The sequence below is a fragment of the Scomber japonicus genome, chromosome 9 (genome assembly GCF_027409825.1).
Source record: "Scomber japonicus isolate fScoJap1 chromosome 9, fScoJap1.pri, whole genome shotgun sequence".
In the NCBI taxonomy this organism is placed as follows: domain Eukaryota; kingdom Metazoa; phylum Chordata; class Actinopteri; order Scombriformes; family Scombridae; genus Scomber; species Scomber japonicus.
In genome coordinates, this window is record NC_070586.1 from 30,360,655 (window position 1) to 30,504,833 (window position 144,179).

Below are 144,179 nucleotides of genomic sequence, written 5' to 3' on the forward strand. Positions count from 1 at the left end.
TATACTATTAATGCAATAAGAGAAAGAAAACCATGCACATAAATACAAAAGGCGGCAATAATTAATTTAAACTTGACCTCAGATGTTATGAGGGACAATAGCTCACATGATGAGCCTGGTGAAAGTTCACAAACAGGTTGCAGATGTTTGACTGTAAAATATACAGTACACCTATTATGACATTTAGTCTAATATGTATAACAACTCTCTCAGGAGAAACCTAACACAGAAGTATTACTGTATATTACTGCAGAAGTGTGTATAAGGGGGGGCACCACCATCATAACGCCCCCACCCCCCGCAGCCGCTCGGAGGAAATATTAGCAACTACAGCTACTAGCTTGACTGAAAACAACTGTGAATACGTGGCTGTTTTTTTGTTGTTGTCTTTTTTAAGAAACGGCGTTTTATCCACGATAAAAATCACACCCTTACGTTACTTACAGTGCTTTCATGAACCGGGAACGGTATCGTTGAACATTCGTTGTCCTAGGATGGCAACGGAATAGCCCGCCCTGCTCTGCCTCTGATTGGCCAGTAATTGTTGCCTTCGTTAGTTGAGTTTCGGCATGAGGAGTGTGATTGGTTAAGATTAGGGTAAGAAAGTCAGAACCAGCCAATCAGAGAAACAAGAGGCTGGGTTATGACTTTACCGTCCTAGGGTAAAAAAAGTACGGCTAGCTTTGTTAGCTTCGACATAGCTCGCTGGTTAGCTTTACACTTTACCAGTTGTCTTGACTTGACACTTGCCCGCATCCTGATTTCCGCTCGCCTAAATGATACACTGCTTAACAAGAGACACATAATGGACAAGAGCACGGCCCCTATTAGGGAAATCAGTACATTAAAACGAGTTTACACCTACCTTCCACCTGCTAAGCCCACCACGGACCTCAACAACCTTGGTTTCCCTTTAAAAACAGCGTTTTCTCAGCAGATGATGCTAGCCGCCAAATAACTTCCGCCTGGGGATTTTCAAAATAAGTTGAATGGCATTTATGATATTAAAAATGACAAAACCTTTTTATGACAGATTATTTCATTTAATAGCACTGGTTTGTGTGTGTAGATATATAGAATTGTAGATATACAGTACAGTATAAGAATGTCCATCACCTGGGTTTGTCCCCAATAATTAAAGACATCTGTGCCTTTAGCCAGAATAAATTACCATATCTTACTTTAATTTATTTAGCTTAATTTACAACAGCAGCAACAGTGTCACTACGTATTTAAACCAGTTATACGTGATATAATTATCTATAAAATAAAATTAACACCTCTTCTTTCACTCCAGATGAATGAAGCACTGGAGAGAACAAAGTCATGAATCAGATTAATAAAGATTTCTGCAGAATCTGGGTTACCCTGCAAATTTGGGGTTACCCACAGAATGAGTGTTCCTGTGCAGAATTAGGGTATAAGGTAATTAGGGTTCCTCCGCAGAATTAGGGTTCTCCTGTAGCCTTAGAATACCCCACACACTTTGGGTTACCCTGCAGATTTAGGGTGTCTTTGCTGTAAAATGTCCACAGACTTAGGGTTCTCCTACAGGGTTAGGGTTCCTGACAGACTTAGGGTTCTTCCACAGACTTAGACCCCTGCCTTCCTTTTTCATATATCATAATAAGAAGAGCACAGGTGTGATTAATTACATGAATCATGGCTGCATTGCATTTAGGCTGCAGTAACTCAGGGCACCTGGGCCCGGTGCTCTGTAGTATATATGTGCTTCCTTTTCCATTCCAGGGTAGGCTGTGTGAGTGCTCAGAGCTCTTTTGTCAACCTTTTCCCCTTTTGTTTCCTCTCCCAGGTCTCACCCTTGGTTCAGTTATGCTGTTTGATTGTAGTTATTTTGATTTCCGCAACACCCTCACACATACATCCACTTTCACTCATCCATTGCTTACTTTACTGATGTTGTTAATGTTCACATTCCATAATTTCCTCTAATTTGGCATAACTTTAATTTGTCTTAGTTGAATTAAATAAATATATCTTTTGTTAACCAGTCTCCATTGTGTGTCCCATTTTTGTTGTGGTCACTTGAGCCAAGTCATAACATATGTAACACCTGTTGCATTGCCGGATTTTATGTGAATGCAGAGCTTCGAGGTTCTGGACCACCATCCAGCGTCTCAGGAGGGGGAAGCAGTGCTCCATCAACACTGTGTACGGTGGGGACGGTGCGCTGCTGACCTCGACTCGGGACGTTGTGGACCGGTCGAAGGAGTACTTCGAAGACCTCCTCAATCCCACCGACACGCCTTCCAGTAAGGAAGCAGGGCCTGGGGACTCGGGTGTGGGCTCTCCTATCTCAGGGGCTGAGGTCGCTGAGGTGGTCAAAAAGCTCCTCGGTGGCAGAGCCCCGAGGGTGGATGAGATCCGCCCGGAGTTCCTCAAGGCCCTGAATGTTGTGGGGCTGTCATGGTTGACACGACTCTGCAGCATCGTGTGGACATCAGGGGCAGTGCCTCTGGATTGGCAGACTGGGGTGGTGGTCCCTCTTTTTTAGAAGGGGCACGGAGGGTGTATTCCAACTATAGGGGGATCACACTCCTCAGCCTCCCTGGTAAGGTCTATTCAGGGGTGCTGGAGAGGAGGGTCCGTCGGATAGTCGAACTTCGGATTCAGGAGGAGCAATGTGGTTTTCGTCCGGGTTGTGGAACTGTGGACCAGCTCTACACCCTCTGCAGGATCCTTGAGGGTGCATGGGAGTTTGCCCAACCAGTTCATATGTGTTTTGTGGACTTGGAGAAGGCATTCGACCGTGTCCCTCAGGGAGTCCTGTGGGGGGTTCTCCGGGAATACAGGGTATCGGACCCCCTGATACGGGCCGTCCATTCCCTGTACGACCCGTGTCAGAGCTTGGTCCGCAGTGGGGGTTGGACTCTGCCAGGGCTGACCTCTGTCACGATTCTGTTCATAATCTTTATGGACAGGATTTCTCAGGATTGGGTCACTGCTTTTTGCAGATGATGTGGTCCAGTTGGCTTCATCAAACCGTGACCTCCAACTCTCACTAGATTGGTTCGCCGCCGAGTGTGAAGTGGCCTGAGAATCAGCACCTACAAATCCAAGTCCATGGTCCTCCAGAGGAGCCAGATGAGGTGGCTCGGGCATCTAGTTAGGATGCCTCCCGGATGCCTCCCTGGTGATGTGTTCAGGGCACGTCCCATCGGTAGGAGATCCCGGGGAAGACCAGGACACGCTGGAGAGACTATGTCTCTCGGCTGGCCTGGGAACGCCTTGGGATGCCCGGGAAGAGCTGGACGAAGTGGCTGGGGAGAGGGAAGTCTCAGTCTCTCAGGGAAGGCTCCCCTGCTTAGGCTGCTGACCCCGCGACCCGACCCCGGATAAAGCAGCAAGAAGATGGATGGATGGAGCTTCGTCCTGTCCACTGTGGCCTCTCTGCTCTGTGTTTGTGTATAGCTCAGCCCTGTCCTCAGTTAAGCAGACACAAAGACGTGCAGCTCTTTATACATCAAAAAAAAAGACAGAAAGCAGAGGAGAGAGACAGAGACAGCAAAGTAACCTGGTCACTACACTATTGGTCCCGACCTCACACCCTGTGTATTGTTACTGGCTGGGGGCTAGACACCCATTGCCCAAAGATAGATGCCCAGAAGCATCTTGAACACAACAAAATCATAAGAAAATAAGAAAATACATGTAAAGGGGCAGGGTCTCTAGATAATTAATACAATCTTGCATAGTATACCTTTAATTCTGTTCAGCAATGTACTTCCTAAAAATGCATGAGTAACATTTTGTCCATTATAAAATGATATGTCTCAAATAAATGACAGTTCACAAATTTGACCTGATTTCAAATCTGAAGTAAAATTTTAATTTTAATACACGTCATGCCCTCTTTCATGAAACACTAACACCTATAACCCCTACTGCATATCTGCATTTTATATTGTGGAGAAATACAAATCCTTATTTAACCCTTATTTTGTCAAATCCGCAAAGATCAATGTGATGAAAAAGAGGAACATGATCCCTCATTCCTCACTTATGTTATTTGACTTTTATGTTCTCTTTTATAAACTTTCATGTTAAGAAAGTAATATGTTTTTCTTTACTAACATTTCTGGGGATTTTAAACGTTGTATCCTCCCATTATGGAAATTGGCAGTTGAGAAAGAAAATTGCGGATGTCGAACCAAAACTTGTCAAAGCAATGTCATAGCAAAAGCACCAGTGTAATTAATACAAGACTCTCACCAACACCACCAGAGCTCCAGATGCTGTGCATTAGACTATTTTTTAAAATCTATATCAAATGTACAGATTTTTACTTTTTACTGACCTTTTCATACAACATAGTGGGAAGAGCATAGGTGGGATTAATCGCATGAATCATGGTTGCATTATATTTAGGTGTGCAGGTTTCAGGGCTCTGGTATAAAGTAAGATTTAAATGAATCAATAAAGTTGGCATTAACAAGAAAAATGAGCTGTGTACGATATAACGAGTCTTTACTGTATTCTAGTCCAGTGTCCTTAAGTAAAATTATTTAATAATTTACCAGAAAATAAGCAAAGATTGGAAGAAATAACTTTGCAACATTTTTTTCTGCTTTTCAACTCACAGTTCTTCAGATTTATTCAAAAAACCCTTGTGTGGGTGCTGATGCCCAGGTTGAGAATCACTCATCAAGTAAATGTTACATCAGTGTACTCATCACTTTTAATTTCAATATATTTTGCTGTATTTTACAGGACTGTGGATGTGAAACCCATTTCTATTTTGAGTAGTCACTGTATGTGTTTAATCTGCAAAGATCAGATTCAACAAGCGCGTTCAGTGTTGTGGAACAATCTGTGTTTGATTTTCCTGTTGTAAATAAGAGAAAATGTATATGGCAAGCAGATTTATAAACCTACACAAGGGATTATAACCTACATTCTTGTTTTACTAAGCAGCTTTGAAGGGACTTTACTAAATTTGATCCGTAAATCTTGTGGACAACAGTGACTGACAGGAAAAAGGAGACCTTGAGAGCAGATGATTAATCCTTGTGAAATGCAAGTATGTTGATATGCATGCATGCTTGATTTTATTGTTCCCCTTTCTGGACTATTACTGGATCAATACAGGAGGGAAAAATTCTAAACAAAATGGATGCTGGATGGTTACTCTAAATAAGATGTATAGTTCAATCACCTACCCATTAGTGTTGTTTTACGAGAACTTTGGACCCACTATAAGGAATATTTCATTGCATTTTAAAAGTGTGATGTCATCTGTCAGTTATTACTATGAGTTAGTAGACATTTAACCTTACAAATGTATCATATGTCAGATAATGCCTCATATTCAGATTTCCATCTTCTTCTTCTGGCCTCTTCACCTGTGGTTTGAATGACAAATCCAGTTCATCTCATGTTCTTATGACACACTAGACTAACAAGACTAGCTTAAGTCTGGTGGCTCTATTTAAATGCTGCTGCTTTAACAACTTAAACCCTTAATTGTTTTAACTGGTCAGCAGTGTTTGGCACCAGGAAGGTAAATAAACGTTAATATACTGTATAGTTCATAATGTCATCAGCCAGTAGCCTCACAGAAGGCCACCTCTGGTCAGTCTGCACTGTTAATCAGCAGGACAATAATCTGATATCCAGTAAGAGGATTCATTGTCAGGCAACATTATGTTAGATACCTGAAGTCTTTTTGAGTAAAAATCATGTCTAATTAAGTCACTATTACTTCTTAGACATGTCACAAACTTATAAGTAACACATATTAATAAGTCTGATATAAAAACGAACGATGTCTTAGAGTTTGTGGTCTTTACTCACTTCATGTCTGAACAATCTTGCACCCCCTCCCAATCAGGAAGTAGGCTAATGCTTAATGCCTTTATCCTCTTTTATGGCTACCAGCCTTTCTTTGTTCTCCTTCAGTATCTTAAAGCTTCACAAAACAATAACCACTAAAAAAAAGTTAGTCAATTCTAAAAAGATAATTTGCACAAATGAAAATTTGCAATATATTGACAAAAAATGGTCACAAACTGTTGTAGTTTTACAGAAGTAACCTTAAAGTAACATTACATGCAATGGTATTTTCCAATCATAGCCTTCCAATATGACTTCCTTTGGGTAATCTGTTGGGATTGCAAAAAGATTAATGTATACTAGAATGCCTACGTATTCATAAAAATGGAAGGAAAACAACACTGATTGTCAAATAAACTTTTAAAACTTTTTAAATCGCTCAAATCAGCTGTAAGGACTATACTGTATTTCAATACAGTAAACTTTTTAACTTATTTAAAAGTGGTGAAATCATGATGGGCATTTGTTGAGATATGCCACACAGCCAATGTCATTTCAGCCAGGAAGCTCAGCAGGGGATAATGGTATTTAGATGTCCTGTAAGCACGCGGATCCTCTTAGTCAGCAACATTAATGGGGCCATGAGGCAGCCTGCTCATGTCCTCCAGGCGTAGGTGAAGGCAGCTGTAATGCTAGCAGGTCTGAGCCCTTCGTCTGTGGTGTAGTGTATAGGATTGCCATGGGGAGCACCAGCAAGGTGGCCAACTTGTGGAACAGGAGACAGAGTCTCTTTCCCAACTACAAAGTCACAGACTCTGATTTTAATCGAAGACCCTCAGAGATTGTTTATCCATTAGCCAAGGAGAGCTGCGTGAAGACATGGAACTCCATGCAGGAGCTGAGCAGGGATATCTACGACATCTATGCCGAGTACGAGGATGAAGACGATGACGGTAATACGTACAGCTTCGCCAGGCCGATTTCTCCAATCAAGAAGAACTATATGATCAACATCAATGTTGGTGGAAAGCCCTATCAGATAGCCTACAAGACAGCTGCCAAGTACCCCAAGACCAGAATAGGACGACTGGCCACCTACACAGACCACAATATGAAGCTGGACCTGTGCGATGACTACATTGTGACCAGCAATGAGTACTTTTTTGACAGGGACCCCGATGTCTTCCATAGCATCTTCAACTTCTACAGGACTGGTGTGCTGTGGATCAAAGATGAATTGTGCCCCCGCAACTTCCTGGAGGAGATCAATTACTGGGGCGTGAGGATCAAGAACACCCATCGCTGCTGCCGCATCTCCTTCGAGGAGAGGCAGGACGAGTTGAACGACCAGCTGAAGATCCAGAGGGAGCTGGAAGCTGAGGTGGAGATTGAGGAGAATGAGGAGCTCTTCCACGACATGTTCATGGGCCAAAAGCGTCGAGCTATTTGGAACTTGATGGAGAAGCCGTTTTCATCTATCAAAGCCAAGCTGATGGCAGTGGCCTCCAGTCTGTTTGTCCTGATCTCCCTGGTGGCCATGACTCTCAACACAGTGGAAGAGATGCAGTACAGAACTGCCTCAGGCCACCTCAGTGGCAAGACATACTGGGAATATGTGGAGTCCATGTGCATCGCCTTCTTCGCCATGGAGTACCTGCTGCGTCTGGTGTCCACTCCCGACCTCAAATCCTTCAGCAGGAGCGTGCTTAACACTGTGGACTTGATTGCCATCCTGCCTCAATTCCTCCAAGGAGTCCTGGAGTTCTTTGACAATGAGGAAAACTACATGAAGCATGAGGCTGACCTGAAGGCAGTGGGGCAGGTGGGAAAGCTGGGACAAGTGTTGCGTATCATGAGACTGATGCGAATCTTCCGTATCTTGAAACTGGCACGACACTCCACAGGCCTGAGGGCATTCGGCTTCACTCTGCGTCAGTGCTACCAGCAAGTGGGCTGCCTCTTCCTCTTCATCGCCATGGGTATCTTCAGTTTCTCCGCCATGGTTTACACTGTGGAGCATGACATGCCACAGACAAACTTCACCAGCATTCCTCATGCATGGTGGTGGGCAGCTGTAAGTACAACTTTGTAACAGTATAAATGACCAAGAGAACAGGACTAAACAAATCAGAAGTCTTAAAATTAATCTTGAACAAATCATTTACTTTTGTAACAAACAAAGTAACGAATTTATGTAAGTAAAATGAAATGCCATGTCCTTGAAGTACTTTAATGCTTACATTATCCTACAATGGTGTGTCAACAAAGCAATGTTATTAGATTACAGCCCAGTACTACCTGGCTTACAAAACATAATGAAGTCAACTCTACTGCACAATGTACACCCTCAGTCTTTAGTTTGACAAATGTCAAATAAGAAGAACAAAAGCTTCAAACCTCAACTGTTTTGAGCATATTTACTGACTTATTCGTGGCATATAGTTAGTTACAGAGTGGAATAACCTACTTTTTGGCTTATAACGAGAGCTGTTGATTCTCTGGGTCTGCCTGTTGCTATGAATAACCCTTTTAACAGATCATTCCCCTCCCTCTTTGACCGAGTAGTACAATCTTTCATCTAATCCAGGGGGAGGAAATGATAATCCTTGTAATCATAGAAATGGTTATAGAGCACACTACTCACTGATCTGGACTCTCTGTTGTGTTCTTATGAGCTGGATCACAACCCCTGACCAGGCAGACCTGTGTAACACAGTGAGACTGTGTTCAGTAGAAACAAGAAACAGGAAACCAAAGCTGGAAATGACTTCCCCCTTTAAAAAAACAACCAAACAAAAAAACCCTCTGCATAGTTGTAGAACGGCTTGAGCAAGGCCAATGACTACTACACTGTGTACAATAGTGTTACACATAATGTTGCCATAGCAGGCTTAAATTATTTAGCTAGAATTTGAATAGGCATGTTGTGAACAATCAGGCTCAGTCAAGAAAATACATTTCTTGCATCTCCTAATGTAAAGCAAGATGGTTATAGGACACAAAAGCAGTAATGGAGTTCAGCAATTGAATAGTTTTAGTGTAAATATTTAAACTTATTGTATATCATTTCTCTAAAGTCAACACAAAACTGACAAAATTATCCCAGAGTTACTGAAGCTTTGACCATTTCCTCTTGTGATATATCTGATAAGGCTAACATAAACATTGTTCTGCCCATTTGGTAGCAGAACATCACATTCAAAATGAAGTCTGCACTGAGAGCGGCCATAATTTGATTTTTATTTACCTTATTTATTTAGTATTCAGTTATGTATGTATACTTGTGTGACTGGGTTAAGAATGCAATTAGTTTTTCCTGCTGGGGCCAAGATACATACCGCATATCTGCAACTTTACCAGTTGGAATTAACAGGGAGACCCTTTCGTCACATGTTAATTATCTATTTTTCGCCACATCTTTCATCACTCTCTACTCTGCTGCACCAAAAAATATAATTAATAATTAAAAGTATTAGCCAAATATATCAGCAAAAGACTCCAAGGGTCATTGTAAGATGTACAAAGCAGGATGCTGACTGTAAGTGTCTCCTGGTTAGGCTTGTTATTCATGTTTTTCCAATCACCACTGCAGGTCAGCATCTCCACAGTCGGCTATGGAGACGTCTACCCTGAAACCATCCTGGGTCGTATCTTTGCTTTCGTCTGCATCGCCTTCGGAATCATCCTCAATGGTCTGCCCATTTCCATCCTCTTCAACAAGTTCTCAGACTACTACTCTAAACTCAAGTCCAATCAGTACACAGCCTCCTCGCAGAAACGAGGGAAAGTGAGGTTTGCCGAGAGAACATTGACAAGGTTCAACAACTGTCTTGGAAACAGCCACTCTCATTCACAATGAATTCTTACGTAACATTATACAAAGAAATAAAATGCTTGACTGTAAAACTGCAAAAAGATGTTTATGAGATCTGGATGGAACAGGGGCAAAAGCCGTTTGTTCAGGCATTTAGTGCAGTGAAAAGGACATAATCCCTCACTGGGTTTCCATCAACAAAGTTGGGTGGGGTCTGGGGTAGATCCTATGTGAGCAGTTGATAAGAAACCCATGACTGGCTACACCTTTCCACGGCCTGTTAGTGGTGACACAAACTGAAGTTCAGTGATGGGCTTTACTAAATTTGGGAGAACATTAAACATAAGGCACTGATCTCATAAAAGATGTGCTTTTGTATACAGAAGCAATATTTCTATTACTGAATAGATGGAGCATAAAAATAATCACTCCATGTTCAAACTACTGCTGATTTTCAATAAGAGGACAAAAAAGACATCCACAGGTTGTTTATTCCTAATATTGTCATATAGAACAATTACCCATAAACAGACCTATTTTCAGTGACATTTGCTAGACCTGCTGCTGAGTCCATCTTTACAAAGTCCTCTTATCTGCACAAGTGTGTATAAGGAAACCCACAGAACAGAAGATCCCAATGTTTACAAAGATGCTTATGATTAAAATGTAAAAATGAATGTATCAGTGCAGCTGCAAAAAATGGCATATAAGGAAAATAAACTTATATGTTTTATTGTTATTAGTTATTAAGTGTGGGAAGATCATTTTATAACTTTAAAACCATTTAAATGTATTTTTTTAACTAAATATATTATTTTATATTTACTAAAAGATTTATATGACATTTTGATTTTCCATGGCATTTTATTTGTTGATACCCACAATGAAAATGTGTAATCTAGCATCATCTCCCTAGTGTTTGGTTGAAGAGGTTTAATGTAGCTATTTTGGTTTAGAAAGTTTTTACTATCTCAATTGCTATTCTCAGAGCACCTTCATGTTTTTTGCTGATTTACTACACAAATCTAATTTTGGACACTTTACTTTTCAAAGACTGCTAACCAGAAATAAGCATATATTTCAGCAACGACTTTTACTTTGCTTCTACATTGCATCTGCTATTTGTGGATACAATGTATTAAACGTGTGTGTTCACACAGGCTTTTAAAGTGTACTAAACCTTCAGTGTGTTTGCATTCTTTAGTAGTTTTGCCTACACAGTATGTAATTGCTTGCCATGCATGCAAGTAACCACACAACGCATTCTGATACTCTGTTTTCAATAAACATTCTACTGCTCGTAATAGTCTCTTCATTGATGTGAAATGTCAGACTTGTTCAGGCTCATACATCTCTACTAACCCCTTCTGGATGAACTTTGCTATTGCAAAAAGTATTTTTCCCAGTGTGTATTAAGGAGCTCCATTTTTACTTCACTAATTTTACTATTAATGCTATGACACAGAAATACAACACCGTATTGGGGAATTTAGCATTTTCTAGCTGCTGGTGATTTTAACTCAGCATGGTGGTAGATACAATTCCCCAAACAATGATTCAGGCAAATTATGTCTGTAAATATTGCAATGTGTCAAATTGGCCACTTGGTGGCAGATGCATAACAATAACAGCTCAGATGAGCTCATACACTGGTATTATGTCCAACTCCATCTATGCCAAAAAAGGAAGAATAAAATATCATGAACAACTGTTGCCATAATAGAATATAGGTCAAAAACACAACAAAAATATCCACATATTTGTAACACAGTGTCAAAACTGAATATTCCTCTTCATTAAGGTAAGACTTGACAGGGCCATTATTTTGGTTTACAATCCACTTTGTTAAACACAGTGAAGTTGTAGTTTGTAGTGGAACTTTGCATTCATCAGCTTTGTCAGTGGATTATAGATGTAGGCCTAATGGGAGATGCCACAGATCTCCGTTATCACCACATAGGTTTTAGTGATAAAATAGGAAATATGGACCCATTGTTATGTCTAGACTTGGAGGAAAAACTCACTTAATAAAGAGACAGTGGTTGCAGTGAGATTAGATGTAGAGAAACATGCTGTGATAGGAAGCAGTGAATGTTTAAATCCAATAATGTATTTTTTAAAAATGGGAGTAGTATATGATATGAAAATGTGATCATATATGTTTATTAGGGGTGTGTTGCAAAAATGTTATTAATTTATGCTATATTACATGCTTGCTATTATGATCATTAACATAAATATATATATTGGATATGAAAAGGTTTTTATATGCGTGATTGGGATTTGTGGTAAGAATAATATATTTGATTTTGATTAATATACAGTATATATGATTTGTAATGACCTAGTGGGAGGGTTAGGCTTAGGGTTAACTATAAGCCTAAGGACCTTAGGACTGCATGATTATCATGCCTAGCATAATTTTTGACATTATGATTGTGATTACACTTTTGATTTAATAAAGCTGTTATTAGGCTAAATACATATTTTGCGCTGGCCTATTTTTTTACTGGATGTGGACAGTAAGCATTTTAATAATACTTATTTTTCAAAGCACACCATTGTTTTCACAATATAAACTTTACCTTTTTTGCTTGATGTCAATTACATAACTGTAGCAGATGAGTGCAATGTGGTCAGTGCAAGTTCATTTCACATTACCTGCTCCACTCCAAGTTATACCAAACATATATAATAAAAACAATATCTGTAATCATGTCTTCCCTAAAATATTCTGCTACAGAGGTGGTTTGGTCTGGGGGTGTATTTTCAGCAGCACAGATGTTACTGAATGATATAGAAATACTATAGGAATATTACTGACAGCAGTGTGTATATGATCCTCTTGTTCTTCTGAAACTACATGTTGCTAATTGTCATTTCCATCATTAATATGACACAGACTATATAGGCCTGTATAGGCCACAATATATTATAAAATTGATTATTTATAGTATTTAGACAAAACTGACAGAAGGGCGATACCAACAGAAAAAGGTACAATTGTAAACCTGTCTGCTACTTCAGCACCATGGACAGCACTGTGGCTTGATCATTCAATCAATCATCAATCATCAATTCTATCTTGCACAGACCTCAGTTAAAAAAAGGAACAATGAGTCAGACAGACATGACAAATAATAAACTCTCCAACCTAAAATTAAAGCCCCCCTCCACTCAAAAATATGTTTTTCTTCTGGTTCAGATTTTAAGGGTGGGCTTACAAACATCATGACATCACAAATAGTTTGTTCCAATATTCAGTTTACCCAAATGTAATGTGGAAACTTGGAGCCTCCAGTGCACATAAACTGAGAATTGACTTTTCAGTGATGTAGAAACATCACTGACATCACTTGTGTCCAGCAGTTAAACTTTTGAGATGAAATATATCTCATTGTATGTCATTTTAAAGTATTTAGCAAGATAATTTAATTTTTCTGTGGAAAAATGGCACAGTGGTGAAGTAGTTAGCACTGTCTCCTCACAGCAAGAGTGGAGTTTGCATGATTCTCCTTGTGCTTGTTTGGGTTCTCTGTGGGTACACCGGCTTCCTCCCACAGACCAAAATCATACAGATTAGGTTAATTGGTCACTCTAAATTGCACATAGCTGTAAATGGGAGTGTGAATGGAAGTGTCTCACCATGTGTGAGGTCTATGACTGACTGGCGAGCTGTCCATGGTATACCCTGCCTCTTGCCTAATGTCACCTGAGATTGGCTCAAGCTCCCTCAGGATCCTATAGAGAATAAGCAGTAAAGAAACAGATAGGTGGAAAAACATATCAGACAGAAAAAAATAGAGTAAAAGTAGATTATCATATATATTTTACAACATGTGTGGATCTTTGAAGTGTGAGCTTTTCAGTTGACTTCAGGTACATGGATGATGCAGCCTGTAGGAGGTGGCAGTGAGTCAACAGTGAGCATGTCATCTGCAGTAAAGCTTCAGAGAAGAACAAGTCTCTCCTACACTCCTCCTCGGTGGTAAAGTGACCTCTGCTGCTAGCTGTTAGCCCGTGGTTAAACGATGGCTCCTCCAGTTGCAGTGTCGCCTTTGATTAAGGTTTGTGTTGCAGGACATAACTCTGAACAAGTTATTGGTGTTTTACTGTAAAATGAGCCCTCCATACTTGTATGTTTCAGTGTTGTCAGCAACACAGAGCACGCTAAGCTGCTGACCATTAGCTGGTACGCATGCTAGCTAACATTAGTTGACACTGAGTCAACGAAAGAGTCAAATTAAAACTAAGTTAAATGTGCTTTATGTAACATTTCAATATATTTATTACATGTTTTTTATGCACTACAACATGCATTGACGGAACAACACACTTACCAACGGCTCATTTAATAGCATTAAATCTGTTTCCATTGTTATAAATAGCCTGTCACTAGAAATTATAGATATATACCACATTTAGTACATTTTAGAGATAATACGTCATCCTTTACCACGGCTAAACTAACTTTGCCTACAGTTTATAGTATATATATGTATATATGTGTGTGTGTGTGTGTGTGTGTGTGTATACACACACACAGTAGTACACTAGTACCAGTCAAATGTTTGGACACATTTTCTCATTGATGTGAATGGGAAAGTGTGTCCAAACTTTTGACTGGTACTGTATATATTTATTTATTTATTTATTTAAAACAGTTTGTTGCTAATGTTCCTTTTGAGGAATCAGAGGCTGGAAACTAAAGGGTATTTTTTTTAAAGATCGCCTCCAGACATGTTTTAACATGTATAAAGCATACTCTACTTTGTATAATCATTTGTTTTTCCACAAAAAAAAATATCTCGTTAAAATTCTTTAAAGGACATCTCCTCCTTCCCCGTATTTTAAAATTCCTTCAATATTGAAATATTATTCTTTTCAAGAGTTTAACATTTCATGTTTAACATGTGTCTGCCAGACACAAGATGTCTTCTGCTTCACTGTCAAATCCATTCTCAGTGTGTGTGCACTGGAGGCTTCAAGTTACCACATCACACTTGTGTCAGTTTGCTTCCAAACTATTTGTTATGTCACAAATCCTGCTAGTAGGTACGCCCCTTAAAATCAGGTTTTTAATGAGCACAGAGAAAGTTTTCACTTTCAGCAGATGTATGTAAAAACAAACTCTGCACACACTGTTTATCTTGTATCACAGTGAAGCTCAAACATCCAGCTGCAGAAACAAGAAGTCAAATGCATTTTTGAGTGGAGTGGAACTTAAAGTATATATTTAGTATTCCTTTTTTTGTTTTTTTTAAAAGATTTTGTTGGCATAGACGCCTTTATTTAACAGTAGACCAACAGGAAACATGGGGGGGGGGGTGACATGCAGCAAAGGACCTCCGATTGGGACTTGTACCGGGGTATGCGCTCTAACCACTCGACTCCCTGCGTGCTTAAAGTATATATTTAAATGTAACTCCGCTTCTTAGTGGATTATGTTTGTGCTGAACTGAAAAGTGGGTCCTAACCACTCTGGAAAGGCTATCAATACAACTGTTCAATTTGTCATTTTGTAAATAGTTCAACAGGTTAAGCAAAATAATGGGAAGCAATGCAAATGATGTCTACAAGTATTATATTCAAGTCTACTGGCATTCCTGCTTCATTTGTTTTAAACATTTCTGTTAATGAAATTCTGTTGAAGCCTCTTGAGTGAGTGGTACAATATGTTCATTGACTTCAATTGCTAGTCCACTTTGTCATTTGTACTTCCAGATACTTCTAGACCTGTGCCGAAATTTGATAGGCTAATAAGAGATTTTATGACTGTCTATTAACTTGTATTCTCTTTCCCATTACAGACTGCCAGGTATTCAGCTTTGATTGCTGGCATCATTTATGGCAAAAGGAGATATGGTGAGTTATTCTCAATCAACCCACTTTAATCCACTGCATGAAACAGTAATATGACGTACAGATGGCAGACATTTTTACACACTAAACATTATGCTTAAAACACTATAAATATACGAGTCCAAAACATGCAGTGTCATCAATTTCACAAATTGGATTACAAACCTCAGCGGCTGGAAAAAAGGTCACAGAAGGTTAAGTGTTACAAAACGTGGCAGATCTGCACAGTGACCCTGCAATTTTATGTAAGGATGAAGTGGCACATGTTAGTGATTTAGGCTCTCATCTACAGAGTAGGTAAAATTCTTTGTTTGTGCAGTCACATGATGTGAAACACTTTTATTGTAACCAGATGTCATTTGGGAAAACTGTGCACAATGATAGTATTGAGTGGATTTTATTTCTCCATAATTAATGTTTGTCTTTAAAAATAAACTCCTTTGCTCAGATAATCTGAAGCCCATTGCAGCTGAGGAGAGGAGGATCGAGGAGGAGGAGAAAAAGGTCCGTGAGGAGCAGGAGCGCATTGCCAAGCAGCTAGCAGAAGGTACTTATTCACGTGTCACTCACTCTCCACCTTGTGCATGCATACGTCTGCATGCTGCACAGCTTACAGGAGGTGGACACAATAATTACAACACAAGTGTACAATATAATACAGCTGTTGGCACTTTTTTTTTAACTGCACAAAAAGTGGGAGCAATGTGAAATCTTTAATTTACTAATCCTAATTATTTTACTGTCTCTTTACAGCAAGTGAAGAGAGCATTCTGAAATAAAGCTGTGGACTGCTCTGTGAGGATGCCCTCTTACATGTGCAATTTCCACCCTATTCCTTCCTTCGTCTGGAGAGAGCAGCCGTGTCACAACCAGTCAAACACTCCCGTGGATTTGTTCACTGTTACCTTGAATAATACAACACCTCTCTGGATGACCAGACACAGTACTTTTAACTTAGTTACATGATATAAATTAACGGATCCTGAAGTCAGCATTGTAATATTGCAAATGCAGCTGTGCTTATAAGTTATAAAGTTCATGTTTGTAATGCAGCAATGTCATAAAAACAAAATGCATATAGTAGTTTTGGTGTTTTGTTTTTTTTACCTGCATTATGGTTGTAATTAGTGCTCTCCCAACAGCACACTTGTAATGTTACAATGATAGCTTGTTTTGCTATTGAGAAATTTTCTTCTCATTAGTCATCATATTAAATAAAAACAGTTTTTCATTTGGGAACACCAAATTGTTGTCATGTTGTCACTCTATGATCACGCTCAGTTGATTATACTTATTGTATTGACTTTGAAAAATAAAAATTAGGTGTGCAGATATCACAGGAATCATCTACAAGCCAAGCTGAGCAAAGTGTAATTTAACTCATCAGTTCATATTTTGGCATACATATAAACAATTTCCTCTCCTTGTTGGGTTACTACAGGATCTTTGTGAATTTATGACAGTTTGTGAGTTAATACTTTTCTTTCATTAAGACTGGTGGTCAAAAGCAAAAGGTGATATGAATGATTTAATACAATGTACTGTTGAAAGAGACCTGAGAGTCTTTGTTAAAACCATCAGACTTTACATTATTTTGGTAAAAGTGAAACATCTGATCAAAAATATCCTCATTGAACTGAATGACATAATGGGGCTCTTCAGGGTCATGCGGTGCGTACTAAACCTTCAAACTTTATGAAGATGTTGAAAAAAAGAGAAGATATAGGTCAATCGATAGAATCGGCCTATATTGGCCTATTACAGATATAACAGTATCAATATGTGCCAATATTTTAAAGATATAGAGGCAGCATTTTATGTATATTTAATCCTTTTTCCTAATTCAAGTTTAAAATACACATATTTAACTTCCATTGACGTTTACTGTTTGAGAGCACTGATTTTTAATAAAAAAAAAAAAAATTAAGTTTATTCTTAAACTGTAAAATATTACAGTCTCCATTACATATCTTTGTCACACATGTTTGGTAACCACATTTGGGGAATAAAGTGTGTTCATAAACATATTCTGTATATATAAGATTATCTGTAGATACATCAATATCAGTATTTTTTTAATTCCCTAATATTGGTCGGGCCCTACTTTATGTCTACATATGTCCGACCTGAGTTCACCTCCAGTTAAGCAAGTGTGCGTCTACAACAGGATCACTAGCTTTTGTTTACAGATTAGAACCAAAGATGCAGAACTAACCCTAATGCTGCCGACATGTCACATGTTCGGTCAACAGTTTAGACAGCACTCAACAGCCCAGGATGTGAAGGCACAGAGGCTTTACCTAATATTCTCAGCACAGGTTATATATATAGAACAACAACAATGCCAGGGACGACTAAAAATATGACTAGACTTACTGGCATGCTACATGTCTTTACTTAGCCCTCACCTACTGTAGATAACATATCTCCACAGGACTGGTGAGGGGATGATTGAGGTTACAGTGTTTACATATTTTCTTCTTTTTAAGTACATCACAAAACAGACAACAGAATTTAAAAAAGATAGTTGGATTGTGCATGACTGAATGACAATACATATGCAAAGATGCTTTCACTGACTCGAACAGGCTCAAAATGACAGAGGTCTGATATATGTTCTAGTTGTATAGTAGTAAATCAACTGACAGGAATATAATGCTTGTAATGTGTAAATGCAAAGACTACAGATCTGTTTCATCAGTATTCATTTATTGTTAATCTGATGGCTACTTTTCATCTTGCATTCAGCATTTATGGATATGAATGTGTTTTAAAGGTTCCTTATGTATTCTTGGAAGTGTTGTCAGGATATTATATTCTGCATGAAGCCTTGTAACCATAGCTGTCCTACTTTTTTGTGTGGACTGGCTGCTTTCAGGTACTGATTATAATGATACCATTAAGTGAAAGAAAGGGAAATGCACCTCTAGTTTATTCCATGTAGTATCTATTAATATTATACTCTAAGAGTTATTTGTAGCCATTGTGAGTGAGTGAGAAATGAAACAAACAAGAATCTGAATGGAAAGCTCAAATGAATAAAAAATAAATGCAATGAAGCAAAACCAAAAATGATTACATTACATATCAGTGATGACACTGTGAATTAAAAAGCTTATAAATGCATCTGCAGCAGTAATATTGCTACTGTGTATGTATCTAAAATTACTAATTTTTGTGATAATGCGTCTCACCTCCACACCTGTAAAATAACCATTGTGATCCTTTTTAGTATATTTCTGCACTTTTTTAAAGTATACACTTAGTTTAAAGTGCATATTTGGTGCAAGTTTCATGTAACACGCCTCAGCTGTTTCCTGTACGACATGTTTTGTCTGGGATTACAGGGTGACGCGGTGGCAGCGATAACGGACAAGATGACAACACAGCTGGTTACTTAACCGAGCAAGTGACAGCCGATAGGAACACCTGAGCCTCTGCTGAGATAACGTGACAGGGCTTCACGCTATTCTCCAGACTAGTTCATCATGTAAAATGTTACTGTATAAAAAAAAAAATTGGTGCTTGTTAATGTGAGAATGCTCCTATCTCTACATGTTTACTTAAAGCCTCGCAAATCATTGTATATCTGATTGTGAAAATGATTTTATTTTGTCTTTTTGGTCTTTACATGTTTACACCCAAATACAGTCATGAACAAGAAAAACACTTTATACTTAAAGTAACTATTAAATAGAGCCGAGCATTATCGGGAAATCCAAGGATAATGAAGGTAAAATCATTTAACTTTGTCTGTATATCAGGGAAAATTTTGAATGTTAATTAAATATTAAAAGAAAAATGGACAAAATGAAAATGGCCAGTCACAAATTCAGAGTTTAGTGTCTCAATCACTGGTTTCAAGTACTGAAAAAAAACCCAAACTCATGATAAACTCATCTTATTTCATAATCTTTCATGCATCCTGTATCACACTCTTCTCTCAGCACGTAGCATTCAACAAATCTGGCATATTTACACACAGCCATCTGAGGTTCTTATTTAGCCCTGCAGCCTAAAATACACCTATTTGCTCATGTAAACAACTTCCCAGTGGACGTGTGACTCAAGGCTCAAGTCGTCTCAGGCCGTCCAAGGCGCATCTGCCTATTATGTATCCCATTATGTAGCCCCTGCAAACAATTACATAAAGCCTAAACACTGCTGAATGCCAGGGTTCATCAGCTTACAGCGGGGGATTTTGTTAACTGGATTAGCTGTAGATTTAAATTCTCCATTTAGGTTCAAGAAGTGAAAATAAACAGTGAGCCTGTCTGTGCATCTGGTATAAAAGACTGACGCGCTTTCTCAACACTGCTCAGAAACTGCAACAGCTCTGAACTGAAAGCACCTGCAGCTTCACTCTACACCTCAGGTAAGGAGATGCTGCTTCATGGGCACCTGCTGGACTTTTTTACACTAGAGCGGAGTAGCAACAGTGACCACTATTAAACCATCTGAAGAGATTTTATTAAGTGTAAATAAATAGGACTACTGCTCTAGATGAGTATCATAAATAACAGCTGTAAATAGAATAAAAAGCACTCCATCAAGTAATCTAACACGTGCTCGACTTGGGTTTTTTCTAGAATGGACTTCCAAATGTTTGCCCTGGTGATGCTGTTCCTGGCCTGCGTGGAGCAGGGCCTGGCCTCCTGTGTGGTGGACAGCTTCACTGTCAAACAGGACTTTGAACCACAGAGAGTGAGTACAGAAATACAATTGCTCGAAATATTTATACATTCACATCTAGACATGATAGAAGAACTCAGGACGGATCAATTTGGAAATGTAGTCACACACACCTAGAAATGACAGTATATTATGTGTGCGTATCAAAAGAACATCTATATTTATCTTTATGACTTTTTTCCTCTGACAGTATGCAGGAAAGTGGTACGCTCTGCAGAAGAAGGATCCCGAGGGTTTGTTCCTGCAGGACAACATCTCTGCTGAATACACTGTTGGAGATGACGGTTCCATGGTGGCCTCTTCCAGGGGCAGGGTCACTCTTTTTGGGTGAGTGTTTGCAGATTGATTGAGCCATGCAGACATCTATTTAATAACTGTCTGAGTAATTAAAGAACTGAAAGCTTCCATTTCTGCTTGCAAATGTGAACTTTTTTTTCCTTCTCTACTTGACTTCCAGCTTCTGGGTTGTGTGTGCTGACATGGCTGCCCAGTACTCTGTGCCTGACCCCGGCAGCCCCGGCAAGATGTTCATGAACTACCAGGGACTGGCCAGCTACCTCTCCAGTGGCGGTAAGCCTCTTTACATGCTGTACATATATATATACACACACCAGCGCTCCAACACACCTGCACACACAACCACGAAACTGAACTATTTTTCTCCTCTCTTCCAGGTGACAATTACTGGGTCATTGATACAGACTACGACAACTATGCCATCACCTATGCCTGCCGCACCCTGAAGGAGGATGGAAGCTGCGAGGATGGCTACGCCCTGGTCTTCTCCCGCAACCCTCGTGGCCTCCCCCCTGCCATCCAGAGAGCCGTCCGTCAAAAACAGGAGGAAATCTGCATGGCCGGACAGTTCCAGCCTGTGCTGCAGTCTGGTGTGTATCTGCATCTTTCACATTCATGATTAATAATAGATAAACAGTGACTGTGAACCTTCACTTGCATTAAAGTATTTGATTGGTATTCCTAGTAGAAATAGAAGAATAGAAAAGAGAAGAAATAAAGTAAAATATTTTAGTCAATCTCAATTTGTACATGAACTACCTCATATATTTTCTTGTGAGGATGGATTTAATTTTTTTATGTGGTTGTCTGAAGCTCTGTGTAACATTTAAACTCATCTAACACTTCCCTTCTTTCTCTGTTCTTTACAGGAGCTTGTTAAACTCATCCTAAGCTGGAGTGTGATGAGAAGACCTTCCCCCAGACCCCTCCCACCCCCCCCCCCCCCCCCGAAATGAAGACAGAGGAGAATAATCCTGCCAATGCTTTGAGTTTATCATTCGCTATGTTCCAACATCATAGGAGAGAACTATCAGATAAATCCAATTCAAAGTCCGCTGTAAAATTTAAGTAATGATGCCAAAATGCTAAAAGATGATTTCCAAACCAAATCCCATGAAAATTGGTTGAGTGACCACCCGGAGAGTACTGTCACACTGATGGGTAACATCTGTTTAAGCAATCTGTATTGGTGACAATAAATTTTGTAAAGAAACTTGCAGCTGTCCTTGTCTTTGTTAAAAATCACTGTACACAATTTTGATTGGTGGATGATCCAACTTTTACTTATTCATTATAAAAAACACATTCACATCAACATCAGCTTTTCAGTGTCAACAGCTGATGACTAATCTCAGCACTCAGTCACATGATGTATAAAACTTGTATTTTCCTTCCAATGACGACACATGATATGTTTTAGCTTTGAACCCATTTTAACACCGTGGTTAAATTGTTGTCATGGATTTCCCAATGCAAACTTAATTTGGCTCAAAATACTATATTTACATGTTCCTGTGTGCTTGATGCTGCAGGTAGTTAAAAATGTTTCCACAAAGGAAGAAAGTGGTCAATTTCTTAATATATCTCCAGTCACAGAATAATAAATCTATAATTCAGCATCAGAAATGTATGTGAGCTATAAATGCACACTGATGATTACTGCATTCTGTCAATTTTATATTTATATATTTATATCAAAATGACTATTATAATCAAATGTCTTTCAAACAGCTACCATTCAAATTCTCTAGATGAAAAATGACATTTTTACTGTCAAAAAGAACAAAAGTGATATGACTGAAATGATGCTGAACTGCTAACAGATAAACTATAAAACATATTGATCTCTGTAAAAATGAATTTACACTGTACACAAGAATTAAATCATGTTTTATGAACGCTAGCAGAGTTGACTCTGGTCTAATGCTCCTCTGAGTACCTCTCAGGTAGCGAGTACGGTCCAGGCTTTCCCCAGTAGTCCACTGCTCGAACTCTGTACACACCACCAACCTCCTGGTCCACTACAGCACACAACATGGATTATATGATTAGTTCTGGGTCTGGTTATCATGACAGTTTAAAACCAAAACAGTGTTTGAAAGAGAAAGAAAATTCAAAGTTTGCTGCTTTTTGTTTTCACTTGATACTCAACACTTGAAAGTATTTTTGGATCATCTTACCAGGTGAATACACATATGAGGTAAAAATGATGTCCTTGGAGTTAATCCTGTTGAACTCCTTGCTGTCTGTAGACAATTCCACTTCAAATGTCTTAATGCATCTGCAAAGAAATGAATGGTTATTGATCTTCATGACTGCTCCGATCACAAAACAATATTTTTTTTATCCACTGACACTGCATGTGTGGTCCATGCAGATTATATAAACAGTGCATTTCAACACAGTGAATCTACTGCACTCAGTCTACTACTCTCAGTTCTTTACACTGACTGATAAATACAGACAGAATCAAACACGTGCACCTACTTGGAGTCAACACAGTGATCAGACCAGACAATCAGGACTTGGCCTTTGGTGATCCGGATGAAGCGTAATCCATTGACCTGATTAAAAGTCAAATATAACCAAGAACACAGAGAAAAAAAAGTATCATGTCTGAAAGAGCCTAGCTGTCATTGATATATAAAAATATTAATACACAATTTACTATAATACCTTCTCATGAATGGTGGAAGTGTTTAGTCGGCTCAGGGGTCTGTTTGTGTAATTGTAGCGATTGCACACATGAGCTTGATATTTTTAGACCAATGTTTTGAAATTACTTGTCAAAGCACATTTGATATCTTATTCTGCAAGTGGCATTTCAAAGATTAAACTAATCCATCAGAACACACAGCCCTTCTGTACAAAACAAGTCTTTCTCTAAAGCCTGTGGAAGATTTTTTTTTTTATCATAACACTGAATTTGAGTTACTTTCAGGACACGCTGAGGTCAGAGTTTATATAAGAAATCAGAGAACAACCTGTTTTACTTGCACTGATTCAGCTTAACTGTACACACTTACACTACTGTCTTATGTACTGCTTAATACTCTATGAATAAGACTTAAATCCACATATTGGCTTTAATGCTGGTCCTCAGAAAACCAAGCACACCTTTTCATAGGTTTTTATTGGATTGAATCAAAACCCTCTGTAAACTACATACATAACAACATACATAGCACGTGCAAACACAAAGACTAATCACAGTCACTCCACCTCCAGACTGTTTTGGTTCAGTGATACTGACCTGGTCTGGCACAGCTTTAGGCTGAGCACAAACATGGATCAGGAGAACAGAGGGCACAAACAGTTTAGCCTTCAGAGTCAGCGTGTCTCCTGCAGGAACTGGCCAGGGTCCATCAACATGAGGGTCCTGCCACAATGACACATGAGTGGGTCAAAAGCACTAGAACTGAGTACCAGCCTCCATAAATAGAAGCATATTAATTAAAGCTGCACTGAGCCAGATCTCCGTGTAAGAACACCTGGATTAAAACTTTGTACCACTAGGATGTACTGTACAGTAATGATAATCCCATCTGCATTAAAGCAAGAGGCTACACATCTGCCTTGTTTGTCCACATGAGTTTCTGGTTATGTATGAACTTGTATGAGGAATTACTATTTAGAGTAGAGACATTGTCATGAGGTATTTCTGAAATCTACAGTTTGGAAGTATACTTTACTTTTTTGTGTGGAGAAAAATAGATCCTACTTCTTTTTTCTTTCCAAATGGAACTCCAAAATTAAAATTATGTATATACAGTATCTGGTGAATATGTTGTGCATTGCATAAAAACTAAAATATATTATCGCTATTATAATATCATATTGCTCTCCAGTTAATGTTGGCAGTACCTGCAGAGTCCTGAGCTGTCTGAACTGTTCTGCTGTGGGGTAGTCTGGGCTTCCCATGCTCTGCCATAGCTGGTATGGATTGGTCAGGTTATTGTCCATGTAATATGTGACGTACACAAGTCCTGAACGACAGATAAACAACACGTAGATCTGAAATGAAACGACTCGCTCACAGAGAAAAAAGCTTCTAGTCTAGGACCTGATATGTTCATATTAAAGTAGTTTCACCTCATCTCAACTGAGTAAAAAACCCAACAGTAGTGATATGACAGTGTTTTGTCAGACCTGTCTGTGCAGCCAGGCCTTTCAGTGAGACGGTGATATCATCAGTGCTGGTGGAGGTGCTGTTGTCGTCACTGTTGTAGATCAGCACTGCTGCCTGCCAGCTGTCTGATCCGCCGTGTATTACAGGCTGGTGGCTGCTGGCAAGAACTCCCACTGTGCTGTTTTTGGTTCCTGCTGGGCTCAAAACTTGAGCTAGGACCTGGGTCTCTCCTTAAAGTGGAATCACATAAAGGACAGGCAACAGGACCATTACAAACTGGGACATCTACTTATATACTAACGTAAAGAGACGTTACAAGAGACTGTCACCTAACAGAGCCAGCAGACCCATGACGGTGAGGACGGGCTTCCTGATCAGCTGCACGTGAGGCGGGTGGGTGTTGTTAACCTGGAAGCGGGCGGTCAGTGTGCGCTGGGTGAAGGGGTGCGGGTGGTAGCTGAGGAAAGCGTTGTCGTTGCTGAGCAGGGTGTAGTTGATGGTGCTGTTTGGGTCAGCCAGCAGCAGATCCTGATGCTGGTTGATCACCTGTTGAAGAGATGGAGGTAGAGGATTAGTTATGGGTAGATAGCTCTGTAATCATCTCAATACCCTGAAGTCTTTTTAATTAATACACATTTAAACATTCAGATGTCACTTTTGAGTTTACGATGTATGAAAAGTAGTTATTTTGTTGGTTAGTTATTGCATTACTTGCTTTACACTTGAGACTTGTGTACAGATGTTTTGTTAGTCATCTTCAACATCTTCACGGTGCTCTCTCTCATCCTTGTATCTCACCTTGACCACCATGGCAGCGTAGGTCACATCAGCCCTCCACTCCTGAGGTCTGGACCAGCCCACCAAAGGATCGGCCTCGTCATTGTAGACGGGGAGGCTGCGGAAGTTGGGGAAATGCTCCTGGATCTCCCCTACTGTCTGTATCTCCTGCTGGATGATGGGCATGGAGTAGCCTCCTCCCTGCAAGACAGCAACAGAAAATCACAAATTTATAAGAAATTATTATGACAAACCATTACAAAAACCTAATCTCTGCCTGTATTATCCTAATGAACAACACATTCATATACACATATTATTATTATTATTATTACACAAAGCCCAGAAAAGCCCACCTTCTTGTGCAGAGCGATGTAGTCGATTCGGACCCCCGTCTCTCCAGTGAAGTAGTTGGTGCCATTGTAGCAGTGCTGGAGCATGGCCCAGCAGTATGGTGAGTGTGGGGGGGAATGACAGGAGTCTCCTGGGCCCCCGAACCTCAGCAGACTGCTAGCAGAACGCAGACCCTCAGAGCAGGCATCATAGTAGTTTAGAAACCCTAAAGAGAAGTGGAGCAGAGTTGACATTGATGTACAGAGCTAATAATAATAGCTACATTGAAAACCATTCTAATCATAGCTCATATGATGCATTACAGGCTTACCTTGAATAGACACTGTGACATTATCAAAGTCGTGGTTGTTGGGCTCATTCCATGTTTCAAAGTTCCAATGAGAGACGCTTCCTAAACCATATCTGTCTGTAATTCAGAATCAATAATACAGAAATATACATCTCACTATAATCATAACACTCAAATATGTTAAATCAGCTGGCTGTTGTTTTTCAGATTTATATATTTATTGAACATTATTATATTTTATGGTATAAAAAGAGCATAAACAACCCAATAATGATGATAAAGTAATGGTGCCACTAACTCACCGATGTATCTCTTGGCTATGAGATAAATCAGGTTTCTCCACTCGACCACTTGTGCTTTGTCCTCGAAATCGGTGAAGTAGTTCGAAACACTGCCCATCAGTTCAAAACCTGAGAGCCAGAGGTGCAAATATTACATCTCCCATACTTTTAGAAACATGTAACAAAGTGTAATGAAGATCAACAAAATCACAATTAGTCAGCAGGTTTCTTTTGATCACATATAAACCTATTATATTTATCAGCTTTAGGTAACATTTGTACAATGCTTTGCGCTGATAGAACTCTTCTTTGGATTCTTAATGAGAACATTTAGGATAAGAGTGCCTTAATAATATTCATATTGTATTAATATACACTCATGTAACAAATGATCAAGAGAGAATGGCCCATTTTCATCACAGAAAGTGTTACAGCACAATACTGGAGGCTGGTCAAGACAAAGATAAATAGAAATAGAAGGAGTTTACACCAATATCACCATTATGATGCCATGTTTTCCAGTTTGGGGTGGTGGTTCAGTACCTGGTTGGAGTCCATTAACCCACAAGAGTTCTATCAGCTGGTCCAGCTTTGTAAAGTTGTACTGGGGTTGTCCTCCAACATCTCTAAAAACAGCAGAATCAGACAGCTGTGATCTCAAACTATGAAATATTCTAAATGGCATGCTTTCTTTCACGTGAGCATATTATTATAGCTGCTTTAATATAGCTTCACTTACTGTGCTGTGACCAGCTCCAACATCCAGTGTATCCTGACCTGCTGGATCCCTCCATGGGGGACTGAGCCCACATAGGCCAGGTTCAGCTCCTGGTCAATACTTAGGTCAAACTGGTGGGCCTCAGTGTGAGGGAGAGGGGGACTGGATACAAAGAGCCAAATACATTTACAACATGGTTTATATATATCAGCTTGTTCATAGACTTAATATGAAAGTGGAGCCCAGTAACACTTCAGTCTTGATTGTATTTAAACTAAACCAATCTCCATAGAGAAAAATGACATTTTTGAAAAGTCTTACTTTTTGTAAAGCTGCTAACTTAGTATGACAATATTTTACTACTTCTTGTTCAACAGAGACGTCTTCTGATAAATTCGGTAGGTAACATACCAACAATCATCTCTTTATTTCAATAACAATTCACTTTCTGGCGTGATGCACACTGTGTATTTAGCTGGTTGCTGATTGTGGATGAAACTGTTTCTATTGGACCTACCAGAAACCAGTGCTTCTCCAGAAGTGTTTGAGATCTGCTACTGGTGTCCCCACGTCAGCTGTGATCACATAAGAAGCTCCTGAAGTGTGGCTGATGTGAATGAGAAACACAAACACAGACAAACTTTTCCACTGCATCTCTGCTTATTATCAGCATGGCAACTTAGGAAGTGTCGCAGCGTGAGGAGCCCGTTAACTCCCGACTAGCTTTACGTCATCTGCGAGTAACGTTAAATTAATACATTAAGAAACTAGATCATAAAAAAATCATGAGACTAAAACACAATATGACTAAAACATTTCTGCTCAAGCACTAAACTGCAGTCGCAGTCAGCTGACTGGGATGACGTTTATAGTCTGCGACGCTATTGTAGTCTTTCATGAAAGCAAGTGGTGTCCTCAATATCAGTAACGCTGAATACATTTGCAAACATCAAGGGTTACATTTTTCATAAAGTTGGATGATTCATATAGACAAAATCATTATCTTAGAACTAGTAATATGTGCCAATAATATTCTTCGAGTTAGCTTCAGAAAGGCGGTAAATATGATTCATAACGGATTTGTAAAGTTAATTTGACCCATTCTTATAGTGGTACCAATATGAACCCAGAATAACGCTTTACAGACCTCCTCCAGTCATATTTGAAGACATAATGCTGAGTAATATGTGTAATATAATTTTACACACACACACACACACTTCAATTAACAACTTGAAAATGATTAAATTTCCATTAACAAATACTTCTAATATCAGGTTAATACCAGACATTTAAATACAAAGAAAGAAGTTAAAAGTCTCTGTGGTCAGATTGACAGCATATGAAAATGATTTTTATGACACATTAAACGACTAGGAGCTGTTAATGGGACATTTATTTAAAAAAAAAAAAACTTGGGAGAATCAAGAAGACATGAAAGGAAAAAATTCAGATGTCATTTACATTTGAACTCAAAAGATACTGTTAAACAGCTTACAGTTATACACAACCATTTACACAACCTGTACAAATATTTTTTTCCCGCAAAATTTGCAATTTAAATTCAAAATAACTTAAATAGGTTTCTATGTCAAAGTGCAAATCCTTATGCGTGGGATGTCTGTGAGTAAGACCATGGCGACGACAGGGTGCTTTAAATGAGTTCACTGGCTATCTGTTGTTAACTTGGAAAGCATCACATGCACATTTCCAACATGGAGCTGATTTGACTGTGATGAAGCAGTCTGATATAATGCCTTTAAAATGTACAGCATCTGCACCTGTAGGATACCCTTGTGTTATTTATGATGCCTTATGTTGCTTTTAAGCTCATACAAAATCAATATTGTAATGTCCATAAAACTGTCTCAACGTCTGTGATTTGACAAAGTGTCCTTTTCAACTGAGCGTGTCCAGTCCTGGATAAAAGCACTAAAAAAAGAAAAAGAAAAAGAAAACAGTGTAGTGTTCTCGGGGTGAAAGTCAGCATTACAGCAAAGCAACAATGCACTTTTACCTGTTTGGTAGTGTTATACATTAGCATTAAAATCACAGTTACCAGAGGCCATTCTATACAGGATGAACTCAGATACGGTGGGGCAGTAGTAGTAGTCCACAGGCTTCAGGCTTTGATAGTGAGACAGTGTATGTGTGTGTGTGTGTGTGTGTGTGTGTGTGTATGTATAGAAGTGAGGCGATTCTCCACAGTCACATGGTATTATAATGCTGATAACTTCATTGTCCCTACACGCCTTCTCCTGATCTGTGAGGAGGGAGAGGGGGATACTGAAATAACTAACCCACACGCGCTGTTGGGCTTTACATGCTTCTGTGTTAACATGCAGCCGATGCAAAAAAACTAAAAACCAAACAAACAGTGGAAACGGACGTGTCATCACCACGAGTAGGAGAGTATTATACAGCATATCTGCTCACGAAGCACTGGTCACCATGGATTCTACTGGATAGGAGTCTGGAAATGTGTTTTTCGTAAATAAAAAGGTTTTTAGGCATTTGCAATACAAAGGAGAAGATAACGAGCATCGAGTCCGTGTGTGTTTGTGTGTGTGTGAGAGTTGAAGTAACTATGACTTCTGCTCAGCTCCTGCAGCAGACTGGGCTGCAGTCTCCGGTTTAAGGATCTGGTAGGTGATGAGGTACTCTGGGTAGGCCTGAAGGAAACACAAGATGAGAAATTAGCGACCGTGACACAACAAGTGTTTCAAGTATTTAAGATAACAGCATTTACAGTATTTGGGAGGCAGAGATTTTGCAGATGCTTTTTTTCATATTTACCTGCTCTCCTCTGTAGATGACATACTCCGCATAGGCCAAACCATTAACACTGGGCCGCCCAATCACTGAGTGGTGTCCTGGGGGGGCGTGAGCCATCTTCATGGCACTGAACTGCAGGAAAGACTTTCCCAGAGTTACTCGGCAGAACAGCATCTGCCTGAGAGCATGAAAGAGAAAAGAAAGGTCAGCCAAATAATGCATAGAAATCCACCAACATTACAATTTTCCTACCAAAATATTGTGGCATTGTGAAATTCAAAATTCAGTAAACTCTTAAAAGTCAAGATCACCTGTGGCACAGGTAACAGGACCGGTCTTTGTGCGTTGGGCAGCCCGTGCCACCACCGATGCCGTACACATACTGATTGCTTTTGGAGGAATTCTCAGCAAAGTAGATCCCGGCTCCAAACATCCCTCCTATGTAAGCGTGGCGCTCATCAAAGCCTTTGTGGATAATGGCGTTGATGAACGGGGAACCTGAAAGAAGATGTGAGAACAGAGATTTGTGATTAATGACAGAATAAATCTACTAGAATGTGTATCTAAAGCCACTCACTTGCCTAACTTGGTGGCATTGTAGATTAATATCATCAATACTTTGCTCAGATGCATTTAATCAATGCAGTGCAGATTTTTAGATATATGTGGATATGATCTGTGACAGTCTCTCAAGTTTGCACATGCTAAGATAATTAAACCTTTTAAAGACCGTACTATAAATGGACATGACGCTAAAACAAACAGATGATGTGACAGTGGGTCATTACCGTGGAACAGCATGCGCTCGTTGTGGTGGTTGTGGTTCTCGTCCGCGATCTCTTTCTGTCTGTGAGTATAACGTTCCCTCAGCTTCTTGTTTACCACTTTCTGGATCTGTGGACCACAACACGTACACACATTTAAAAACAAGACGTCTGATGCCACGTCTGCTTCACATTTAGAATTATATGTCAACTGCTGTTGAGCAGTTTTCATTGGAGCTTCTGTCTACACAGCAGAGTTGTTTACAGTGAGTCATCAGTTGCCTGATATCAAACAGAGAGAAGAGGTTCAGAGAGACTCCTGGTTCAGACCTTGATGATGTTGTATCTGCTGAACACGCCGCCTGCGTTGCCCCCGTCTCTGTGCTCTCTGATGGTGCTCTGCATCTGAGGGACACACACAACACAAACATCTGTTATAATACTGCAGCGACCAGCCTGGCAAAGCTTTCATTGAATATTCATTGAATATGCTACGCTGAGATATGATTATTTTAATGGTTTATTACAATTTCTGGCCTTAGTCGTAAGCAAGCTACTGTACACAATTAGGGTAAACATTTGTGGAAATGTGTGAAGTTTGTGAGGTAAATATTCTGTTCTGTTTCAATACAAAACTCATTAAATCACACTATCAAAGTGTAAGACATTGAAATCAACTCACCTCCTCCTCCACAGACTGATACTCCTTGTCGTCTGGGGCGAGGTCTATCAGGATGGTGCCCTGGTTGGCACAATGGAATGTCAGGTACGGGTTGGCACCTGGAAAAAAGATAAACAGTAGTACAGTTACATTTAAGCCCCCCTCAGTCAGATTTAAAAATGTCCATGGACATAGCCTCCTCACCCTGCTGGCCGCCCAGCAGCCTCTCAATACCCTTGATGAGCTTGTGTCTGTGGCCGTAGGCGTTAATCCCAATCTCCTTCAGCTCCTCGTGGCCCATGTCAGCCAGGACATCTAAGGTGATCTGAGAAAAGGGAATAACAGCTGGTTTATCAATTGGTGACAAACAGTTCAATCAACACAACACCCTTTGAACAGGTAAATGAAATAAATGAAATGTTCCCTCTCTAAACCCACTGCCTTAAAATTTCAGCATTAAAGTTGGTGTTTAAGACAACATGTCTCAGTTACTGACCTGTTCCCTCTCAAAAATGTCCCTCAGGTGCTCCAGGCCCAGACTCTTCATGAATTGACTTATGTTCATGTCCAGCATTGCCACTGTAAAAAACCAAACACAGTAGAGTTAAATGAAAATTAATCAAAACATAAAACAGGGTTGTTGCAAATCCTAAATATTCTGTTTCCTCCAATTTTAGAGAGTGTAGCATCAATGGGTGAAGAGGTAGAACCGAGAAACTTACGTTCTCCTTCCTTGCGATCAGTGCCTGTGGCTCCATCTGCTACTCCGGACGACCCTGCGGCGGCGGCGGCGGCAAGCTCTGTGAGCGGTCCTGCCAGGTTGTCTATGCTGCTGGCGGCCGACAGGCAGGATGGCGTGGAGGCGGGGGAGATGACGGAGGCACTGACAACTGTGGCCTGGGGCTTGAAACAGCTGGGCAGAGCATCTGGTGGCATGGCGTCCATGAGAAGGGCCCTGATGTCGTCAGCCTTAACGGGAGAGAAAAGAATAACTGGTTGAAAGTGAGGCTGATAAAAAGCTCCAGAAACTAGAATAATCTTTTCTATCATTATGGTCCCAGTCTGATGATGTCTGCCTAACAGAATCCATTACCGTGGCCAGATCCAGGGCAGTCTGGCCCTCTTGGTTCTTCATGGTGGGGTCGGCTCCGTGAGCCAGCAGCAGGGCGCAGAGCTGTGTACGACCCTTCTGCGCTGCTTCATGGAGGGGTGTGAAAGCCCATTTGTCTGTGGCATTCACACATGTATTATACTTGATCAGCAGGGCTGCAATGTCCACATGCTGTGAGGAAGAGAAGACAAAAAAAGTAAGTCGGTGTCCAAATCTGATGCTATTTTGATGATTTTAATCTAAAGCTGATAAAATCATCTGTGCACATATTTCAATCAATGTGTTTGTGATTTTGCTGTTGAGGCTGACCCCATAAGAAGCAGCATTATGGAGAGGGATGAGGCCTCCTTTGTCCTGGGCGTTGACATCGGCCCCGTGCTCCAGCAGGTACTCTGCCACTTCGAGGTTGTTGTAACCAGCTGAGGAGAAGATACGGGAATCAGAGGAAGAAAATGTGCTTTTCTTGTAACATTAGCACAAAGTATGATAACCCAGAAACACGCTGAAACGGCGATTATTAATTACCTGCAAGATGGAGCGGTGTGGAGTTGCGGCCCTGGGTGTCTCTGCAGTTGATGTTCTCTGGGGAACAGAGTTTCTGGACCCGGGCCAGACAGCCCTTCTTAGCAGCATCCAGCAGGGCAGCATCACCCCTCAGCAGGTCCTGGATGTCTGTGTCTCCGTCTTTCACCATGTCTAGCGGCATGTTGCCGTCACGGTTCTTCTTGGAGGGGTCTGCTCCATGCTGGAGACAGAAGAGATTGATTATTTTTCTTTTTATCTATTTTTTTTAGGATTATAGTATGGTCAAAGTCAACATCTAGACAGACATTGCATTGACAGGTGACTGTGACGGATTCTCACTTTGAGCAGCAGTTTGCAGATCTCATATTTGCCTTTGGCCGCAGCCTCGTGAAGCGGTGTGAATTTCCACAGGTCGGCCACGTTGACTGAAGCTCCGTGTCTGACCAGCAGCTCAGCTACTTCATAGTGACCGTAAGAGCATGCGTTGTGGAGAGGAACCAGACCGCTGGTGGAGGGAAAAAACACAAGTGAAAATCTACTCACCAGAATGCTGATGTGTTGTGAACTTACTGGAAAACGTCAAATAAAAACAGCAAAAATATAAAAATGCATGAGATGTGTTTAGATGTTAGCTAAAGATCTCACCCCTTGTCCTTGGCATGGACATCAGCTCCATGGTGCAGCAGGTATTCTACTACAGCCACTCGGTTGTAACCGGCTGCAAAGTGGAGAGGAGTGGAGTGGCGGCCCTCCAAATCCCGACAGTTGACGTTCTGAGGGGTGCACAGTTGCTGATGCACACAGAGACAACATTACAATTAACTGTATGTAGTTAATTGAGCTTCAAAAGTCAAGAAGAGGAAACAGTGAACTTACTTGCACTGTGTCCAGATCCCCAGCTTTGGCTGCCTCAAGAAATCTGTAGTCCACATCAGAGTTACGTGTGGGAACATTTTCTGAAAGTAAAACAGTTAAAATAAGTACACAGAAAAGTAAGAACCCCATTAATGTGAAATACCACGATCAGTGTTTAAATCTGGTAGATTCCTCTGAAGAGACATTTTAAAAAAGCCAGAATTCCCATTAATTCATTCGCATTCACTGTAATTCATTTTATTTTGAGCATAGCAATTCAGTAGTGATGGACTGCATATTCATGCTAAAGCTTAAGAACTACACACAATCTTCAACTGAAATGCAGTGTGTGATTACCGTTGAGAATCTGTTGTACAGCTTCGTTGCCCATCTGTGCGGCGGTGAAACCCTGCAGGGACACGATGGAGGGGTCGGCCCCGTAGCTCAGCAGCAGCTTGCACGTCTGGATGTGACCGGCCAGCGCAGCCCTGTGAAGAGCCGTCTGTCCAAGTGTGTCCACAGCGTTTACCTGGAGTTAGAGGAGGTGATGGGATTAGAAATTGCTGCTATCCCAGCTTACATTTCCTGATACTGACTATTTTAGAAGTTGGTAGTCTTGAGTGAAAAATGTTGAAGCAGGTTAATGAAACAGACCTTTGCTCCGTGTTTCTGCAGCACCTCCAGGATGTCGTTGTGAGCTCTCTCAGCGGCAACGTGCAGGGGAGTCATAAAGCTGAAAGACACAACAGGCAAGAAGTTGTGTGTTTAAGAGTGTTCATGATCCCAGCTTTATATTCTCAACTCGTGGTGTGCTTGAACATGAACTTAGTATAACCTTCTTCTCTCGTATGTGGAAGACGTCACTTTTTCTTATGAAACTCACACAGAGCACAATGATTGACTGTATTTCAAGTTCTTTGTTATTTTGTGTCTTTTCAGGAGATGCATTTTCATTCAGTAATCCTTTTCAAGTGGTTCAAATCTCACCATGGTACTGTTGGCCCAAATCTTTGGTTTTTGGTTTTGTGGTTGGTGTTTTATTTGTATGGTTGTTTCTCTATAATTTAATTGTTATAAATCCTGACTGTACGTTTCTATGTTTTACAATCAATGTAAGATACTAAAAGTAAATGGCATGAACTTACTCTTTGTTCTTCTCATTGATGTTGGCACCTTTACGCAGCAGCAGCTCAGTCACTTGCTTCCTCTTAGGATGGGGCGAAGCCACAGCGCAGTGCTAAAATACACAATGACATTAAATTCATGTAGAGCAGACCGGCCAAACCTGGATTAATGTTTAAAACTGCTACCTCTGAGCTACAGTATTAGTAGATCACCTTCAATTCAACACATTTTCCTCAATATTTAACACCAGGACATTTTTGTTGTCAATAAGTGAATATTTTATGCCAATGAGGAGTCAGTATTATTTAATTCTAATTTGCATTTGAATTTGAAAGCGATCTTGAGCCGCTCAGTACTGACCAGAGCTGTCTCGTTGGTCTGAGGGTGTTTGAAGCTGATGATTTCCAATGCCAGGGTCTTCTTCACTTTGGCCATGTCTGCCTCCCGGGCCGCCTGCAGCAGTGAGTGACCTTTAAACTCATCTACATGGAAAGTAAAAGAGAAAAAGAAAATTACTTTTGTACCAAAGCTTGAGTTTCAAAAAAATGCAGTTTGAGTGACAGCCACGTTATTAATTTGAGTTGACAATGTTACATTTTGTAGATAAAAAAAAAAAGGCTGATATGAACATTTTTCAATCTGAAACTGTTTATCTATTGTGTGACTCACAGGTGAGCCTCTCTTTCAGTTCTGGAGTTGGGGCCATGTCCACAGCGCTCTTGCTGTGGCAGTTGAGCAGGGTGGGGTCGGCGCCGTGGCTCAGCAACAAAGAGCAAACCTCCACGCGGTTCTTGGACGCGGCCTCGTGGAGAGGAGTGAACTGCCACAAGTCCATGGCGTTCACGCAGGCTCCGTGCTGCAGCGGTGGTGACAGAGTGGTGAGAGAAGAGCACGTGTGCAGGGGAGGGAACTGACATTTGTTTAAAAGTATGTGCATTTTTACCAACAATGTAAAATAACAAGACTGCTAAATTACAGTTTACTGTCTAAATCCACATTTGTTTTGTGTGCAAGTTTGTGTTTGTTGGATTCAATGATACTGAAAAGGCCAAACTCATCAAATACAGAAGTGAAACTCGTCATGGGTCTTACTTTGAGTAGAAGCTCTGTGACCTCAAAGTGACCATAGGAGCACGCGTTGTGAAGGGGAACGAGGCCGCTGTGGGGACGAGACAGTCGGGTAAGTGTCATAAAATATGACCAAATGAGAGATTAAAATTCCTCAAACGTCTGTGATGTCTCACCCCTTGTCCTTGGCGTGAACGTCGGCTCCGTGCTGGAGGAGGAGCTGAACTATGCGCACTCGGTTGTAGCCAGCGGCCAGGTGGAGGGGCGTAGACTGAAAGAGAGGACAGCTTGTTAACGCGCACACACACATGCACACACACAAACACAAACAAGGCTGGTTTATTGTGTGCTGCCTTCGATGGCCACAGGAGCAAGCGGCTGATTAGGGCCAGAAGCAAAAGTGCTATGGCAGGCTATGCTCAGTGAGTTGCAGATGAATATGATGATGCAAGGTCAATGGGAGTTGTGGGCATATCCAGTTCTTTTGCTGTAAGTAAGGTGTCTGACCTGAGTGAGTGACGACAAGCAGCGTTAACCTTGTTACTCTTCCTTTTGGTGAGGAGGTCAGCAGAATAAAAAATATTCTTACAAAGTTAAAAAATATATAAGTATTATGTAGTGAGCCGGCAATAAAAGAACCCGCTCTTGAGTATTAAATTCAAAATGGGTAGAAATTACAGTTGGGTCCCGATAGCTGCTTCTGTTTTATTATCCAGCACTGTCCATAAAATGATTTGTTCAATCTAAATGTATAAATGTTTAATTATGCTTTCAAATGATAAGTGGAGTAGATTCAAAGCTGGATTTGATAAAAATGCTATTGACTCCCAACTGTAACAGGCTGCAAAATAAACTAAATAAGCAGGCTAACAGTTTTAAAAAAGCAATTTGCAAGCTATTAGAAGATCAAATTAAATGGATTTATTCTAGCAGAGAAAAAAATAAATTAGTTTAAGCAAAGCTGCAAATCAAACTTCAATTACTCTCCGTTTTAAAAAGTATAGCTGAGGTTAAGCTTGCAATCGAAAAGGAGGAATAACATTCTTTTTAAAATTTCCATGCAGTGATATTAATAAAAAAACAGCAAGTCAACTGTTAGATCTCAAGCTGAAGTGACAGAATCTGAGTGAGAACAGAGTTGAATCACGGTGGCATCGTTCAGTCTGGGATGAAACAAGCAATCAAAAGTCATTACCATGGAGGGCAAGCATAGCACTAGAATGACAGGCGAGATGTTTTTTTTTTTCTTCATTCATTACTGCATACCGACTGATTCATCATGGAGATGTGAAGTAGACAAACATTTCACAGACACGTATTTGCTTGACAAAATGCAAAGGGGGGAGGCAGGCCTTCAGGCATGCATGAGCCATCATCAGAAAAAAACGAATGAATTAAATAACAATAAAAAACAAATAAAATCAAAATCAAGATGCTGCTGTAAGAGTGAGTGATTGAAAGTTGGAGAAGTTTTGTGGGTGAGTGTGCAGAGGAGAAGACAGACGCTGAAGAAAGCAGGCAGTGGATATTTTTGAGCTCCTCTCCAAAATCCAAAAAAAAAGATGAAGTTGTCACCATGACACCAACCCAACGCATTCACCCAATCACATGCCACACACACACACGTACTGACACACACACACACACGCACAGGAGCATCAGGGTAGGATACATGAGTGACCCGTACACCCAGGTCCATGATGTGCAATTAACAAGTGACAGCCAGCTTATTGGTCAAATAAAAACAATGGATTACAAAAGGAATAAAACAAAAAAAGAGATCACAACAGTGCATCAATCAAGTGGCCGTTATCAAGGTCAACTTACCAGCATTTTTTGGGATGTTGACTGATCGACAAATGTTGCCAGAGTCACACGGAAAACAAAACGAAACAAAAATTACAAAATGACAGTATTCTTTTCACAGCAAATTCTATCCTCCCCTCTTAAGTCACTCAAACACAGGCCCTAGTCATGAATCACTGTTCGATTCATCAAACATGGTTGCTTTGAAAATTCAGTGCGACGCCAGGACAGAGAGGGGTCAATAGGCTTGAGGGTGAGTGAGAGCTCTCTTCCGTGGCTTGTCTCTGTGGCTTTGTGAAAACGGCAGCGACTTTTGTTAATGGTGGTTAAAAAAAATCCACACTTGGCATACTGACTTTTTAGTTCATGCAGACTTTAAATACATTACAACCGAGGCTGGGGAATTGCTGTTGAAGAAAATGTGGTTAGGAGTGCATTAAACAAGCCAGTGATGATACTGTGTTTAGTTAGTGACAGTGGTGGATATTTATGAGTTGGCAATTATGCTGATGAATAGTCAAAAGTATCTGTGGGTTATTAGAAGATATAAAATGGCATCCTGCCAGATAAGAAGGGAAATGCTTTGATTATTTGACGAATAATAATAATAATACATAAATAACTGGAAAAAAAGCAAACGCACAAAAACAGTGGGAGTAAATAAACTGGTGACTGAAGCGGCAATTAAATGCAAAAAAAACAATCCTACACTTAAATTAGCAAGGTTAAACACTAATGTTTGTGTTCCCACAAAGAGGACACATTAAAAAAAGTTTAAAAAAAAACACAAATAAATGCCAATACAGTCTGCTAGATAACCTCCATAAAACACAAGGTTCAGACTAGGCCGAGCTAAACTGTGCAGTCTTGCTTTCTGCTCTGAAGGGATGCTTACGTCTTTAAATAGATACCAATTTCTCATTGGCTTTACTCCAGCCTGAAAAAACACTCACTAAAAAAAAACTCTACACTGTAAATACATGAACCGTTTGGCTACAGGAGTCGACTAGCCACGCCTACACTCAGCGGATGATTAGTGAAGCCCGTAAAATGAAGATTCAGATGTTATGACGGAAGCAAATGGATTTAGTAAAAAAAAAGTCTGATCAGAGGCACACATGCATAATTAGAAAGTAAAAACATCTGCTGTAATAAAACTAATCCTGCTCTAGTCAGATATTAAAGTTCATTCTGCTACATACACATTCTGAAGCAGAGGCCATATTGCTATTTCTGTCATGAACTTTTAATAGACTGCATGGTAGAAAAAAACAACAACCCTGCAACCCTGAACAACATGTAGCATCAAAGTGTTAGACACATCTGTCTTGGTGTTGTATGTTGTGGTTACTGGTGGCAAATTTACCTTCCGGCCATCGCTAGCGTGGCAGTTGACGTTTAATGGGGTCAGCAGTGCCATCAGCTTTTCTTCATTTCCACTCCTGCAATGACATGATTAGAAATACTGGTGTCGTTAAGTATTCTTCATCAAAACCACTGCTACACTGGATTTTAATGAAGACATTAAATACTATCATCTAGTCATCAGAGGTGCAAGTTACAACTCAATGGTGCATTTATTTAATCTGCTTTTTGTGTGTTCTTAACCTTTACACACACACACATGTATTAAACCCATACTACCAGAATATCCTTCGGTGTGATTGTGAGCTTGCGTGATGCTGTCAACCAAACCGCTTCTCAGTTTACCTAACCACTTCCTGTTATTGCTACAAACCCTGCTAAGCGTTTCTGCTCAAGCGGGAAAGACAAATTTAAACCTGATGAGCAGAAATGTGTGCATTTTATGATTCTGAACATTGAGAAACATACGCGATAATGACCAAACATTAACACTTACCTTGCTGCTTCCAGAAGTTCATCCTTCTTGTATTCACCTGGATCAAAAGAAATATTTCAAAGTCAGAGTCAGGCTTGTTAAGCTCTTCTCTAACTTTCATCATGTGGCTTTAATTTTAGCATATAATTAAAAGGAAAGGTTAGGCAAAGTGGATGTGTGCTGTGGTTTGAGGACTACCGGAAAGCTTGTTTTGGATGTCTTGGTTTAGGTGGAAAGGCTTGGCTTATGATGGAAGAAAAAAGACGAAAGAATGTTGACAAAGCACCTGTGTCCTGCTGTTGCTCAGTTACTTGCCTCAGCTCCACCAAACCCTCCTTCCAAAAATAATAACAATGATCATAGATGTCGTCTAACCTGGTAGTCATGCGTAGCCTGCAATGTGACCGCGGGTTCGACTCCAATTTGAAGACATTTTTGTATGTGACACATTACCACAAATGCTTTAAGACACAGAGCTCAAATGGCAAAAATATTTCTATGTTAATGGTGCTCAATCATGTCATCTCCTCTTAAATATAATCATATCACAGTAGATGATAAAAGCATGCACTAATTTAAATTATATTTTGCAGACATACCAGATTTGAACTTGTTCTTGGGGTAATATAATTTTAATAGGAACATAACTGTTGTGATATGTATCTTTCTGTGACATTTATGATAAACTTACATCACCAATTGAGCCTAGTAAAAACCTTATGATGGTTACCAGCCTGCAGGACAAAAGCATGTGTACCATGTGTTGTGTGTAATGTTAAATATCTACAGAATGAAGCTAAATTTCACACTGTACTCATCTGTCATTCTCCTTAGGAATGCAGATTAAATGTCTGAAATGTAGATGAGCAGCTGTGGGGGACTGACCAGTGAGAACAGCCTTAGCTGAAGGATCAGCTAGATCCAGAGCAGATTTTCCATCAGTGTTACGGATGTTCGGGTCAGCGCCGTGTTGGAGTAACACTGTGAAAGAGGTGCAGATGAAAGACAATTTTAATAATGGCTCCCTTAATTTATTCAAATGAGACATTTTCTCTGTTGTGCCAGTCAGTCCTGACATCGTTTTACAACACAAACCTGACAACTGGTGGGGAAATAAACCTTTTGGCATTTTTCTATAGTTTAATTCTAATCCTGCCACCACCAAGGGCTCAAAGTCATTCTTGTGGATACATTGTTAAGCCAATTTCAACAATTATATGGAAAAGTATGACTAGTGCAAGTGCCAATATAGAGCCGTCAAACAGGGCTGCCTGTGCTTGAGCAAATCTGAGGGTGAGTCTTACCAATGCACACGTCTATCTTTCCTTTGATGGCAGCCTCATGCAGCGGGGTGTAGTTCCAGTTGTCTCTGGCATTAGGGTCTGCACCCTGACACAAGAGGAGGCTGACAACTTCTGCATGGCCGAAAGAGCAAGCGTTGTGCAGGGGGATGAGTCCTCCATCATCCCTGGCATGCACATTGGCCCCTGTCTGCAAGAGATGCTCCACCACATCTTTTCTGCCAAAACCTAACCAAAAGAAGATTACTATTAACATAATTCAGTGTTTTGGTTGTAGATGGCGTAAGCAGCATGCATGCACGCATACACATCAGTATAGTAATAACTATAATTTAGATGAATATTTACATGAACGTGAGTGCATTTAAGGTCATTTTGTTGCTAACTAAACATGTCAAGCAAACGTGTGTTGTGTTTCACTTCTTCCTATAAATGTGCAAGTTTCCCAAAGACTGCTAAACTACGGACAGTTCAATTATAGGTTAAGTTTTCTGGATTCGTGGTTTAAGTTGTTAATTTACGTAAGAGAGTTGTAATTTGGTCATCATATTGACTTTGAGGAAAGCGTCAGATTAGCTGGTTAGCACAACTCGGCTAACTATAAATTCACACATTTTACTGTTTTCAAAGAGAAAATACTAAAAAAAACCCCAGCTCAGTCATAGCTATTAAACACGCAGATATAAGCTATGTGCTAGCAGGTATATTATGTTAGAAAACAGGAGTGCTGCAGTATATTTTTTTATCACATTAGCTTAGCTGGTCGTTACCCGCAGCGAAATGAAGGGGAGTTGATTTTCGGCCAGCCATGTCCTTCGCGTTTACGTTCACCGAGTCGACCAGTCTCTTTACTCTGGAGACGTCTCCGTTACGGCAGGCCTCGAACAACTCTCTGAAGGCCCCACCGACCCCGCTGCTACCGTCGGTGGGACTCGTGGCTGCAGAACCGGGGCTTGAGACGCTGCTGCTGCTACCGCCGCCGCCAGACGTTGTCGTGGTGGAGCTCGCACTGCTCGCTAGGACCGGGGCTGGCAGGTCCGGGGAGGCCGGAGCCATGTCGATGCCTCCGCTGCATTCCCTCTCAATCTCCGGTGGTCCGACAGCGGAGGTCAGCAGAGACATCGGCGGAGAGGCCGGAGGAGCTCCCGAAAAAGAGCTGTTTCTCGGCGGAGACTGTAAAGTACTTTGTTGCTGCTGTTGTTGTTGTTGCTGCTGCTGCTGCGAGGAGCGACGAGACACCGCCATTACCGCAGCAGCTCATAGGCAACAATAAAAGCTGGTCCTCCTTTCCGGTGAAAGTGGTGGCGTTTCCTGTCAGCTGTTTGCTCTCTGGTGGAGGCTGGCTGGCTGTGGAGAAACACTCTACTTTGCTCAATGTAGGCACACTAAGAGATACCATGGATCACATAATAACAAAATCACCCCATAATATTATCACACATACAATTGCCTGTACATGTTTTTTTTTGTTGGGTCTTCTGGTCGTTTCATGCAGCCTTTTATCATGCTGTCATATTTCTCAGAAAGTCAAGACCCAGAGCAGCTTAACTTTTTATCCATCACCTTTTAGACAATAATTGGCCACATTTGCATTACTTTAGCCTTTCCTATCGTCTTAGAAACAACAAAACGGCAATAAAATCACACAATCGGTGTTTTGTGCGACTGCGTGATGACAAAAAAATGTAAGAACATCATAAAGTAAGGATAGAGATCTAGTAGCAAGTTATACTTTATTAGATATTTGTCATTATCGGTGATTTAGTTTGGCTATAGTCTGTGCTCTTAGTGAAATGAGCAGTTAATGCCTGCCTGTCTTTTCACCATACATTACCAATGATTAAATGGCAGCACCAATAATAAAAAATGTATATCAGATGATGTTACATAACAGACTCCACCAGGGCGGTTAATGAAAAGCTGATGACATCACCGGTGATGTCACCAATGACGTGGCTGCGTGGGCGAAAATAAACAAAAGGAAATCGTAAAATAAACACATGGACCTCCAGTCCCTTAACTACAGGTGGAGTTCAGAGAAAGTTTGACAGCAGCTCCTCTCATAAGTAGCAGGCAGTTTAATGAGCCAAGAGTTCAGGAGTAAACTGCTCTTCCCATATGATTAAAAGTATACATTTTGTATTTTTGCTCAGGGTGTGTTCCTCCTGGTTTGGAATATATTTTACTATTAGGTGAAATGTTATAAAATAGTATACAATATTTTGTGCTTAAACTTTGTGGCAGCCATTTGGGGAAGGCCCTTTCCTGTTTCAGCACAATATATTCTTGCACAAAAAGAAAAAGAAAAAGAAAGTTTCCCCCAGTTCAGTACAGAAGAATGTGACTGGCCTGCACAGAGCTTAGACCTCGACCCCATCAACCCCCCTTGGGATGAACTTTTCTTATTTTAGGAGTTGTCTCAGTTTCTCCCAGCAGCTTTGAGGTCTTAACAGGAAACTTTCTTTTTCTGCCCTTTCATAGGAAATACAACCCCTGGTCTAATAAGGTCATGATGAGATATGAAAATAAACAATGAAAGGACCCCTTTTCAGTTCTCACAACTAGAATACACTTTTCACAGATCAACTCTCTTTATAGTCTACTTGTAAATCTAGTCCAAGTTTGATAAGAGTATAGTGTTTTTTAAACTAGAACTGATCTGATGTCTGAATGGAGAATTAGTAGAAATTTCCATCTGCTCTCATAAGTAGGCTTCACAAATATAAGTTGACATAATTGACTAGATGAGTTTACAATGATTCACGTAAAATAAGAAATTCAATGGAAAAGTTGTATAGTCTGGATCTTTCAAGATTCTTGTTGCTGAATGCCTTTTAAGACCAATTTCAACATAAACTGGTACTGTAACACCATCTGGTGTTTGAAATCCTCACTTGGCTGCTCATAGTGGCCACATTGACAGTGAGGAAGAGCCAGGTGTAAATGATAAAATGTCTAAAATGATGTCAAATACTACACTAGTCAAAGTACTACATATATCCAGTAAAACAATCCATCCACCTGCCTTTTAATCCAGATGTGCAGTCAGTTGCTTTTCCAGAATGGCCTGTGCACCTTGCTGATCATGTATTACTACTTGCAGTTTCAAGTTCACCTGCCAACCTCCACTCCCTTCCAGGACCACGTTTCACTTAACTCGTGCTTGGAATTGCTGCAAAATAAATATAATTAACCTTTAAATTGACATTTGTTCAATGCCAACTTTAAAACTTTTCTTTTTTTAAAAGTGCTCTCTAATTTTATAACTATAAAATTAACTAGATGAACTCATCTCCCCAAGATAGGTTGACTAAAAATAGCATTGACTACCCTTTGAATTTCACTCTTCACCTTACAGTCACTGTCAAAATGACTGCTGTCACTAATGAACAGCATCTGCTCCTGTAAAGAATAGAAGTTTGTCCTCTGTTCAGTAGCCTTCTATATCACACACCTTTTCCACAAACATATCATTAATACTGCATTTGTGCTCTATTACAAAACACACACCAAAGTGGAAATATCCGTAACATATTATTTCTAACATATCTTGAGACTTGGGTATGCATGTCCTATGAAAATCATGTCCTCAATTTGAACATAATGAAGAAAATGAGAGACTGATGTTTTATTGAAGTTTTACCATTTGTACAAGCTTTATTGCAGACCAAATCTGGCCCTCCAGAAAATATATTTGGCCCCCAGACAAAACCTGAATTTTGACTTCAATAATTTGCGTAAAAATGTTTACATAATTTTCCACAAATCTACAGTAGGCAACAAAAGAAAAGAAAAAAAAAGAAAAAAAGACTGTAAACCCCAGTCATGTCATATCTGTACTGTCCATTTAGGAGAGACTTTGAAACTGTGTTTGCACCATGCTTTTTGAACTGTGCATGCTGCTGAAATTACTAATAAACCAATTTCTCAAATAAATCAACAGAAATTGAATTTTAATGTGTGAACTCCAATAGTTTTAATTCTGAAACTTTAACCTGTTCAACCATAACAGATTTATTTTTCACGCACAGTTTGCAGTTGAACAGAAATGGGGTTTTGACAGCAGTACTCTCAGTCGACCGTGAATGAAAAAGGGCGCTATGTGAGTAGTTTTAAAGTGCAACACAGAATGTATGTGTTCCAGTCATTTTTGGCCAAATGTGTATTAAAATTAACTGTGGGCCATCACTTAACAGGAAAATTATATCTGCTCACAGATACAACCTTAAACAGTTATAAATAAAGAAGATGAAAGCATTTGTTTTGCTTAATGACCCCGCAAACAAAAAAAAACCAACTGCTGACCCCTGCTCTTCTGTATTATACCACTGTATATCAGTGTACCACAAACAGTGAACAATAAACATGAATAAGAATGAAGGCTTTGCTGTAAACTGCCAGTTAATGGACCACCTAATACAAAATCCTGAACAAACTGGCCCATGGTTGAGTCTACTTGCTGATTTTCATCACAGCTGGACTTCTGCTGGTTTCAGCAGTTTGCTTGGGGTAGTTACTGATGCAGCTCAAAGGAAGAAGAGCTTGTCCGATAGCTGGATGGCTGGTTCTGAGTGCAGGTACTGGCCTGACAGGAAAGCCAGTTTGTGTGCATACTTGCATGGTGCTGGAACTCGAATGGTGCCTGGCCAGTTCCAGTACAAATGGCACATCTTGAAAGTCAGCCTGGTGCGAGGTAAAGTCAACAATGTTAAATTTGTTTTTAACGTCATGCTGCAACACTTCACAAATGCCCAGCAGTAAATAAAGGTAAGAGATATTTCACTCTAAAACTAATGAAGTTCAAATCCAACAGCTCTGAACTAATCCCTATACAGGTTCAGTTTATAATTTTGAAGTGTTCATATTTGTTCTTTGAATTAAATATACAGGATTTTTTTCTTTTCTGTATACTAAGAAAAGTATCCCATTGTTGTTTTTTTGGAAATACCTGCAGAGACATCACTAGCTTCCTCACTGATTAGTTTCATGTCCAGTTAATTTACTGATTACTAGTCTATTTATTGACTGACTAGTCAATAAGAGGAATTGTGTAACCATCTTTTTAACGTTGTTAATTTTAAACCAAGAATCTAAAAATCAAATGACACTGGATTGGATTGAGTTGGAAACAGTGTCATCACCACTACCACATTTGATCCTAAAATAAAGTCTACACTTCATATTCACCATCCTGATATCTGACTACTTTTTTTGCAAACAGCTATGCTACAGTTACATCACTGAATACCTGACATGGCCAAAACCAGCAAAAAAACTTTGTTGTGAAAAAATGTTGAAGTTTAAATTTCTTCATATAAACAATCACGTTGTACAAAATTAAAGCATTTACAGTATTTTTGAATGCAGAAATGTATGTTTATAATACAGACTAACTGTTTTGGTCTAAGATATTGTTTAAATTAATTGGTCTTTTTGTGTGTTACTGTTGACTTTCAAAAATTGCCCAAGTGAAAAATATTTAGCAGCAGTTTTAAATGGTTTCTCAAGCATGTTTGAAACATTTACCAGCACTAGTCAGAATGATACTTGGTGGGAGAGAGTATGAGTTATTATTACTGTACCTTTGCAAATGGTCTGGTGTAAGGTTTGCTGTGTTGTACAAAGAGATATAATGGGTGGGAAGCCCACAGCCCTGGCGAATGTGATGTGCCATCAGGTAGAAATCCACCCTGAATGAAAGAAAACAACAAAGAAAGCTTTAGTGTTAAAAGCCTCCAGGAGACTGTGTAAGCTGCTGTATTGATTAAAAGCCACCAGGAGACTGTGTAGGCTGCTGTATTGATGAAAACAGAAGTGCATCTGTGCTGTTTGACATGCATGAGACCAGAGTGAAACGCCTCCAGTGTAGACCAGCTTTCAGGTCTACAGTGGGATTGCTATATCACAAACTACATGAACTGCCAAAGATTACACAGATAGCTTTTCACTTCTCTACCTGTAGTTTCTAATTAGCGGGTGATTTGACAGTAGTTAAGCACTGTGTCTCCAATCACATACTTCTGTTAGTACACCTGTGTGCAGTATACTGTGTGTACACTATGCACTTACTTGTGCAGTGCGCAAATTTCGACAGGGTAATGTGTTGTCCAAATCATTACAGACTGCAAAATTAACAACTGTTTATATGTAAGAAACAACTGCTTATATGTGACAACAGTATGGTGGTGCTTAGTGCAAAAAAACCATGTATGCATTTGTATAATGTGGAGATGTTCACCGTAGTAACAATACCTCAGCCATGTCTAGTTTGAAAAGTGGTCCTTCTCCTTTCACCACATAGCCAAGATGGTTACCATTGAGGGTAAGAAGTGTCCGTAGCTCCACTTTCAACTTTAACATTTTGAGTGCCCCATCAATGTATTCAGTGCACTGCATTTTCCCCATACATACACTCAGTGTGAATGCACTTATGCACTCAAAATATTACGTGTTCGTAAAGAAGTATGCAATATGAGACACAGCACAGCTTCTCTAATCCTGCTACAACCATCTACTAACATACATTCTGTGGATTTTCTGTTGCTTTCAAACCACAAGCAAAGTGCACCTGAGTCACACCAGCCAAACAGACAGTACTTAAACACACCAAACCAAACAACTTTGTTTAACCGTACCAAATACGTTGGGTGTAAGAGGACTGTAACTAAGACCTTGTTTTCTACCGGTTTAGAAAGAGGTTTTTATGAGAAATCATTCACTTGGATAAACTAAGACTGACCAGTCTTTCTGAGTGAGTGTGTGATCCAGAACAGTTCCAGGTGGAGGTGTCCCGAAGTTGTTTGAAGCACAGGAATAGAGGGTGGTGCTGATGCGCTTTTGGACAACAATGAAGACCAGCTTGGGCTCGTAGCTGGGGAACGTCTCAAAGCATTTGATCAGCTGTGGGATCTCGTACTGCTCAACCATCTTCAGCTGACCATCTGACACGCCATCCCGATACACCACAATCTTTTCTGGCAAGCCGTGGTTCACCTATACAGAATATGCATTATATAAGGCATGAGGAATTCATTAATCTGTGTGTTTTATATGTACATGTGTAGACGTCAAAACCAATCAATTTAAGTAGATTCTGAGGATCTGCAAAACAGTACTCTTGGTCAATTATGTTGATGTTAAATTTACAGTTCTTACTCTATTTAAGATAGTTTTGGACAATGATGCCTGTTTATGCATCTTAAACTGGAACTTGCACTCTTGCCTAAATCAAAGAAATTTTAATCTCAACAAGACTTACCTGGATGAAATGAAATGCATTATACGCCACATTTTTCTTTATGCAGATAAAATGTAGATATCCCATCATCAAAAAGTTTTGTTTTTAGGGCCACATACCCATTTAGTTATGAAGTTCCCTTCTTCTGTGCATGTTTTATTAGCACTAAATTATTGAATGGAACAGAAAAGAAAAGGAAGAGAAGTTTCCAGTCATCTGTGGCCTGAAGGGATAGCTGGTACTGAGGAGGAGGAGGAGGAGGAGGAGGAGGGTAAACTACAAGACAATGTAATAGATGCTCACAGTACTCACTTCATAGTACTTCTGCAGTGCAGCCAGCAAGCATACTCTGAAGCCATTGATCAACTCCTCAGTGGGTGTTTGGAAAGTTACTCTGGAATACCAGCGAGTCAGTGAGCTAGAGAGGAAAGTCCAACATGAGAGGCAATTTTTCAAAAACTTTTTACCAATGAGAAAAGAGAAACTTTAAAAATAATCTGCTTTCTGTATATTCTAAAACAAATATTTTTGGCAGCATTATGCAGAGTGATGTTTTACAATTGTAAAGTTGTATTAATGGATTGTTTGGAGATACATTTTTAAAAACCTGCCAGTCTCATCATTCAGAAGTCAGTCAAAGCTCTGCATGAGGCAATGATATCAAAGTTGTCCAGGTAAGTATCAACTGGAATGAACACTGACATTGTGCTTTGTGCTTCACATGAATTTAGGAACTCATTCTGACTACCTGTTGACAAAATATGAAATCCTGCAGTGACTGAGTTAGTGCCAAAACAGGAAATAAAGTTTACCTGTTCACACTGGCCACAAAGCCCATGACAGACTGATGTGACTTGCTGGTGTCATGATGGACGTCAACTCCAACCACCATCAAGTGTTTCTGTTCAAGTAAAATAGAGGTCTTATTATTATTTCTCTGTTGCCTGCGATCATGTTATGACATTATTATATTTCCCTTCCAATATGACACCATTTTAAATATGTGGCATGTAGGCATGTTTACTCAACAGTACCTTACTGTAAAATAGCACATATGGACCAGTTATACTAACCAGGGGCACACTGACAGTCCACAGCTCTCCTCCTAACTTGCTGTTTATCTGCAGGAGAATCTTTTGGGCGACGCTCTTCAACTTCTGTTGCTGGGAAATCGTCCGGACGTTGATGGCCTAATGACAAATAAGTGAAGTCAAAAATTCTCTAAGAACTGAATGCTAGTACGGGAGGAGGCTGGGGAGCTGGAGGGAGGCAATTTCTGAAGCAGGCAGGCAAGAACTCAGTGTTGTTGTAGGCAGACTGAATGAGTGGCAAATGCTTATATATAGACTGCCTATTGAAAGAAGTAGGGGGTTGGGGTTAGGACAGACATGATTGGAGGGTTTATGGAAAGTGTGACTATAAACTGATTTCCATGGCTGCCTTAACCATTGCAAGGTCTCACAAATGTAAACCTCAGAGTGTTGCTGCAGGAAGTGTCAGTGGGTCACTAAAGTCAGTAAGATGTATACTCTGAGAATCATGGGTGTTAACAGATTTGTACTGTACACCTTTTTCCTCCATCTCTACAACACCCACGTACAAACACCTAGCCAAACATTTCAAACCTGGGAGGGAATGGGGCTTTTCACACAGCAGAGCTTCTTGATGGCACTATAGAGATCATCTCTGTTGCCAACCATGATGCACACCACGAGCTGCATGTTGGGCTGTAAATGGATAAATGGAAAAAATAACTGTTCACAACATGGACTTAAATGAATTGTGGGCTTGATTAACTTTTTTTTTTCTTATGTTGCACTGAAAAATAGCCATCTCAACATAAATGCAATTTTGAAAGAAACAGACATTGGGAGGTTTTCCATCCAATTAGCTGAACATCCACTAATGACAAAAGAAAAATGTAGTGTGCATCATTCAGATACGGTACATTTTGCATTGTTTTTTATGGAGCTGGAAAACCCCCTGAATTATAAATAACAAGCAGCTACAAGTAATATCAGTATTTAGTTACTGAGCTAAAACATGCAAAAACATTCAGTGTCCTGCAGCACAGCATTTGTATGAAATTTTTCGGCACAAGAAGTTAATCCTTCTCGCTTATCATACACAAACAACATGAGTTACAAATTGGGAGGCGATGTTACAAATCTAATTTCATGTCATACCTCACTAGTGAGCTGGGAATGGATGCTCTTGACGTATGTCTCTGTGCGATCATCCCTCAGCTCTACACGAATGGGTCGCTCCAGTCTTACCCCTATAGGCCCGGCCACCTTGTTAAAGGTGGAAACCAGCTCTTGAGCCTGCTCTGCACAGCGGCGTGGGTAGAAGATGGCCCAGATGTTCAATGGGATCTAAGAGTAACATGGGTCAGTCAGTGAAGAAATTAAGTTAACAGTTTGGACGCACCCTCCCTCAACTTTGTCCAAGAGTGATTAAGCAACTCTGGCCGCTGTCATTGTAGCCAGAATTTAGAATTAAGCCTACAAAGATTACTCAATACATCAACTGGACATCATTTCTACCAAATTTCAACTTTCCTATTAAGTCACTATCTATGTTGTTGCAGTTAAATGATAGTTAATCAAAAATCTCTCTCTCAACACTCACAGAGCTGATTGAAGCATCCCTGACAATCTCTCTGGACCAGGATAGATCAGCACCGGTGCCAAAGGATGAAGACTGGAGACAAATGGTTTCAAGGGGCAGAGTTCTACCTTTAATCTGTAACAGAGGAAAGCAATACACAATATACTGTTGAAATATAAATAAGTAGAAGAGGATTAGGGAAGGATATGAAGAAATACTGTCAGACTACTAAATTGAAAATGTCAATCGAAGACATGAGGCAGAGGATCCACTTATTACTTTATATTTCGAAACATTTGAACTAAACTGAAACTCTTTATTCACAGGCATGACTAAAAACTGAGTTTTGCAAACAATAATTTGAGTAGCTCTGAGCAAAAAAACTTAATATGAGCATAAGGGCCTCACCACCAGGATGTCTGAGCCAATCTCCAGTCCCCATCGGCTGAGTTCCTTCAGACTTTCAGGGTTGGTGGCGATGTTCTTCAGGAGCTGCTTTATTGAGTAGGTGTGCTGCTCACCACTCACATTGATGTGCATGGTCAGGTCCTACAATATATGACAAAAACCGTAGCTGACATTTTTCAGTTGTTTTACACATTTTATTTTTAGCCATCATGTACACTGGTCACTTTTTGTATTTTAGGAATGGTTTAGATCAGGCTTATGGTAGCCACTAGGGCGGCTGACCATTAATCAGCCTGATAACTGGCATTTTGAGATAACTGGAATCAGCACTGGCAGATGCTTGTTCTCACAAGCATGCAATGATGATCACAACTGTGAATTCTCATGGTAGATAAAAAGGTCTAAATTTGACTGCTATAACCTCTAATGTACACCCCTCTTTGTTAATGGCCACCACCTCGGCTCTTCCTGGACAATAAATCAATGCTGTCCAGAGTGGTTAGCCCAGCGAGCTGTATAGCGGAATGTGAGCATCTTGTGCCACTTTTCAGTGAAGATGAGGGCACATCAGTTTGTCATTTCTCTGTGGGAGGTCAGAAGCAGTCTTGGGTAGTCCTGGTTATTGACTTTGTCAAGAAAGATTGATGGGAGAGTTGGTCAACTGGGGTAGACCTTTAGCCTAGCTTGGATGCCCACTTGGATGCTGTCCGTCTGCTTCCTCACGCACAGCTTTTGGTGTTCTAATGGTCAGTCCTAATGGAGTGATGCCAAGATCTTGCGGCCATGGCAGCACAGGTTCTCCAACATATCAAGTAGCCTCCTACGTCTCCATTGTATCACACTGTATATGTGCAAGCTTATTTGACTACTGTATAAGACAGGTGTGATTCGGACTTTTACTTTTTTTAAAAAAAACGCAGTAATGATAGTAATCAGCTTAATCCTGTGGTAGGCATCACATGACTGTGGTACTGGGGGAATACGGTTATCGTCACAGCCTCACTGTCGGTACCACATCAGGGCCAGAGAAACATATTTATCTCTATCACATTAATTAACAATACAATAATGGATCATCTTTACTCACATTCAGTAATCACTGGTATATTTCAAATAGAATAATCATAGCAATTTCAACTGGCATTACATTGACATCCACCTATGGTAATAATGACAAACTGCTGGCATGTCACATCTGACAATGTAAAAAGCCATTTTGGTTATTTCTGACTACCAAGCTGAATGACAGTATTGAAATCTCAGGCTCTGCAGATGTCAAGCTCAACAGCTTCTTAGACTGATGAAATGAGGCAGCTTCTGAAGTAACAGACTTAAAACAATATGATACGCTTACACTGGGATATTCATGCCACTAATTATCAGTCTTTTACACTCTACTATTACTTAGCTTGATGTACAAGTATGTTAGAAATGGAAGTATGACACAGCAAACGCTCAACAATCTGTTGGCCTTTCTGAGCTGCAAAACGCAACAGTTTAATCTGCTGGTTGTTTTAGAGATTAACAGTCACTGAATAAAACTATTTAACTTAATTTCAATTTTACCTTCATTGCTCTGAAGTCTTTCCTCATCTTCTCCGGGATTCCAGTCATGAAGGAAAGTTCTGGTACTAAAAGGATCTCTCCTGTGATGACTTGCTGCAATTAATCCAAACAAAACTATAGGATTACCCACACAATTACATGGTTACTGCTCAAGTTTGAATATTACACATTATTTCCATGATGTATTATGCTGCTTTCTGATGGACTAAAATTATTCTTACTTAGTATTACTGATGCCTGGATAATTCAAGTGCCACTCACAGGTGAAAATATGGGACAGATTGATATAATTAATCTAATTCAGTGTTTTTTTAAAGTTCATGTTCTCAATCCCAACATTAAAAATGATAGGATTCAATACTTATTGTTGCCACAAGAGGGCATTTTGATGCAAGAAATGAGTTGATTTCTGCTGAGTGGTCTACTTTCCAGGGCTCAATTTGATCATGTATTTCAAAACACCTGAGTGTGTAGCTTGAGCATTTATGTTTAAATAACTGATGAGTAAAAAGAGGTTTTTACCTTTCCTCCTTGATTTGACCTCTCCTTTGGCCGATGCATTAGCAGAGGTTGGTCCATCTCTTTGATTGTAATCCCGTAGTTCTTGCTGTTGCAATGTGGATGCCCATTTAATGACAGTAATTAATAAAGCTTCAACTACAATAAATAAATAAAACTAATGGACCTCCCTGCTGTTCAAAATAAATAAACCACTACCATTTCAATGCCCATACACAGAAAACATACTATTCTTTTAATGTGCACTTTCTTGTTCAGTTTTGATGGTCTCTGACAAAGCACTCTCACCTGTAGTAGTCCACAAATGTGGTTTTTGTGCCATCCATCAAAGTGAAGGTGTCTTTGGGTGACTTGTTCCATTCAATGGCATCAATGCGGTAGGTGCGGTTGTTGTAGCGGGTGATGACGATGCTGCCGATGAGCTCTTTGGTGCATTCATCTTGGAAGTTCTCTTTGCTCTGCTGGTACAGCGTATTCCTGGTACAAAGCGGTGAACCAAAGGTCATCCTCCTTTTTCTCTTGAAGCAGAAATGCTTTCCCCCCCTCTAGTTTTGCTATTTGAGTTCTGGGTAAGATTATTCTCTTTATAAAATCATCTATAGATGCACTAAGCATTGTTGCATTTCTCACTGCCCTTCAACCAACCTCTCACTTCAACCATATTTCCCAAAGGAGGACTATAAACACAGTTCTGTCTTAGAGGACAGGTGCACTAAGGAAGTCCAATATCTTGTAGTGTGATATTTAAATATGTATGACTGTATCACAGAATATGTCATTTATATGGCGCTGTTTGGCTTGGTCATAGTGCATTCAATGTTTAAACTTGTATGAACATGTAAGAGCACCAATACAGGAGAAATAGAAGTTTATCTGTCAACTTGCTAATGCTGCTGCTGCTGCTGATCTGTTGTGTGAACTTACATGACATCGAGCACAGAGTCATTCCGCAACACTTTGTGCGACACATCCACACACAGGTACAGGCCTCCATCTGTGCGTTTGATACAGGTTGAATAGCCTGGCCACACCTGCAGCCTACACAGACAGACAGGATAATGAGCGGACTCAATCTGGTATATTAGCTGGAGACTGCCCCCAGACATGAAATTGCAATTGAGCATTTACCGCTGTTTTCCAAGAATGACTGCGCTTTCTGGATCGTAATGATTGCGCCCGACAAGCTTCAGTCCGATGATTTTCATGACCCTTGAGAAACAAAGACAACTCTGAGTCATGTCCTGTCATTTGATAATCCTAATACTAACAGATGATAGCAACAGCATGCTTAAAATAAATGGCTACATTTCCTTATTAAAAAAAGGACTTTTATGAATCAGAGGAAAACACTAATTAAATTAGATGAAGCTTTATCAAAATGTCCAAAAAGTCCTCCAACAACAAAAATATCCATAATTGTATTAAAGTCACAATGACAACATGTTTCTTAACCTTTGACTGCAGTTATGCTTTATATCAACAGAGTACGTTTTTTTTAACAGCATTTATCTGTGACACGTTGCAATTTGATCCTTCGTGTACAACCCAAAACTAAAGTGATCAATCCCAGAGCAGCTTTTTTCTCAAGTACCTCCTCAGCACCACATTGTAGAATGGGATACACAGATCAGAGTTGGGTGGCAAAATCTTCGTCATCTGGATTTTGACTTGTATTTCCTCATTATCAGTCCGTCTCAAACTCTTGAGAACGACCACCTGCATGTGAATCAAAAACATTTTTGCAAACAAATCAAACTATATATTTGGCACTGTGCAACTCAAAACAATGAAAAATACACTGAAACTGGCAAAAAAAATGTTTGTAGTTTTAGAGGGATGTAGGAAATCAGACATCTAGGTACATAACTATCTAAAATCATCTAATACTCTCATGAAAAGGAACTTAAGATGTTACATGAGGTGGGTGCTTTGTAAGACCTACGTCATTCAGCTTTACAGGCAGGTAGAGTATTGAGCCATCGAAAGCCACGACTTCCCCTGTGGTCGGGCGATGTTCTTTCATCATGCCAAAACGCATTGACATTGATTCAACATTTGGGCTAAAAGAGAGGATGACATGTGTAAGTACTTTGAGTCCCAATTACCAGTATCAACTGAAAATACTGGCTGCTCGGCTTTGATTGTGAAAAAGTGTTTGTTGCTTTAATGCAAGAAGTTTTTGGTTATAACTGTTCATTTTTTGGTCCGTGTTGATTCATCAACATTACAAAAACAATTAATTGCACAGGAAAACACATTGTTATTTCTGCCAGTATTTTTTGTTGAATGGCTGCTGAAGAGAGGCAACTGAGGTGAATGAAGTGATACTTACATGAATGTTACATGGTACTGATAAACAGCCTCATTCTTGCAGCGAATTGGGATGTGGTTTGAGCCAATAGTTATAGGAGCTCCTTTTGTTCCGGCCTTATTAAGCGGCTCACTGACCGGAGTAGAATACACATGCACAAAAAGATTATTTTAGCACAACAGCATAAGACACACTAACAGCATCTTATCTCAAAAGATGAGTTGTGTATCTCTGTAAAGCATGAGTGAATAGGTGCCCTGACACAGCAAGCTGACCTCAAAGAATTGGCAATGATAAGGGCTGACTGATCAAACAGTGTTGCCTCACTTTTGTAAAACACTACACCTGAACACACCACAAAGACCAGCTGACAGCCAGCATATATGCTGTATGTTTTGTGCAGAAAGAAATAGATATAATATAATTAGTATTCATAATATTTATGCACTATGTCAATAACATACACTGATGATACAAATTGAGAATGTAACTTTTTGATTCAAATAAGTAAAAATAAGGTGGATAAAAATTGGAAGGACAAGCCTCAATAGGCAAGTTAAATTAGTGATTTGCTTTAATGAACATCAAAAGAACTCTGTCTCAACGACTGCCAACATGTTCAAATGGCATCCAACAAGGCTGAAATAGGTGCCAATACTGGCCAACACTAAACAGCTGACAGTTTGCTACACACAATGGTGAGTGGAGGTCAGCTTGGTGTGTCACAAGCCAACTAGGTAAATGGAAAGAAGAGAGTATACTTACTGAGCTGCCTCCATTTTCAGTTCTACCTTTGCTGGTGAACCAGAAGAGAGCTCCAGTATCTCTTGAGTGGTGGAAACAGGGAGTTCGGTTCCTACATATTTGCATTTTAAAATGTAATACCTTTTCTTGTTTATCACTTATTGAGTTACATATACTATTACCACTTTCATGCTAACTGAAAATTACAATTTTAAATAAAAAATAAAAAAACTATCCAGAAGAGTTTAACAGTCACAGCAACTAGACTTTGATTTAGCTGAAACAACCAGGTTTCACATTTTATTTTTTGCAACGTTTCAAGAGTTTTTAATTTTTTTTAGATTCTGTACCTGTGTAGGAAGCCTGCGAGTGCAGGGCTGCTTGTACGTCAGAGGTCTGAGAAATCGACTCGGTACTACCCAGGGGACAAGAAGGGAGTAAAGGGCGTCCTCGTCCAATGCCAAGCTGTGGCATTGCTGCTCTTCCAAGTCCCACCATCGTCTGAGGGGACAAACCTCTGCCATGGAAACTGTAACAAGTCAAAATCTGTGATGGTCAGTGTTTCATATCAGATTTGAATACTGATAACGGTTGCAATGATTCAGTATATATATTTATTTATTTAGTGTTTCTATTCCTTTATCTCATGACATAAATGACTCCATCAAGTGAAGGAGACATCTAAGAAACCTTATTAATGAACACACTGGATCTTATCACTCTCCTGCCACCTACCTGCTGCCTCTGCCCATCACCTCTTCAGGTTGACCAATGCTCTGTGGGCTACTGATGACACCTACTGGGACCCCTTGTTGCTTCACCTCTCCCATATTATCTCCAGCTGCTCCTCTTCCTGTGACAAAATTGACCTATTGTATTCTTATACATTCACACAGTGATGGTTATGGTTTGCATGTATGCTCACAGTGATATAAGTTAAACCTGCATTACAAGAAGATCTGTGAATGAAGATGATGTCTTTATGAATCCTACCATTTTCATTAGTACTTACTCACTCAATGTTCTTTCTCCCTCTGTCCTCTATTTCTTGCACAAGCATATACACACCCATATATATGCTGTCTGTTCATGCACATGAGTGCATGAACACTCCTGCCTTGTGGCACATGAGTTAGGTGGAACATGTAACAGAGTTAATGCAGTTATCCCCAAAGGCTTCTCCTTGATGTACTTATTTCACCTACCAAATGAATACATGTAACTGTCCTGTGAACCCCAATAGTGAATCCTTTCTGTGTGTCAAGTCCCTCTTACACCATGCAGTTTCTTTGTGGTGGGAGAGTGTGCCAAGGCTTTAACATGATATTATATATGGAAGATACTACATTATTAACATACTTAAGACTACCCTATAATTATATCCAAAAGCAATCAACATACAAAAGAAGCTGTCTATGATGATGCAACATCTGTAAAACACATTCTACAATGTCAACAGCTACCATTTTCAGATTGTCCACTTATAAATCAATAAATGGTGCCAGTCTTCATTCATTTTTTCTCAATAAAATCTGTGTCCTAAATACCCACCCACTGGTAGTGTCCCTCTTCCCCATGAGGTCACTGAGGGCTCAATGCCCATTCCTCTAAACATGGAGATTAGTGCTGTTCCTTGACCACTGGTGGGTATTTCAACCTGTAATCAGACAAGAGCTTTAGCAATATTTAGAAAACATGCAAATTGTATGGGTACAGACACATTTCTGGTTCCAAATACCTCTTTCGTTGGCAAAGTTGGCTTCTCTTCTCGCGTCATGGTTTCACATGGAGGTGTCTGTTCATATGGAGACTCCAGACTACGCAGGATTGTGCCTCTCGCCACTCCTACCTTTGGTTCAGCTGCTAGAAAAAGTCCTCTGGCTCGGCCGAGTCGTCCATCATCAGGCTGGACCAAAACTCCTCTGGCCCTTCCAACTACAGGTTCGGTAATGGGTAGAGTTACTCCAGGTCCTTGTGGGGTATCGCCAAGAGTGAAAAAACCTCTGGCTCGTCCTACACTAGGTCCTTCTGTAGAAAGCGGCAGGCCTCTACTACGTCCTACAGCTGGCTCCTCAGGCTGTAGTCCGCGTCCGCGTCCCAGCCAAGGAACGCCCGTCATGTCACCGCGGTCAGGTGGCTTGATTGGATCCATTCAGTCAACTTTTGATATTAACTGCAGAGAAAAAAAACACTACGGAATGTCAAAAGGTTGTCAGGTGGTTATAGCAAACAGTTTAGACAAACCCACACTCAATATAGAAGTGATTCCCCCATAAGAGGGTTGAAATCACATCTTCCTAGCCCAGTTCTCACTGAACTGATATCAGGTCAGCACTTCATCTAACAAACTGAACAGCTATAAAACAAGTACATCTAGCACTCAGTATATCCATGCATCATCAAAATGTGACTAAGATTACAATAATTTTGTGTTGTAATATGTGTACATACATTATTGAGTCATATGCCGTTTCTTTATATTTTACTGTAGTTTCATGTTTTTATTTTTCCTTTTTTCCCCACTAAAGGATAAGCACTGCAAACTAGATTAGACTATACCATGGTACGTTGTATAAGTTCATGCTGTGTCCTTATACAAATAAAGTAATAAATCTACAACGACCTGCTCCTCATTAGAAAAAAGTATATCCACACCAGAGAGAAACTAGTTAAAAACACATGGGGAGAGAACACTTCCAACATACAGTACAGCAGCAAAGATTTGCCCCAAAATGCAATTAATTCAATTGTCAAATTAATACTGCCATAGTTGTTTGATAACACAACTCAGGCCTAATGATATATGATATACAAAACTATTTGTTTAAGACCAGTTCATTGACACCAAGACATCAAGTATTTCCAGTTTGCTGGACAATGTATGCATACTAAGGTAACATTAATATATGATGGTCCCTTTTCATGGCAATTAATATGACACTTCGGCAAAAGGAGTAATTTTACTGATAGGCAACATTAAGTCATCTTTCAAATTAATGAGAAATGTGCTGGCAGCAATTATTTTTTCTTTTTTTTACAAAGATAGTGTTAAAGAAACCTGGCAATAATCTAGCAGTTTTATAAAGTAGATTAATTAGCTAACGTTAGTTATCATCGTCATTATGTAAGGTTAATTGGCTTCTGTTCAGTATTATCAGGTATATTAATTAGCTGGTGCCTCCTGGACATACTGGAGCCTTACTTCACCTGGTCGCTCTAAATATATTTCTCCCCAACAATTCCACAAAAAAATTATTATATTGATATTCGTCATCTCTTTACTTGGCTAGCTCATCTTAGATTAACGTTAGATATACAAAAACTACATTACGCCTTATTATTTTTTGATATAATATTAAGCTAGCACAATATTAGCTAAGCTAACATTAGCAGCGCGCTTAAGTTAGCTAACTGAAGCACGTGTTCACGACACAGCTCGTGCCTCTAAACGCCACAAAAAAATTCACTTGAAAACTCGGCACTGTTTCTCAGGTTATGGGCACACAATAATAACACAACATAATTTAGCACTTGAAGTCGGGGCATGATAACTCACATATTATCACGGAGTACTTCTCTATCCTGAAACAAGTTCAATCAGTCTGCGACACAGACAGGCTGATCAATAGTATCTTCCCTCCGATTCCCTTATTGGATAGTCAATACATTCTGCATCAAGGCATTGGTTTACTGAACCTGTCAATCTTTTATTTTCAATTTACATGATATTGTTTTGTCGCCCTCTGGTGGTCCACACCTGTGCACCTCAAGTGTAACACATCTGAGCCATCTAGTCTGATTTCATAAGTAATAAATCAGTGAAGTATAAACTTGCAGAGTCCACACAGTGTGTGTCATAATGGGAAATCCATGTCACTTTGCATGATACCAGCACCAGCCCAGTTTTGTCATTAATGTTAATGCATAGACATAAACATTGCATTGTTTCTACAGGCAGACTCCTGATTAAATCCATGAGTCTCCCATCCATTAACCAATTAATTATTGAATATATTAAATGTAAACATTATTAAATATTGATACCTTATACATAATGCAATCAAGCCAAAGCAATGAAAAACGTTAACCAAGGGGGATTTTCCTGGGTTATTATTTCTATGGTCTGCTTCTTATTCACACATTTACACATTTGAACCTTGGAGGTAACACTAAAACTTTTTGCTGGTGGCCAATAAACAGCTGGCTGCAGCATAATATCAATGACATCTTGGCACAGCTCTGCTGGTGTTGATGAATAATATATTTGAGAGGCTTAACTGTATGGTGTTATTAAATCTTAAATAAATATTAGATATTAAATTAATTATTCACAAATCATTTATTGTCACACATTAAGCCAATTGTATCATCGATAATGTGGTGTAAATATGGTCACTGTCTCTCCACACATATGTACAATACTTAGATGGGCAAACTGAGTGGAAGAAACTGTAGACTTTATTTTACGTTAGCCTCAGGGCTGTGGCACAGGCCTACGTATAATAACAAAAAATATAAATACTGAACAAAGATACACAATGTCACTTTGTAATAGAAGCAAACGTCTTGAGATAGTTAACTTTTGTGAAATTCCCCAAATTCTGCATTTACCCAGAAATTTATGGCATTCAATTACGAACAATGACGTCTTATAATTATTTCATGCTCATTAATTGCCTCACAATTACACATGTTTGTTTTGAATGCAAAATAGCATGACTAAAAGAAAGGATACTCATGATAAAGAGATGCTGTACCAGCTACTTGAGGTCAGCATGGATGGATCCTTATGGTTTCAATGGAGGTGGTCTAATATTCCTTGAAGTCAAAAAGCTTGCAGAGCTTTGGTTTTCAGGCCACGGATCAGGCATACTGGCAATTTGTCTTAGACTCTATTGAAATAATCACAAAAATGCCCACAGGGGTATTGAGGTGATGACGTTATGCTCACACTTGGTCTCTGCAGGAATAAATTAATCACTGCTCCAGAAAGTAACTGTTCCCCTGCTCCTCTCCTTATATATTATATAATACTATCATATTAACTACAATGTTCTAGGGAGTGAATGGACAAGATTTCACTGCAATGTATGTCATTGATTGTTCTTCTGGAGTCAACTTTTAAGGGAAAACAGCTAAGAGACAGATTAACATGCCCTCTCTACTATTATAAAGTCAGTATTCATTGGAATCAAATTCATCCTTTTTTCTTGGATCATATCCAAACAGCAAACACTGAAAGAGAAACTGTTATAGCTTGTAAGTGATCTAAATTTCAAAGAATGTGTTGCCATCTACTGACATATCAAGGTAACTGCAACTAATCAATATTGAATGAAAGTCACAACTGCCTCCCAAAAAGTGTCTCTCTATGGCCAAACCAAGATCAGAAGCTGGAAAGCTTGACAGAAACAATCACTGAATCATGTAAAATTACAGTCATTGCAAGTTGTGTCACAGCAGTACAGGAATATTTATGTATATGATGTCTACTGAGGCGCTCGCTGTATGGGGCTCTGAATAATTGGCTCCGCAAAATGTGTCAAATATAAAATATAAAACAGTGAAGCAAACAAGTTAACAGCAGGGAAGTTTTATCTCATTCTAATTAGGACAGGCTTTGTTTCATATTTATGGGGGGTAATCAGTAATCAGTAATTGTTAATGTGAAGAAGAAATATATAAGCCCTTAGAAGTTTAAGGAAGTTTGTAACCTTGCACTTCCTGCACTGATAATTTGGGTAGGGAAGATTGACAGGTCTAAAATATCTATCACTGATGTTCTTTTAAGCAAGGACAGCCATATTACAGCCATATTGTTTCAGTGGTGAACAGCAGAGGGATAGGGCAGTTTGTAGGTTTGAGTATTTTGAACAACAGGAACGTGAATCAGGTTTAGCATGCTTACTCAGCATGTGTTTCCCCCATGTATATACAAACACATAGGAACAACTTTTGAGTTCAGTATCTACCTTAAGGACCCTTGGATGGGGAAATCCTGTGATTAAAGCCAAATCTGCTGTACCACTTGAGTTACATTTGGTCACAGATACTACTAACTACACCCAAGTCTGTTCAATTATTATTACAATGACCTGGTAAAAACAACCTTCATGTTTTTATGGTCAGACTAGAGTCTCTTTGTTTAATCATTTTTTTAAACAAATAAGAATGAAGATAGGAGCATGACCCTTGCTGCGACTCCTCCTCGACTATTTCTTGCAAATTGCTCAAAGTGAGAGCTGCTAATTGGGGCTATGACTGAGCAAATGGGGTTTGTTACATATCCATGTTCATTCACATGGATATGTAACAATCTGAAGAGTTTGCTAATGAATTTAATAGGATGTTTTCTTAAATGATATGACCTCTTTCTTGGTTGCATTACATTCTGAGTTTTGAATACCTATTCTTACCTTCTTAGACACTATATTTTAGAATTAGTTTTTCTGTACTGAAATAACAATCACACCATAAGCAGTCAGTGGGCGTAACATTTTATTTTAGGCATTACAATCAGACAATTTATTTTTACTACAAGATCCCACTTGGATTGTACAATGCATTTCAGGTAGCAATGCACTGATGAGTTGTGATATTGCTTCCTAACGCTGACAATTCCATTTCAGTTCAACACTTTGGCTACACTGATGCAGATGTCGATTTTGAAATATGACATCTTCACAAAAGTTTTACGACCACAGCAGATAATTTACCTTGTTTATGTGTGTTTTGATACTGACATTTATCAGACAGCTGTGCATAAACAAAGGGTGATATGCATGTGGAGGCAGTGAGAAAAAAGGGGTTAAACTACTCTTGGCTTCTGAAATGAGTTTACCTTTAAAGTTTATAAAAAGCTTGGGAAAACAGCATGTTTCATCATTCAAAGTCATTTATGAATATAGACTGTATGTATTTATAGTGATGCTTGTGTTTTATAGTATTGTCCATTTGACATTTAAAGTAAACATTCATCTGAGTTCAGCACTCCACCGGTTATTTCTGGGCCAGGCAGGTACTTCTGGAGCAAATGTGTTTTTCTATTCTGCTCCTTGCTTACATTTTGTTGTCATGATGAAATTACCTGTTTGCCGCTCAGCGCCTGCTCCGTCCTGATTGTGTCACTTTATTAAGGTCATGTTCGCAAATCCTCAATTTGCTGCCAATAAAACGAGATAAACAATGTTTATCTTTCCCCCTTTGGCCTGTGAAGAGGTACAATCTCCACCTGTCTGCCTTCAGCTGTAATCTACATCTTGAACAGACATTTGACTTCAACTCACTGTCTGAAAACATTATGCTATGTTGGAGGCACGAAGGAGCTCCAAGCCAACATGGTCAATAACATTACCTGTCATGTCTAATGCAGCATGTTTGGATGAAACCTAAAGGACTACTTTTGGTGGTGTGTTCTGACATTTAAGCAGTGGACAGTGATTACAGGTCAAAATATAAAACCTGATGGTAGCCTGCATCACCAACATGTCTGTGCAGTGTTTTGGTTACATTAAGGCTCTTACTGCCCAATCAGGAAGGATCCAGGGCTTGAGAACAAGAGTCACATAGATCTTGTTTATTGGACAGAGTCTTACTAACCTGACATCCACACAGACCACAGGGGATTTGCCAGTGAGGGGGATCAAAACAAGTTTTGACTTTTGAGGTCATTTTCTGTAATTGGTGCAGATTACCACACCAAAGGAAAGCAAAAGAGCGCATCGCTCCATGTTTTCAGCTGTAGGTTGCACGCAAATTGGAGTTGGACTGTCAGCAAAATTAAATAGGGTAACTTTCCACAACTAGACTCCAACGATGCCTGGAAGCACCACAGACCTACACATACTCACAACACCTGAATGTCTTTATACTGTAACTGTCAGTTTCAAAAAGATAAAAAATCTCCACTGTTAACTATTTGCATCACTTTATTTGAATCGCACTTTCTACTAACCATCTGTTATTATTGCTCCTAAAGCAGGAGTAGCCCCTACCTGTTTAACTCCTCTCATTACAAGACCCTCAGAAGGGCTAAAAGAGACACTGACATGCTGCTGACAGGTTGCTTTGCATAAGCCCCGAGAGCTCATCTCAAAGGCTTTCCATGCTGGAAACCCAACCCATCTCCTCTGACATCTACACATTGGTAATAGCCTGAGCATAAATTGACAAAATTTCCATGACAGCAGGAGGTCTAGCAGGAACTGCCAATGGTCACATGCATTAATCTGACGTGACAATCATTACTGACCTGTCTGTCAGATTGAGTAGGTAATGGTTAATAAAAGGCCAAGGCTGTGGTGGCTTGCATCTGAGGTTGGGGACAGAGGAGCAGCAATGACAGTCTATGGGGTGGTTATGGGAAACAGCACTGGTCCCTACAGAGCCTGAGGGGACAAACACACAACAGCTGTTGCTGCCTGGACGATGATGCAAGCAGCCAAAGTCCTAGGAAGCTTTCCCATATGTCCACGCTGTCTCCCAGCATTGTCAGCAGTGTTGGATTTTCTCTTTTGATTTGTCGTCAGTGCTCAATGATGAAGAGCCAAGGCAACTGAGAGAAGCAGGAGCGAATAAAAATAGAAAAGCATGTTTGCCCACTGCACTAAAAAACCCTCTTTAATTAAAGTAGTTTAGCTTTTCAGTGTTTGAGTCATTCTATTTATACTCAGGTCAATTTCCTATCTCTTTTCAAGTCTTGAGGGAAATGTAATGATTTTTAAAGCAAACTTTTCTGCATGTATTTTATTTTCTCTAAAAAGGCTTTACAAGCTTTAAAACGAATATCAGCCACTGTGGTACCAGCCAGCCCATGCTGAACAGTATAATGATACCGAGAGGGATATACTACTGTATATGTGATGGAATTTTTTTCTCAACTCACAGCTTTAGCCAGAAATCTAAAAACAAGACAAACGTTAGATTCTGAACAAAAGAACATCATAATATTTTTTCCTGATAATATTATCTGTCTACAGAAGGTGGTGAGTACAGTTTTAACCATGTGTCCTAATAAATAACTACAAAACTATTCAGGGTTTTGAAAAGCACGCTCAGAGCTCTCTGAATCCAGTCAGGAAGCGCTGCTCTACCATTTATATCCCCAGTCCGTTTTGATGACGCATCAGGACGGATGTGTAGCCTATGTTTGCGCAGCGCAACTCGCCAAATAGGCTAGACCATATTTGTCGAGGATGTGCACTGAGAAACAACCACTTCTATCTCTTCTGGCAGTTATTCACATCCTGTAATATTTTTCCATTTCATAGTTTCGCCATAGAAGTTATCTTGCTCTGAAGGAATGGAACATCCACCCTGTCTAACCATTCATGAGACTGACCATCTTTAAGAAAGCAAACAGGAACCCTCCTGAGTTATTGGCAGCTCTGATGTGGTGCAGCTGCAACAGACACGATCTAAAACCACGGGACAAGACCAGAAAGCAGGTTACAGCTATCCAAATATGCGCGTAATTGGAGTGCACTGGCGAGGCGTCCCTTGCATCTCTACCGGGGTAACGTTTTCGTGATGTTCAATACTTCGGGGGTTGAACTCACTTTTAACAAGAAGGAGGATTTTTCCGAAGTTATCAATGGCACTCTGTAGCTTCGGTAGAACGTCCTCGTCACCACCAGTCCCACAACCATGCACAACGAGTCTTGTGAGGAGCAGCTGAGGGATTTCGGGCGCCCGGAGAAGATCATTATCGGCGTGATGCTTGCGATCATCACGGCTGTCACCGTGATGGGGAACACGCTGGTGGTGATCGCGGTGTGTGTGGTGAAGAAACTAAGGCAACCTTCAAACTACCTTCTGGTATCCTTAGCAGTGGCGGACCTGTCAGTGGCCATAGTGGTGATGCCGTTTGTGATAGTGACAGACCTCACCGGGGGCAAGTGGCTCTTTGGAGAGGTGTTCTGCAACATCTTCATCGGCATGGATGTAATGTGCTGCACTGCCTCTATCATGACCCTGTGTGTGATCAGCGTGGATAGGTAAGTTCTCAAAGTTAGCAGCCGGACCTTTATGTTGAAGTCTGTCAAATTTTCATTGGCACCGAAATTACGCATAGAGCGCGCCCTGCGTTTAAAATGACACGAAAGCTACAAATGCCCTTTTTATATGCTTTAACCCACATAACTACAAATAGGCTACAGTTTAACTGCCAAATTAAGTAATTAATTGTATACGCTAAAATATCTGGGGGGTTTTCCGCCAGGGAATGCTATTTAAATGTCTAATTCCAAATCAACCATTCGTCGGATTCTCTGTGCTGTTGAAGCCGCTGAACCAGAAAATTCATTCACAGACTGTGATTAATTTATAGCGCGCTTAATTAATCTGCTTGACCATACCATGGGCACTGTTTCCTAAAAGTACACTTAGGATCAGCGCTCGTCGACCTTACAGCTGTTGCTATGACTCATAGCCTATGACTTTTATACCCAGCCTACATGATTTACCATCGTCTTACACACTGAGGGCGCATATGTCGCACCTGCTCTTTGTTATGTGCCTTAACTTTCCCATTGACAATAAAACTACGGGAAAAAAAGGAACTGCTGGAATTCACTTCATACAATTCTTGGCTGATTTGTCATAGTGTTGTAGGTAAAGTTATTTTCTGAGGTATATAAACATACAAATGCTGCTGTTTTTGGTCTCAATACATTCACATTTTATAGCTATAGCCTGTGAGGTTTCCCATCCTAGCATTCTGCATCAACACACTGTTCCAAAATTATTCATGAATGTGGGTTCCCAAGTGCACCAAGTGAGCTGCATTAAAATCCACATTGAAAATGGGGGGAAGTAAAGCCTGAGCACTCATGCCCACCCATTAAGATCCATTCTGCCTCTCAGGTAGTCACCATTCAGACTGCCAGAGCAGAGCCTGATAGCTCCTGACAAATAAAACACGTCCACTGCTCCTTCTGTTATCCATAATCAAATAAAATCAAGTGATCAGTGTCACTGCTCTGCCTCAGTAACTATAATGAAGACAAAAGCTCATTGTTATATTGATGATCTGATTATTTCCTTCGTATTCGCCCACTCGCCAATCAGGTGTCATTATCTCAGTGCATTACGCCCATAATTATGCATGTTTCCTGCTCCTGGATGCTGCGAGCAGAAGGCTTAAGCATGCCTGAAAAGGTCAAAAAGGTCACACTGATAGTTAAAGATGGATGAGCAGTGTGTGATTTGAACATGATCTGTGGCCATTCAGTCCCCCAGTCAGTTTATGGAACAAATTAATAACATATCACCCTACACCTGAACCTGGCAATTATTCAAGGAGTATATGATCATGAATATAAAGGAAATAACCTCAGAATCAAAGTGTCAATGTGGGAGCCAGGCTTGTCTTTATCATCCAGTGGTGGATAACTGACTGAGTGTGGCAAAGTGCCTCTGTTGGGTCCCAGTGTTATTGTCTGTGATTAGAGATGAGAACAGCTCACAGTATATACTCAGAAAGGACAAACGGACCCATCTGTGAGCAAGCATGTCTGAAAAGATAGAGTGGGTGACTGAATCTGTTGCCGTGAAATCAAAGAGTGCACACCCACCGAATCGCACTATTCTAGAGGAGGCTTTTCCATCCCTTCGCTTCCCTGCTTATTGTGAGACTCTGAGAATTCTCAATAATGTTGTGTCAGTTTGGGATTAAAAGTGACAGCAAACTGTTTGCAGCTATCTCAATAAAAACAGACACATTTTAATTAAACAATGCAGAGTGTGTTTGGCATATGATTCACAATGGGAATCACAGAGATAATTCATTAAGATGGGAATTGCCAATTAGACACACGATTAGCTGTAATTAGGGCTCTCTGACTGTCATCCAAGATTACCAAGAACATTTATTGTAAAACTTCTGTGCCTTCAGAGTAAAGCATGCTGCAAATGAGGCTCAGGATTGAATAAGTTTGTTTGTGGGGGATATATGGTCCCTATACAGTATGTATATAATATGCATGTATATTATATGACACAAAGAGCTCTACTGCAGAGAGGCATATCAATTGTCTCTCAAAGCTCCAGAGGTTTACAGTATGGACACTGTGAAGCGGGAGGAGTGCTCCCTAGTGTATGAGATCAGTGAATTGATGATCCTGCCAGATATTATCAGAGATACCGCTGTGATTCAGGTGGAACGTAGTATCTGTGACATGCACCATCCACATGAACTCAAGTCTAATCAGGACCAGATATACACACTTGGGGTCATGGGAGAAAAATTACCACTGTAAAGTAAAAGGGTTTTTATACAGATGTGCACCACATATACACAAACTTAAATGAAGGAGATTCAAATCTAGTTTTTCATACCAGGCCCCTGAACAAGACTGGTCCTCAAGATTTAATCAATAATGCAGAGCCTGGTTACAGGAGCATGTCATTGTGGTTTTAGTTGATATTGTAGTTATGTGGTGGAGATTTATAAAAAGATTTGCAGTTAATCTAATAACCATAAAGCATGCACAGAATAAACATGAGGTTGTTGGGGTCTGGCCTCAGGGTATGTGCCAGCTTTGTAGAGTTGTTCTGTAGTACTGAGATTGAGATTTGCCTGGTTGGTAAAGCAGCCTTAATTCTACAGTCTAATTATAGTGTGGCTTAATTACATGCAATCATGTTGTGGTGGAATGATGCATTTTAGGAATATTTACAGATATTTTGAAACACAGTTGTTTATATTGTGTAAGCAATCTGGTAACACAGGTGACAGTATTTCAGCAAGAAAAGGCTTAAGTCTTGCTGAGAAAATTATGCATGGTCTTTTCTCATGTTAACATGCAGATGTGAGTACAGTGATTCATAGACATTGAGAAATTTAGATGTTAGTCTATTATATTTTTAGATATCTAGGTTTCAGATTAGCTCCAGTTATTGCATCATCCTACACAAATACTTGAAGTACCCTAAACAAATACTTAACAAATTAAATTCATCTCCTGAGGCAAGAACTATCAGCTGCATAATATAAATATTATGTTGCTATCAGCAACATAATATTTAGATCAGGTGATATGGATAACATTCACTATCAGGGCTTATGTAAATTTACGTCACAATAATCAATATATAGCATGATAAGATATAGATAAAACAACCAGAAATGAATGTTTTATTCAGTCCAATAAATGAATACCTGACAAATCAAGACAATTTAATGATGACAAAGTGATATAAACGTGTTGTATTGCAATAAAGCCCTACAGCTCATTAATTTGCAACATCACCCACAGTGGCCTAATTTACCAAGAAATATTAAATGATTAGATAACATTACATAAACGGTATGGCAATATCTCTGATGGTTCATAAATTTATATTGTCTGACTTTATACATTATATCGACATATCGCCATATCACAGCAGCTTAGTGTATATTGTGAATCTAAAGAAGAATAACATATCCCTTATTTCTGAAACTGCTGTGTGCTTAGAAAAGGAATTCAATTTTATAGATAAATAATTTCCTTTCACTATTAACAACTAATTACTCATAACCACTCTCACTCTATAATGACAGGTTCTTGTCTGACTGAAGAAAAGGTTAGCCGTTGTGTAGCCTGTGTCACATCAAAATATCAGGATAAGAGGATTACATGTCAGTGCTATTGATTTTGTACTGTATGTGCAAATGCTTATTTATGGGTGTAAAAAGCCATGCTTATGGATGAGTACCCATTCATTGCCTCTGGCTTCTCTAAGTGGCGATTCAACCCTGCAAATTGAATCTAACACACCAAAGCATTGACCCAGTCACAGCAGAAGAGTCCGGTGTGCATGTTGTCAAGAGAATAAAAGAGAAGTTATATATATGCAAAGTCCGCTGTCCAAGTGAATGTAGGACTGCTTCCTCTCAGCATGCACTTTCAGGAAAGCTTTGGCTGCATTTGTGTCCACTTCCCTAAAAAGTTAGTATCTCTTTTGGCTACAGCCAGTTTTTACCTTCACTGAGAGTAATATGTTGTATATTCAATAATTCAAAAGTCAAATATAAATGATTTATTCACAACAGTGAGAAGAGAGGGCAGTCCTTTTCTGTAGTTTCTCAGATGTCTAAGAAAAGACAGCGCTAAAGGAATGAAGGAGCTTGGTGTAGCTAGAGGCAGACTCTATGCTCTACAAATCAAATATAGCCTTAAAGGACCAGTGTGTAAGATTCAGTGGCATCTAGTGGAACAGGCTTGGCATAAATGTTATTTGTTCAAGGTACGTATGTTTATGTATCAATGTAAAATCACTTAAGAAACATTGTGCTTTTGTTACCTTAGAATGAGGCCTTTATATCAAAATAGGGAGGCGGCCATGTTGCACCACCATGTTTCTACAGTAGCCCAGAACAGACAAACCAAACATTAAAGAGGGCCTTTTGTGTTTTTTGCTAATTTTAGCAGCTACTGAAGGTTTTCCTGCATGCTTGGTTCTATTCTGCATACTCACCACTAGACTGCACTAAATCCCACACACTGGTCCCTTAAACATCAGAGAACAGTGGAAGATGGATGGGATGTAGGTCAATATCACATAACTCTTAAGTAAAGTTTTCCACCAAAGTTCAGACTAAAGAAAATACAGTGTAGGTGTGATCACACTGGTGAGCTTTTGCAGGGGATTTGAGGGAGGAAATCACACTAGGGAGGGCCTTTGGATGGCAGCAGGATTAACCACAGCATCCACATCCTTTCTGTCTACTGATGTGTCAATGATGAGCTGAGTTCACTCGCTGCTGAAACATCGCCCTGCCCTCCCCATCTTAAATATTTTGGTGAGGATTGTGAGTAACTTCGTCCCAGGAGAGACGGCACTTTCTGAGAGCAGCTGGGGAACATTCACCTGCTGCACCAGACACAAATGACTTGACCTAGCTGACGCACACTTAGGTAATGCGATGTGACGCCTAAGCTCTGCTCCCTCAGACACGATTCACATCCTACTTGTCGGCCACTTTGCCAAAATGCATGGCCAGTGCGATCAGCTGAAAGGCACTTCATGCTTGTAAAGGAATACTAAATCGGGACAGAAAGTTTCTTCAGGTAGTAAATAAGATGTTATACTGAAATCTTCTGAATCCTGTGATCACAACCAGTTTACAGAGAGCAGTATTAGAGGGTTTAGAAACGCAAGAGACACATTTAATGTCGCAAGCCACTACAGCTGCTATTTCATACTGAATAGACAAAACTCATTGACTTTTATTACAGGAGTACATGAAGTCACAGACAAATTGTCCTCTCATCATGTGATCACACAGGGCGGTGTGTGTGGATCTGAGGGGTTGGGATGACTGAAAATAGAAAATGAAATGGGGGAAAACAAAGTAACGCCTGTGCTTTGTGCTGTGTCTCTTGATGTTGTTATTGTTCTCTCTTTTTACTGCTTGAGATTTGTCATTTATGGAAAAGGCAGCCATTGTTTGAGACCTTGGATGGCTTCCCGTTGGTTCATTAGAAAAACACATATATTTAGCTCTGGCTTGTTGTCAAGTGTATGGTAGCCAAAGCAGGTCCAGCATGCTGTACTACAGTCAGGCCATATGGAGGTTACCATACTATGTTCATTTCCACTTATTCAGGTTTCAGATCTTTTGTTAGATAGTGCTGCATTAGATGACAGATGAAATACACAATACATAAAATAAAATACTATAAATAAAAAAGAGGAAGACAAAAGGATTATCAACAGCACATTCATAGAGTTTTTCATAAATGAATGCTGCAAATCTCATATATGAGTCCCTCCAGGAGTTTTTTGTTGTTTTGGAGTGACTTTTCTAAAAAAAAAAAAAAACTGTGTTACAATTTGTGATGTTTTATATCCTTTTGTGCTAAAATTGCAGGAATTTATTTTCTGAACATGAGATGCATGGACTCAAAGTAGTACAAAACTAATACTGTACTTGAGTTCCATTTATAAGCCTTTGTCAAATAAACTTTCACCTCAACAAGAGTGCAAAATCAATCAATAATGCCATCAAAATAAACCATTAGAATAACAAGTTACAGTTTAATAGCCCATTTTCTATATTTGAGGTCTGTCTTTGTCCATCTATGCTGCCTGAACAACGTATGACTTTGTAATCAATCAATTGGTCCTGTTGATTTGGCCATTTCATGCAGAAAGGTTGTGGTAAAAGCTGTAGCAAAATAGCAAGTGCTTGCAAATATTCAGAGATTATTTGAATTTGCATTGATTATTGTGATCACAAAATTGCAGTTTCCCAGAGGAAATGTATATTTCTGAGTTACATTATGCAAAAGTGTCTGAAAAGAAAATACATGGATGACCCAAAATGCTTCACAGAGAAGGTGGGAAACTCACCTCAACCACAATCAATGGGTGATGCATTATGCATTATGATTACGGTAGGTTATTATGCATCCTGTTTCCCCCATTTCACCCTTGCCCTCCTTCTTCTAATTTACACTTAATTGTAAAAATCTCAAGAGAAGGGGAGTGAAGAAGGGGACAAAAGTCTGCCCCAAAATTCATAGCAATCCAACGAATGGTTGTTGAGATATTTCATTCATTAACTTCACCATAACATTGCATGGCCATTCATTCAATTGTTGAGATGTTTCAGTCTGGAACTAAATGGTAGACTGACCGACCAACAGACTCATGCCACCTTCCCTAAAATTCATTTTGAAGAAACAGAATAATTAAACTGCTACATGCTTCACACACAGATCACATGATTTGATATTTAGAGCCACTCAATCAGATCCTACACAGCTAATCAGTGTGCTTTGGAAGAGATTCCAGCTCTGCATCAGATTTGAAGAGCAGCAGTCATGCTGATAGATCATAGACTGAAATGAAAATATTCAGCTGAACCACTTTCACAGATGAAAATTAGGTTAGGGAGGGGGTTGTTTTGAGCTGTTTTGCTAATGTCTTTAATAATTTGTGTGTCCCCCCCTATAGGGTAAAAACCATTTGACTCCTATTTGATGTTTCTGTATTTCTTGCTTGAAATTAAATTATGCACGGTTATTGATGTAATGAGTGAGTTTGTCAACATGGCGAAATGTCTTAAAAAGCCTTCATTCCTGAAAAGCTGGAGATGCCTGACCCTCATGTGTCAGCAGCAATATTGGTATGTTCTGTTTCGTGGTGCAATTTGACACAAAGTATGATGAATTATTAACTAGCCCACAGACAAAGATCTGAGTTTTATTTTGCTATTCCCAGGTTGTCATCCTATTTACCCTACAATGTCTGGGGAGGAGAAAGAAAGAAGAAAATGACAAAGTGCCTTTAGTGTGACATAAATCATGCTTTGTGTTTGAAAATAACAAAGTTGGGTCCATTATTCATCAAGATTGAACAAAGGGCCATTGAACATTTACCAAACAGTCAACTAATAGGTTTCCTGTTGATGGAGCTGTGAGACTGAAAACATACACACACACACACACACACACACACACACACACACACACACACACACACACACACACACACATCATGCTGTGAATTGCTGATAATATGTTTTGAACATTTAGCATATTGCTTCAGTTGTAGGATAAACATGCATTTTGCATTCAGTTCATCTGTGCACATGAATATTTATATGGTCTATTATCAAGGGCAATATGAATAACCAATTACTCAGGAGTTAACTTTTTTATCTAACCAGTGACCAATCTTGTGCATCCTTGTGTGTTTATATTCAGTGGATAAAAATTAAGTTTTGCATTAGGGCATGTGCTGTAATCCTGCCAAGGGCAAAACAGCTTTTAAAAGCGATCCCTTTAGACACACAGACTAATTAATTGGAAAATATTTCTCTCACAGATCACTCTTCATATATCTACAATTATTAGTATTTATATTACAATTATCCTAAAATGTTGTATGACTGAAGTTCAATGTGACAGTTCAGTTGTAATGTCAGTCTGTCACTCTGGTCAGGTAGAAGCTGAGAAGTTAGTGATTTAACCCCCTGGCACAGAGTGCAGATTGTATATCAGCTGTGAAATAGAAACATGAATATGGTTCCTCCAGATCACTGTCAATCTGCCCTTAAGCAAGACACTGAAACCCTGAAGTGACCACAAACTGGATTAATGCTCTATGGGCAACCCTGCACTCTCAGAGATGACTCTGTGTGTGTGTGACATACTGGGAACAGAAGTGTTCTAGTCCAGATCAAAATCATATGTGTGTAATCCAGCACACTTGAGATTTAAAGTTGATTCTTGATTTTGAAATCAGAAGTTGAGAATCATAATATGAGCACAGTCCATTACATTTATATTATATCACACTTAAAGTGCATAGAAAAATTAAGATGTTGAAACCTAAGATTCAACTGGGCAAACTCTATTAGATGCATGAGATTGTGTGGTGTAATCATAAACACCTATTAATAATCTTGCAGTGAGAGCGTTTCTTTAAAACACACATTGATCTTTAGGCCAACAATCAGAGTACTACACATTTTTGGTCATGTTACCTGTTAAATGGTGAAAACACAAACACCCACATGATCCATCTGTCAAGGTTTTCGACTTCTGAGCTCCATGGCAACACTTAAGGATACAGTGTATTGAGTGGGCAACTTACATTATCTGAAGTAGGAAGATTAAAAACAAATTATTAGCTGGCATTTCCTCAGAACAGTTTGCCAATGTTGACAGACTGCGTCGGTGTGTCTGTATCTGTGAGGATGTACACAGAGGATTAGCCCAAGTGTGACGGGAGTGTATGTACTATATTTAGTATTGCTCTGTGCCTCTCCAAAGTTCAAAGCTGTGTGCATTTTTTAGCCACACTAGCGGCATGGTTCAAGGATGGCAATGATCTGTTGGTCCAGTGCCCTGACTTTACCTCTAGCACCACCATGAGGCAGACGTTCTCGGTTTTTAGTGAATTATTGTGACAACTATTTGCATGAAATTTGGTAAAGAAATCCATGGTGCCCAGAAGATAAATCTTAGTGACTTTGTTGATCCCCTGGCTTTACATCTAGTGCCACTAGAAGGTCAACATTTTCACTTATCCTGTGAAATATCTCAAAATCCTTCAACATTCTGTGAACTTCAAGGTTCAAGAATGAATCTTTATTGCATATTATTGCACTCATATTTCCTAATACATGTCTGTGCAGTTAAATGCAGGGGTGGCACACTCTAGAGGATTGGTAAGAGGTTAGTGTAGAGCAATAATAATAGTAATTAGAACATGAATGGAGCCATGTACTTATGATTCCTGTTTCAGAAATGACTGTACAGTCACTGCAGGGATGGTATTGTTGGTCAGCGTTGCTATGAAGCTCAACAGTACCACTGATATTGTAATAGCTGAATTGAAACATACCTGATTCTCAGTCAATCTCACTCAGGTTGTCCTGAAGCGTGACCTCTGATAGTTCGATCCAACACCTATCCTCAGTCTGTTGAACCATATTGCGGTGTGAGGAAGATGGTGAATTAACCTGCTCAACTGTGGGAGAAAATTTGCCTCGTAACCCTCCTTGAATGGTACAGAGACCTACCCATATGGTGAGATACGAAAATATGTCGTTGGAAGTTTGTTATAAAATGTTTTTTAGGTTTTTCTTTGCCAAAACTCCCAGTCGTGACGAGGGCAGCGTCTGGTGACATGGTCCGTTGCCAGCACAGAACACCAAACAGCTCTGACAATTGGGAGCCATTAATCTGGCATGCACATATGGAAGATTTTGGTGCCAATAATCTCCCAAAACCTGACTTGCAGAGGAATGTTTTTTAAAGTTAATGACTCTAAGGCTAGTAATATGCAGCCCGCAGTAGACAAAGCATACTGTACAGCTTTCAATAATGATACGCCTTCATTTCTTTTGTTCATATTGAGCTTATTGCACAGTTTAGCATTATCATATCAGATATTGCACTGTTTAGCATTATTAAAGCAGATTAACTGTTTCTCACCCATCATTATGAGCACTGCTTTGGCAACAGTGACCTTTATTTAACCGGATCAGTGTCTTTATCTCGTTGCCACAGCTGTGTTTACTCAACTATAATGATATGTTGTTTGTCTATCTTTTAAAATGAGTCTGAGTGGAGATGAATCCTGGAAATGTACAAATGTGATGCTGTACATTTCAATGTGCTCTGCCAGTAGAGAGGCTGAGTAACTTATTGTGATTATTTTCTATCCCTCACTGCTCATAGGCCAGATAAACCGTAAGGATGCTCTTGTAATGAATATTCCTGTCATCGGTCATAGTTTGTTTGGTTATCACACACTGTGCTCCGACAGGAACATAGATTCCACCTCCATATCTGATGTTCTGCTCTATGTCATCTGGTGCAAAATCAAATTACATTCAGTTTAGTTCCTTCTCTCGAAAAACATTAATATCAGGCGTGCTGATGTAAGCAGTAAGTGCTGTTATTCCTTTTTGCTTGTAACATCAAACCTGACATAGCTGAGCGTATTCTTGTGGATTGTTCCCATTTGTTAAACTCATTGATTTATTGGTTGCATGTTCTTCTTTTAAATGAGACACACAACATCTGGCTGTAGACAAGGCATACTGTAAATCCAATTAATCATTTAGAACACTGCAAAATCCATCAAATCTCATGAGTGTACTGTCTAACTGAAATCAAATGTCCTTTTTTGTCTACTTCAGCATACAGATCTGCTCTGTGAATCAAAATCTGAAACCAAAAGGGAGAAATTTATATTAATTAATTCTTTGGTTTCTTGATTACCGCCTCTAATTTTGCATTAATTCGGTGAAATACTGTTCTGTTATCCACCTACAGAGCTGGAGAGCTCATTTAATTAATGCATCAAATTGAATTGAACTTGATCAATGGTTCAAACAACGTTTGAAAAATGTGCTTTGGAGTCATTGTTTTCTATGGTAATGGATGATCAATACACAAATAAATCAATTGTATCATTATCCCATATATTTTTAAGGAGATGTTTTCTTTTAAGTTTCTGGAATGATTTGCCAACCACTTAAAGAGTTTCATAAACTACAGTTTTCAAGGGTTAGATTGCAATCAGGAATAATAAAGCCAAAATACACTTTGAAAGATAGAAGACGTTTCTTAGCTGAGGATTGGTAAGTGTGTAGTTAAATACAGTGGAACAATGTAAACATTTTATAGATTATAATTAAATGGATTAACTTGTCTTGTTTAGTCTTGTTTTCAGGTCTAGTTATGATTAAACTTGTCTTATACAGTATGCTATGCAGGTAAGAAAGTGCATATAGGTTTGATTTGGGGTTTTTGTCTATTTTTAGCCTGATAATTGTTGTTAAACACAGGTATCAATGGCATTTGGTTGCCCTTAGCTGAGTTTATTTAATAGGAGGTCTGTGATATTTTCATGTCTTACAAAAAACGATCAGAACAAAGATAGGAGGTAGAAAGAAGCACAGTTCTCAACATTTGCCTTTGTGTTAGATTGTGCTGTCTAGTGACTCAGGAACAAGTTGGACACAACTTCTCCTCCTCACTGTCCTTTTACATTTGCAGAGTCACAAAATAATGACACCTGATGTCCAGGTACAGACTTTGTACAGTGTTGGGACAAATATAATCTCACCCTCAACATAAAAAAACAGAGTAGCTGTTGTTTGACCCCAAGCTACTTTGTGATCACTCATGAGCGGTGATCCACAACGATACCATAATGCAGTTGGACTCCTACAGGTTCCTGGGCCTAAACTACCAACAGAACTGAAATCAGCACCAACTGTGAACATTTTTAAATCCAGGTTGGCCTCTTTAAAACACTTTAAATGTTAATCTTTCATTTGCACTGTATGTCCTTTTAATATTTTTAAAGCAAATCATTATGCTGCACTCTCATGCTCTATTTTAGTCTAGCTTTTAATTTTCTTTCTCTCTTTCAATACTTTGTTTTATTTCTATTATAATTGGGTTTTTTGTATTGTATATTTTAATGTTTCTAATTTTTACCGTAATTGGGGTTTATTCATTTATTTATTTATTTTAATTGTATGTTTTTAATGCTTCCAATTCTTACTGTTAAACGTTTGTTTTTATGTAAAGCACATTGAGTTAGAGTCCAAGGCAAATCTCCCACTGGCATAATAAAGTCTGCCTTATCTTATGACATATAATGGGCTGCACAGCTATTTCAACTATTCCAACTGCTGGCTAGATGCCAAATTGAAAGAAGAAAGCGAGTCAGCTCAAAAGAGGAGCTGGCTGTGGTATCCTTATTAAATGGTAAATGGGTGCTTTTCTAGTCTACCGACCACTCAAAGCGCTTTACAGCACACGCCAACATGTAGCCATTAGCACACACGTTCTTACACTGATGGCAGAAGCTCTCATGCAAGGTGCCAACCTGCTCATCAGGAGCACTGTAAGGCTTTTTTAATCCAAAGTGTATTGCAGTGATTCTAATGCTCAGTAGCTCAGTATCTTGCCCTCTTTAACATGCAGACTTGCCACCACAATGCAAGTCTGTGTTAAGCATCTCCAGTGTATAGTGGTTCAGAAAGGAGTATACCACCAACGGAGATAATCCATATACCATATCAGTGTAAATACAGTATGCTGTCACAGTTTACATGCTATTTTTTTCATAAACAGAGTTAAAAATATTCAAATAAAGTATCTCCTCATCCCTTTGACCAGGCACGTGCACACATAGGGCCCTAGGGGTGCTTGAGCCCCTGCCCTTTTTGCCTCGTATTAAAAAGTGCCCTCTGTGTGTGTGTGTGTGTGTGTGTGTTTAATTCCTGTTAGGAATGTTCAAACGGTGGTACAAAAACTCCACGGTATTCTACCGTACCCATTTTCTTGTAATACGGGGTTATTGTGTGCGTTGAGCCTGCTGCTTCTCTGTCCGTTGCGGCTCCGCTCGGTCACAGAGCAGCCAGAGAGAGAGAGAGAGAGAGAGAGAGAGCTGCTGCCCCATGGATAACTGAGGAGACGTGACAGTGGAGCAACGTGAACCTGTGAGTTATGGTCTAACTAGTCGCCATCCACTTATTCAACGTGCTTAAATATGAGTAATATTTCAGCTTCTGTTTTTGCTGGACGTCGGAGCATTTCAGCACAGAGCACATCGTGCGGGACAGGAAATTGTGTACAAAATAAAACACCGGGTAAATTTTCAAAATAAAATGCACCGTGTTTAGGGCGGATCATATTTCCCTCACTACAGGTCTGAAGTACAGGTCCGAGGTTTAGATAAAAAGTTTATTGTGACTATTTCCTACTACTGTGTGGGCTAACAAAATAATAATCATAATCATAATCATAATAATAATATAGTAATTTCAGCATTCTGGGGATATAAGCTGTAGGTTATCTGTGTTTGAAATATTACCATCTGTATTTAAACTTTAAATAGCCTAATAATAAACCAGTGTTTTATTGCTTTGCATGTCTTCCAAGCTTTGATAATGTGAATGAACTCATGTTGACAATAATTTGTTGACACAAAATAAATGGCAATTTCATATCACTTTCACCTACACAGGACACACAGCTAAGTCATTAGCTTTCTATTAGCACTTTATTTTTTAATTTTACATTAATTTCCATATTGTGTAAAGGACCGGAAAAAAAAAATTGGCGCGCACTTTGCTCTGCCCTTTTCTACCTTTGAGCCCCTGCCTCTCTATAATCATGTGCACGTCCCTGCCTTTGACCTAAAACTAAAATTGTTTCAACATTTTTTCCTCAAAGGTCAGAAGTAAAACAGGTAGAAGTGGAGAATGAGATTCCTCTCCCACATGTGAGTGTTCCTCTGAGCTTATTTAGTTTTTGAGGTATATTTGAGGCTATTCTCTGAGAGAGCGAGGGCACTTGGTGACCGAATCAAAGGGAAGCTGACAAAGATGAGGGGCTCTTCTCTCTCACCCTCTCACATCATCATGACAGTAATAAGAGAGGAAGGTTTTAATCGCTGGCACATACTTATTCACCTTGCACTATAGGACTTTAGTCATACATATCTATGAAGTGAGCATACATTTTGTGGCAGTGAGGTCTATAGATGCTCTCCAGTTGCAAAACACTGTGGCTGTTAATGGAATGGAAGTCAAATAAACACTAAACACTTAAATGGCTAAATGAAACAACCTTGCAGGAATCCATTCAGACATTCAATTTAAATATAGTGATTAGGCAGACTGGTTTCTTAAAGTAGATGCAAGTGACAGAAAATGGTCTTGCTTCTTAGCTTGCTTGTGAATCCTACTAAAAAACATTTTAGTCCAGACTCAGGAAGCAGTGCATGAAACGCTAATAGTGATGCTCAAAAAAATGTGACTTTGTTGTTGTGCATATGCAAATTTGATGCTAATCTCATTATTTTTCTAAGATCTATTTATAGGTGAAGCTATGAAAACTGAGGTTGTGACCGACTTGCTTCTGCCTTAGAACAGTAACTGTGATCTTTGGCAAATGTATGAAAGGACAGTAAATCACAGCAAATCCCAGTCTGGGTCCCTTGACAGAGGCAACCTCTCCCTGTGCTGAAAGATGAAGGAGACACAACTGTAAAGAGGTGGTTCAACAGTATTTACAGAACCCATAACCATCTATAGCACCGGATAGCCTGGTGTAAACCCAAGTGCTTGGCTGACACATTTTTAAGTTTAATACTTTAGGCAGTTACCTTCAGTGCTCCACAAATGTATCTTATTCTCTTCTCATTCAACCATGATGAAACCAATGCCCAAACCTAGTTGCCTAACCTTAATCAAACACCAGACGCCTGGTTGCCTAACCTTAATCAAACACCAGAACAGTCAGAATTTAGTTGAATTTGTCTGATGAATCTGTGTGACTCAGTTTGATGATTCTGTGCAAAACATCTTGAATGGAACCACGTATAACTGAGCTGTCCATAAATGTGAGATTGGCCAACAAGCCATGGATCACAGATCAAGAGATTTGTTTGAGTGCTCTCAAATTACCTTGAGGACTGGAAGAGCAGAGAGATGCTCTCTTAGGCTGCTATTATCAGAATGAAAAGGTCAAGATACCAGTGAATGCTCAGGGCCGGATGATGTTGTCAGAGTCCGCTGGGACAGGGAGTCCGAAGAGTGAGCTGTAAAGAGAAGAGTACAATGTTAAATAATGTGTGTTCAGGGAATTGCCGCTAGCTTTTCCTCTTAAACTTAAAATAAACTGCACATGCATGTACTGTACTTTACAATGCATTAGAGTGGTATATCAAGGCAGGGATGTTAGCGAATGCTGTGCTGAACAGAAACAGCAATCAACTTCATCATCAGCAGCAGCAGCAATAGAAAATAGATGCAGCAGTAGCTTAAATCAGGAAACATGATGGTCTGGGCTAGTTTGTGGTGTGCTTTCATCTTGCAGAACGTGATATTTACAAGTGTGTGAATGCAATACCAGCTGCAGTGAATGTGACCTCTAACACGACTAAAGAATATACACACCTTGGAAAAAAGTAGTTTGACAAAACCATCTTAACTTAATGTACAAGTAAGCGGGCCTTGAGTTAAAATGTTCTATTCTATCAAAGCACAATAAAAGAAACCGGCAGTTTAAATCGATGGCTCCTGTATGTTGCAGCTCTATTCAAACCAAACTGTAATATAAAGATGTTTTTCTGAAAGGAGCACTATTACCCTTTGAGAAATTTTGTGCATTTTGTGCAAAAATGTGTGATCCCTTTGCTCTCTTCCTGAGAGTTAGATGAGAATATCTAGACTACTCTTTTATTTGTATGGTCAATATGAAGCTACAGACAGCAGGTTATTACCTTAGTTGAACATAAAGGTTGGATAACAACAAGCCTGATTCTAAAGATAAGACTAAAGATAACGAAATCCGCTTACCAGCACCAAGTTGAAGTATAAAAATATGGTTTTATGGTTTTATAGGGGTTAAGTCACTCTTCTGAATACACATTTTGAGATGTTTATTTCCCAAAATGTTGAAATTTTGTTGAAATGTTACTGTAACTGTACTGTAATTTGAGGCACTTTATACATATTCATCATTCAGTGTGACAGAGTTTTTATTGTTTGACTGCAGGATGTTGTTTCCTACTTCTTGCCCACACAGGCCATGCCAAAAGTGTGTAATCTGCAATTCAGATTGTTTGTATATCTCATAAAACTTACAGGTGTGTTTTCTCTTTGCTCAGATAGGAATGAAGTGCTGTTTGTGTTGCCCCTTTTGTGTCGTTTCCTGTGTTCAGGTGCAAGTCGCTGTTTATCTTAGGAGTGCTTAATCTGTTTGACAAAGCTGGAAGAATCCCATGATAAAAACGTCCTGTAATCTTCTGTGTGTATGCATAGTACTTTAGTTTCTCTATCTTGTTTCTCTTCTATTCTACTGTATTCTTTTCTGTTTTGCCTGCGGGGTATTTGCTTTGTCATTCAAGGACACGCTGCTCTGACAGGGATGGACACGCTCACTGTTGCAGGGGGGAATCCATTTATCATGGTGGCACTAATAGCTGCCCATCATCTCTATTGCTGTGAGAGCCAGTAAACCAGCTGGACAGGTGGTGTGCTGTGCTGTGAGGGCCATAAAATAACCACGTTACTGCTTTACAGCAATTAGGAGGAAGTAAAAGCGACATCATAAAGGTGTCAAGACTTAAAGTCAGAGGAGCAAAAGCATGGTGTGTCCTTCAGGTACACGTACCAAAAACAAAAGGTTACTGCAATTATGAATTTAAAAAAAGGATGATGTTTTTGAAGGACGGTCAGAAGTGCTGTCTGTGTGAGCTGAAAAAGTTTACTACTGCTATACTGATTAAGATAGAAGTCTGCATTTCTTCAGATGCACATGAGACAGACAAAGAAGAGAAACATTACAGTACAAAGTCTGCACAGTCAAAGAAGTGACTTTAGCCACCAACTATAGACCCACCCACACACATACACACACACACACCCACACACACACACACCAAAACCAAAAGTAGGCTAAAATAAGAAGAATTATTCAAAGACTACTTGACACCAGTCTGACCTAAGATAGCAGTCTGTACAGAAACTGTGAGGGAAAGTATGTCTGCCCAGAGATGACTCAGTTTTATTTATATAAGAGTATAAATAAGATTAAGAAATGTCCTGCTGCTGTTTTGCATTCTCATTCTAACCTTAACACGACCAGAAGTCAGAACAACAAAATACAACATGAGACTCACTTCTGACTGCAGTATGAAACAGAAGGGATTGCCCCTTTGCTTCATTGTTAAGGCAGCTCTGCTCATGTTGTACAACATGTTTGGTGAGAGAAGAAGTAAAAATTCTGTCATACTGAGCTTCCTCAAATAGAACAGGAGAGATGAATTGCTCCTTGAGGACTGAAGTAGTTGTCTGATGTTGGAGAAGTCCCACAACTCTCACAAGGAAGATCTGGTGCTCTTAAGTCTAGAGCAGCTTAAAATAAGTACTTGTGATACTTTACACTTGTTGTACATTTTCAACTCAGTCAAAATCAATAAGAAAACCTTTCTGTCTTATGTTTTGCACATATCAGATTTTTTTTTTCAAACAACAAATGGTTGCACTGAATATTGAGTGAACAATGGGGAGTTTTCAGATTTCCCACTCTCATTCACTTTATGTAAAACAAACAGAGCATGAAAAGCACTAAATGCACACTTGTGACTGTTGGTTAACAAGCAGCGATGTCACACTGCTCAGTTCCTGAAGAGACGGTTCTTCAACAAAAATGGTTTGATTTCAGGCGACATCTGCATCTCTGTGCCCACTCCATTCACACAGATAGACTGAAACAAAAAAGATCCCTACCTAAAATGGGCAACACTTCACTTGTTCACAGGCTTCATCTTGAATTTGCCCTCAAGTGCGATGACATTGTATTTATACATGGCTCTGTAAGATAAATGAATGAGGGTTCTCCAATGGGAACTTTCTATGGGGAAAAAAGTAGTTTTGTACCTTTTTTTCCTGTTCTAAATTTACCACTCTGCAAACCAAACCATAAGCAGCTTGGTAAATATTTCACTGTGTATCCCCTCTCAGATATAAAAGGCTTGAGAGGGGCTCTTGGAGATGACTGACGACTGTTGCGCACCAGTGTTTCAGTGCAGAAAATACTTCACTTCACTTGTACCAGAGCTGGTAGCCTAGTTGAAGTAATGGAAATCTCCATTAGCTTGGGCACAGTGTTTGCCTATGACTGGGTAATCCCAGGATGCTGCTGCATCTGTGGATATATCCCATATCCTCCAGAGGTATGAAAAAACCTCCTCATTTGAATGTGTGTCATTATTTCTGCTCAACCCATACTGTTTTATGGAAGGCGATTATTGCATATATATCATCTGAGGTGTGAGCATGTGGTTGTAAATATGCATTTTGTTTAATATGGTGCAAATTCATAAATATTTGCATTTTACTCTAATAAGTCACATTTTTTATATTACATACTGACAGATTATGTCCTTTAAAGCTTCTATAGTAAATATTTTAATGTAGACTACATGCCATGTGAAAAATGCCACTGGTAGTGATGAACCCACAGTAAATTTGCACTCAGCTCAAAATGAGCTTTAAAGCATCTTTCAGCTCATTTTTTTTTTGGTTTTACAAACTGTAACTTTACTATTTTGGTTAACTGTCACTGTTCTTATTAGCATTTCAGGCAGAAGCAGGCACGTTCGCTGCCCAGCCCCAAGCAATGGACAGATCAATCTGGTGAAGATAGTGGAGCATTTAGCAGCTAAACAGACAGATATTTTCCTCAGGGATTGGTTGAGAGTAAAACAGACCAAAAGCAGAATGAATATTAGATTTACATTTGCTTTGACACACACACAACACTCTAAATGAATGCTAATTTTGCCAAGCAGTTGTTTGCTAAAACATTGACTATAAGGTGAACAGCTTGTTTCTGCTGTTCCACAGATAATGCAGGTTTAATGATTCCTCAGTGATTTATGTTGCATGCGTCACATCATTTTGCTAAATTTGCGCGCCTACTCGTGTGTGTTTTACTGGATCATTTGGAATGTTGTCGTTGTAGGTGGTGCATGTCTTTATGAATGCTCCTCACATAGCTTTCATTTTTGCCGTATCCTGTTATTGCCTCAGAGAGATTGCTAAAGTTTAATCTCTCCATGTCAAAATAAACAAGCAAAAACCAGCAGGAGGTGCCACAGATGTTTGCATTAGCTCATCTCGCTAAAACACACGCAGCGAGCTGTGTAATGAAGCGTTAAAATGCATACTGCTTTATCTAACCTGGCAGTCATCTCTCCCTCTCTCTCTCTCTCTCTCTCTCTCTCTGAGTGGAGGGTGAAATTTTGAATCCGGTGAGAGTGCGTCTGAAAACAGCTCTGACTTCTAGCAGGCTGAAGATGAGTCATAGGTTGCGGAGGGCTGACACACAAATACCCCCACATCCCCCCCAAATAACCACCACAACCACCTTCCTCATTACTGAATAATGTATTCACAGGGACGTGTTGCATTACTGGGTATCCATTATATATCTCTAAGAATTCCCACAGCATGGAGTGTACCCATCACAGGCTCGGACGTGCATCTATTTGACATTGCTCGCCTGGATGTGTCCTCGCTGTAAAGCTTAAGTATATTTTAAGTGAGAGTTGTAAGCTAGGCAGTGCAGTGGTTGGAGGGATCTAGGGTGAATAAACACTTCTTGTTATGTAATATTCACTGAGCGCAACTAACCTGAGCCAAGGGATCTTTAAAGAGGACATATTATGCTTTTTTGGGTTTTCTGTTATTTATACACTGTTATGAAGTCAGATATTTATGACAAACATGGTCAAAGTTCCAAAACTTAAGGTTCATGTATGTAGTATGTAGTGTGTTCTGCCTGCATGTCAAAAGCCTGAGCTTCAACATGCCCTGAACGTTTTTTCCTATCTTGCTGACGAGTTGATGTCCATTGCGCATGTCAATCAATGGCCATCATTCCATACCCTTGGTTGCTAAGGTTGTTGCTAAGGTTTTCCATGTGTTGTTTGAATTGTGTACTCTCATATTTTTGAATTGGATTAAACTTGAATATGTATGGATGTATTTGAAAAGTTGACATTTTGAGCAAAGAACATCAAAAAGTAGTGAAATGCTACTACTATAGTTTGTTGATGTAGCCTCTGTAGCGGATGTCTGCCAAAGTGTAACTTCCTAGATTTGGCCAATCAGAACAGAGTGGGCACCTCAGGTGGGGGGTCTTAAAGAGGCAGGATCTTTTTGGAATTGTGAATCATGCAAATATATTTCTAACCCTTAGAATTAAAATATAGACTTTTAAATGTGCATAATATGTCCCCTTTAAGAAGGAAATGGTAATACTGTGTGGCACCTGAGTTTAAATGGGAACTAAAAAGATATTGCAGAGGCTTTAAATATATGATTATCAGATTTTGATGTCACTTAAAAGTTATGGCAATACAAACAAAACACCTAAAACATTTTTTACTGAAATGAGGAATCTTCTCAAACAATTTTTATATATGAAATTGTGTAATTGGATTTCTTTCTGTTTTTTTATGTTTCATGGTCCTCACTGCCACCACTTGTTCACCCCAAGCTGCTAAGGGCAACAAAATAATGAAAACCTGTCTCAGATGATGAGTGTTTAATTTGTTTTCATGGCAACGCTTACAAATTCTGATATAACTCACCTGTAGGGGACATGCTGCAGGTGCCTGCTGTATTATACATACATGCAAAACATACCCTTTTTTGGAGGAAAAAAAGAATGATTTTTGATGAATTTTTTAAAGCTGATTAGAGAACATCAGATCTGTGTCGCGGGGGAAATATCATAATTTGGTTATAGCTTTATTCTCCTCTCCAAATGATTCAGTACCACTTGTTCAATGTGTTGTCAGTTGTTAACAAGCTACAGTCTGCAGCAGAGGTGCTGGGTTACAGTAGGTTGTGTAACACTATTTCTTAAAACCAGCTAGCTTGTGGCACACAGAAAACTTGAGTTAGTACAGTTTTGAATTTGCAAAGAAGATTATTGTTGCTGCAGCACAAAACTGTGTGATAGAAAAAAGGATGCTAATGTGTATCGACAAATTTACATTTTCAAACCGGACATGAATTGTAGAAACTCAACATCTGCAAGCCGATGATAAAGTGAGGCCAGGCTGAATGAGCGGAATTTGATTTACACAGTGTTGATAACATCACTGTTGAATGAAGAGACAAATTGGCCACTGCTCCCAAAAGCTTTTTATCTTGTGATTAACAATAGAGGAACCAGAAAAACAGCCTGCAGTCTCAAGTATACAGCTTTCATCAATGATGCATTTGATGTTGATGAAGGCTGTGAGCATATAGCTAAAACATGCTGACATGTGCACACAGACTTATCACTTTGCTAGAATAGTGGCCATTTTCCAAGTCTTGTATAAATTCAAGCCTTTCACACCTCACTCTGTCTCCGTGTTTTTCTGACACCTCCAGCTGCTATTTGAAACCACATTTGATTGATTGACTGATAGCTCCCTGCTAAAGCTCCTCCAAAGCTGAAGAAAAGCAGCTAATGGCCCTCCAGGCACTGACAGAGTTTATGACCTCTGATTGAAATGTATTTTAAGTGACTGGCATGTATTTGATGCCACTGCAGTTTCATCTTAATGCGGACAGGCAGCAGATTTCTGTGCTTCAGCAGAGTGTCTGAGTGCATTACATGTGATTAATAAACCACCCTTGTTTTTGTGATGATGAAGCTACTGTACTGAGCAATTTGTCAAAGGGTTTTAGAACAAATGTTTTCAGCCCTGAATGGAAATTATGCCTGGAAGCCAGTGTTGAGTAGTTTGTAATAGTTTTTGTCTCACTTCCTCACAGGTATCTGGGGATCACACGGCCCCTCACCTACCCAGCACGGCAGAACGGTCAGCTGATGGCAAAGATGATCCTGGGAGTGTGGCTGGTGTCAGCATCCATCACCCTGCCACCTTTCTGTGGCTGGGCCAAAAATATCAACACAGCCGGTGTGTGCCTCATTAGTCAAGACTTTGGCTACACCATCTATTCCACAGCCGTAGCCTTCTACATCCCTATGCTGGTCATGCTGGTCATGTACTACAAAATCTTCAGGGCAGCCCGCAAGAGTGGAGCCAAGCACCGCTTCACCGACCTTTCGCGCCGAGAGCGCCTTGAAACAGTGGCTAATGAGGCGCTGAGAATGCAGGGGCTAAAGCCTCCCGGTGTGGCAGAGGAGTGCGCTGCCCTGTCTCGCCTGCTGAACCGTGAACGTAGAAACATCTCCATCTTCAAGCGGGAGCAGAAAGCAGCCACAACACTGGGGGTGATCGTGGGGGTCTTCTCTGTGTGCTGGTTACCGTTCTTCATCCTGTCCACTGCCAGGCCCTTTATTTGTGGAGTTCAGTGTAGCTGTGTGCCCATCTGGCTGGAGCGCACAATTCTCTGGTTAGGCTACGCCAACTCCTTAATGAACCCCTTCATCTACGCTTTCTTCAATCGAGACCTGCGCTCCACTTATCATGACCTTCTTCGTTGTCGATATCGCAACATCAACCGCCGACTGTCAGCTGTGGGCGTGCATGAGGCTCTCAAGGTTTAAAACAGTAGAGTTAAGCAAGGGATATTGGCTCTCAAAATGTAGGGTATGGTGACCCTGTGCTTGTACACTCGGTGCTTAAAGGTCGATGTGTACACAGCAGGCGTGTAGATAAGACACAGACTGACAGAATGGGAGTCACTGTTGATGGCTCTGTGGCCCCTCCGTAAAGGCAAAGAGACGGCGTGATCACTTCAGTGTGTGTGTGTGAATCAGTCATTCTATTTTGGGAAGGAAAATCATATAGGGTACTTGATGGGCTATCCAAGTCGACACCGGTTTTGTGCTTATGTCACAATTCTGTCCTGCCTCTGGATTTATGGTAGAATAATCTAGTGACAAAGGAAATGACATATAAACACAATCCATCATCCCAGAGCTTTCCAGGAAAACAGGAAGCAATGTCTGTATATTAACAAAATTGATGTTTGATAAGGAGAAATGTTTGTTTTGTGGCACAGTGTGTTTTGAACATCTTCATCAACACATCACAGATTCATTTCTAACAGGAGGGGAACGCTGATTACATTTGTATGATGCTCAGTGCCAGGATCATGTATTATTTGTTATCAGTTCATTCTCAGTCATAGCTGTCAATTTGGTCCTCTCACTAAATTTAAAAGGAACACCTTATATGTGTCACAAATGTTTAAAATGTACCGATGCCAAGAGAAATGAGGGTGAGTGGAGACTGTGGGTGTTAAAATGTAACATGAAGGGAACATTTTCCATTCATGAATTCATGAAATCTCAGTGTTTGTTGCTTTATAAAAGAAACTGAAAGTACTTTGTTTGGTGTCTGCATGAAACATACTTGTTCTACATGCTACTGTATTCATAAATCATAAGAGATCCTGAATAGTAAATGAACGTGTTTCATGTTTCACCCAAAACGCTTTATCACACACTTGAATGACAGCAAACTAAATCTGTTGAACATTTCCACTTCAAAATAATTACATGGTCTAGAGAGTATCGCTCCATCGGTTGTCCCTTTTGAATCGGGATGTGGTTTTTTCCTTCCTGACTACCAGTTGAACTCCTCGGTGTGTGAACATGTGTCAGATGTCATCAGTCAAGCAGTGTGTGGCTTTTCTACCTCGATTTTTGAGAATACTGTACATTTTCTCCAAACAGATGTAACTATTTTTTATTGTGTCATGTCAATCTACAAATGCTCTGTGATTGCTCTGTTTAACCACTCTGTCATTACTGTCAGAGACAACCCTGGGGAAGTGAAAAAGCCTTCCACCACTTTGTAAATAAAGAAACACTTGGTTATAATGTCACTGTGGCCTACACTGGTAACCTCAGATGCTATAAATTGATGCGAACATACGTTGTGATTGTGATGGAGCTCTCCGGAATTCTTTACATTCAGATTTAAAAGATCCTCTCAAACAGCACCCACACAGGTCCCCTTGCTTTCTAGCCCCACATGAACAAATCCTCATCAAAGGCCTGGTACACACAGTTTGTCGTACAGATTTCATCATCCTCGCAGACTAGATGGATAAGTGTATCATGAGGAATAAAGACACACCTTAAGGCCTGCTAGAAGCCTTTGAAACATGACATTTCTGAAGGAATTGGCACCAAGGCCGTCATGCAACTCAAAGGACTCTGGAACCGCGTTTGAGGATGGTGACCCAAATAAGACGACTTTATTCTGTGTCTGCTTGGAGCTATATATTTTATTCAGAGTCTGGGTGACAGCTGTCTGCTTGCTTTCTTGACTAAAACTGTGCTCTACTGCACAGACAGGAGGATGAGGTAGATTCTGACATGTATGATGTGTTGTGTTGCGGTCTGAGGTTGCGCAGCTCGCTAAAAACAAAAGTGGTACGCAGCCTGAGAAACAGGAAATGATCGGAATGATCCTCAGTAGCTGTCAGTTACATGTGTGTAATCATCTCAGTAAAAGTGATTGGGGCTGTGCTTGTATAAGTGCAAGGATGAGAATTGGAAATAAGGATCACAAACAGGTTTATTGCCAAGTAAATTTGCACATACAAGGAATTTGCCTTCATGTTGTCATGCATAACAATCCAAAAATAATAGAAAAACACAAGTAGATATTGAAAGTAAGAGAAAAATACAAGTACCATATAAACAAAATTTACAAATAAAAAATAAAATCTACAAAAAATATATTCTAAGTGAAAAGAGCTCTTGAATTGTACAAGATATTGACCAGTCTGGTACATGTAATGTCCAAATGTAAAATTACAAATAATTATGTTAATGTAAAACATCATTTGAATATAATGGGTTCACAGATGTACAGATGATGACATTTTTACATTAATTATACTGAGTAGTGTCTATGGGTGGGATGGAGTCTGTGACAGTGGGGCTCACGAGCCTTTGTTGAAGAGGCTTGCTGCAGTCAGGAAGGAAATGTTCTTGTGGTGTGAGGTTTTAGTCTTGATTGACCTCAGCCTCTTGCTAGAAGGGGGTGTTTGAAAAGGTTTATGTCTGGGGTGGGAGGGTTTGACCTTAATCTTTTCTGCTCTCCTTGGTGTCCTGGAGGGACATCCGGTTGCAACTGATCACTTTCTTAGCACAGCGGATGATACGCTGCTGTCTGCCCTTGTCCTTGGCAGTTGTAGCAGCATCCCAGATGATGGAGGTGGTGAGGATGAACTCAATGATGGTGCTGTAGGTGTGCACCATAACTGACTTTGGCAGGTTGAACTTTCAGCTGCCGCAGGACGTACATCCTCTGCTGAGCCTTCTTAGTGAGGGGCTGCTGATGTTCTGCTCCCACCACTTGAGGTCGTGGGTGATGATCAGGCCCACACGGAATCTGTGCCAGTCCTGCATTATTTCCACCAACAAAGATGCTACTTGTTATTTTTTCCCACTTTTAATCCTGTGTCCCTGTGTTAATTGCTTATTTGTCTATTATCATATGCCAAATATGTCATAAAATGAGTATTTTTACATTATTATTATTATATTATACATATTATATATGATCTTTTCCTGTAAAATAGTCTCAAATGTTTGCTCATAATGTGCTCATAGGCATTTACAAAAGTTCACTCAATCAAACATGACTTTGTGTAAGTAGCCGGCCACACTGGACGTCACATCACTATTTGTGAGTCATAGTAACTAACAGAACAATATGAACAAGGAAGAGAAATGTGTTTTAATATCAGTGGGAAAAAACTTAATTTTCATTCCCAGAACAATGTAGCTAGCTCTAATTCATTGAAAACAATCTTTCTGATCTTAAATGAATCATATCTATCACATTACAAGCATTACAAGATATTGTTTGATGTACTGTTGTTGTGTTATATGTGCCTTGTAAGGTGTCCTTGAGTGCTTTGAAGGCGCCTTTAAATAAAATGCATTATTATTATTATTATTATTATTATTATAAAAACACAGTCTGCAGAACTCCGTAGATTTTCATTCTGGATCACAGCTGAAAAGTCTAAAAAAGTCAGCAGATTCTGTTTGGGTCTGGTGATGATGGTTCCCCGGAAGTAGAAAAGGACTGCAGTGTTGACTAGGGAGGAAACATTAAGAAAAAGTCAGAATCAAACCAAACAAGACTAAAGGTACTAGCAGACTCTATTCTCATAGACTCATTTTTATCAAACATAAATTGATACATCCAGAGCAAACCATCCATTTCTCTAAAAGATACCCAGTGATGTTAGGAAAAACATTTTTCCTAATACAACTAAGGAATAGGAAGCAGAGTTACAACTTGGGGAAACTATTTTAAGTCCTTTTTTGTCATAACAGAACAATTTCATCCAATTGATTAGAGGAGTCTTTGAGGAATGTGAAAATGCCTTCAGAACTGTGGTTGTAAACAATAAAAGGTGGCTCAACATCAAAGGTTACTACAGGTGCTCAAAGCTTCCAAAGAAAAAATTTGATTAATTTCATCATGATTCAGCGGAAATATGGCAGTAATTTTTTTGCTGAATAGATATGTATCTGATGGTTTGTATTAATGACCTGTGTAGACCTACATATAATGCCAACAAAACAAAATGACTGTCGTATGATGTCTGTAGTATACTGTAGCTGCTACTTGCATCAGGTTGTCAAATGATTGCCCAAGTATGTTTCTGAAATCAATTGTGAAAGGTACTGGTCATAAAATAATATTTCAATATTCCATTATTATGATCTGCTTGTTTGGGTTTGCAGTACATTTGGCCAATCCCTGCATGTTGCCGTCTGTCTAATAATTTGGTGGAACTGTTCCCAATTAGAGCATAAGGACTTTTCTAATAATACATTTCATTTTCACTATGAGTAGCTCTCCAAGTCCAGTGAGCACAGTTACATAATTAAGTCGCAATTCAACAGTAACAAAAACCCATATCAGAGTCCCAGGCACAAAATCTATTTAAATGGGGTTTAACTTATGACTATTTGGGGCACAGCGACATGAAAATGTTTGAAACTCCCTGAAGTAAAGAGCAAGAACATGGCCTTGGCCGACATGTTGACATTTCGTTTTAGCACATGAAATAGCAGGTCACCCTGGTGGACATGGTGCACCTCCCCTAAGAAGTCCAGATTCACAGCAGCCGTGTCAACAGGCGTTACTTTCGGGGGAACAAGCACCATTGTGCCTGAGAGGAGTCCCGCCCTCTCTCTCAGTGAGTGTGGCTCGCCTCCTGCGTGGGCTCCCAATGTGTGTCAACACTATCATTGCAAGGGAGAAGAGAGGGTGAAATGTTTACGTGTGATGTAGTATATTCATCAAAAGGGAAACGGGATAGTAGCAGATGAGTCTTTCACATATGCTGCCCACAGGCTCAATTGCAAGCACTGACAGGCTGTGGGTGCTGACAGGGGAGCATACACTCTCATTTTGCTATTTTTAATCTGCCCCAGTAATTAAGTGAGGAAGCTTTGATCAAACATGGTGAAAGAGATGTACAGCGCTCTGATTTTACTGTCTTGCAATGTGTCCATTATTACTCCTTACATAAACAGTCAGTGATTAGGATAGAGTGCTTGTTTGCTGGTGCCTACAGCCTTTTGACTATTTTTGCATAAATAAATATCTCTTACATGTCGCAATACCGAATCAATCAATCTATATTTCTATCTCTGGATTAAAAGCAAATCAAGTTGGCATTATCAATAATTCAGGGAGAAACCAACATTTTCATTTGGAACAAAAATAAGACGCAAAGGGTGTGGGATAGAGCTCTTACACAAAGGCATTTACACACTGGCCACTTTATTAGGCACACATGTAATGTAATACAATACAATACAATACAGCAGCTCTGCCTTAAATTCTACATTTACAAAGCTTTTACATTTTCAGGTTGTGTTGTCATTGTCAGAAATGTCATAATTCTACTGTACTTTTGTCATAGTGGGTGGTCGAGGTCTACTGGAGTGCATTATATTCAATAGTGTTCTTAATATTTTGTCCACTCCATTAACATGCTTTTGAACTGTGACTTCAATAATAAGAAAATAAAAATAATAAAAACTGAACATGTAGAAGCTTTGTAAATGTAGAATTTAGGGCTGTTGTATTGGATTGCATTAGATTGTACAGGTGTACCTAATGAAGTGGCCAGAGAGTGTATTTCAATAAGTAAGAGTGGGACGGTCACTGGAGAAAAGAAGCACACAACAGTAATTGATAAGACTGGGATATGGAGAGCTACGTTTATCTTTACACCTCATCAGAAAGCATCCGAGCGGAAACTATGATGTCTCCAATTAAATGAATACTGTGGGTCGTACTATTTGGTCTGAAATATGCAAATCAAAAACGGTTATTGAGGAACAAGATTATCACACACTCGAACTTTAAAACAATCTCTTCAAATGGTTTGGAAATGTATTTGTTATTACACATCACCCCTGTACAAGATACAGGATTTATAACAAAGATTTAAGAAGAAGAAGATTTAAGAACAGTAAATATTTTCCCTGGTGTCCATAGTGTTTGACTATTACAGTATGTAGAATGTGCCATGTATGTAGAAACACATATGGACCATATTTAATAACATGTTGGACCCATTCATTAGTAATCTAAGTGAAGGTGTGTGCATTAACATTTTAAAATAAGTCCAGGTGTACATTGTTCATTTTGGTGTGGTTTCCAACCTTGGGTTCAGGTTCCTGATATAGGGCTGTTAGATGAGTCTAGTAGGTTGCATGATGATTACCCATCCATCCCACACAGTTGGAAAGCTGGAAAGAGCATGAAACGTGACATATGTTAAATCCAAATGGTGGGGAACATATTATATCAAGTGATGCCAGCCAGTGCACACAACCACTTTATGTTTTCACAAGGCTGGTCTGTGACATAAAAAAGATGAAAAAGACTGAGGATTGGTGGCTCTCCGGCTCTCTCCCCCCCCCCCCCCCATTTTTTATTTTACTGTTAGGTTTTGATTTATGATTGTGGGCACTGATGCAAAACGTGTAATTTAGGCACACTAACAGTGTGTCATTTACAATAAAGCTCTTCTCTTGTAGCACCACTATGTGACTCCAGACATTAAATGCCTATGTATTAACATAATTATTATTATATTACTTAATTATGTTACCCTATTTACATAAAAGTGGTCTTCATTTAACCACAGCAGAGAGAAAAATATTTCAATTACCTACAACTTATCAAGATCAGCTTCAATTAATTTCAACGACACAGTGATGTAAATCAGATTTGTAAGGTAGTGTAGGCACATGTGTACCCAGCAGTCATATCCTCAAATGTAATTGGACCGTGAATGTAGCCTTGTTCCCCACTTTCCAATCAAATCGAAGCTATAAATATCCCAGTAAACACGTCAATTATGCGCTAATCCGATTTATGTGGTGTGTCCTGAAATATCAACTTCCTCCCACGGCCACCACTGGCAACCAATCACAGTCTGCTATTAGTCTATCCCACTTCCTGTGGGGATGGGCCTGTAGCTAATGAACATGCAGAGAAGTTTATCTGAAAAGTGTCAAAGTGACAGCCAGAATAGTTTCTTTCCCCAATTTTTTTTTCCTGGAGGCAGCTTTCTGTAATTAGGTTCTGTCATACTGCTGGAAGGTAAATGCATGCTTTTTAAGGTTGCCAGCATCAAAGGAACTGTACATGAGGGCACCCGCCCCTGAACACTTCAAAGTGAACACAGTAGATATATCTTTCTACTGTTTTTACTCTAGCTGTGGAGTATGTGAGTGTTGACTCACTACCTTGTATTTTCACACATGTTCACAAAGCTCGCTGCCAAGAATCAGACCCTCCCACACAACATGCATGTGATGAGTCTGTCCATTGTTTTACACTTCATCTGTGTGTGTGTGTGTGTGTGTGTGTGTGTGTGTTAGAAAGCCACCCATATGTCCTACTCTCTCCATATTCACTTAATATGTTTGGTACATTACAGTAATTACACTTCCTAAGTCATCACTTGTTTTCATTCATTACAAACATTGTGTTGGAAGCTACTTTTGCTCTCCTGTCCACATCTTTCTTTTAAAATCTGGCATTTACATTTACAGAAAACTTAAAAAAGAGAACATTTTGCTCTTTTTATTAAAATATGCTGCTGTCAGAAAGTGGAATGTAAAGCATCTTGTGAACCACATTCCTCCGACAGACCCGTAATAAGCTCCTGCTGGTAGACTTTCCACAAATTAAAACTCCCACTTAATGGAACTGCCTGGCTCTTACGAAGGAGAAAGATGCTTTAAATATCAACTGCCACAAAAATATAGTCAGCTGTATAATCCACTAAAATACCCCTTTTCAAAAAAGCTACAGAAGAATTTTCACATTATGACAGTAAACTAAAAATAAAGTCTTTAATGTAGCGTATACATATGTATAATCATTCATGAATTACAGCTGTTATCAACCATTATTTCAAGATGCAGAGCCCGTTCCTGAAGACAGGAAGGAAGGAAAGGAAGACGGGAAGGAAGGAAGGAAGGAAGGAAGGAAGGAAGGAGGGAAAAGAAGACAGGAAGGAAGGAAGGAAAGAAGGAAGGAAGGAAGGAAGAAAGAAAAAAAAGGAGGGAAGGAAGGGAGGAAGGAAAGTGGGCTGGATTGGTTCTGGACCACGGGCCGCATGTTTGAAATCCCTTGAATACATCATCTGCTCAACTGCCCTTATTGCTTTTTCTCTGTCTTTTGAGAGCAGGGAAAGAAAGCAGCAGTTTGGTGAGACTGAAATGACAGTAAATGCCTCGGTCACTTAATTCTTTTGTCAGTAATTGTCTGCTATTGACTCAGATTCAAATTGCAACACTGGTTTCCATGCAGAGCAACATTAAGTAGATGGCTTTTTGTGTGAGAGCTGTACCAAATATTAGTTGTATAGTTAAGTGTATAGTTTTTCATGTGACTGTGTGGTTCAGATTCATTTCTAATTCTACACACAGTAGCTTTGACATTCAGTTAAATTAAAGAGTGCAACATAGTATCTTAACATATCTTTATACATGTATTATACAAATGCATAAGCTTGAACCTCAGCACCCACAGACCTCAACGAACTTAGTGACTTTTCTCTGGACACACTGCTCATGACTGTGACATTTAAATTGCTAATTTCCTGGTTGATGAGATTTTGATATGACGCGTGGCTTGTGCAGCTTTTAACTTCATTTGCATTGTGGTTACACGTTCGCCTCATCTTGAATAATTTTCTCCCTGAAATGCTAAATAAATCTCAGACTATATTCTAAGTTCATTTGATTTTTTTTGGTATCCTTTATTTATTTTTAGACATTCCTTTTTTTCTATCTATTGGCTGATTACTCTTACACCTCTTTTTACTTTACCAGGACACTCAGCACTTCTTCAGCGGTTTTACATGGTTCAGTTTGAGAGCAGCTTCACTTCTGTACATCCACACCATCTTTATCTGAACTGGGTTTGTATCAGTGTATGTGTGCATGCATGTGTGAGTAAAAGTAGCTGAGACCCGAGCCTTGAAGTGGTGGGGTATGGGTGAGGTGGGAACTAAATTGCACAGCTTGCCTGTGTCAGTTTGTTAAGGCTCTTGCAGTGCAGCAGGGTGCCAAGTGAGGACTGACAGCAGTTAGTCTGTGAATAAAGACTCAAGAAAGCTCAGGTGTTCCTGTGCTGTCGGAGGCCGTTACAGCAGCAGTCAATCTGCACCTGCTTCTTGTCACTGCATATTGTGGCTGATCCGTGCGACCAAGCTGGTCCAAGGATTTCTCATCCTGACACTTTGAGTGGCTGCTCTCAAATCTCAGCTCTGTGTGTTCTGACTCCTGCAGCACATTTCCCCGTGGTCACTCCAGCTCGCTGTCAGTGATGACATGAACATGAACAAGATGAGATCCTTATTAAAAAGACTCTCTCTCCATTAAATTTCTGGTTATGTGCTGGACGGTAAAATTCACACTTCTAATCTCACGTATTTTGCTTCCCAGTAAATCACAACCCAGAACATTGCGTGTCAGGTAATGAAGGCTACTGTTCCATATGCAGCTATAAACACCCAAATCTCTCCTGGGAAAAAAACCTCTTCTGCACAGTAAGTGAAGCGTTTGATCTGTGTGATGATTTTCTACAAAAGAAGGAATGAATATTTAACCTGAGCAGTGGCCCTTCAGCACAGCTGAGGCTACAAGATACAATAAGTGCCTAGCACTCAAAAAACTAAACTAAATCATACAAATCATTTCTGGATCAGAGCTTTAAAATGGTCTCTCCTTGATCAGATGTTTCTTTTGTTGCATGTGTCCCTTACTTTATTGATTTGCTTCACACTAGGTGAAACTACGTCATGCATAGATGCTGATAATGACCCATGGCTTTGTGATATTCGTATAGGATTCGTGACCTTTGTGTGGGCAGCGCTGCTTTGCAGAGGCGGAATACAACTGGTGTAGTCCAACTGACCATCAAGACACGAACCTCAAAGGACAGCGTTGCATCCTGCCTCCATCTTGAGATTTCAATACTCACTGACACAAGACACTGGTCCTGTCTTCCTGTCTTCAACATTCATGTGACATTTCACACAAGTCCTCTGGTCTACAGTTATTGGTTTGAAAGCACAAAGGAGCAGATGCAATCATAGTAGGAACAAAATTCATTGTTTACAGACTGTTTTGATTGATAGCAAATTGAAATCTCATAGGACTCTGTCGACAATGGGAAAAAATAGTTTTTTGTCTTAGTTGCATAAAGATGCACAGCTATCACTAAGAATAACTGATTGCCTCTTTATTTAAGTGTATCACACAACCTGCAAAGTGACAGCATGATGATTTTTACACAGAAGGGTTAGTCTTGCTCAAAATCAATAGAGCTGTAGCCTATTATCAGCAATAGAGGCTGAGTGGTTGTTTTTTACTGTGAAGCTTTCTTTATTCCTGCATTAATCATAATCCTTTGTTAGAGATACATGAGACTTGGTTTTCATCACAAGTTCCAATTTGTGTTTAGGGGACAGCACTTTGAATGAACAAATTCAAGTAAATATCTTTGTTTTCATCTTGAATAAGTTTTGTTATAGAGACAATATTTTCTCTACCAGCATTGGTTTCTTTACATATACTAAGCTCTGCAAACCCTGTTTTGGAACATGCTGCTGGGGTGTCAGGATATAAAGCTCACAGTGTGTGAGCAGATTCTAAACAAAGCCATAAGGTACTATGCGGAAAGATATACATTTGATGCAATTGTCAGTGGAGACAAGCTTGATAAGAAATTTACATTCAAACATCATATAGACAATCTTACTTGTAAACTCTGTGAAAAGATTGACTTTTTTAACAGAAACAGAACAGAATCTTCCCTATGATCTGTAGAAAGAGGACTGTTGAGGAAACCCTAACCCTTCATTGTGTATGCATCTGTACCTCAACATCATTGCAAATGAGTGCAACCTCAACGATTCCTTGAGTTTAAATAAAGTATGAGTAACTAATGCCTACTTGAAAAGTTGCACAATGATTTCACTCATTTATTTGCAAGTGGACCTACTTGCAAAGACCAAAAACCAAAAGCAGAGCTGATGAAAGAAAAAGTCTTTATTACAGGAGGTGCAGGCAAAAAAATCAAAAGAAGCAGAAACAAAGCAGAGTTTAGCTGGCTTAACTCCCATATACGTGGGATGATTACCAACTGGACACAGGTGAGTGAAACAAGACAGGTGAAACACGAGGTAATGAACCAAGGCTGGAAAACAGAGAAAGAAAAGATAACAAAAACACAAGTAGAAAATATTTAAAAATATAACAGGAACTAAACTATGAGTCCAAACACAAACAGATAGTACTGGCAGGATATGAAACTACATATATACGGTACTATAAGTCTCCCCAGAATGCAGTCAGCAGGCAGAAGAAACATGTTGAACCACATGAAAAATTTCACATGTGGCTTTCACACTTTTCATGTGTGAAAAATTTCATGAGGTTTTCCAACGTTTCACATGTGAATTAGTTGATGTGGTTTTTCAGACATTTAATGGGTTAGGATTAATGAAATGATGTGGTTGTTTATGTGTGAATATTTCATGTGAGAAATATTTTACAAGTGAAACTTTTTTTTATTATTACTGGTTTTTATTGGTTATTTTTATCATGTATTGTGTGTTTTAGTTTTGCACTTTTGTGTCTTGGGTGGTTACTTCATCTGCTATTTCGATTTCTTTCTCTCTCTCTTTTTTTTTTTTACAAATAAAAATATAACTATTTAATACTTACTTACCCTCACCCATGCAAAGAGCAGATAACCCAGGTTGCAGAGTATATGCTTATGGTAAACTTATGTGCCTAGACGTACAGTCTTGATCATCAGTATCATCTTAATGCTGAGTATATGCATGCATATATTTATTTCAAAAAAGCGAGGTGTGAAGAAGTGCACATTTTGAAAGAAGAGTAAATAATGCTTTAGAAAAAGATTTATTTCTTCAGTTGTTTGAAGAAAAATGGGCTGCTGATATTTGGAGTAAGTCAAAACCATACAGTGCCATTAATCAAAAATGTTTTGTACTGAAACTTAATCTGAGGTATTACCACTATTTGACAAACTGGACTATTCTGTTGGTATTGATGAATGAGACAGATTTTGTCAGTGACAGTATGCCAGTTAAAAAGAATAGAAAACAAAATACACTTTGATTTATCCTTTACATCACTATCTAAGAAAGAAGTTATAACAATAACAAAAAAAATATTAGAGCATGCTAAAAATAATGAAAAGTGTCAATGAAAGACATATTTTTGTGCTGTCATTGAGCATCTGAATACTGTGTAGTCATAAAGAATAAAATGTGATGATTAAGTAGCCTTGACGTTGTGTTTCTATTCAGTATCTTTCTAAAAACAGCTTTCAGAAATCACACATAGTACAATATGTGGCACGCAGCTTCTTTACTTATGTGTGGTATTATTGTGTGTCATGTAAACCCACATCTTAATGGGATGATGCAAAATTAAAAAGATGCAGTAAATTATTCATTCATTCATGTAAAATATATAATTGTTTTTATCACATACAAGCACATCAGTACTATTCCCATTAAACAATACAGTGCATTCATACTGATGACTATTATGCTAAACAATAGAACCTGCCCTGTACAAACGTCTTGAATCCCCATACAACACATGAGGAGGGAGGTGAATGTATAAATGTGTCTATATTCTATTCATTCAAATGCACCCAACAAAAAACTCTTCACTGATGAATCATGTCCCCTGTCTGGCTATAGAATTTACAGTCGATTCATCAAGCGATGCTCCACTTTCTTTCCATTTTCCCAAACCTGGTGAGCGTGAAGAGGCATTGTCCACATCCATTACCCACGATATCATCAGAAGTGAGAGCTACTTGGCTCAGTCAGCGGAGGCGACTCTTGTTTTGGTCAAGGTTATCGTGCGTAGTAGGAAGTCAGAGGTTGGATGAGCCGTGCACTGTCTGCTTTCACAATCAGGATTTATTTAGGTTGGAGTTGTCTCAATTTGTGACCCTGCCTGCATGCAAGAGGCGAGGGTAGGAGAACAGATTGAGTCATTTAGATTTCCTCTGCTGATACTGTAGCTCAGCTTGTATTGCTCACCCTCCCTCCTTGAATGGCTCAGCTGACTTGTACATAATACATATATTGACAGACATAAGCGCTCTAAAATCAGTTAATTTGCAAGTTGCTATGTAGGAGGAATTCAAAACAGACACCATGGATACCACTATCCTATGTACTGTACAACATATAAGAACACAGATTTGATCAAGACAAAATTAAAATGTTGGTTAACATAGGTATAAAATGCTATAGCAGATACAGCATACAGAAAGACAATTCAGATATTTCCATTAATACTTTTTTGGGATTCAGAAAGTCTGTTAATAATCTATTAATATTAATGTTTGAAAGAATTTGGATTAAAAAAAAGACTCTTTTACGATAAAACATGACACCTCCGACTCAGAATTACAGAACTTGACAGTTATGGATCAATACATACCAGTGTGCAGACTAGATTACAATAATAATCATTATATATTTTTTAATTTACCACCTTCTGACAGTGAGTTTGCTTTATTTAAGTATTGTGTGAAACTCAAGTTGCACTGAAACATGCTTGATGCTTGATGACATTTTGTTCTGTCAGCTGGACTTATTCTCAAGCATGTTTCAAATTGCTGCAATTTGTTTACTAATAGCCTATATAGTAAATGGTAAATTATTGTGTATGTATAGAAGTCAAAGTTCAGACCTAGTTAGTTTTGTAAAATGCTATTTGCAAAAAATGGGCTGTAATTACAAAAGATGAATTACCAGCACAATCTTTATATAATCAGAAACCCCCCCCAGAAAGTCATTATAGTCCTTCAATTTTTGTCTGTGCTCTATAATAAACTGGTAATTCCCCTTCCAAAGTACTCTACCATAAGTTGTATTAATTCTTTCTAAAACTTTATGGATATTGTCCAAATTGGTCTATCCACAGCAACAACCAGATGTTTATATTGCCAACTTGTGGTTACATCCAGAGGTGTTTGGCACAGATCGTACTCTGTGTCACTAAGCACTTGTCTGGACTGTTACTATGACAACCAGTCTCTAACATCTACAATGTTTAAAAAACATAAATACAATCTGGTCACTTGTAAATTATAATGAGGGTGGCAGTTGGGTGCCCTCATTATAATCCTCTCCACACCAGATGCCAGCTGCAGGCTGCACACATCCGGCCAGAGATTAGCTTCAAAAGGCCTGAGAAAATGTTTGCGCACCAGCTCCTCCAGGTCAAGTAGCGGGACTGCCTTGCCCCTTCGTCATCAAAAAGGGAGGGTTCAGACCAGCTCTGACAACCTATAGGCAAGCATTACGTACATAAATCATGAATTTAGAAAGGCAATGAAATAAAGGCAAAATCCCAGTTCTAGTTATCATGTTCATTGTCAGACTGTAATACCTCCAGCTTGACTCAAGGGTGCTTGTGCAACAGCGGAACACCAGATAAACTCGGTTATCAGTCTGTCTGAGCGGTCACACACACTCGCTGCTTGTTATTACCGCAAATGTTAGATTGAGATCTATTGAGCACTTGTGGCCATGGTCACAGACTAAAAACTCCAAAAAACTAACCAAACACTCAAGATACAGTATCAAAGTCAGACATAGATTCATGTCACTTCTTATCTAAATGCAGTCTGCACGTTATCTTGAAGTGGGAGAGAACACGGATACTCCAAAAGCCATTCCACAGAGCTCTTCTCTCAATGCCAGTAAATAAGATCTATAGTTATTGACAATGGGATCAATGTTTTAGCTCAAGGTTTGCAATGCAAATATTGTGTTATTATATTTAGTTACACCCCTTGTAAATGGTGTAGGACTCATAATCTGTTTTGTACATAGTCTTATGGACTGCCATATTAGCTATACAAATATCAGACTTCATAAAATCAATGCATGATTAGATTAAGTACACTAATGATTAAAATGAGACAAATGAGCCACTCTGCATTCATAGTATTGTCCTTTCAGTATTGCGCTTTCAACTTCTTTCAAGAGAGACACTCAGCAGCAATAAAACACCAACAGGATGAGTTATAAGAGATCCTCATCTCTGGATGGAATGACACAACCAAGCTCAAATATTTAGAAATGTTTGGATTACATCATGACGAGGTGGAGTGGAGTTCTGCTGTGTCCATAGCAAGACAGATGCAGATTGTATTGTGTATAATCTAAAAATAACATGCACTATAAAAAAACCTTCATTGCATTGTGAATTGCGATTTGAGATATACCCATGCTGCACATTCACTTTAAGTGAATTTCAATTGAGTTTAACCGTCAGCACTTGTACAAATATGTTACATGGAGTGGCACTTAACATTACGTTTTCTGCCTTTTGTAATGTCATTGCTGACAACACCCACAAGGTATTTGACATTCACTTCATTTACCAATAGGTGGTGTTAACTGTGCCTGTTTGTAACAAACATAGTTAAAGATCTTCAAAGACATGAGTGACTGTGACAAGACCTATCTGTAGATAGCCAACAGGGAAAATCAATGTCTACCTGTTGGATAACATACAGTAGCACATCTCCTAAAGCTCTCTCCCTCTTTCCATCCAATTTGAAATGTCCAATTCCACTGTACTCCTTGTCGGTGATAACTTGACTCTCAGCCTCGGGAAAGACAGCCGTGTGTCCTCTGATACAAATAAAGCCTTTAAATCTGACAGTGAACAGATTCACTGAGGAGCACATCACGTCAACATACTTTACCAAGATACTCAGGGTAGACTATGTCAGATATTTCCTTACAAACAAATGCTGTTGACTGATTGAAATTGTAAATGGCATATTTTCCCTGTTCAGATGAGAGAGAGTTTTCCTTGGATAATCCAGCCAATTATCAAAGGAATTATATTTATATACTAGAGAGCTAATGTGGTGGTATACTGTGCCCTGTAACTTGGTAGTGCCATCAATAAAACCTCTGGAATCCAGTATTTTTTATTTTTATTTATTACCACATGTTACCATTTTATGTACTGTAGAAAAAAACCCACAATAGCACATCACATACAATGTAGAGTCAGTGTTTACAGAGGTGAAAAGCGTTCAGCAGACTTTTAATTTGGTTTTAAATGTACTGTTGGAACTGCAGCTCAGTATTGGAGATTAAGGATTAGGTTAAATTTGATTAGAACCAACCTGTACTATGTGCTGTCTGACCACTGGTGTTGTGGTCTGGCAACAAAGAGCTCTCCTTATATTGCTCAAACTGCAGATAAAAAAAATAATGAATTGGCTACAGGTTGAATCACAATTGAATGACATCAATCGGTGACACAGAGAGACATTTATTGATAAAACAACTTGCATATTCTCACTCGAAAGAAAGGTGCTACAAACCTTGATCTCTCACTACAAACGGACTGATCCTGCTTTCAGTGATATGGAGCGGTGTGCTGAAATGCTAAAGAGGATGAATCACACATGAAAAAAATAACACCTCTCTGTTTGACACCCCCAGTTTTCACACTTTGCTGTTCCATGATTTGAAAGTATCACAAAATCCTCACAGTTTGGTAGCTGGCATGAGCGTGGACATGTTGCTCTCTTTCAGGTCTTACAGTTTTGGACAGTGAATAGACAAAGGCTCTTAAAGCAGATGAATACGTCAACAGCACCTACAGACAAGATTTACTGTATACTGGTTTCTCAAGAAGGTTAGAAAGAATAGACTGTTAATAGTGCCCAGGACATGTCACTGGCATTATTATCAGATACACTCCACCTTTATAAGAATATAATACATATCCTGAAATGAAAAAGGGGATTTTTAAAATGCATTACATTGACTTATTTCTGGATGTTTCTTTAAAAGCCTCTTCTTTTTTATATCATAAAAGGATAAAAATAATGTAAGGATGGCTATTAAGGCTTATGGGTCACTGATGATTCTTCTGCTGCCTGTATGACAACAAGAATAACAACAACAAAAAAGTAGATGCTAGTAGTTTTCTCAGCACAACTTGTATGTTGTGCTACTGTACCTTGTCAATACAAAGCTGCATGGAACTGCAGTTGTGTATTCTGCAATATTATATTATTATATTATAATTCTTCGCCTCTCTCCCGCTAACGTCAACAAACAACCCGCATCTAACACAACAAAAATAGTCTGAAATACCCTACAGATATTAGCTCACCAGCTAATGAGATGACTAGTTGCCTTCATTGACCATATTTCACAACCAAACACCCCCACAATAACAAGACATCTACACCTGAGCACACATAGAAAAAAAAACTCAACGAAGGAGCAGAAAACCAGTTCCAGAGTGATGGCAGAAAATAACTTACCCCTTTTGTTCTTTCTGTTGGTATTCTAAAGGTGGACTGACTGGGAGTGAGAGATGCTACAACTTTAGAGATCTTGTATTTTATTATGAGAAGTGTAAGCGAGACATCATCTACAATAATCTCGCTCCACGAACAAACAGCAGCTCGAGTACAATCAACAGGATGCAGTTCACATAACGGCCATTAGTGTCACTAATGAGAAAGAATTTCTGAAGTCACACATGGAACCTTTAAGTCAAACTGAAATTAAACTGCACAATGAAATTACACAAGAGTGAAAACCCACATGGGCTTTCCTGCTTTAGTCTCCTTGTATAATTTACAAACAAGAACACACATTTTGTCCTGCTCCTAGCTTCTCAAATGAGCCACCAAACACTGATAAAAAGTGCACTACTAACATTGGTTTGCAGGCTAGTTCACTAATTAGCAGTGTAACTGGTTTGGTTATCACTCTTCAAAAAAAACAACAATTTGAATTTATGAAGACACAAATATTCATTTTCTATATATTTTTCCCTATATCACACTTGCGTAAGTTGCGTATTTGACAATGATCAGCTTAAAAACTAGTTGTTATGTCACTAATCATCCTAGTAAATACCCACCTAAACTCTGATTTAAGGTGAGAATTGAGAAACGTTCCCCCCTTTAGCAGATGAATGTGAAAATAGCCTTCTAATGTCAAACTATACACAAACATCGTTCTGCACAGTGAAGCTCAAACAAACAAGAGAAATAATAATATGAAAAAAACATATTTTTGAGTGGAGAGAGACTTTAAGGTTAAGGAATGAATGTGGTCATGGTTGAAAGAAATCCACTGACTGCTGAAGGGAAAGGTGAAACAAACAATGTTCCCCTGTGGCAAAGTTCAACATTTTGTTGATGCATATACTGTATAACATTTTCCACATGCCCAGTATTTGATGGATAAATATAGGCTATGTATCATGTTTAACACTGACTTGCTGTATTCAAATGTATTTTTCTGCATTTGTTATTTGTATTACTTACAGTATAATAGCATATGTCACTGATAAACCAGCTGTGTCTCTCATAATTGCACAATTTGATCAAAATGTAGTATGTCAGCTGAAAGTTGAGGCCATCGGGAACTTAAATTTGAAAAAGAAGTATAAAACATATTTGACTGAAGAGAAACTACTTGAGAGAAAGATTTAAAGACTCATTAAATTAATTTATTGGACATCTCACAACAGGAAAAGTTGAAGAGATGTGTGAGGAAAGTTTGGTGATTAGACCCCACAGTAATGTCATCATTTTACAGCCAAGAGCCCTACAGGACAATTCCCCCTGCGGGACTCATCAGACAGTTGGTTCTGATGAAAACTGGTGAAAGTGGGTTGCATCAATCATAAATTTGACCATCCTGTCTAACATACGGGAATGTGTTGATAATGCTAAAATTTCCAGGGGGCAAAGAACAGCCTCAGGGCCTTCACATCAAGGTGATTTTATGGAAATCACCCTGATGAAGGCCTTGCAACGCATGGGTGAAATATATAATGTTCTTCCAGTTAGTAAGCCAGTGTTGCCATGTCGTTTTTTTCACATTTTTTACCTGAATGCTGTGTGCTTCCATGCATAATACATATCCCCAGAAAATGTCATGGAAGTCTGGCCATTAGTTTTTGTATCTTGAGAACCAGTTAATGTTCTAAAGCGTGGTAGTAAAAGAAACTCATGTAATGACCAAATTAGGCAGATCCTCTCTATGACTTGAAAGCTTTCAGCAGATTTCAAGTAGTCACATACATTTCTGCCAAATAAAATTTAAGATAGATTGTGTAAGGGGATATTTTGCCCTGAGGGTTGTAATGCAGGGAAGGTCTAGAGGCTTTGTACCTCCTCTGATGATGCTAAGTATCATTATCATTTCTTATTAATTTATTCTATGGGGAACTTAAATGAAGTCATTCATTTCACAGAGATGTTTTAAATTTCTTGTTTACCAGTGGGACTTTTCATCTGATGTTGGTGGTGATGGGAAAGTGAAGGGGTCGCCAAAAACAGAGAGTTCATCATTTGGATACCATTAATGTTAAGAGGAGATTTCAACAAGCTATATTGCTATCTTTAGGCCCTGCAGACAGGTGGAAATAGATGACTAAGTAGTGTTTGTTCTTATGGTGATACTGAAGAACAGTTTGTTAGAAAATGGTCTCCAGGTATAAAAAAGCTTGCAGAAGCTATATTTTATATTGTTGACACTGTGCTATGAGTGAGAGGGATCCAGACACTCATTGTGGGTTGATGCAGTGAATATGAGTGGTCAACTTCCAACACTTCACTTTATAATAAATCTAATTTTGTACACAGCACTGAGCAGTTGAAGAGTTTCATACTAAAACAAGGCATCCTCAACATGAAAAAGTGACACCTACTCTCATCATCAAATATTTAGACCACAAAATACTACACTTTTCATAGGCTATAAATATTCTTGGACAGATAATGAAAATAAAACTTCAGGTGCAATTAAAGAGTATGGAGTGAAATGTTTTGGAAATGAACATGTCACTTCAATTTCCCCGAGAACAGGTCCATCTGCAGCTTTGACCTTCTTGTCTGCGTCTTTAGCGCTGATGCTAATGCACATTTACATCTTAGTCATTTTGCAAGACAACTTATAATCAGTGCTACTCAACTAAGAGACCAGCTGTAATCACATCACTGTAAGCCTTCATTAAAATGATGAGGCCAGAAAAATAATAAAATAACAGCATAGTTAGCGGGTATGAAAATCCAATAGCAGCAACAGCTGACACATGTCAAAATGCAAAGCAGGATCACACATTAAACAGAAACAGTGGTGCTGAATCCCTTTTGGGTCCATGTGTCTTTGTTGAAATAATTCATGTTATTTCCTGACTTGATAAAGGATAACATCTGAGCAGCAAGATATGCAAATCCTCCTCCCAATTGTCCTATTCATGTCCCAAGTACAATTGTATTCAACTTACACTTGAATATTCCGCTGAAGTCCTGAAGCCTAATAAGAAAACATGATTGAGGTTCCCGGGCAAGGTGGCATAAGTGACTAGGGGGGATTGCTTTTCTGTCACCAATTCCATCCTGTAATCACTGCTAGATGCTGCATGTCAGTACTTCAGACCTCAGCTACTGTTGATAGAGAGTTTCAGAGAGTGAGTGTCCAATAGTGACGGATTAGGTTCCATTTCATGAAATAAAAATGTTAATGCGCTAGGTCTCTGTATGTTTTCAGAAACACAGTCGATTTGTATTCAGGCAACTGGCTTATATCACATCACATTTTGCATTTTTTCCACATTGGAATTGAAAAAATTGGAAATTAAATTAAAATTCTTCAAATTTGTGGCTCCTATTCAGAGCCTAAGGTACAAGTGGTACGAGCCAACTCTGTCTCCAAAAAAGTGTTTATATGCAAAACTGTTTTCCTGATGTATTTTGGTTGAAACCTGGGCTCTAGGGTTTAAGTCCTGTTTGTTACAGAAAAAGAAAAGAAAAACAACTATGTTTCGGTTCAATATTGAAAAAGAAAATCCTTTTCAGTATTGAAGTAGTCCTTCTCTAACCTTTATTGGGTGGTCTGAGTTACCCAAACATCACCATACAAATGTTAATCATGCTTTGGTTGAATGCAGTGAATATTGGCAGTGAACTGTAAATATATGAATATTTTGCATGATAGCAAATACATTTCAGGGTTCCTACGTACATACCAAATTTGAGTTGGTTTGAATGCCATTTGTGACTGTCATGCTCTGTTAGTGTAAACAGCCGTGAGATGGGAAGCTGCTATCAAGATGAGGGTAGTGGCAACAGTACAGTAATAATTGTGGAAACCAACGAGCAAATACAGAATGAACAATATTTAAGAACAAAATAAGCTACAGCTTTATTTTTGTATTCTATCCATCCATTTTCTGTTTCATTGGGTATGCCAGACTTCTTTCTCCCAAGCCACGTCTTCTACCTCATCCTTGGCAACCTGCCTGCCTTTCTAATGTTTTATGTTGGCCACGTTTTTATTCTACCACAAGGTACGTAGAACTCCTTTAACTTGAAGCACTTGGTCCCAATGTACAAGGAGGCAATCCACCATAGCCCTGCACTGTACCATGGCCTCAGACCAGGTTGGGCTGATTCAGACATTTTAATTACTATATCAAATGCATTTGCCATTTCCTTATTCGTATCCAATGTTGACATTTTGGGCACTGTTAAAATCAGCCTAAGGCAAGATGCTGCAGGGAGGTTAGATCATCAAGATGAGTGATGTGTGATGAAGTGTTGAATATTCCTTTGGGTCATAAAGACAACACCACAGAGCTCCACAGGTCATAGCATTCACAACCAAAAGAAATGAGTCAAATTTCTGTAGTAGAAAGAGAAGAGATGAGGATATATAAAAGAAAAAGTCTAACTATCAAGCTGCACATGTACAGTATATATCGTATCCTCTTAAATATAACATTAGTAAAAGTTTAAAAAAGGGGAGCAGCTTTCACTCATCTCACCACAGGCCTCAGCAATGTTTATGCTTCAGATCCACTGAAGCACGGAGGATACTTAACATATGATTATTCCCCAAAGGTTAAGCTTATAAAAACACACCATAAGCAACTGGAAACACACAGCACACACTGTACAGAAATCACCAAACGTGCATGAGAAAACATTCACAGACAGCGTTTAGGGATCCTCTGAATATAGCTGTAAGTTGCAGTAGTAATCAGAACTGTGAGAACAGATTAAGGGCCATCTTTGCCGGAGTATAGTCCCACCCCAGAGACCCTGAGTGAGCAAATGTCTCAGAGGCGTGTGAGTTTTTGATTTGTCTACTGCTGCTCCCCCTTTCCAGCCTCCTCGCTGTCCTCAACGAGTGGTGCCGGAGAGCATGGAGAGTTAGGATGAGGGACGGAGAAGGATTTACTGCTGAGTGCAGATCGATTCCTCGATTTGACGATGATAGAATGATGAGAGAAAACAGAGTGGTAATAGTGGTGATAATATAGTGTGATGGTAATATACTGTGAATACAAGCTCTTGTGTTACAGTTTGTCAAATTTAGGTGTCAGTGTCTTGTAGCTGAGTTAGTTAAATTACATCATGAATTTAGTGGAAATGCTACCCAACTTTGTACTACAGCTTTACTGCTATGCACATTCTAATCACACAATGTGTTTTCCATGCCAGCTGCTGCTTATGGTCCAAATCTTCTGTCTGGATTCAGTTTCCCATCTGTTGAATCATCTATCTAGGGGGCCACTGAACAGCTGCACTGGAGAGGTTTTTGTGGAAGAAGTTTTTGAAGGAGGGGAGATGGTTACTTGTGTCCTTTTCCCACGCAGATTTTCTCAGCTGGTCAGAGAATTCAAACTTGGATTTTGCAAGCTCCATTAAAAAGTAGCAGAGATATATCTCTTAGAGCAGCAGTCATTGTTACAAATGATGAACTCATCATCATTTTAAGAAAAAGAATGATGAGTGTTAATATAGTTAAATACTTAATGGAATAGTTTAACATTGTGGAAAATACGCTTTTTGCTGAGAGTTAGATGACAAGACTGATACTAGTCACATGTCTGTATGAAGGTTGATTAATTCAGTTCAGTTCAAAGATTTGTTGTCCCTATGTAGTTTATTCATTTTTATTAATTTTATCCAAGCATGATCCCATCAAATGAAAAAAATGTGATTATTATTGTTTCTGGTAGTTTACACAGTATAGGCAGTTCAGTTTGAAGATTCAGTGTCAAAGATGAATTTGTACATGTACTGAACACCTTTATAGCTTAGCTTCACACAAAGCCTGAAAACAGGGGGAGTTCAATTATCAGCTCATTATACTGTAATTTGTTTGTGTAATCTGTACATAAACTGCAGTGTAAAAAGCAACAAGTTATATATCTGGATGGAGGGAAGCAAGCTGTGTCCCCCTGCTTCTTGTCTTCGTATTTACAGCAAACATGAGCATGGGATCAATCTTTTCGTCTTACCAAAGATAAACTTGCCAATAAGTTTGGCATAACTCAAAATGTCATTTTTTTCTTTTAAATTTTATGAATTGAGTGTCTCAATTATTATTGAATAATATGCTGAAGGTAGTCTCAAACTGTGTAGTCTATAAATGTCAGAAAATTGTGAAAAATGGTCATCATATTTTCCTGAAGTCCTTGTACTTTGAAGGATGCTTAAACAACATACCACTGGGCTAAAAAGGAGGCAAGATAAACAATGGACAAGAAGAGAATAAAACGAGAGCCACCACTAATGAGGCATTGTTCAACTGAGGAGAGCTCCAAACCTCATAGAAACCAACGTAAAACACTGAGTCCTCTGGTGCACCTGCACTGACAATTAGTTAGAGTAGGTCCTCCTTTATGTGCTCAATGCTTGTGTATGTTGTGTGAATGTCAATGTTGAGCCATGAGCTTGGCTGAACTTCAGTTGAACTTTATTTGCATAAATTCACACAATTAGACAAGCCTCTGCCACCACTGAGGAAACCAATTGAGCACTTATCATACTTTGCATACAAGCACATGACTGGACAAGCATTAGAAGCATGAGAAAATGGTGATTAAAAGTTTGCTTAAACATATTTCAGCATTGCTTTGAATTCTATGAAACATAAATGAGGCAGGTGAGCTCGGCAAGACAATGAATATAATAAGAACAGAGTTACTTATTATTACTTATCAATTTATTTGCCACTAACAAGGATACTTTGATTCTTACACTCTGTGTGAAATATTTGAAACAGGACCAAAGTCAGAGAAAATGAAAACTAATATTAAAAGCATGACTTTATACAATCTGTCTACATTAAAATGAAGCAAGAATAAAATATACATAGTTGGGATAGAGAATGCATTTACACTTTGAGTTTCTTTTTATGAAAATGTAATTGTGTGCTCACCTCGACTTTATTCAAAAGGTCGTCTCTGCAGTGGCACGGCCCTCCACCCACACCTCTCTCCAAGGGGCCTTGCCTCAGGCTTTATCTGGGCTGCCAGCCCCACTCTCACTTACTGTACAAACAAGCACAAGCGCATACACACTTGCACACTTGCTCAGAGCTGTAATTACTGTCAAGGAAGGCTGTGCAGAGCAAACGGGCTGCAGCCAAGTTGTTCTAAAGTTCTTCCAGTTGGCTCAGTGTCCATGTTCTCACTTTATTCAACAGCAGAACAACAGAAGTCTGACTGATCGAAGAGAATCTAAAGGACTGCATGGTAATTGCTGAGCAACCTGTTATGATGTTAATGCCCCCATTTATATGTCCCATTTTTGCATTCTATTATTAACTGCTGTTATTTTGCGACAGACGTATTATTATCACATCTCCAACCTCTGCAGAAGTCAGACTTCCATTTGTTTTCACTGTGTGCTGAATGACTTTTCACAATGATTGGTTAGAGTAGACTGAAACTGCTGCTAACAGTTAATAGATGGAGTTTGGAAAAAAATCCCATGTCCCCGAAACTCAATTCAATTCTCGACTCAACACTGTCGGTTGACATGAAAATAAATGAGAGAACTGTCAGGGCATTAAGATAGAGATTACACCCTGTGTGTGTGTGTGGGTGTCAGTGCTGTGATGACATCTCATCACGCAATGGCAGAATAATACATTTTGCATGACCTCATATCTTGTGTTTCCTTCTCTGGCAACGATTTTTAATTTGGACTTGTTATTAAGCTCTTTTCATGTTAGAATTTGGGAGCTGAACAATTTGAACTTCTCACTTTCTAAGTACATTTGTGAATCAGCCTCTCTTGTAGCAACACTGTATTGTGCTTTATTTGGCTCCCACAATTTCTTGTATCTTCAGATTTCAGGTGGTGGTCATTAAGCCTGTACGGAGCACAGAGACCATCTCTCTTTCTATGTCAGTCTGTCTTGTTCTGTGTGTGTATGCTTGATTCCTTCATTCACCAGGCAACTTAATCAAGTAGTAAAATCCTGAATATTTGGGATACATTGTCAGAACAGGCAGAGTATCTGAGGAGAGTGATGTAGTTGTTTAGAAAGTGATCCAAAGAATAATAAGGACAGAGGTTGCTAGTATGACAGATGCCACTGTGCGTGGGAAGACAATTCTGTTTACAGAGTTTCCCCTAGCTTGTTGTGCTACATATCATTGTGCAGTGACATCTGAACCTCACTCAATCTTATCACTGTTATTACTCTTCGGAGCCATTTCTTAGGAAACTACATTGACTGCTCTCTACAGGGATGAAGGAACATGTCAGCGTAACTCACTGACATCTTTTTAATCATTTTTAGGGCAACAGAGGTCTATGGCACAGATTGAATACGATATATCAGACTCCAGATACATGCACAATACTTGTAAGTAGGATCAATTCATTGTCGGTTTGATACATGACATTTGTTGACAATAAAAAGAATTTACATAAATTTGCCAGCCTTGTCTGTCAAGGACAGGCAAAGGATGCAGCAAGAGTTCTTTTCTTTTTTTTCCTCCAGTTTTTATTGTATCACCATATTGCAGTAAAAATCTGACTTGGCTCTTTAAATGGAGCTCAAATGAAAATGGATACATTTCATTTCTCGCCACAGTCTGAAATGAACATAATGTGGCCAAAACAACTGAACTCAGGCTTTTGTGGAAAGGGTGTGCAAACTGTACTACATGGGAATTCCTGATCTATATGGGAAAACTGTAAAATGTGATTCCAAGTAAGCAATGTGACAGGTGTAAAGAAAATAGATAACAAAAATCACTATGAACATTTGCAGTGGTTTAAAAACTCTTGGGAACTTCTAGTCTAAAGACAGTAAAAGTACACTGGTGTCAAATGATGTGTCATTTTAGTGACCATCTAATAAATTCAAAGCGTTGCGAAACTTAAGAGCTTTTGGGTAATTTAGGGCACTTTGTGTGACATGCAGTGTATCACTGTATAGGACTGCAAACATGCAAATGGGGAAGGACAGGGTTGCCATCACATTGACAATGGCAGAACTCTTCTGTAGGAGCTGTTTGGAGTTATTTTATGGTCAAGTTTAGACATTTTTACTATTATAAATAACCGGAACCACAACTCCTTACATTGGTTTATGTGACAGAGTGAGCTCCAATGAAATATCATTGTTTACTTACAGCACTGTCTGAGGGCAAGGGACGTTTATAGCACATTCCATACACAAGGGCAATTCAAAGTGCTCCATTCACAATGCATTAAACACAGCATGAAAACATTCAAATGCAAATGAAAAGAAATTCAAAGCATCTTACATGAAACTTTAATCTATCAGTTTAATTATGCAAAACACGTGCTAGTAAACTCAGCAGTTCATTGTTGAGGTTAGGGTTAGGGTTACATCACTCACCTGATGACACGCATCTAACTTTGCCTACATCATAAATTCCTTATAGATCACAGGAGGTCATATCGGTACTAAGTTGAACAACCTCTCAGCTATACAGAGCTGCAGGATAGCAGACTAAACCAATCAAGTAATAACAAGCAAGAGAGGAAGGATGCAAGAGGGGAGGGAGACAGATAAGATGGATAGATACAAACATTGTTTGCTGATGAGGATGAGGTAGTGGGCCGCTGGCTGTTTGTTCCACATCAGAATGCCAAACAAGGCAGCAACAGCAGCCCGTGCTGAGTCACAGAGGTGAAAATAATGTCAGGCGTTGGAGAAGAGAAGTCACCAGACTCTTGGGACCCAAAAGTCAGCCATAACAAAAAAGCAGTGCAGACAAAGATGAATACTACCCACACTGCGTAGTCAGAGACTTGAATTCCTCTCTCCTGGAGATGCATGTGTGCTAAGTTGAGATATAGTTCTGCTAAATGTGACTCTTTGCCTTGCTACATGCAATTTTTGCTTTGTGGTGTGTGCTGCATGTGAGGCTGTGAACAAGAAGCTGTGATAAAGCCTCTATGTCTTCACACCTCAAATCACAGGGGAAACCAGCTGCCAAATGTCATTTCGACAACCAGAGACACATTTACTGATGTGTTCCGCTCACCTTGTTTCTCTGGTCGACAACATGGGGAAGTTGTCAAGGTCAAACTTTAAGCCAAGCAAGTAGCAAGAAAATAATATCTCTGTGTTTGCTGCATGTCCTGGATGTCGTTGCAGCACCACTGGCAGTACAGCTGGCTCAGATCAGCCATCCAACAGCATGCAGAGAAGTGGCTGTAGGCGGTGTGAATGTTGTCACTCCTCAGCGAGTCCAGATACCTGTGATTTTCTCTGACTTCTCGTCAGTCATGACAGCTAAGGGTCTCCCTGCAGTCGATAGGAAGAGCGCCTCATCAATCAAGTTGTATCGATTCGACTTTTATTCTCACAAAAACTCTGAGAGGAGAGATGGGCAACAAGGTGTAAAAGTCTGATTTTTTTTACTTTGCTCTTGAGTGCAATGTCAAGTTCCTGCTGCTGGCTCCCACAGGGTCAGATCAATAACAGACTAAATCAGTATCTGTCCCCTGACACTGCACCGCAAGAGGTCCTCAAGATCTGGCCTCTGACAAACAACAGGATGTTTAGATTTTGTATCAAAGTCTTGTCACTTTTGTTTCAGCATAAACTGAAAAAATAGAGCAGGTGGTGCTGGAGAAAATCTAGAAAAACAGATGCAGTCGAACAGCAAAATGACCCCCAAAAACTAACTATTAAAGAACAGAAAAGGAAGAAGAATTTAAATAAAGGTGAATAGTAATGGAGAATAATAAAACACATAAATTCAGGAAATGAAATCTTACAGTAGGGAGAACACAGTCATTTCTGTAGCTGATCAGCCATAACTATGAATTTACTTAACTCCAAAATGTATTACTGCTTTGCTTCTTTAATCTGCATGACAGGGGGTAGAAAGGATGAGTATGATTATTTCACAGACAGGAAATTAATTGTAAGGCTCTCTGCTTGTCACTTCTAAAATGTGACTGCTTGGCCAAAATCTTCTCAAGGAAAGCCTTGGTTTTCATTTGCTTGTCAGCTCTCAGCTCAACACATGATAAAACGCCACCTCAGCAAAGGGCATGATTAATTCTAATATGACTTGAGGACATTCTTCCCACAATGTGATTAAGTTACTTCAAAGGACAGGTTTCCCCATAGTAAGTCAAAGTGTGAACGTTTTCAAAGCAAAATATAGCTGTTTGAGGATGTTTCACATTTGAATTAATTGTTTGACATATATGGTAGTGTATGTGCCAATAAGAAACATTAAAAAAAGCAAATATTGTGATATAAACCAACTTGATATTTTGATGCTGTTAAAAATAGTATATCTGCACCTGGTGTCACATTCTTGTGATATGATGGAGAATATATGACTCTTTAACCTAGTTTACATTTGGGAGAAGTTTGATCTTTGTCAGCAAAACTGACAGTACTGAGGATTTTATGCCAGGGCAGAATACACTCTGGATTACGATCTCATTTCGACGAAATATTCTGCCTGAATGTCAGGTAAATGAGGTGCATGGTGATTGAGAGAAGTAGTACACAACAAAAAACAGTATTTGAAAATGAAATTGACATATTGTAAATTATATATATATATGTCAATCATTTATATAATACAGTTTTGACTTGGGTTGTATATCCAGTTTATGAAGCTTAAGTCTGTTGCTGTTCTCAACTCCAGATGACCGGTAAGTCTCTTCAGCACAGAATGTTTTTCTAGTGTCTTTTTTTCCATTAGGAATGAATAATAGAAGAACTGGGTTGTGTTAGAGTGACGATGGATGAAGAGGCAGAAATGAGCCACAGCTGGAGACAAATATCATCAGCAGAGCATCAAGTGCAGCGATGTGTGAAAAAATGTACATCCCTGATGGAAAGCAGTTACTTTCCGATAATCATAAATGTCTATTTGATAATACATTTGGAAGTGCATGTGATAAGAATAATCTAGCTTTTTTGCCGGCAGCGTGGCTACAAGGATAGCAGTGGCATCTGGTTGGTCCACTGAAATACCTCAATAACTATTAAATGGATTGGAATGAAACATTCATGGTCTCAAAAGATTGAACCTGAAAGACTTTGGTTATTAACTGACTTTCACCACGAGGTTCACATTTTTGGATTTGAGTGAAGTGTCTCAACAATTGTTGGCACAGACATTCATGCGGCTCTCAGGATGGGCAGCCTCAGCCTTACTGTGCTAATTAGCAAATGTTAGCATGCTGAAATGCTAGACTACAATGGTGAACACAGTCAACATTATACCAGCTAAACATCTGGATGTTATAACTGTGAGCATGTTAGCATGTTGAAGCTCAAAGCACCGCTGAGCCAAAGTAAGTTGGAAGTTGTAGCCGAGAATGACGTCACACCTGAATTTGAAGTGTTCCAGTTCAAGAAGTCAGAAACCAGTTGAAGCCAGGTTAGCCATTGATAGCCAAAACAGTTGATAAAAGCGCATTATACTGTATTTTGGGCATATGAACACCATAGCAACATGTCCACAAATAGAACAGAGTGCTGTGTGGACAGTGCTGTGTGTACAACTGATTTAATGAGACACAAATAAGACAGAAGTCACATTACTTCAACTTTCGACTTTCATGGCTGTAGACTCCATTTTCAACTGTTAGTAAAGCAACTCCAGTTGTTGTTTGCCAATTTTCACTTTTTCTCCTGTTTGATTTGGTGCTATTCACAAATGTATATTGACTTAATAGTTGGTTACGGTTACAGGCATCACAAGAGGAATTAATTTCAGGGAATAAGGTTAGAAAGTGACAAGCAATGTTGATGCTGAGTATTTTAATTCAAGTAATCATCTGCTCCATTTATAGATATTAAGGAATGCTAATGAAGCATAGTGTGGTTTTATATGTGATCAAACAAATTCTTTATTTAATTCATAAAGCCCACTACTGACAATGTGTGACACCCTCTATATCCACAAAAATATAAAGATCCATGAAACCTATTTTGAACCATAAACATGTTTCAATATTTAAACCACAGCTGTTTAAAAGCAAACATTTGCTAATTATGGAGAATACATAGTCAGCAACCAGTGTCATAAACAACTGGACCTGCACTTGCAGCTCCTTCCTCTGTAATCCCTTTCAAGTGCCTGTCTGAATATTCATTAATGAACCTTCCCACTAGAAGTTGTTCTAGAAATCCTCCCCCGATCGAGTGCAGTTGTACTCATCTGGTTAAATAACTGCATGCAAGTGTAATCAACTCCACCTTTGAATGTAAATGTTAAAAGGCAGGAGATATTGAAGAACAGCTTTGATCTGGATGATGTGAGAGAGTGCTTCCCCTGATGGCTCATTTTTATGCTCTGGACACGAGGTCTTGTTTATGGAAATGTGCTGGGGATTCAGACTCAGTTTGTTGTTATTACATAAAGCTTTTGCTGAAATATATATCTCAGTGCAGAGTCATGAAGTCAAAACGTTGTGATATGCATACAGGTATGTCAAGTTTATTTCTATCCCATTGTCTGCTTCACTCCTGCTATTTTATTGGTGAAGGTGTAGACCAGTCAGGAGCTGTCAAACTGTCAGTAGTTATGAAAGCTACTCACAGCAATGAAATGTCAAGCTACCACTTGGGTAGCAGAGAGGGAGAAGAAAACAAAAAAGGAAAGAAAAAGTAATTACAGTGCTGATGAATACAACATTTAAAAAAGGATTTTATATATTGCGCCAAAAACTAAACTTTTATAGCTTTTATCTTGTACAACAACATCTAAGCCCATGCAAGAAAGAAGATGACAAATGACTCACAATGAATATTTTTCAAGTGATGCCTGTGGATCAGATAACAATCACAACACAGCTGGAACACAAGCTAGTTTCCAAGATGTTTAGTTTTGCAATGGGCCTACAATCTTCAAAACAATGTCAGTTTTACTTTTAGGTTGTACAGCTCACTGTAGAGTGTGTTACAGTCTGTCTTTTTATACCACTAGATTGTCTCACACATAGAGTTGTGGCTTAAAAATGTAATGTGATTTTATATAATAAAATAGGAACTCTTACCAGTGAGCGTAATGGGCTCTTAAAGAGTGTTAATAAATGATTTGGAGTAAACTAAAGGATAGGATTTTGAATTGTTCAGGTCTTCTTTAATACAACACACACATTCAGAGCTGCAACAATTAGCTGAAGTGGGTAGCTCTTGGTCTGAACAGTGAAGCCAGTACAGAAATGCCTCAAACCTGCATTCTCTCTAATGGCCAGCAGGGGGCAACTCCAATGGTCGCAAAAATAGGTCTATAAGAAAATGACACTACATCTCACAGTAAACACTCAGAGTTCATTGTCTCACTTGCAAGTTTCTAGTGTTTGTAAATTAAAAATTAAAGCAAAAATTTGAATTATCACAGCTAACCATAGACTGAAAATGCACTGTGCTAACCGGGCTAGAAGCTACCTCTAGGTTCAGCTCCACTCTCTCGTCAAAATATGGTCACTTGTGCTTCCAAAAGTCAAGGATGGAGGAGGTCAAATCCAAGATGGAGACAGTAAAATTGCTAAACCAGAGGCTTCAAAATGGCAGTCTAAAATGGGTGATGTGGGTTGACTGTGTCCAGTCTATGGCATAGACTGTATATAAGGTCTATGGCTGAAACAATGATTAATTAGATAATTTATCTACAACCAGTTTGGCACTATTTGTGAGCTTATATGATCTTATATTGGGGTTTAGAGCTGTTCAGGTAAAGTAAGCACGTTGAAGATATCACCTTGGACTCTAGGCAGTTGTGATGGACACTTTTCACAATTTTTGACAGTTTGAAGACAGCAATTAATTAACAAAGTATTTGTCAAATTATTCCAGAATAAGAACAATAGTTACAGTAGTTGCAGTCCTACATATTTACAATGAGACAGGATGCAATGTATTAATTCTTATATGAACAGAAATAATTAGAAAAACAATGTTGTTGGCAATAGGCAGTTACTATAGAAATACTGATAAGAGCTAATGAATGCAAATGTAGTTAAATAACCATTAGTGCACAAAGACTATTCTTAAAGTAACTGCCAATATTGATTAGTTATTTTTTACTTCCACTGGCATTGTGCTTGATGTGTTTTCATGTTCAGTGTAGTGTGAATGTCTGCTAGAGATAAACAGGTATAATGCTAGACATTTTGTTAAATATATACATGTGGTAATTAATAAAGGATTGGACACGAGTAATAACTCTATTTTTCCCAGAGCAGCTCATACATTTGCATCACTGGCTGAGACGAATAAAAGGCGTCTTGCTGAGATACCCATGTCTCACTTCATTCAGCTGCCTTCAATGAGGAGTCTTTAGCGGGAAGTGAGTCATCCCCTCCTGCTCCTGTGTCGGTGGTGAAGAGATGAGCCGCATGACCCCTGTGCATGATTAATTAGTGATCATTATCCCATCTCCGCTTTCCTCAGTGGGTGCTATGTTTTTGTTCTCTCCTTTATTAGCATAGCTAGCTGCACTACAAGTCCCCTTTTGACGTGACTAACATGAGAATGTGTGTGCCACAGAGGTCTGGCAAAGCCTGTCGATAATCTGATGGGATGCATTGGTGCCATTCTAACATTTCTTTCTTCTTCATAGGATGAAATAAGGAAGGAAGGAAATGTTCTATGGGTGACAGCAAGGATGTCATTAGACCTCTTTAGAGGGGCATGAGCAACAGTGTTATTGTGCTGTGCCCGAGTTAAAAAGTAGCTAATTTATGGAAAAACAAAACTAAATAAACTTTCAAAAGAACAGTCATTCAAAAACATACACCATGCAAGTTCTCATGAACTGGTAGGGTATCTGAGGCTGGCTTTGACACTTATAGGAAACTTTGGAGAATGAAAAGCAGCCAAGCAGGTCACAAAGAGGCAGCAGGTCTAAATCACAGATCCAAGCATGAACAGGTAACACACAAGGGTAAAGGTGGCTGGACTACAAGGGTTCAACATAACAATACCGACAAACTAATAGGGAAAGGATGGCAGAGGACCAGTATATAAGCAACTGGGAGTGATGGGTAATGAGCAGCAGGTGAAGGCAATTGGGGATTTTTACTCGCTCCTCGATTCTCACTTAAACCAAAAGTTGCTTCGGTATGACACCTTGAAAGTCATCTCAAGTCTCTCCTATTATGAGGAGTGAGGAGGATTTTTCTAAGGAGCCCTGAGGGAGGATACATGAGAGCAGCCTTCATGGAGGTGTTTTACCAGCTGACACACCCCCTTATTGGACATCAGTTATTAATTGAACGCTACAGCTGATTGGACTGATCTGATACATCATCACCTCACTGCAGTTATATATCAGAGGAAATACAGATAAAAGAGTAAACTATGTTTAATTTCATGATCTGTTATTTTCCCCATAAACTTGTATTATGGATGAAATTAAAGTAAGGGAGAGTGTCTGTCAGTAAGAAACACTTTTCAAACTAATTTATATTTTACATCATTTGTCGCCATTTCCATTCAGTCGCATGTGAGGCTGAAAATTCCTGAGCTTTGAGTTTGAAATTAGTTATATAATTGAAACATTTAATAATAAATAATTTCCAGTGTTCAAAGAACATCCTAATCATATTCTGAGTTATTAAATAATGAATTCACAATCAGAATATCAATAAATACAGACCATAATAATGAATAAATAATATAAACTCATTCTGTCAGTAGAAATGGATCCTGTGCCTCTAAGCAGGACATGGTGTGTACACGGTACAAATACAGAATGCAGGTTTTTATTCATATACAGGTATTTTTTAAACAGGTTACATACTGCAGGGGGGTAACAGCTGTTCTGGCAGTGATAACTGTGCACCTTTAATAGTATTAGCACAGTGCACGTGTGCAGATGGAAACTGCAGCAGAAGTCTCTACAGCTGTTAAAGAAGACAGCTGATCCAGCTGTAATGAGTTGCTGCCGTCATCAGAAACGGACGTCACTTCAGATAACGCTTCAGAGGAAAGAATGTTTCATTTCTCTAAAAACATATTTCCTTGTTGCTTCTCTCCTTGCATGGTTTTGTTGCTAAGGGGACTAAGATGCAAGGAAAAGGTGCAAGTGAGAGAGACATGGATGCAATTAAAAGACTTCAGATTTACCCAGTGTGGGGCTAAAGGCAGGGACAGAGTCAGCACGGGCAAAGGAAACAAAACAGGACAGAAGCAAGAATTATAAATATACTGTACAGTATACTGTGAGATCATTATGGGTCTGCATATGATCTCTAACTTTGAATAAGAAAACTTAAAATAAGAAGTCCATACACTCCAGTTGGATTTCACATATTTCACTGAAATTAAATAATATACCAATGGAGTTACCACTGTTTCAGATATTCTGACATATGAATATGTCTATACCAGATAACTAAATCCAACATAGTATAGTACATAAAAATAAACATTAGCTACTGTATCTTAAATGTGAGTTACTTAACAAGCATGTTCTATATTTTTTGATAAACTGATGATAAATTTTGCTTCTATTTTACTCACCTGGGATTATAATGTAGGATCTCTGGCATAACAAAGTAAAGTTTTACTTTCTAAGCTAAACTTTGTGGGGCGACAGTCAGTGTTTGTGATTGGGTCTTGTTATGTCTGGACACAAGTTTGAAATGAAAGCCTTGGGTCAGGCTCCTTATTTGCTCAGTCTAATCAGTACTACTCTGTTGTACAGCACTGTGCAGTTTGGGCCATCATGAAAGGAGTGATAATGGTGTCAGGGGTGGAGTAGTCTACTGTATGTTTGATGAGTGAAGTAGTCAATGCCCCATACCCTTCTAGCACCCATTCTAGAAAATAGTTCCAAAGTCCCTGACTGTGCCCCTGATTTTGGAGTGCACTCTGTTTAAGGAGAGACTTTCGTTAACAGCAGCAGTAATCTGTAAGAGCTGACCCTTCTCTTAACACCTACTCTGACAGCCACACACCTTCTGATTACCTTTCATCTGGTGTGCTGCAGCCATCAGACTCTCCAATTACATCTGCTAATGGTGCAGCCTCTTCTCTAAACTGGCCTTCCATCTAGTAAGTTGGGAGGCAGCAAAGGTTAGAAAAAAGCTGGATAAAAAAGCTCAATCATTAGGAGTCAGAAGAGTGTTTGTTGCTTCAAGACTCCTTGTCACAACAATGACTGGCAGTTTGGTTCCTGGCGTGTCTAGGGCAAGGTCATTCCCTAACATTCCTTAACAAGTCTGTGTTTGAAAGAGAGGTGGGTTGTGTGGGGCTTACCTCTGATCGGTAACACTGGTTAACTCCAGCCGAGAGCTCCTCATGAGCAACAAGTCCAGATAGTGTCAGTAAATGTTTTTTGTTGGTGGTGGCTGGTAGAAAATGAAACAAAGCTGGAGGTTGTTGACTTTTAGTTGTTAAAGCCAAAGACAAAAGTTGCTCTGGTGCCGCGTCTCTCACTCTCACGGTTATTCACAGTTGTTCAGCGCCAACATCACTTCTAGATGCTGCTATCCAGAAGCTTTATCACAACTTAATTGCTTAGTCCCACCCACTAACAGCCAAAAAGAAAGAGGTAATTACTCAATTTATTCCAACTAAAGAGCATAATGCACAACCAAACATTTCTGCACAGCCAAAATAAAAATTGAAGCAAATATTAAAACAAATGTGTACCATTAATGGTTTGAGTCACGAAGAGTGATAGTTGAATTCCTAGAATCCACTGCTTCAATTAAGGGATAAATCAACACTGAATTACATAAAGCAGAAACATCAGTGGTGGCATCACTATGTAGAGTGTGGCAACAAATCCAGTATGCTAGAAAGTTTTGGCACACAGGCATATTTTTTGTAGCTTAAACATTTCAAAGGTTAGGGTTAGGGTTAGGGTCATTCTTTTCAAAATTCAGTCATTGTGATTGATGATTACAATTTCCATGTGTTTGTCCCTTAAGGAGAGAAGGATGAATGCTTTAAATGATTTATAATAGTCACTACATTGTGTTACATGACTGTCTCCAACACTATGAGAATGAAGAGGGGTGTGTGACTTTTTTCTTGGACCTTCAATAAAACCCTGTTGGCCATAAAGTCTACAATGATTACACAGAGCTCAACTGATTTGTAAAGACATTTTAATGTCAAGTCAACACATGGATTGCGCCATTTGCTGCCACTGCTTTACAGCATCCTGGTAAAGTCTGAGTGAGCCTTCTCTGGATTATGTCAATTGCTTTTTTATCACAGTATTGTATCAGCTCTCACACAAATAATGAAACACAAGCACCATCAAAGTCTTCTTTACCAAACCAAGCTCCCTCGGAGATTAGGCTCAGAGGTTAATGCCCTGCAAAATCCCTCCATCTCAAAGAGTCAGACGACATGCAACCAAAAAGTCCCAGACCAGGATACAGTAGGTTGCACCCTGAGGACACAGGATCTCTAAATAGGGGTGGAAAACAGCACACACACACAGACACACAGACACACACATACAACTTTAACTGTTTTTGAACATAAAATATGAAGTAATGAATCCACTTAATTGTTGGCAATTAAAAATTAATATATTCAGTGTATTCTATACACACATCACTACAATATGTAGGCACACAATGTGTCTGTTCACATAATTTGACCAAATGTGCACCCAAAAGCAAAAGTAGTTGCCTGTTTAAAACCTTACTCTCAGAATCCTGATTTAACTGCAAAGTATTAGTAGTTACTCTGACCCAGAACCATCATTGCACATCACTCTCTCCTTTCAATGTGACCATCCAGTGATGCAAAGAAAGCACAAAATTATGAAAAGACAAATCACTACACTAGCCACTCACCCAACTCCTTTAATCCTATATATACAATACCAGTGTGGTACTTCTCAGCTCTTCATGTGCTTATGCAATATGACTTTGTGAGTTATCTATTCCAGTTATAAAACTCTGAGCATCAGCAGGCAACAGGATATCCTGCTGAGAAATGTGGCAGGGATAACAGCTGCCGCTGATTTCTTTGGGCTCACTCGATCATGTCTGATGGCACTGAAGCTTTCAGAGTACTGTCACAGAGCAGAGTGGGCCATTATATACTCTCTCCACCACTCCTATCTGATGGGGGGAAAAAAAAGGTTGAGACCATCAGACCAGCACTGAGAGCTGCTGTACAGACAGAGAAGTGAATCTATGTGTGTCTGAGCTCTCCTCTCCATAGGAAGCCTTTGACATCTTCAGCCAGCTGTGCAGCAGGGGAGAGCTTCTTCCATCATGTTTATTGACTGGAAGGTCTCCTCTAATTGAAGAGAGCTGGAATGGAGACTTTCACTTTGACTCCCTCTTCATGAATAACTCATCAATAGCTTTATGAATAACCAATCAATAATTCTGAGTTAAAGATCAGATATGGATTTTTTTTACAGAACTTATTTGGAGGAAGACACTCCAGACTTTGCCTCATTAGAGATTGAATTTTAATATCACCTTACCATATGTCCACTCAACAGGCCACAACATTTATCCTTTGGTGTTAAGGCATATGCAGCAACTGGCCCTCTTAAAATCCCAAACCACACTCAGGCTTTGGGACTTAAAGAAGTTGAATGGGGTTAAAGTGATCTAATGCTAAACACTGCTTTGTCATTATAAATACTGGTGACTGAGCCGATTATTTGCATGTGTAGAGCAGTTAAAGGTCACCATATTGTGTAGTGACACCACAAGAAAGTGGGCCTTCTTAGCAGTAAATACTTAATCTAATATGTTACACAAACACACTGCCAAAGATTGTACAAAGCATGCTTTTACAAAATATAAAATGAAAATGTGATTTAGATAACTTGGCTGTCTGTTGGAGCACGGCTAGCTTTCCGTAGGTGGGACAGTGGGTAGTAAAAGACATGCTTTTTATTCAGCAGGGAAACCCGACAGACATTGATATATTCCTGAATTAAAAGAATAAAGCATTAATACATCATTCATTAAAAAGAAGAGACTTGCTAGCAGCTCTGCGAGGCTCTATTCAGGCACAGTAGTGCTTTGAGCTACATGCTAACATCAGCACACTAACATGTTGACATGCTGACGTTTAGCATGTAAAATGCTTACTAATGTTACCATGTTGCTAATTAAGAGTAAATGCAAAATACACATGAAGCTAATGGGATTGTCATTAATTTAGCAAGTATGGTCACAAAGTACTGGGCAAATTGAAATTTTGACCTGATGATGGCGCTAAATTAAAGTCAGAGGATCTTCCAAGTTTCGTCAGTTTGTCATCTATGGACCTTTAATATATGTAGCAGCTTTCATGGTGATCTATCCAAAAGTTAACAATATTTCTCCTAAAACCAAAACTGTCCTGATGATAGGCAGGTTTTGTGACCTTAGAGTCTTTGGCCAGATATCCATTAAAAACTCACTGCAAATTTAAAATGGTTTGGTAGTCCCGAAAAGTGGACTTATTAGAGATGCAAGGCTTTGTTTACCAGAAGTGCAGCTGGAGCAATCAGCAAAGGGGTGAAAAGAGAAAGAGCTTGATTATGGCAACAATAGCTTATTAGTGCAGGCTTAAAGGGTACAGGATCTGACTGCAACTGCTGCAGAATTTACAAACGGTTTCTGTTGATTCAGGCTTCCCCTAAAGTCACTTACTCCCAAAATTACTCTTTCCAGTGTCCAAACACTGTCCCAAAACATCAACATATTCCTCAATTAAATTTTGGCTCATATAGCAACACAATAAGTAATAACTTGAGGATCATTATCATACTGTTTGACACATTTTGGGCGATCAGATTTATTACATTTAATACACAAGGACAAGACAGTGACAAAGTGGAGGAAATTCATGCAGAAATAATTGAGGTAATATTTTGCTGGTTGAAAAAAAAAATCTCCAGTGCAATAAATACACTTTAGATAGTTAACATTTCATATACCACATATACACATAGTTGACAGTAAAATTATCTGCTTAAGGACACCACGTATCCATGGAGACTCTGATGAATGACCTCATAATTGACATTGCATTGGAAGGACAGCATTTACAGAAGTGTTTCTGCTCTCTAAGAAAGGAGGCTGAGATCTATGAGCCGCAGTGACACACAATTATTGGTTTACATGGCAACCTTTTGACCTTCTACAGTTACCTGAGGTACTCTAATAAAGAGCAACAGATGTCTAATTATTGCTAAATAAACCAATAAGCGAGAAACAACCGAGTACGCAGAGTTCTCTATTTCATTGTCTCACTGTGATGCTATAAAACTGATCTAAAAGAGAACAGTCCATATCTCGGCTTGCAACACCTGCCTTACTGCAGTTACAGTGCAGTGATGCTGCAGTGCCATCTAGTGGTCATCTTTGATTGACAAACATGTCTGGTATGCTCAGTCTGCATGGGACAGAACCATGAAGACATGCTGCGACCGTATGCCAAATAATGAGGCTTTTTATAGAAGGGAGGCAGAAAAGCTGACAGACTGACAACAGATTGAAAGTGCTTGAATTTAAAAGCCATGGTCTACTTAAGTGAGAAAAAAAGTAGCTGACACAAAAACCCTGCGTATGATGCAGTGACAGCTGATGCCAGTCATGCTGTCAGTTGTTGCTTGATGCATGCCATGAAAACTTAATTATAAAAACATTCGAAGTTAAACAATGGGGATTCACTAAAAATGATAATGGCACAATAAATATGACACACAAAAAGACTTCTGTGAGAAACTGCTCTAACACTGAGTTAGGGTTAGATTTTAAGATGGAATTTAAGCTATTGTCTTTTTTGGTGCAAAAATGATCAAGTACAGGAGCATTAAATGCATGAGGACCATTAATAAGATTTGGTTACTTTGATTGCATTCCAAGTCTTGGTCTGAACTCTAATGTAATTCTTTTCAATATTTAAAGACATGCATACAGGACAACAACTATGATAAACCTGCTAACAGCTGAGAGGACTGAGCAGTGACACAACAGTTAATTACATCATAATTACATTATTATTATTATTATGGCCTTTTAGCAGTTAAATAATGATTGAGACAATGTAACAGCATCTATTATTACTGCGTCTGGCTCAGATCATGATTGGTTGTAGTTCATATTACAGAGATTAAGTGGTGATCCCATTTCCACTTGACACTTGCATTTTTGTTCTGGTCATCTGATTTTGTCTGCACATATTAACTAACAGCTCTGAGAAAACAACTGCGTACACACTATGTTTTATGGAATAAAAGACGTTTAACTCTTTTGTAATTCTTGTAAATGTAATGTTTCACCTGTACCTAACTTTTGTCTGCTCTACATTTCCATCATATGCATTTTGTGACTTGACTGCATTGACATAAACTTACACATATCTATTACTTATTATTGTAATTTCAAAAAGAATGGTCTAAATTACTACTCCTTAGGAGCAGCACTCATTAAATGATGAACATCCCATTACTGCAGCTACACAAATATTGTCTTTTGTCTACAAAAGCAACAAAGAACTCAAAGCATTAAAATACAAATGTGGAGTGCAATGAAGTCAATCTTCATGAAGAGCAAAAAGTGACGACGATCACTGTTCTTGTTAATTTTGACATATTTGTTTTGTTTTGAATGTATTTTTACAATCATGGGGAAAATCAGATTTTTAACAGGATACATACATAATGGTTAATGTTTGTATACTGATATGACTTCTTTGCTGTAAACCTTTTTACTTAGAAAAGTGATATTAGTGTTGGTGCATCACTGGTTAACCTGCCACCACACAACACATATATCAAAAGGATAAAGTGTTGTGTGACTTGAGAGCAGCAAGATCTGCTGAAACAGCTTCCAAACTAATTGGATATTACTTTAAAATACTTTCAGTGTTTGTTTATTCAAATATGTACTTGCACAAAAAAAAAAAAAATTGGAGTGACAGTTGATCTGGAAATCAAACCGCACACAGCACTGGTTTCATTGGTCTGGATTCCAGACTTTGAGTTATTCATGACTCATTGCACTTCCTCACCTCTGGACATGGTCATATGTCAGTGAGTGGTAGGACACTAAATAAAACCATATAGTGAAATAATAGGAGTACTTCTAGTAGCACTAAAAAGTGTTACTAGAAGTTCATGACTGACTTCTCCAGATGAACTTGTCAGTAGCCAGCAGGAGGAGACAGCAGATTTCTGAATGTACTATCATTGTACACATGTAGCGGGGCTGTGCATGCTCAGAACAATCCCTGCCTGGATAATAAATAAAAAAAGTTTAAAGAGAAGTATGGCTGCTTGCTGGCTTGTCCAGCCGCACCTCTAACATGTTGGAGGAGCCTCAGATTGGCCAGATGGAACACTCTGTGGACAAAAGAGACAAGAACTTGCTTCCCGTCGTTGGTGCACAGCAGGTTTTTTAGTCCAGGGGAACATCCGTCACGCTGGGTAACATGAAGGCCGTTGCTCGCTTTGCTTCCTTCATCTTGTCCAGGCCGAAGAGGAGGTCCAGCTGGGTGACTGGCCGCAAGCGCTCCTCATCTACAGGTCTGAAGCAGAGGAGATGAGAGGTCAGAGGGCAAACACACACACACACACACACACACACACACACACACACACACACACACACACACACACACACACACACACACACACACACACACACACACACACACACACACACACACACACACACACACACAGATAATATCCTTTCTGATAGTTACCATAATATCTATAATTTGCTTAAATTTATTTCATACCTCAACATCGGGCTGTTTCCTGATAATCTTTTAAAATTACAGGCTGATAGCTGATATAATAACTGTGGAGAAATCAGCAATGGGTTTCATGTTTAAGAGTGCTATAAACTACAAGTTGATAATATTTCTTCTTTTAGCAATAATACTTAATCATTGTTAGCAACAGCGAGTTATATCATGTTTTTAAATGTGAGTGCAGTTTAATGACATCCAACACTTATGAAGGTGAAAAATACTCTAATAGTTGTCTATGGGAGGGCTCACCATATTTGGAATCCATGAGTATAAGTTCATGTTTTATTATAATCACAGTTACTTTATTATCTTATTGTCTAAAGACTGTTTTAAAAGTGTGGATGCTTTATTAAGAAATAATGCGATCAGTGCTTAATTTGGGGGATTTTTAACACATTATAATTGTAGATTTACAGTCAGATATTAACAGTACCTACATCACGCCACATGATATTGACAGCAGCTTTTGAAAACCCACATTGTTCTAACCTCAAACTGTTCAGAGCAGATACTGTAGTTACACAAACATATGCTCAGATGATACCTGGGCTCTGAAATCTTGTGGGTGTTTGAATATGAATCATACCTTTCCTCCTCCTCGCTGTCCTGCAGCTGCTGCGCAATCTGCCTCATCTGCTCCTTGCGAACGTAGTCCCGAACTCGGTACATGGCGGCATCGCGGCAAAGCTCCCGCAGGTCGCTGCCGGAGTAACTGTCTGTCTTCTCAGCAATCTCCTTCAGATTAATTGCGTTGCTCAGCTGAACAAAAGGAAAGTAGGATAGTAATCAGAGAGAGACCGTAGTCCTTGTGGGTTTTTTTGGACGCCACTCGGGTGTCAACTGTTCACGGGTGATCGGATTTACTTTAATATGATCTGATAGTAAAAGTACAGGTGTGAAATGATATCTGAAAACAACAGAAGGGAGAGAGTAATTACTTCAACAGCTGCCTAGGATGAAAAGGAATCACATCTTACGTTTTCTCCTGCTAAAATCAGCCTCAGGATGTCTTGTCTCTGTCTTGTGTTCTGAAAAAACAAGAAGGAACATATAGTTAAAACTATGAATGCATCTTTCAATCAGCAACTAATCATCAGCTGATTGACTTTTTAGTATGTCACCAGTCACAGTATCATTTCAAGTGCGTGAACACATTCGGCACCAACATTATATGAAACTATTTAAATATTTTTACCTCAGTTTTACATAATTTAAAAATGTTTTAACTCTTTTATATATGCACTATATATGCACTAGGGACTACTACATATTTACAGAGATGTCTAATATTGATGTTCATCAATATGCACTGTCCCTATCCAAAAATAAACTATTACTATTACTTTTGCAACTTTTAATTTGAGAACAAGCAGGAGAGCAGAGTTTAGAGTCATTTAAACAAAGTGCTTGACTTTTATATTTGCTTATTGTACTAAAATGAAGATACTGCTGTGCTGTACTACCCCCATGAAAACAATTTTCAAGCACCTAAACAAAAGCAAACCCTTTTTATTCATCTTGTAAGCTAGCCAGCAGCCATAAGACAATCTGAGTCACACAGTTCTATGTTTAAGCTGAGCTCCTTGACTTGAGGCACAAAGACAAAAGCATATACATACAAGAGCATACTGTATGTGTATAATGTGTATGCACTCGGATTACATAGATAAAAACTGTTTTCACTGGGTTCTGTGTAGAAATCTTACTGGTAGTCCAACATGAAACGTGGCGGGCATCCTGCGCAGAATGGCTGGATCCACGTCCTGAGGTCGGTTTGTAGCTCCCATGATCATCACCTATGATCGCATAAATTACAGCGTGAACACATGCTGATAATACCACCTGCTACAGAAACACAGTACAGTGTAGGAACAACTTCAAATCAGGTGCCATTCTGATAGAGGATCTGAAGAGACCTGTCCAATGTGACTTAATCTGGTGGAGACATCAGAGTATAAGAACCAGGAGCTCTGTTTGTGTTACCTGGGTGCTTGAGGAAGTATCCATGCCGTCCCACAGACTCATGAACTGGGCTTTCATCATGGCTGTGGCCTCATGATCCAAGCTGGAGCGGTTCCTCAGAAACGACTCTAACATACAAGAGACAAAGTATGAAGACTGAAATTTTGGGCCATTTCATGTGGATTAAACAGGATTTGACAGGTTTGCTTACATATCAAACAGATACTAAACATCTAATAAAGAATGGATTTCAGCCTGTCATGTTATCTTGCACTGATATGATGGGAGAATGCTTTGACGTGAATACAATTCTTGAGGAAATCACAAATTTTATTTTTCTTGTACAAAACTGTCAACATCTAACAGTGTAAACAACTAATCTGTTAGTTATACTCACCAATCTCATCGATAAAGACGATACATGGCTGGATTTTGGCAGCCAATGAGAAGACGGCAGCGGTCAGTTTCTGTGATTCGCCGTACCACATGTCTGTCAGCGTGGATGCCTGAAGGTTTATAAACTTGCAGCCCGAGGCTTTGGCTGTTGCCTTTGCAATCATGGTCTTCCCACATCCCGGAGGACCAAACAATAAAACACCTGGACAAGATATAAATAATCATTTTTCTCACACCCTTCTGATATTGTTTGGTTTTGATGTTTATATTGTATTACTAAAAAGTCTAACAGTTGGCCCCTGTTTAAGCAATATATTATAATATAATTTGGACTATTTCACACAAAGAACACATTTTCAACCACTATTGGCAACTCTGAGAGGATTTTTATTTACCCTATCTTAGTATTTTCTAACAAATGTACAAACACAAAATTTGGCTTCATTGATCTCATCCCATGAGCATCCTTTATCCAAAGTTACATGATAGAAACAAAGCTTGGAGGCTAGGAATGCAACTGCATTCCCAAAGCAGCCAATTTTGGAGGTTGATTCATCTTGAAGCTTTCAGCCAAACAGTAAAAACTCTACAGAAAGTTAAGTATTCCTCTCAGTGATCTGCTATCCTGCTGCCAAGTGTATAAATCTTGTCAGATGCTTTTTGGCACGTGGCCGTAGACAAATGCATAATGCACAAGATAGCTCTCTAAAAATAATGAGGATGACAGCAGCAAGCAGACAGAGAGGGCTAATGACTATCTCTGATATGATTTGTCCAAATAAAGACGACTTTGTTTAGGTTGGCTATACTTCAGAATGACTTCTACTCAAATTAATAGGCATTTGTGTAGGAGGGTGCAGATTTTTCATTCTTTTGGCTCTAAACACGAACATATTGAATTTAAAGATTAAAGAATGACTTTCAGCTTTAGGGGTCAGTAAAGTTCATCACATCAATACTAAATGAATTGTAGGACTTGTAGCTATTTACACATACTTCCACATTTTTTTATTTAACTAAAACACAGTTTGAAGCCAAAAAACGCCTGAAACAAGCAAGACGTAACAATAACAAAAATGTGCTGATGTCTACTGGCCCAAGACCTCAGACAGTCATTGACTGCTAAAGACCTGAAACCATATTAACTAACAGTTATTTTATTCACGTTCATGTTAACTAGTAAGTACTTTCTGTTCCCTAAAGTTAAGGGGATGTGTATGAAGTGGATAAAGCAGAAACTTATCAAATTAAAGCCAAAGCTGAGCATTCATTATTTCATTCATTATAAACCTGTGTTGAAGTATAGAATCATCAAAACTAAATTTTTTATTTATCCTTTATCCTTATGCTTAAAAAAAAGAACTATAGATTAAATAATGACAAATATCAATACATGTTTGCACTAGTAACAATTATCTTATTTTGTTCTGGAAGCCTTAACCGAGGACAGAGTATTATGACCATTATAGTTCTGTTTCGATGACAAGCTGTGGTACCTTTAGGAGGCTGGAAGAGTTTGGATCCAGCTAAAAGATGTCTCTTCTGAAAGGGCAGGATGACTGTGTCTTGCAGTTCGTTGATGACCTCATCCAGACCTGCTATATCTCTCCAGGACACCTGCATGAAGATAGAGATCATTTCTGTCTGAGAAAATGCAATTATAAAAGTCGGTCAAATTGTCGTGCCACTTGATAGTCTTGTTGTCATGTACTGAGGATTACAACTGTTACCCTCATAGTATGTGGGTCCACTAGGTGAGATGCAATGTTCATCTCATACTCAGTAAGCTTCACTCCCTCCACTCCAATCCTCTTCATCAGCTGTTCTGCCTGTGGAAGTAAGATAGATAGAATCCTCCACCATAAGCTTACAACATATAACAATGACATGCTAATGTTAAAGTGCTTACATCCAACACATACCCTTTTCTTGGCTTGGTTTTTCTGCTTGTAGGTAGGATCCATAGCCTCTATAACCCATTTGATGCTGTAGTAGGTGGCTGCACCAAAGATGGTCAACCTGAGCAGCATGCCCACCACTTCATTCCTGGACAGCGGCCGCATCAGGGCCTCTCTGGGAAGATCTTTAAGCAGCATCTCTGTTGGCTTTTGTCAGTCCATTGGCTGGATAAAGAGACAGAAAACAGGAATGAGACAAACACTCACTAGTAGAAAATTATAAAGTTACAGTGATGGAAGCAACCGAGATAAAGCAATTCATAAAGTTTAAATGGATAATACAACAAACTGATTGTTGAATCAAACATATGCCGAATGGATGAGTGACTTGGAGTGATATGTATTCTATTGTAAAATATGTATTTTAACCCTCAATCTTCGGATACTATTCAGGGAAGCGTTAAATGACTATATTTCTAAATGAAGTTTACGTTAAGTGTAAAGTTAACGAAGCTAACCCGTCTGTTATTTACTCAAAATGTCAGACACTAATGTTAATTGAATTAGGTGTAATAAGACGTCAACTAAATGAATAGGCCATCTGTATGGTTGCTTTAAAAGAAAATAATATCAGGTTTTACTGTATAACTTGCTTACTTGGCATCTCTAATGCAAGCTAAAGCTAAAGCTAACTACAACCAGCAGCAAATCACGACTGCACGATTGTGCGACTTCAACGTAATGGCTAAATAGAGTATTTTTTCACATCCAATTTATGTCATACTATTCCTCAAACAATAAAATAAAAACTAATTACAATTACTTACCGAAACGGAATCCAAGAAAATGCTAAAAACATGAGCATCGAAGGTGCATCACGTTTTGGACGTCGGGTAGGAACAAACACGCGAGTTCCGGGATTTGCTTCATTCCAGCCTTTCAGTGAGCGGACCTGTTCATACAGCCAGTCAGCCACTGGATGGCAGAGCTCACACACAGTTAATAACTACACATATCAGCACCATGGACAGCATCTACATCACTACAGCACGTCTACAGGAGGGTGAGGTTATGGTAAATAAAGTAATAAAGCCTTAAGATGAGCAGATGATGGACTAGAAATCATTTGCTGCTTTACTGTTGATGTAATGATCACGTGGTAATGCAGTAATGTGAGAAGATATCAAATAATATTAAGAGGACACATGGTTTGGTTAAGCAAATCTTATTATCATTGTGTGTGCAGTTGATAGTATTACACATTGCAATCATATATGTTTTTCATCAAATAATAATATATATATATATACATATATTTAGTATGCATCAAAAAGCTTGTCAATTTATGTTAATTTTGTTTATCATTCCAAAAAGTGTGAGACATTACATTATTATTTGGAGTTGAATTTTTTGTTCTGAGTTTGGCTGCAAATCAGTCAATTAGACTGTGACTGGACACCAAGCATGTCCTGGAGTAGGCAACATGCAAATGTAGCCCAGCCTGGCAGCTCAAATCTCAAGCCCTAATCTGTGTTTGGTTTCCACTCATTTCCAGTGCTGTCTGATAATGGATAATTCAGTCTTCTTAACAGCAACGATAAGGCCGTAACAAATGGGCTCCTCCAACAAGCAATTTATCACGCATGGACCAAAGAGATTGTTAATTGTCACAGATTGTGAACTAAATGTGAAAATGCTGTTACAGCTTGTATCCAGACTGGTGTCTCCTGCAGGATTTCCACCCCAGTGAAATGCAGAAGAGCTAACTCTACTGAGAAGAAGAGAAATGAAAAGAAAGGAAGAAAGAAACAGTACATATTATTTGCAACATTTTACATAAGTTGATTTAATGAATACACAAGTTTATGTTGGTATTTTTTTCCTCTTAAATCAACCTGAATGCTGCTGAAGAAAAAATAAACAAAAACAGTTTCCACGATAAAATTCACCTCACAGTCCACAGGAGGTGTAGTACAATCTGGCCCAGTTTACCACTCTTCTCTATGAGCATAATTAGCTGCATTTTGAACGATGGGCATGAAAATAGGGGATTCTTTTCTCATGTTTTTTCTTTTTTTTGGACATGCACTTGTGTAAAAAGCTCAAAAGGCTCTCTCCCTTTGTAGCCCAATTAGTTGGATGCAAAATTCCATCCTGTATAATTCCAGCTTTAAGCGTCCTGCGAAGTTAAGTCCACCCTTGTTGTGAAAAAAAAAGGCACACAGGCTACTATTGCGTACACCTTTGGCTGTGAGAATGCTTCATAAAAAGCTTTAATCCCCCAGTACTGCAGCAGTGAGTCCCAGGAGATAGTAGACTGACAGGGCCATTCTGATGGGTCTGCATGAAAGCGCAGGCTTGTGTATCTGCAAAGTGCAGCCGGGGCTCCACATTCCCACAACGTCTTGCACCTTGCCCAAACAACCACTCACATGCGGGTGGAGAAAAAAAACACATTCATCTCCCGCGGCTGTCAACCTCCACCATGCTATAGCTGAAATAAAACTTAAAAATTTCTGCTCAGAGCACATGCTAAATCCTTTCTCTTTTGAGAAAACAGGCTGGTAACTGATTTTTTTTATAGCAAGAGACAGACATCCCTGTTGATCCCTGCTTATTGTGCTTTAAACTCTATTGTATTCTACTTTTTCAGGCAGGTTAGTATATGGCATTTTCTTTTCTTCATGGGTGTCACTACTGGGCAGTGGGTATATCTAAACTGCACCAGTTAAACTGTTAAACACTTAAGTGAATGTTGGTCACACACAGCAGTTAATTACCCTTTCCATCTCCCAGGAAGAGATATTACCCCTAGCTGGAAAGGAATCATTTGGGAGAGGATTATTTATTTGCCTGTTACCCCGAGGAACCAGAAGGATTTATTTTGTACTAAAGTACTAAATGGTGGAACTGGACTGCCCACCCAAGCATATTCATACCATCTTCATACCATGGTCCATTCAGTAGTAGTTCTCTTGTGTGTACACTTATTGATGGCTTATAAATATATGGTCCTACTTTCTGATAAGTCACCTGCTATTAAAAAGGATGCAGGTCTTAACTAAGGCTTTATTAATGCTAAATAAATAATTTAATCATAGATCCATTATAAGCCATGGATAAGAACAACCTTTGGGATTCTAGGTTTATCTTCTTCTTCTTCTTTGTTAAAATGTAAGTGTTTATTAATTGTAGATTTATGCATCATTAAATTAAAACTGGTTGCACTACTAGTTCTTACGTAGAAATGGGTTGTAACTAAATATTTACACCCAGTAATTGGCTGGTGGAACTGTGTAACTAACTCACTTGACACTTTAAATTTCACAGAAAAAAACACTCTTAATCTCAAAGTTCAAAATTTTATGCCAATAAAATTAGAATAAATAACCACAACGACACTATGCATAATCAGATTTCCCCCTCTTACTGTAAACTGCATGAATATTAGCGACACGCTATAAAAGACACAGATTTCTCCAGGTATGCAGATATTTTTGAAAGCTAGCTATGCTAAAGCTTGTGATGCTACAGTGACTTCCTGTTTACATAGTCGGTTGCTTCTTATTGGACAGTGCTACAGATGTTTCCTAGCAACCATTTACATGTTACTTGTTTACTTGCTAACAAATTAATATAACAAAATAATAATAATAATAAAGTAACATTTAACAAGTGTAGTGTAGACTTGCTGGCTTTTTGTTTAGAAAGTATCACACCCACAAATAGTAAGGATTATCAACATTTACAACTGTATTAATAATAAATAGAAAGGAAACCATCTCATTAATGGCTTAGAACTCATTACAACTTAAGCTATAATTCATAATCCATTTATAAAAGAGTGAATTATAGTTGGAACAAAAATCAGAGACACTAGTAGCACTTCCTTCATCACTCGTGTGCTACTCTGGCTCTTGGTTGCCTTTTTTGGCACCTACCAGTTGCCAACTGTTCAGGGATGCACTATAAATGATTCACGTCTATTATATGACAAATAAGCCCATCATTGTCATTTGGCATAGATGAAAAGACAGGGGGATGAGCAGCCGAAGGATGCATGAAAGAGTCGTTGTCTGGGTGAGACACGATACTGCTCAACAAAGGGATTTCACATGGTGCTGAGGCATCCCGCACTCTTTTTATTATTCTGCCAAGGTAATTCACACAAGTCTACAACCCACTGACATCACCACAGAAAGATGATTACAGCTGTAGCTCCAGACTGACAGCTCTTCCAGTTTTGTCAACTCCACAGGCCTCTCCATGGTTACCAAGACACTGGCAACATGAGAGAAAACTCCTTTAAAAAAAGGAGTGATAATTTGTTTTCTCCTTCTCCTCTATCACCTGAGACAAGTGAGAAGGCTATGCATTCCCAATGGCGCATCTATTCATGCATATAGATTAGGCTGATTTCAGACGCCTGGGTCTGAACAGGAAATCAGTTTGTTTGGTGAATAAGTGAGATATCTGTGTTAAATCTGTGTTAAATATTTTCTCTGAATTATTTCATACTATTTTTTCCCGACACTGCTTTAAAAAATAACAGAGTATGGACTTATTTTTGTGTATTTATTATGCAATCAAACAAAATATGTTTGGAATCAAAAAATAGATTTGAGAGCAGAACTATTAACATTGCAATCAATAAAGGATTTATTGTATGGAAATGCAAATCATAAACTTTTGTTTGTGAATCCAAAAGTTTTGTTTTGCTTGCAAATCCAGAGGTTTTGCTTGGTGTTGAGCCAAATTTCCTGGGTGGGACCTACACTGAAAGAAGTGAGACACATCTGTATTGGCCAGTCATGAACAGAGTGACAACATGGGAACATTCATGGTTAGTAGATGAGAGAGGGAGTTTTGACATCCATGGTGAATAGAGAGTGATATGGAGAAGAGAGATAATCACTTTGAAGGTATGTTTACATAACCTTCGTCTTAATGCGTCCTAGCAATAATGGTATGTTTGAACTGGTGCATGTAGATTGCTTTTGTCTAATGATCTGTGATGTAATGTATAAATATATAAATATTATTTGACAGCCTGTAGCTGCTAGCTTAACTGAATCAGCTAGTCATTTGCTTGTAACCCAATTTAGATTTTGAAAACAAAAAGCTTCTGATTTGCAGTTTAATCACCAATTTATTTTACTTGCAATAAAACATTTCTTGATTGCAGTGTTGATAGTTTTACTCTCACATAAATTTTTTGATTGTGAACCTATTCTGTTTGACTGCATACAAAAGTTGCTCCATACGAGTTTATAGCAGTTTGATAATGATGGCAGCTTTAGATAGTGAGTATTTTGTGAGGTGGAAAATGAGAAACCAATTATCCACTAAAACCAGGAAGTACATTGTTAAACATAATAACAATGACAAGAGGAAGAACACATATTTTAATAATGTAGCATAATAAGACATATAATTACATTTAACATAGAACAGTGTGAAATCCAAACACAACGTCACATAAGCAGCAGTTAAGGTTTCACAGAGAAACTGGGGCAGCAGCTATCACTTACTGTCATGGTGTAAAAAAAAAGTAAAATGGTAAATATCATTGGAGAATAAAAGCATTGATTTCCACTGCCTGGAGACAGTGATAGAGGATGTGGAGCTTGTCACATTGGATAGACTGTAAACACGTCTTTCTTCCCTGCATAGAGCATGAAAACATGTTACTACCTGCCATCAGCGACAGGCTGCTGGCCCTCCTCGTACATGTACAATGACAGCTAGTGTGTGTGTGTTTCATTTTAAACCCAAATGCCCCAGAGCTGCACTGTATATGGGTAATCTCCAGTTGAGTGTCATAATCACACAGAAATTAAAAGAGGTAACACCCAAGCAACACTGGCATTTAATTGGCTCTGTTTATAGTTCATGCTGGGTTGACTAAACAGCCTCATGGAGTAACTGAATATTCATTGTCATCATTGCTTTCTGAAGCACTTATTTGTACGTTTCATATATGCACAGATGGAGGTAAAAAGTCAATTCCTACAGCACGTGCCACCATAGTAAGTGACTAAGTACCAGTGAAAAGTTTGGACATGCTTTCCTATTCACTTGAATGAAAGTGTTCCAAAACCTTTGACTGGTACGTCCTCCTCCATATTATCATCATTTTAAAGCAATGCCTGGAGTGACTTGACAGGGTAAGATGATCTAAAAATAAACTGAAGTTTCATTTCAGTCTCTTCCAACTCTGATCTCTATTCCTTATAACAACTGTAATATATTCATGTGAATGGCTCCAGGTCTTTTACATAGTCTGACTTTAGAAGCCATTAAGTGCTACTGTGCAGTAACTGTCTAAAAAGGATCTCAGACTATTCAGTGTAATCAAAGTTGAATCCATTTTCTCAAAAAATCAATGTGGGCGAAGAGCATTACAGCATATTACATGATTAGTTAGGGCTATTTCAGTGACTGTTAATGTGTTGGCTAATGTATCTAATAATATTGTGTTGTAAGCAGGTAATAAGCTTAGCTTAGCTTACCTGCAAGCCAGACTCTGTTCAAAAATGAAATAAAAATCCACATAGCACCATTGAAGCGCCTTAGTTAATATGTTACATCTGATTTGTGTCAACCATATTCATTTTATTTATTCATGGTAAACTCAGCTGATCTTTTCCCAGTTCCTGCTACATATATAATGAACTATATGAGTGTAGTATCACTATTATCACCTATAATCTTGGCAAGAAAGCTAATAAGCATATTTGTGTTCCTCTTTGTTTTAATGCAGCACAATCTACAATCTAATGAGAAGCATAAACATAACATAATTATGAACATCAGAGATTTTTATTCAACACTTGTACTTAATATGATATATCATTAGTTGCAAAATGTTCACAACTTTGACCAATTGAGCTTCACTGATTCAAACCAGTGCTAGCCACCTAACTGGCTCTCTCGCAGCTGTCAAACAGGCAACCAAAACAGCAAGAACAGCACCAAGGCTTCACCACACCGCCTACTCACATCCACCATGGTTACATACTCACCACTCACCTGAAAAGCTGGAGCTGACTCTATAATCTCCACCTGGCATGAAGCATTCTGAGACATGGAGATGAAATTGAAGCGAACAGCCCCAATTCGTCAGGTAGATTTTAATAAGAAAAGCCCCAGGGATATCAGGTTGGGAGGCTTGTGTCTGTGTATGTGTGAAAACGAAGGGAGCGATACGTGGGCTTCTAAAAAGCTCGGGAATGGCAGAGACCCGTCTGACAAGGAGGATGCTTAAGTTCAGAGCGTGTGAAACTTGTCCTGTCAAGTGAAACAATTGGCCAGTTCCAGCTCCCATTCATCAAAGTGACAGCACCTGGCCACGTGGAAATGAATGAATAAATAAAGGAGAACACATTCATTGATGAAGTGGAGCCTACTGGGTAGATGCTGTCAGAGAGGACTGTCAGTATGTATACCATTCAGCCTTTGTTGGCAAAATGACATCCCCCATGACTGAAACGCTCCTTGCATATAGTTATATCCAACACACTATATACCTCAAATGAGTTCTGACAGTGAAAGTAAAATTTCATCTCTACAATCCTCCTTCACCTCCCATGTACTGAGATAGTGGCCCCTGCTGGGCTGCTGTCATGGCAGGTCTGTTGTCTGCTCCCTGAAAAAAATACCAACAGCTGACCTCGGAGATCTCAGGCATATCAACATCCTTTTCCTGACTTTGACTGTGAAAAGAAAAAAGTATTTGTATGCACCCCATGTGGATACAGAAAAGTATGCTTCACCCCTCACTACCCTGCTCTTGAGCTATGACCTGCCACATATCCATTATTGATCATCACTTTCTGTTGAAGCTTAGTTGCCTTGGTTACCTATAGACATCAGTGTTGGCCTACAAGTCTCCTTCATACGCAATTCACAAGAAATACGAACACCTTTGATAAGGAGGCATTATGTGCTGCAGAGGTTGTAAACACACAGGGGTCATCTAGGTGGATCTTTTGTCTTTTTTATCTTTAGAGTGAGGGGAGTTGGAAGTCACTGGGAATGCTCTCTATGGTTGATTGGCATTATTTGAGAAATTATGGTTACAATAAATTCAACTGAATACAATGTATTGTACTGCATTGTCTGCTTGTACTGTCATTGTGCAGATGTTTCAAAGTGAATGTATTAAATAAATCAGTTAAATCAAATGTGCTTGTAATGTACTTTGACATTTTGGGAAATGAACATAATTGCCTACTAGCTGAGAATTAGATGATAAGATTGATAATGATTTCATATCAGTGTGGCAATTAAGCTACTGCCAGGAGACAGTTAGCCTAGCTTAGCATCAAGACTGGACAAAACTGGCACCGTTGAAAAGATTTTTTCTTTAAACTAACAACCACGATTCTAACTCAGTATATCTTGTTTTGTTTACCTCTTAATAAATGAAGTGCAAAAAAGTTCTGATTTTAGACATTGTTATGTTAGCCACTTTTTCCAAACAGTATGCCTAGCTAGCTGGCATAATTTCACATTTAGCATGCAGATATGAGAGTAATACTACAACTACTACTACTATCATTCATAGTGAATCTCAACTCTCAGCAAGAAAATGAAAGTATTTCTTAAAATGTCTCACTATTCCTTTGAGTAAATGCATGAAAGTTTGAATGAAGACTCTATGTTGCAATAGAGACCTGAGAACATTTCATCTCTATCATTTGTCATTCACAGCCACTTTAAATGCATCACTCAGCTCTAACTTTTTTATGGGATACCTTGGATCAATCCATCACCACATGAACGAAACAGTATTGAACAGAGCAAGCGACTTCTTTTTTCCTCTGTGAGGACAAAAAGTCCTTATTTTCTTTATGAGCTGGGCTCTCTCAGCCGTGGCGTATCATTCTGAGAGTGACACCTTCATCATAAATTACATACAGGCAGTGTGATGGCACCCAACTTTAGCCTGGGGTAAGCAGTGGGTGGTGCGGGGAGTCTTATGTTGCTTGGCTGCACAGGGAACTATATTGATTACCACTCATGTTTCTTTTGAATCAATCTCCATCACCCATTGGCCATTTTCTCCATTATAATTCATTTGAGGAGACAGA

General features: G+C 39.1%; 7 protein-coding genes across 9 annotated transcripts; 3 read left to right on the plus strand and 4 right to left on the minus strand.

The window, feature by feature from the left end:
- Positions 1–6,532: 6,532 nt before the first annotated feature.
- Positions 6,533–9,652, plus strand: LOC128364964 (potassium voltage-gated channel subfamily V member 2-like). Its single transcript, XM_053325582.1, has 2 exons — positions 6,533–7,867; positions 9,386–9,652. Exons 1-2 carry the CDS (start codon positions 6,533–6,535, stop codon positions 9,650–9,652), a joined length of 1,602 nt encoding a protein of 533 aa, XP_053181557.1.
- A 1,098-nt stretch (positions 9,653–10,750) lies between these two features.
- Positions 10,751–42,082, minus strand: LOC128365399 (poly [ADP-ribose] polymerase tankyrase-1). Of its 3 annotated transcripts, XM_053326113.1 has the most exons (29): positions 41,608–42,082; positions 40,841–41,065; positions 40,422–40,517; positions 39,558–39,594; positions 39,063–39,138; positions 37,718–37,738; positions 36,067–36,161; positions 35,915–35,981; positions 35,492–35,678; positions 35,183–35,304; positions 34,843–34,934; positions 34,352–34,430; positions 34,055–34,226; positions 33,719–33,798; positions 33,488–33,633; positions 33,182–33,347; positions 32,843–33,062; positions 32,627–32,736; positions 32,300–32,488; positions 31,929–32,175; positions 31,703–31,785; positions 31,411–31,531; positions 31,228–31,325; positions 30,876–30,950; positions 30,570–30,675; positions 30,093–30,279; positions 29,803–29,959; positions 29,579–29,678; positions 10,751–10,760 (listed from the first exon to the last, which is right to left on the minus strand). In XM_053326113.1, exons 1-28 carry the CDS (start codon positions 42,080–42,082, stop codon positions 29,592–29,594), a joined length of 3,816 nt encoding a protein of 1,271 aa, XP_053182088.1. In that variant the 3' UTR covers positions 10,751–10,760; positions 29,579–29,591. The 3 variants fall into 3 exon arrangements, with proteins under 3 accessions (XP_053182088.1, XP_053182087.1, XP_053182089.1); XM_053326112.1 differs by lacking the exon at positions 10,751–10,760 and having other exon boundaries at positions 29,174–29,678; XM_053326114.1 differs by lacking the exons at positions 10,751–10,760; positions 37,718–37,738 and having other exon boundaries at positions 29,174–29,678.
- Positions 20,060–21,338, plus strand: LOC128364965 (purpurin-like). Its single transcript, XM_053325583.1, has 5 exons — positions 20,060–20,173; positions 20,352–20,488; positions 20,619–20,731; positions 20,836–21,048; positions 21,328–21,338. The coding sequence occupies exons 1-5, from the start codon at positions 20,060–20,062 to the stop codon at positions 21,336–21,338; spliced, it is 588 nt and encodes a 195-aa protein (XP_053181558.1).
- idua (alpha-L-iduronidase) lies at positions 21,728–27,858 on the minus strand. Its single transcript, XM_053326116.1, has 14 exons — positions 27,524–27,858; positions 27,028–27,168; positions 26,832–26,914; positions 26,310–26,417; positions 26,029–26,124; positions 25,721–25,923; positions 25,386–25,565; positions 24,917–25,133; positions 24,608–24,817; positions 24,323–24,444; positions 23,712–23,837; positions 22,946–23,022; positions 22,639–22,739; positions 21,728–22,479 (listed from the first exon to the last, which is right to left on the minus strand). Exons 1-14 carry the CDS (start codon positions 27,658–27,660, stop codon positions 22,379–22,381), a joined length of 1,902 nt encoding a protein of 633 aa, XP_053182091.1. The 5' UTR covers positions 27,661–27,858; the 3' UTR covers positions 21,728–22,378.
- A 3,281-nt stretch (positions 42,083–45,363) lies between the features above and the next one.
- piwil2 (piwi-like RNA-mediated gene silencing 2) lies at positions 45,364–58,384 on the minus strand. Its single transcript, XM_053326115.1, has 23 exons — positions 57,971–58,384; positions 57,784–57,889; positions 56,968–57,085; positions 56,583–56,761; positions 56,254–56,344; positions 55,510–55,620; positions 55,120–55,237; positions 54,769–54,893; positions 54,306–54,386; positions 54,102–54,215; positions 53,466–53,654; positions 53,181–53,265; positions 52,659–52,751; positions 51,093–51,233; positions 50,706–50,819; positions 50,261–50,449; positions 49,700–49,801; positions 49,148–49,264; positions 48,887–48,975; positions 48,387–48,492; positions 47,577–47,830; positions 46,420–46,527; positions 45,364–45,520 (listed from the first exon to the last, which is right to left on the minus strand). Exons 1-23 carry the CDS (start codon positions 58,382–58,384, stop codon positions 45,364–45,366), a joined length of 3,201 nt encoding a protein of 1,066 aa, XP_053182090.1.
- A 7,361-nt stretch (positions 58,385–65,745) lies between these two features.
- Positions 65,746–88,827, plus strand: htr7c (5-hydroxytryptamine (serotonin) receptor 7c). Its single transcript, XM_053326119.1, is given in 2 exon segments — positions 65,746–66,227; positions 88,046–88,827. Coding segments are annotated over 2 exon segments (1,206 nt in total). The 5' UTR covers positions 65,746–65,760; the 3' UTR covers positions 88,785–88,827.
- A 41,413-nt stretch (positions 88,828–130,240) lies between these two features.
- Positions 130,241–135,968, minus strand: atad1a (ATPase family AAA domain containing 1a). Its single transcript, XM_053326118.1, has 10 exons — positions 135,912–135,968; positions 135,109–135,309; positions 134,917–135,015; positions 134,683–134,803; positions 133,188–133,388; positions 132,812–132,918; positions 132,535–132,624; positions 131,806–131,856; positions 131,415–131,587; positions 130,241–130,597 (listed from the first exon to the last, which is right to left on the minus strand). The coding sequence occupies exons 2-10, from the start codon at positions 135,280–135,282 to the stop codon at positions 130,468–130,470; spliced, it is 1,146 nt and encodes a 381-aa protein (XP_053182093.1). The 5' UTR covers positions 135,283–135,309; positions 135,912–135,968; the 3' UTR covers positions 130,241–130,467.
- Between the last annotated feature and the right edge of the window lie 8,211 nt (positions 135,969–144,179).

Excerpts from the sequence above, each read along its gene's own strand:
- LOC128364964 (XM_053325582.1), top strand. The coding sequence starts at position 6,533 with ATGGGGAGCACCAGCAAGGTGGCCAACTTGTGGAACAGGAGACAGAGT. Across the intron at positions 7,868-9,385 it reads ATGCATGGTGGTGGGCAGCT|GTCAGCATCTCCACAGTCGG; the intron begins GTAAGTACAACT and ends TCACCACTGCAG.
- LOC128364965 (XM_053325583.1), top strand. The coding sequence starts at position 20,060 with ATGGACTTCCAAATGTTTGCCCTGGTGATGCTGTTCCTGGCCTGCGTG. Across the intron at positions 20,174-20,351 it reads AGGACTTTGAACCACAGAGA|TATGCAGGAAAGTGGTACGC; the intron begins GTGAGTACAGAA and ends TTCCTCTGACAG. Across the intron at positions 20,489-20,618 it reads GGCAGGGTCACTCTTTTTGG|CTTCTGGGTTGTGTGTGCTG; the intron begins GTGAGTGTTTGC and ends CTTGACTTCCAG.
- idua (XM_053326116.1), bottom strand. The coding sequence starts at position 27,660 with ATGCAGTGGAAAAGTTTGTCTGTGTTTGTGTTTCTCATTCACATCAGC. Across the intron at positions 26,125-26,309 it reads CATAGCCAAGAGATACATCG|ACAGATATGGTTTAGGAAGC; the intron begins GTGAGTTAGTGG and ends TCTGAATTACAG. Across the intron at positions 24,818-24,916 it reads GGGTCTGCTGGCTCTGTTAG|GAGAGACCCAGGTCCTAGCT; the intron begins GTGACAGTCTCT and ends TTCCACTTTAAG.
- LOC128365399 (XM_053326113.1), bottom strand. The coding sequence starts at position 42,082 with ATGGCGGTGTCTCGTCGCTCCTCGCAGCAGCAGCAGCAACAACAACAA. Across the intron at positions 41,066-41,607 it reads TCCCCTTCATTTCGCTGCGG|GTTTTGGCAGAAAAGATGTG; the intron begins GTAACGACCAGC and ends TCTTTTGGTTAG. Across the intron at positions 29,960-30,092 it reads TCCTGTTACCTGTGCCACAG|GCAGATGCTGTTCTGCCGAG; the intron begins GTGATCTTGACT and ends TCATGCTCTCAG.
- piwil2 (XM_053326115.1), bottom strand. The coding sequence starts at position 58,384 with ATGGATCCAATCAAGCCACCTGACCGCGGTGACATGACGGGCGTTCCT. Across the intron at positions 54,894-55,119 it reads TGCCTGTAAAGCTGAATGAC|GTGGTCGTTCTCAAGAGTTT; the intron begins GTAGGTCTTACA and ends ATTCACATGCAG. Across the intron at positions 47,831-48,386 it reads CACTGCAGAAGTACTATGAA|GTGAACCACGGCTTGCCAGA; the intron begins GTGAGTACTGTG and ends TATTCTGTATAG.
- atad1a (XM_053326118.1), bottom strand. The coding sequence starts at position 135,282 with ATGCTGCTTAAAGATCTTCCCAGAGAGGCCCTGATGCGGCCGCTGTCC. Across the intron at positions 131,857-132,534 it reads CGTTTCATGTTGGACTACCA|AACACAAGACAGAGACAAGA; the intron begins GTAAGATTTCTA and ends TTGTTTTTTCAG. Across the intron at positions 131,588-131,805 it reads TGATTTTAGCAGGAGAAAAC|CTGAGCAACGCAATTAATCT; the intron begins GTAAGATGTGAT and ends CCTTTTGTTCAG.